The sequence below is a fragment of the Peromyscus leucopus genome, chromosome 4 (assembly GCF_004664715.2).
Source record: "Peromyscus leucopus breed LL Stock chromosome 4, UCI_PerLeu_2.1, whole genome shotgun sequence".
In the NCBI taxonomy this organism is placed as follows: domain Eukaryota; kingdom Metazoa; phylum Chordata; class Mammalia; order Rodentia; family Cricetidae; genus Peromyscus; species Peromyscus leucopus.
Window position 1 is genome coordinate 62294097 of NC_051066.1, and position 144179 is coordinate 62438275.

The window sequence follows — 144179 nt, forward strand, 5'->3', positions numbered from 1 at the left end:
CAGAAAAATGTGGGTTATAGGTAGGCTTTGAATTTGAGACATGAAATTTGAGGTGTGTTTCTATCTGTTGTGATGTCTTACTTGGTAAATAGAGTTGTTTGTTTTAAAATGTATGTTTTTGTTTGTTTTTATACCATAATGATGAAATTATCAGAATTAACTTTGGTACAATGGATGATATTTCAGAGAGTACAATAGATTTGACTCCTACACTAAGTAATCAACCAAGAGACATCTGTTCATACAACCATGTCACTGATTGGTAGAGTTGTAAAGTGGCCTGCCCAGGTTTATTAGTTAATTTCCTTTTGCTGTGATAAAACAGCATGATCAGAAGAGTCTTCAAGCAGGAACAAGTTACTTGGCCTTATGGCTCCAGAGGGGTTAGACTCCATCTTGGCAGGAATGTATGGCAGCAAAATGGCTACAGAATAGAAGCTGAGAGCTGATACTTCAAAGACAAACACAAAACAGAGAGAGCACACTAGAAGCAGCCCAAGGCTTTTAAAATCAAAGGCCTGTTTGACCATCCCATTCTCTTATGTTCTCATACCCCATCTCCCACCCTCTATTACCCTCTCACCCCTAGTTTACTCATGGAGATCCCAACTATTTCCCCTTCCCAAGGCGATTCATGCATCCCTCTACATAGCCAGACAGTCTAGCATGATCTGCTTAAGAGACCCCCCAGGCAGTAGGATCAGGATCCATCCCAGGTATATGAGCTGGCTTTTTGGAGCCCATTACCTGTGCTGGAACACCTTGCACAGCCTTGATGCAGGGGGAGGGGCTTGAACCAGCTTCAACTGAATGTACCAGGCTATGCTGACTCCCCATGAGAGGCCTTGCCTTGGAGGAGGTGGGAATGGGGCTTGGGTTGTGAGGGAAGGCTAGGTAGGGACAGCAGGAGGGAAGAGAGGGGGATCTGTGATTGGTATGTAAAATGAATAAAAAAATTCTTAATAAAAAAAATCAAAGGCATGACCCAGTAACTTACTTCCTCCAAACAGCCCCAAAAGCATCACTAACTGGGGACCAGTGTTCAAATGCCCAAGATTAGGGAGACATTCTGATTCAAACCACTCTGTCAGGGTATTGAGTCTATTGAATCCAGCATCCTGTATAAGCACAGAGAAGTTATTCTTTGTATTTTCCAGTGAACTCCAGTGCTGATTCAGATTAAGGGAGAATCTGTACTTACTCTAAAGTGTTTTTTTTTATATATTCTTATTTGAATGATTTAAGTTTGTAAAGTTTCCTTATCTGAATTCTAATTATCAGGCTCTTGAAACAAAAATGTATGTCTTCTCCCACAGGATGTGCTAAATTACAATGAGACATTGTTATTAATCTGTTATTCCCTTCTGAGTTATTATGTGTGAAAACTTCATGATAGGCAAATTAAATAAAGTTAATTATATTAAGTAATTTAGAGAGTTTATAACTTCAGAAAATTATAATGCCACTAATTAAATATATATTTGTTACAATTTCAAATCTGTTTATCTTGATAAAAGTAAACATCAGGTAAATCACTGAAAAATAAATAAAAATGCAAAATGATGTCCTGAAATAAAAATACATACCAACATAGCTAAGATGTTTGAACTCTGTGATTTTTCTTTTTTTGTCATTAAGAAATTTTCCATACCAACCATAAATCCCCCTCTCCTCCCTCTTCTCTCCCCCCAGCTTTCCCCCAAACCCACTCCCATGCCTACCTCCTCCAATGCAAGGCCTCCCTTGGGGAGTGAGAAGAGCCTGGTACATTCAGTTGAGACAGGTCCAAGCCCCTCCTGCTGCACCAAGGTTGTGTAAGGTGTCCCACCATAGGTACTGGCTCCAAAAAGCTTGCTCATACTCCAGGGGTAGATCCTGATCCCACTACCTGGGGGCCCTTTAAGCAGGTCAAGCTATACAACTCTCTTGCCTATGTGGAGGGCTAGTCCAGTCCCATAGATGCTCCACAGCTATTGGTCCACAGTTCATGAGTTCCCACTAGTTTGGTTTGGTTGTCTCTGTACATTTCCCCATCATAATCTTGATGCCTCTTGCTCATAGAATTCCTATTCTCTCTCTTCAACTGGACTCCTGGAGCTCAACCTGGTGCTTGGCTATGGATCTCTGCATCTGTTGCCATCAGTTACTGGATGAAGGCTCTATGATGACATTTAGGGTATTCACCAATCTCATTACTGGAGTAGGCCACTTCAGGCATCTTCTCCACTATTGCTAGTAGTTTAATCTGGGGTCATCCTTGTGGATTCCTGGGATTGTCCCTAGCACCCTGTTTCTCCCTATCTCCATGATGTCTCCCTCTATCATAGTATCTCTTTCCTTGGTCTCCCACTCCATTTCTGTTTCAGCTTGACCATCTTGTTCACTTATGGTCTCATCTCTTATCTCTTACCCTCCATTGCCCCCGCCCCCTCAAAGAAGAATCTCAAATGGCCAGAAGATATTTAAGGAATTGCTTAACATCCTTAGTCATCAGGGAAATGTAAATCAAAATGACTCTGAGATACCATCTTACACCTGTCAGAATGGTTGTGATCAAAAACAATGATAACAGCTTATGTTGAAGAGGATGTGGAGCAAGGTGAACACTCCTCTACTGTTGATTGGACTGCAAACTTGTAGAGCCATTTTGGAGATCAGTATGGTGGTTTCTCAGAAAATTGGGAATCAATCTACCTCAAGACCCAGCTATACTATTCTTGGGCATATACCCAAAGAATGCTCAGTCATACGACAAGGACACATCCTCAGCTATGTTCATATCAACATTATTCATAATAGCAAGAACCTGGAAACAAAGTAGATGCCCCTCAACTGAAGAACGGATAAAGAAAAATGTGGCACATATACAAAATGGAGTACTACTCAGCAGTAAAAGAACAATGACATCATGAAATTTGCAGGCAAATGGATGGAACTAGAAAATAGCATCCTGAGTGAGGTAACCTAGACTCAGAAGGACAAACATGGTATGTAGTCACTCATAAGTGGATACTAGATATAAAATAAATGATAACCAGACTACAACCCACAGCTCCAGAGAAGCTAGCTAACAAGGAGAACCCTAAGAGGAATGTATAGATTGCCCAGGGAAGAGGTTATAGATAAGATCTCCTACATAAGATCATTTTGTGTGGGTGTGTATGTATATGAGAGAGGGATGTTTGTACACATGTGTGCAGTGATATGTGAATGATGACTTTACATCTTGTTTTATTTTATTTTCTTTGTTGTTTTAATGTGGTGTTCTTTTGTCACCAGCCTCATCTGAAAAAAAACAACAACAACAACAAAAAAAAAAACACATTCTGTGTTCAAGTCTTATTTAATGAATTGTGTTTCCTATCCAAAGCAGTGCTGGGATCAAACCTAGGGCTTTCATGCATACTAAATAAGCACTTCACAAACTCAGGGACATCCCCAAACCCCAGATTTTATTTTAAAATAAAAGTCCATATGATGACAGGAGAAAAGAGGGGATGCTATGGTTTGTCTCAACAGTATGTTCGATGAATATCATATATTTAATTACCATTCATAAATTACATCTTTTACTCAGAATTTAGTTTTATATCCATTAGGTTCAGACATACCATCCAAAATAGGCATGTACTTAGTTTATTTTCTTTTCTTAATGTCCTCTGTGCTGTAACAGCCTCTCTGGATGTTATGGCTTCTTGGGGAATATACTATTTTCTGCAATGCTACTCTGTTGGGTTTCTTTTCAGTATTTCTTATACTTGGATTAAAGTTCTAGGATTAGCAAGGACTGAGGAATCTGGATGCAGAGATCCACGGCTAGGCCCTGGGTGGAACTCCAGGAGACCAATTAGCGAGAAAGAGAAGGGTTTATATGAGCTAGAATTGTTGAAACCAAGGTTGGATAAAGCACAGGGACAAATAGTCAAATGAATGGAAACACATGAACTATGAACCAAAGGCTGAGGGGCCCCCAACTGGATTAGGCCCTCTGAATAGATCTCTGAAGTATTCGAAGGCCACCTGGCCAAGCATCCTAATTGTCGTGCTAGAAACCCCATCCAGTGACTGAGGGAACCGGATGCAGAGATCCAAGGTCAGGCCCCAGGTGGAGCTCCAGGAGTCCAATTGGTGAGAAAGAGGAGGGTTTGTATGAGTGAGAATTGTTGAGACCAAGGTTGGAAAAAGCACAGGGATAAATTTACAAACGAAAGGAAACACATGAACTATGAACCAATAGCTGAGGAGCCCCCAACTGGATCAGGCCCTCTGGATAAATAAGACAGTTGATTAGCTGATATGCTTAGGAGGCATCCAGACAGTGGAACCGGGTCCTGTCTTCAGTGCATGAATGCAGTTTGACCTGGGTTTATATTTTAAATGAGTTCTAGGATTGGTAGATATAAGCAGTGGTTGCTTTTGTTACATTGATGTATTGTATTTATACTGTAGTGTTAATCTACTTCCTAGCCGAGTTAGTGTTTGTCATTTTTCTCCACTGTCATGTCGCACTTTCACATATTACACTATTTGAAGAAACTGGATAAGTCACATAAAATGAGTTATCAGTTCAATCCCCAAGGACAGAGTATAAACACAATCAATAGGAATTCTCCTGTATGGAGCAATTGTCTGTTTCTCATTACCTATAAAGTACGTAAACATTTATTTAACATAACATGGAATCTTATCATCTAGATAAGAAAATATTTTAATTAAAATCTACGTGTTTCCATTTTTAACTAAATTGTTTTGGCTTTGTCTTGGAAAACCCTGTGAGTGGCCCCTGTACTATTTCGATCTTAGTCATATTTTCTGTCATTCTCTCTTTCTGTCTCTCCTTGCTCCTCCCTTCCCTCTTTGCTCTCCTTATTCCCTATTGTCTTTCTTTTTCCCTTCTTTCTTATTTCGTTCATTACTACACTCCCTTCTCTCTTTCTCCTTCCTTTTCCCCTTTCTCTCTAATATTCAAGTTTACTTAACATTAAATACAAAATATTCAGTAGGTCATAAATAATAATTAATTGAAAGGCGAAAAGGAGAGTAAAATTGAGTGAGTGTGGGAGATGGTCCAATAGGAGTTCTTAGGAAGTATAAGAGTAAATAGACTCTATATCAATGAGTTAAAAAAAAAAAAACCGATATCTGTGTGTTCTTGCAAACATTTCTTCCAAATTAGTTAACAGATTGCTAATGGGTAGTTATTCACATGTATGTGTGTAGTTTACTGTTATAACCAGAAGAGTTTCTGTTTATTTCGTGTCTCAGTTCTGCTTCAGTCCTTGATCCTTTTGTTGCCCAGGACTGACTTTAAACCTGTATGTCAGCCACCTGACTTTTTATCAAACAATGTTGAGTGATCATAATCTTGTCTTTATTAACAAAGGTGTATAAAAGTTACATTGATTAGCCGGGTGGTGGTGTCGCATGCCTTAATCCCCACCCTCCCCCACCCCCCCCCAGGGCAGAGGCAGGCAGATTTCTGCGAGTTGCAGGCCAGCCTGGGCTACAGAGTGAGTTCCAGCAAAGGCGCAAAGCTACACAGAGAAACCCTGTCTTGAAAAACCAAAAACAAACAAATAAAAAAAAAGTTACATTGATTTGAAAGAATTACATGGATTTGTCACGAATCTCTTTAAAGCATCCTTCACGTCCTTGTTCCTCAGGCTATAGATCATGGGGTTCAGCATTGGTATCACCAATGTATAAAATACAGAGGCCATCTTATCAGTATCTAGTGAGTGGTTAGTTTGAGGCTGCAAATACATAAATAACAGTGTCCCATAGAAAACTGTGACAGCCATCATATGTGAAGCACAGGTGGAAAAGGCTTTTTTCCTTCCTTCTGAAGAACGAATCCTTAAGATAGACAACACAATGTTGAAATAAGACACTAGCACTATACTCATGGAAAAAAACAAGTTTGTAGCTGCAGATACAAAGACTACAGTTTCTGGAAGGTGGGTGTCAGAACAGGACAGTGCTAAGAGAGGGACATTATCACAGTAAAAGTGGTTGATTTTATTGGAGGAGCAATAAGACACAGAGAACACACAAGATGAAACAACAATGGCCGTGCAAAAGCCATATAAGTATGTGAGGGACACCAGCAGAAGGCAGACCCGCCGAGACACCACCACCATGTAGAGCAGGGGGTTGCAGATGGCCACATAGTGGTCATAGGCCATCACAGCCAGCATGAAGATCTCTGCTACAATGAAAATCAGGAATCCTCCCAGCTGGGTGGCACATTCATAGTATAAGGTGGTTTTCTTACTGACTAAGAAGTTGACCAGCATTTTAGGTGCAATGACAGTGGAGTTTCCAAAGTTGATGACAGCCAGGTGTCTCAGGAAAAAGTACATGGGAGTTTGAAGTCGTGAGTCCACCGTGGTGAGGGTGATGATGCCCAGGTTTCCTGCTGCTGTCAGCATGTAGATGACCAGGAAGACAAAGAAAAGTGGTACCTGCAGTTCTGGATGATCAGAAACACCAACAAGAATGAACTCAGTGACATGAGATAAATTTCTAGGAGCCATGTAAAAGTTGTGAATTCATCTGTTTGGAGAAGGAAAGAATTATATACAAAGTTAAGGAAGTATTTTCTACAATTGCCCTTAGATAGGAGGGTCCTGGGTTGAGAATTTTCTTGAATTATGAGTGAGTTGCAATTCACTTACAAAAGTCAAGTTTTGCTGCTTGAACCTGTGCTGCAGAGGGTAATCAAGGATAATGAATTAAATAAACAATACTGCATCAGGTAAGGTTTGTAATCTTCTTTACGTTCATATGGAAGTACAGACATGCTCTTAGGCTGCAGTATTTGAAGCTACGATTCATATCTTATCTCTTATTGAGTAAGAGAAGGGCATGGGGATTTGTATGATATTCAATAATCCAAACTATCATTATACTGATACTTGTTTTATTTGAAGCACACATGTTTATAGATGGTGTCCTTTACATTTTCTAGAGACTGTCATAAAAAGTTTCTAGGTGCAAATTTTACTTACAGATTTTGCCACTGCATCTGTTAGCATTTCTTTTATTTCCTGCCTTATTAACTAATACAAAAACCACATGAAGATATGTCCTTAGGCACTTAGGAATATTATTCAAAGTGTTGAATCTCTACTTTCAAAGGGTTGTCAAGATGTTAGCATTTTATAACATCTTAACATTATTCATAGGAAATACTACCCTTGACTACACTTTCCATTTTTTGTTCTATAAGCTTCATATTCTTTTTATTGTGTTTTAATCAATAATAATCTTATTACATTTTGACTATTTTATAATGTATGAAATTTGTCTTCTAATTTAATCATGTATATGAATATTTCAATATTTTATTATAATAATACTGGCCATCTTCATATAATTCCTAAGATAATAATATGCATATTGTCATAGACTTTCACATCACTTTCATATGTTCAGAATGTTGCTAAAGTTGTTTACAGGATGACCATTTATCCTAACTAGATAGCTGGGGTCCCTTCAGCATTCACAACTGATGGTGCTTGTCTGTTACACAGTCATCCTCCATCTACAAATTTGCACTTAATGTTTGGAGAGTCATGTCATAATTATGTTTCTACAAATGTCTGGTAAAATCCAAGAGATGTTGACATGTTCTCTCTTTCTAAAATGGACAGGAAAAAACATGGACACTTAAGCTGCAATTAGAAAAGAAAATTTAAAAAAATGATACTGTGAAAAATCAAATTAAATCAGATAAATAAACCCAACTGAAACATAGTATTGTAGGGCAGCTGATACTTTGTCTCTGACAACAAGCACTACTCTGTCCCCTTGGTTTCTTTGTGACATTTTTGTCATTTATTTGTTAACCACACATCTCCTGAGTTTCTGCTTTGGGACAAAAAACATGTTGAAGTTTTATATAAATCATTTGTCTTTCCTCATGCATCTAATGTTCCATGTACAAACCCAGGAAACCAAATTTGTAAATAAACCTGTAAACAAGATCACTGCAGTAGCTACCAGGTATGATCACTAAACTACAGGTAGGGTTTCACTGAGGCAACCAGGGAGAGTAATTTGACGTGGAATAATGGGGAGCTTGTTTTTGCAAAAATAATGTTTGAATTTAACCCTAAATAAACATATGAAAACAATTATGTAAAGAATCAGAGAGAGAAAAAATTCCAGGATTTTGGGCCATAAGAAACATGGGAGAAATGCCATTCTCTGTGATAGGAAATGTCTTACCAAGCACAAGCTTTCTGTGTGTGGGAAGAGAGAGCTTAAGAGGAGAGAATGTGACTAGGTTTTTATGAGGAAGTGGGGAATTAGTAGTCTCTCGTGTGATATTACATTGGACGTTACATTACTATAGGGATTTTGCACTTCTTTCCTTGTTTATGAATCCTAGAGAAATTTTAAGGGAGACAAGTATTTGATTTCGATATTTGAACCACAGTATTTTTTGCTGTTGTGATGATTATGAACTGTAGGGTTTGGGAAAAGGCTAGAGGTTGGACCAAAAAGAAAATTTAAAACATAGAAAAACCACTTAGTTATTTTTATGGGCTTTTTTGGAGTGAGATATTACTGGGTAGGCCGATGTGGAGAAGATGGAGTTTGAAAGACAAATTTGACGGCTATAAGAAGAATAAGATGGTATCTTCTATATAATCTTTCAATTGAATCACCTGGAGTGGGGAATGACAGCTTATGCATATAATAGTGATTTTTTTGGGGGGGGGATACTTAAGAATAAGGTCAATGTCCATGTAATTGTTTGATTTTTCATAGGAAATTATTTAAAATGTAGTAATACAAGTTCTGTTTTCAGTATACTGTGCTTTTCAAGCTTGTGAAATATTTACTAGGCATTTAGGGAATCAAGTATTAGTAGTTCCTTTGTTACAGGTACTTGAGAGACTATAAAATATGTAGAGGGATAGTATTAGGCCATGTATCACAAGACATTTCTGTCTTTAATTTAAAACAAAGTTTGATATGCTGTCCAGCAAATCTCTATCTCTGATCACTGATAACCAATGCTTTGAGTTTAGAAAACCTGGCTTAATATTAAAAGAAAATGTTAAGTTTGGTGGTTGGTACTAGTAATCACAGTGCTCATGAAGCTGAGGCAAGGGGATGATGAATTACATGTCAGTTTCCAGCCTAGTTTCAGTCAGATAGCAAGCAACTACCTCAAAAAGAAAGAAGAAAAGCAGGGAGGGGAATGCTTTAGAAAAAATAGCTCTCTATGTACACCTGAAATATTCATAGCACATAAATTAGGGACACTCCAACCCCTGCCTGTGGAGCCCAAGTACTGAGAGGTGGATCTATTATTCTAGGGCTCCTATAACTGGACCAGCGAGAAGTGGGGTGATGCCAGACCCCTTAAGATGGGGTTCCTGGATCCCTTTTCCTGTGGATGGAGGCTTAGGCCTCCAATAAAGTGCATTCTAGGCTTTTTCTAACAAAAAAAAAAAAAGAAAGAAGAAAAGCAGATCTGGTGGTGTAAGGCTCTACTCGCTGGACTCAAGATGTGGAGGCAGGATGATTGGCTGTCTAAGAGCATGCAGAGCTTTGCTCTCAAATGTGCTTGAGGGGGGCAGAGGTGAAGTTTATTCTGAACTTTTTAACTCGTAAATGAACTAAGTGAAAATTTCAGAAAGCATGTTTGCTTCCTGGGAATGTTACCCATGACTATGAAACAGGCTTCATTGTAATAAACTAGGGTTCTGGGATTCCATAGTTAAAGTCCAGTCTTTTAGAAGATGTCCCTTTCCAATGTGACCCAGTATTCTGACACCTCATCAAAGTGTTTCCTTTCGAACAGACTCTTATCTGAAATGTAGGCAGCTCCATCTACTGTCTGATAGATGACTTTTGTAAATGTGTTTCACTTCTTAGTTGATTGCATATTTTAAAACACTATATGAATTTGCATATGTGGCATCAAATATTTTCAATGTCTTTATGAAGCAGTCTCACTCTCTAGTGCTGACTCACCTGTAACTGACTAGCATGTTTCCCATGTTCTATTTGCTTCAACCTCCTATTAACTTAGATTATGTCATGTACCACTGTGCAGGAATATCATTCCCTTTAACTTACATTTTTTCAAAGAAATTTACATCCTCAAGGAAGAATGCAATTTGTTTGTACTACTGTGTATTTACTTTCTTAAAAAAAAATGTAGTGATGAAAACATAGAATTTCCTATTTAGATAATATAACAACAATAAAATAACAAAAATTATTCACCAAGAAAAGTGCATTGTTTAAGGAATATGATTTACTTAATACATGAGACAGTTGAAAATTCAATTTAAAAACATGGATGGCTGATCATTACTGCACCCTGTACTAATAAATACAGTTAGAATCTTCTGAATAAATGCTGTTTAAAATATTTTACTACCTGATTATCAGCTGTTCATACTTCTAAAATTAAAGGGGGTGGTTTGCTTTAAGACATTATGTGGATTTTTAAAGTCCTTATAGAAAAATATAGAATATTTTTAACCAACCTGAAATGAACATTGGACTTCATGTTCTTGGTCAAAATCTCTACATGGCTGCATCCATGAGTTGACTCAGTGCTATAAACCTTTGAGATTCAAAATGTGAAGCACAGTGATGCCAAGATCCATAAATAGTCTGTTGCATCCCTGGGGAAGATGCTACAAGGACTGGTTGTTAAAAAGACTCCCCTGTAGGAATTAATCAAGTCATAAACAGATACTTTCTCTCTTCTTTAAGACAAGGTTTGACAGTGTATCCCCATGATGAATGGGAACTCCCTATCCTCCCACCTTTTGGGCACACACTTAGTTTCCTTTGCTGTAGTCTGAGCCTGTATTACTGAATTAAATTAAATTCAAATAAATGGTATCTAAGGGGAACAGAGATTAAATTGCATCTGTTGAAGGACCTCCCTTCTTTGCTAGGATTCCTTATTGCAAACATGGATTATTTTAAAACCTAAGAACTAGTGGTCTAGCAATAAAGTGAGAACAAGTTGTATCTCCAAAGGATGTGCCAATCATTCTACCATCTGTCTTCATGCTTTATTCCCCTTTAATTCAAAAATAGAATTGATATAGTCATTACCTCCCAGAATGGTATGAAGTGGATTTTAAAATACAACATCCATGGCCTAAGTAGATGATGGAGTATGTAACAGTGTTTGCAGCACCCACAGCTCCAGTGAGGCTAGCTAACAGGGAAAGACCCTAGAAGAGACACATTGATGACCCAGCGAAGGAGAAATGAATGAGATCTACATGAGTGGACTGGGTGAGTGGGGGGTGGCAGAGAGTGAGGAGTGGGGATGAGAACATAGGGAAATGGGAAGGTCAAGCTGGAACAGGGACAGAGTGTGAGGGCAGGGAGGGAGATACCATAATAGATGAGGACTTCATGGGAAAAGGAAGAGGCAGGGTGATGGGGAGGCTCTCAAGAATCCACAAGGATGACCCCACCTTGGACTGCTGGCAGCCGTCTAAAGGGTGCCTGGACTGGTCTACTCTGGTGACCAGTCTAGCAAATAACCTAGCTGTCATCATAGAGCCTTTGTTCAGTGACTGATGGAGGCAGATGCAGAGATCCATGGCTCAGGCACCAGGCTGAGCTCCAGGAATCCAATTGATGAGAGAGAGGAGGGATTCTACAGGCTGGGGCCATTGAGATCATGACGGGAAGATGGGCAGAAATGACTGGCCACACACACATATGGAAGCCCATGAACTGTAGACTAGTGGCTGTGGAGACCCCATGGGACTGGACTAGGTCCTCTGCATAAGGAAGATGGTTGTTTGACTTGAACTGTTTGGGAGGCACCCAGGCAGGGGGATTGGGATCTGTCCCTGGTGCATGGGCAGGCTTCTGGAATCCGGTGCCTGTGGTGTGACAACTTGCATAGCCTTAGTGCAGTGGGAAGGGGCTTGGACGTGCCTAGGCTCAGTGTGCTGTGGTCTGCTGACTCCCCATGGGAGACCATGATTTGGGAGATGTGGGATTGTGGGGTGGCTTGGGAGAGAGGGCTGGAGGTGGGAGGAGGGAGGAGGTTGGATCTGTATGTGGTATGTAGAGTGAGTAGAAAATTTCTTAATAAAGAAAAATGAAAAAAAAAAACAAAACAAAAACAGTGTTTGCAGTGCAAGTATGAAGACTCCAATACCTACATAAAAACTCGGAGAGTAATGGCTTCATTTGACTAGCAATCAGCATTGGGGGGTGAATACAGGAGATCCCAGGTGCTTACTGGCTAGTTAGCCTACTCAAATGCAAATTCACAATTCAGGGAAATCCTGAATCAAGACAATAGTGGGAAAGCTATAGAGAAGGACACTAGATACATTGTTATGGCCTCAGTATGTATGTGCGTGGGTACATACCTGCACACCCCCTTGCATGCACCAACCACCTGTACCCACCCATTCCCACTTACAACTACAGACAATATAGCAAACACATACAAACTTCCTACACATGTGTTTCATGTACAAAAGCATTCTTTTATTATTTATTTAAACTTCTATTTCAGTAGAGGTTAAACTAGACAGCTATTAAAAAAGAATCAAACAGTATTGCAAAGTGAAGTCTTGCCTTTTGAATATGACTATATCACTTTTTATTAAAAGTTCATTTTGTAACCATGGAGCATTTAGATTTGTGTGCTTTTCACATTTAATGTCTAATACAAATCTTATAAAACTTTATCCAATGAAGGCATTCTTTTCTGTGTAGATTGTCTTTTGTGTCTGTAAAAGAAAGCATCCATACATGAATATGTAATGTTTTGATGTACTGAATTATGGACACTTTGAAATTATTAACACTCTATGTATTTAAATTCTAATTCCTAGTGTCTACGAAGAGAAATGTATTTATAAATTGGAGTCTAAAAGTTAGGCGATTGGTAAAAATGGGCATATGTCTGTTTGCATATTTATTATAAACACTTGCATATTACGTGATAATATATGCTTTTTAAGATTGTGAGAAGCCAAGAAGTTAGAAATTTTGGTATGGTTACCTGCTGCTAGTGATGTTTAGATAAAGAAATAAGTACAAGACCAGATGTGGTAGCATAGGCCTTTAATCTCTTCACTCAGAAGGCAGAGGTAGGCAAATCTCTGTGAATTTAAGGCCACCCTGGTCCATGTAGGGAATCTAGGAAAGGCATAGCTACATAGATAGACACTATCTAAAAACAAAACAAACAAACAAACAAAAAGAACAATAACCAGAAAAGAAAGAAAGGAAGGAAGGAAAGAGGGAAGGAAGAAAGGAAGAAAGAAAAGAAAAAGAGAAAGAAGAAGGGAGAAAGAGAGGGAGAGAGAGAGAAAAAAGAAAGACAGACAGAGAAAGAAAGAAAGGAAGGAAGAAAGAAAGAAAGAAAGAAAGAAAAGAAAGAAAGAAAGAAAGAAAGAAAGAAAGAAAAAGAAAGAAAGAAAGAAAAAGAAAGAGAAGCACAAATGGTATATTAATTATAGTGGGTGTACACAAATAATTAGCACAGACAAGGATGCTTGTGGGATGAAAATTATGTATTTTTTCATGTTGTACAAGTTCAAAGACCTAGGTGCCCGCACGTAGGGCCTCTCAGGTTTGCTTTATTTTCAGTCTTGCATACAGCTGCCTTCTCACAATCCTCACATCCTCTTACTTGGACTGATTATGTGTTGAGTATATCTCTTGCCTGGGTTCTAACTTCTTTTTATTTTTGTAGTGTAATAATATTTTAATTAAAATAAAAACAGAGAAACTGATCAGCTGGAACTAAAGTGACCGCTGTCAAGATGGCAGAAACTCCTAAGTGCAAGTCCAGGCCCTCAGAAGGAGCCGGCAGCGGGAATCAACACTCCGGGCTCACCAGTGAGTCTTGTGGAGCGCTGAAAAGACACTTCAAGGTGGAGACACCTTTCAAGGAGGAGCCAGAACAAAGCATGGAGCTTTGCCGGGCCCTGGCTGTCAAACTCAATCTAGAAGGAGACATTAAGAGAGAACCCATGGTGAAGGACCCCAAGAGAGGAAAGAATAAGATGAAGCTCAAGCAGTTGTCAAAGAAACACAGAGAGCAGCTGAGGCACAGTGTGTGCAAGTTACATGACAGTGCGCTAGCACCAGGGAGCCTTGGGTGTAAGTGGAGCCTTTATTCCAAGTGGTGCCTTTTTTCCAAGGGGGGAGTTGCGCACAGATTGAAAATGGGGGGCTCACTATTCGCTGGGTCTCTCATCAGCCTTGAGTTCTACCAGTACAAAAATTTGAACGAGGGCCACCATAGGGAGAACCCCAAGGAGTCCTCTCAAAAAGCCATCCCCAGGCTCCCTGAAACTTTGAAAGCTTTGGAGAAGCTCAAACTCTCTTCTGGGTATCTCTGAGACTGTGTAATGGTCTGGCTGGGGATGACAACCTCATTAATTCATCTACCTCTACCACAGCCATTTTGGGGGGTTCTTACTATATATTGTGGATGTTTTGTCTCTGGCCTGGGACTTGTAGCTTTTATCTCCCAGTTGCTGGGCTTTGAAGTGTTGTGATTTGGTGGGTTTTTTCCCCCTCATGCGATTTTTTTTTCATTTAACATTCATTTTTTCTTCCTTCTTTTTTTTATTATTAAGAAATTTTCTATTCACGTTTATCTCCTTTTGTTTTTGCCCCTTTAAAATAGTTTCACACATCACCTTTTCCTACCAGTGGCTCTTTTTGTTAAATGTTATTCAGCTTGCTTGTTGGGGGAGGGGTGTTGGGCTTTGTCTCTGTATGGTAGATTGATAATAAAGCTTTATAGAAATTAAAATAAATAAATAAAAATAAAAACAAATGAAATGGAGTTGGACTTTTACTGAGTAAAGTAATACTCTAACAATTTTCTTTTTAATTCACATTTAAATTGCATTCCCTAATAAAAATAGATGCGAATATTTTCACTGTTGTTGCTGCTGTTGTTTCTAAGTGAAAAGATCTAGACTTGTGTGGGAACAGATTTATGGAAAGCACAATGCACATTTTGTCAAACAATTGCCTTTGAAGCACTAACATTGCCATTCTTTGTGAACACCTAGCTATAGGTGATTTTTCTCAACAGAAGTATATTGAAGCTGAATAAATAGGAGGCATTTGCATCTAGAGTAAAAGCGTAAAAATCCAAAGCAAAGACAGCAAGATTATTAAATGTCTGAAAGGCATCTCTTTTTCAAATTAATTTTTTTAGTTATTTCCCCCACTTTTATTAAAGCTATATTCTTTCCTTATACAATATGTCCTTATTACAGTTTTCTGTCCCTTGTTCTCCCCATCCCAGTTTCCTGCCCCCTCCCCTCCCATCCATATCTATTCCTTTTCTGTCTCTCATAAAAGAACAGGCTTCTAAGAGATAACAACTAAATATAACAAAATAAAATATATAATAAGAAAAAACAAAAACCATCACATGGAAGTTGGACAAGGCAAACCGCAGAAGGAAAAGAGCCCCAAGAGTATCACAAAAATCAGAGATGCACTCATTCACGTATGCAGGAGCTCCAAGAAAATACTATGCTGCAAGGTATAATATATAACACAAAGGATCTGGTGCAGCTCTTCCTCAGCCCTGCTGTTGCTGCTTCAGTCTCTCTGAGTTCATAATAGCTTTGCTCAGTTGATTCAGAAGGCCTTATTCTGCTGGTGTTCTCCATCCCTTCTGGCTCTTACACTTTCTCTGTTCTTTCTTCTGCTTGGGTCCCTGAATTGTGAGAGTTGTTGCTTCTTATTTTAAGAACACATAGCATAACACAATGAACCCATTTTAATTTAATTGTTTTTCAAAAGTTCAATTACCATATGCATTTACATTCTGATATATTAAGGATTAAGATATAAATATGTAAATTTGGAAAATTTAAGATAAAACACAAATTCATGCATCAAAAAGTATCAAAAATAAATACAAAGGAGGGCATTAATGAACCAATTATGATAGCAAAATGAAAAAAAACCATGCTAATTATTCTGAATCTCACACTTTAAGCCCAATTTAAAAAAATTGGTGGCATCTTTAGGTAGAAACTTGATTCTGGAAAAGCTATTATAGAAAAGCAATACAGGTGTTAAAATGTATAAATAAAAATTATAGTAAGAACATTATTTAGAAAAATGAAATACTGGAAGATAAAATAATGCTGAAATTTTACTGAATAAACTATACTCATGCATCTTATCATTTTTTTTTTTTACTTTTTCTTTAGTTTTGAAATTGTAATGCAATTACATATTTTTCCCTTTCCCTTTCTACTGTCCTAGCTCTCCCATATAATCCTCCTTCTCTTTCAAATTCAGGTTTGCTTTTTCCCTTAGTTATTATTGAAAGTATATATGTATATATGTATATTGCTAAATATAACCTGCTCAGTCTGTATAATTTTATTTGTATGTATGTTTTCAGGGCTAACCATTTGCTATTGGATAACCAATTATGGTGCTCTTCCCTGGAGAAGAATGTTTCTCCAACTCTCAGCATTCCTTAGTTGCCTGTAGTTCTTTGTGTAGGATTGAGGCCTCTTGGGCTTTCCCTCTTCCATTTGGCATGTCTTTTGTTGTTTTCCTTATTAATATTAGATAGTCATGTTCATGAGACTTTATAGGCACACTGTGGGACATTACTAGGAGACACAATCTCATACCAAACTTCTTGATCCTCTGGCTTTTACAATTTCCTCACCCTTCTTCCAAAACATTTTCTGAATCTTAGGTGCAGGAGTGTAGATATATTCACTGAGTGGTAACTACAACATTGTTTTGTAATTGTTTGTGGTTTTCTCTAAAAATATTACTCTGTTGCAAAGAGTGGTTTCCTTGAAGATGGATGGGGATTGTACTTATCTGCGTGTATAAGGAAAAATACTTAGATTGTTGTTAGAGATTATGCAGGTTTAGTAAAGTGGTACTTTTCCAATATCCACAACTTTACTATCCCTGAGTAGCTAGCTTGGTTTCCAGTACCAGGCATAGTTTCCCTACAGCTGAATAGATGAGTCAATTAGAGAGTTGTTTGTTTTCACCAATGTATGCTTACCACTACTCTGGTAGGGCTATCATGCCATGCTAGTTGCTGTTGTGGTTCATACTCATCATGGTTACATGGAACTGTTTCTTGCTTCTCTCCTTTGGAAGCTTGTCTGGCTGGTGCCTTCTAGTACCCTGAAAGCTAATCCTTAGTGAGGACTCACTCAGGTTAATTCAAGCTAAGGAACTTCTGGGCCTTATTTCTGTAGTGCATGATGTCTTCAGCAATAGGGACACACCTTCCTGCTCTCAGGAGCATCCAAGAACAATATCAATATGGAAAGTCCTACCAACAACTCAAAAGAGGGCTTCTTGTGTCTCATAATGGTGTTTTTGTTACATGATCTTTGTCTCTTTGAGGGAACATTGTCAGTTCATATGAAAAACTTTTATTTAATCTACACCTGCATATTTATATATGTAATTACTTGTATTATAGTTATTTTAGACAGTCAATAATGTTATTCCTTATAATCTTTTTAGACTTCCTCTCTCCTTTAATTTTTTTTGGAGTAAGTTATAAACATATACCTTTTTTTAACTTTTGCTATAGAAAACATGTATCATATATTACAAGGGCCTACAAATCAACACAAATCAATGTCAGACACTTCTTGAATACTCATAGCCATTATCACAGCTTGGATAAGACTTGTGCAGGCCCAAAACAAACCAATCCTAGCACGAAAAAGGGAGTTGGGCACCAAGTTCCACCTCTAACAGAGGAGCTATTGGAAATCATCAGCTTTAGGTAGAGGAAGGGTCAATTTTCTCAAAAAGTGGAGCCTCTAATAAGTCAACAATAATCCAGTGGGAAGCCACATATCTAGGAATATTTAGACAGCACAAACCAGCCTTGAAGTGAGAACAAAAAAGATAAAAAGTTTGTTGGAAAAGGAAGGTGGGTAGATATGGGAAGAATTAAGGGGAGAGGATATGTACAAAATTATCAAAGAACTAATGGAAATATTTATAAAATTAGAAAACATATATAAATGGACTAGTGTGCATGGATGACATTTGAAAAACATTTCACAAGAAACGGAATATTGCATCACCCTAAAATGACGCCCTGTATTTCTTCATAATAAAATCTGTCATGCCATAATCCAGGTAATAACAGATTAATTTAATCGTTTTACAGATTAATCTAAATATAGCACGGTGCTTATATAATGATATTTGTGTTCATCTATGTGGTTGAATGTGGAGATCATTCATTTTGTGTTATTTCTGAGTAGTAATTCATTTTATGAATATATTTTATTTTATATTTTAAATACTATTTTGAGTATACCTATTTGTTTTATTCTGGACCTAGTGAAACAGATGCATATAAATACAAAGATATGGGCATATTAGGCATTATTTAGTTGTTCAAATTTCTTAGGTAATACATAGATCCCCTATATATACATGCATTTTGGAATATCTATGTTTTGCCATTCTTGTGTCTGATTTAAAATGTCAGCTCTTGTGTATTGAAGTTTTAGCATATTTATGAGTCCTTCCATTTTACTCTTAGTTAAGACTGTTTTAAATAGTGTGAATCTTTTATGCCTGGGTTCTGATCCTGAGACAGGAAAGGGACTCCAGTGTGAAGAAATGAACTGTCTGACCACCAGATGAGTTTCACACAAGTGGCTGGCCCGGAATAGCTCCAGCCATCTTTATTTATACATTAAAAACAAACATGCTTTTCCATACTAACAAACAAATTTTTCCTATCCTCCAACATTAACCTCTGGCAAAAACAAGTATGTCAAATATAATTTTTCCCAACTTTTATAAATCAAAACAACTTTAAATAAAAAGTAACACATCATTTTGCTGTCTTGGCCAAATATGGAGCCAGGTACAGCCTGTCTTTACAAAACTAAAAGGTAATTGATATAGGCACACATTTTCAAGAACAACAGTCTCTTTCAAATCATATTTACCGAAATATGGGTTATTTGCCTCTGATCCTGTCAGCGCCGAATCAGAACAACTCTTGGAGTATGAAGTGGCAACTGGCATCCTCAGGCAAGAAACCTGAGAAGCAGCAGATCCCAAAGAATTTTAGGGGAAGATACTTGAGGGAAAAAGGGGGTTTGCAAGAATGGTCACATCTGTCCAATGCATGATAAACAAAGTGACACTAAAACCACTGAGAGAATCATCAATATTATGAGAGAGAAGTGAGCTTTCAGGCTGTATGGTCACAGCAGGATTCTCTGTTGTCTCAAAGTCCACTGGTCCTTGAAGAATGAAACTGTCCCTCATCTGGAAATCCATTGGACAAACACTCATATACTGATTGGAGGCCAACATTTTAATCTAGAGGAGCATCATAAACCACACATGAAACATTTTGATTTTATTCCTTGTGGACACTTGTGGTAGTAGATTTTTTTAAATTATTAAAACAGATTTATATAGGAAAACAGACCTTTGAAACTGCACTTTGATTTCAAACATGTTTTATTGAATTCAGGGATGAATCAGGTCTATACTTAGGATAGTCTTAATAGAATTTTCTTTGCCTAACTGTCATTAGCAGCTTAATCACTAGATGCCTCCCCATTCCCTGCAGAAAATTGGATATCTTTGAGAAAAATGCATCAAGGAAGAGAATGTATTAGTATATGATTAAAGAAACTGTGAGATAAGAGCTGAGGCTATCCTAATTGTTTGGAAACATGAAAGAATCAGTGTTTCAGAGTCTATGCCATTTTATATAATCTTTCCAATGGGACCAAGACACTTAGGGTGGTTACACAATTACTTCTGAAGTAACAGTTATCTTCCCTAAATAATCACTATTATATATTTTTAAAGCATGTTCATAATGTAGTAGTTCATGGCCAGATGACCATAATTCATTTTCAGTCTTAAATCATTGCATCATGAAACTATAAACCCAAACTTACATAATGAGAACTCTCCATGGTGTCTAATAAAAAAAAATCTTTCTGTATGTACAATTCATCCTTAATATATAAAATATTATAAGTTGAATGAAACTTCATTATGATTTCTATTCCTTTGTTTGACCCTTAGCTTAGATTTTTTATTTCGTGTTATAATTTATGAATTTAAAAATATATACAATATAAGATTACCTATATCACATTATGGATATCATGATAAACAAAAATTAACACTTTTTGAAAACATCTTATTAGCTAATTCTCAGCACTAATTTGTGAGATATAAGAGCAAAGAGAGCAGATTCTCCAGTGAAATAATAGAAATAGAGCCAACAGCATGGCTCCATTCGGAAAATTCATCATGTAATATAATATGGATTAAAAATGATTTTTAGTTTTAATATCATTTTTTCTTATTTACTGTTTAGCTGGCATCTTCTTTGTGGCATAATCTTATTTAACTTTAATATTCAATGACTACTGTAAAACATATATTACTAAGTCTATACTTTGCATTGATTAATTTCAATTAGGAATTATTTTTACTTTTTCAAGACCAAGCTGAAACAACAAAAACTTAATTTTTCCATATTTATAAACTATAATTTCCAATGTGATCTTTGAATAGCATTTGAAGATGTTTTTAGTACTATGTGCTTTATTCTTTTGAGTTGCAAAAGAAACAGGAGTTTGTGTAGAGGGAATTGGTTATGAAGAGACTTAAGCTTACTGTTTATTTCTATTATTTGATGATCTCTTGTGTCTTGTGGTCTGACAAAATATGAAATCTATGTGACTGAATTTTAAGGTATTAAGTGGGGATTCTGAATCCATGAGTAAAAGTTCTCTTAAGGGCCTCTTTTACTTCTTTGTTTCTGAGACTATAGATCAATGGATTGAGCATAGGAATGACTAGCGTGTAAAACACAGAGGCCATTTTATCAACATCAAAAGTATGGCTGGATTTGGGTTGCAGGTAAATAAACAGCAGGGTTCCATAGAATACAACTACTACTGTCAGATGAGAGCTGCATGTGGAGAAGGCTTTGGACCTCCCCTCCTTGGAGTTCATCCTGAGAATTGCCACAAAAATGAACACGTAAGATATGAGAACAATCAAGAGGGAGGAGAGTAAATTACAGCCTGAGAAAATTAAGATGATCAGTTCTAATTCATGTGTGTCAGAACAGAGCAGAGATATCAGAGGGACACAGTCACAGTAAAAATAACTGATGACGTTAGAGCCACAGAAGGACAGTGTAAATAACTTAATTGTGAGAAGTAGTGACACAAAGATGCTGTAGAGATAGGGTACCAGTACCAGCGCCCAGCGCACTTTCCCTGCCATGATGATCACGTAGAGAAGAGGTTTGCAGATGGCTACATAGCGATCATAGGCCATGGCTGAGAGGATAAATAGTTCAGTGATGATGAAAATCTCAAAGAATGTCAGCTGAACAGCACACCCCATGTAAGAAATAGTATTTTGCTGCATAACAAAGTTTACCATCATTTTTGGACCAATAACTGTGGAGTAACCAAGATCAGTGATTGATAAATGTCTCAGGAAAAAGTACATAGGGGTATGTAGTTTAGAGTCCAAGTGAGTCAGAATAACCATGCCCAGATTGCCCATCAGTGTGACCAAGTATATGATTAAAAATATTCCAAAGAGTGGTGCTTTGAGGCCGGGACTGGTAGTGAGTCCCAAGAGAATAAACTCAGTAACCTGGATCTTTGCAGTGTGGTTGAGTTTCTCCATTGGGCTTAATAGCGGCAACCTGTGTAGGAAGCAAGTTTAATGTAAGTTATTTTTGCAATGATGTATGTCAGAGAAATTATAGCATGGCATATAAGATATGGTTTCTTCACTTGAAGTCTCTGCTTCATCTCTGAAGTATAGAAGACAACAAGTATATTCCCCACAACTATGATACAGTGAGCTTTAAAAAGGCAGAATATGAGAAGTATTAGAATGGTCTTGATTTTGTTTCCTTGTTTTGGTGTCTGTTCTGAGACTGGGTCTTGCTATGCAGCCCAGGGCGACCTGAAGTTTGGTTTCATACTGTCTCTGCATTAATGGAGTCTTCTGCAGCTCTGTCTGGCTTCAAATTCATAGCATAGCTGAAGATGGCCTAGAGCTTCTGATCCTGCTGCTTCTACCCTCTGAGAGCTTGGATTACAGGTCTGTGCCATCACACCCAGCAATAAAGTAGTCATTTTGATAAAAGAATTAATTGCTACTTCATTTGTTGCCAAGTTTTTTTGAATTATGCAAAGACTTTTCTTATTTTATTTCTTCATTTAAAATTTTCAAGTTTTAAAGCACATACAGGCACTCACACATAAGAACACACATATGTGTGTTGTTGTTGTTGTTGTTGTGTGTGTGTGTGTGTGTGTGTTAGAGAGAGAGAGAGAGAGAGAGAGAGAGAGAGAGAGAGAGAGAGAGAGAGAGAGAGAGAGAGAGAGAGAGAGAGAGACTTGGAAATTTTCCTTTGTTTCTTATCAAGTAAAGCAGATGCTTAAAGAAGTAATAAGAACTACTTACACACTACATTTTACACACATTTACATACATCTTTGACTAAGGATGAATGTTTCAGTACATCTCAGCTTGTTTACTAATGTTCAAAACATAATTCTAGAGACTCTTCAGAATCTAACACCTCAGTCTGATTTCCTGCCACTCGTTTGTTCTTTGTGATGAATCACTATTTCTAATGATCTCAGAACCGTACATCTCTCTTTTGTGAAAACAAGGTCCTGATTGAATATCCTGAATGCTGTTAAATTGTGACAAATTGTGGAAAGAGGTCCAGTGGAAAGAATATTGATGCCAAGAGAAAGAGGGAAAATGCTGTGTGCTGAATATACTTCTAAGCTCTTTACCAACCTGAACTCATGTGATATTCACAGTACACTAGGAAGTATCATGTCTTCTCTACTGCTATAGGATGCAAATAAACTGAGGCTCAGAGGGCTGTAATACTTAATAAAAGTCCACTCAAATATAAGTGGTAAAATCAAGATTCAAATACTTCATCTAATATATGAATATAGTCTCATAAACACTACATTCTGCCTCTCCTGGAAAGGCTTCCCAAGTAAACATGAGATATACAGAGATGATACCAGATGGGTAATAATAGAAAAAAGATTCTGGTTAAAACAGATGACTGAGTAGCAAGACAGTAGGTTTTAAGTGAGCATTGTGAATAATGAACACAGACTACTAGTGACTGCAGAAAAGGTCTGTCCTAGTTATTAATACTATTAATATTTATGTTTTGGGTAGTAGTTGAGTTTAAGTATGTTTCTTAAAAACTATCAAAGCCTACTGTTCCTTCTTACCTGTGTGGAGACCCTGCTTAGGAATCCAACTGCTTTGATCTTAGTTTGTAACTGAATGGATTTAATGTATTTTCCTTTATATAACCTTTCATTGCTAGTCTCAGGAGACTCACTGTACTGAAGTTCAAATGCAAATGGGTAAATAAATTGTACATGATTTCCTGGGGGATTTAGAGTGTCTTGTACATCTATTAATTGTTCTTTGAATATATTATTAGGAAAAGTAAAATACTTCATGCCTTAGTTTAATAGAATATATAAACTATGCAATATCATTAAACATTAAAAAATCACAAATAGAATTTTATCAGCATCTTAGACACCTAGCATGATAGAATTAGCACTACCCTTTCACAATCTACAAATAAAAGGTACAATACATTCATATATTATAGATACATAAATATGACAAGATATGGAAACATATCTTTGGAAACATATCTTGTGAGATATATTGTTTCTAATAAGTAACCTATAGTGAATAATAGTGAATCATAACATAGGTTTATAAAATATTTAATATGTGATTACCAGAAAAACTGGCTTGGATGGACCTCCATGTATTTTCACACATATGCCTTTTATTGAATTTATTTTAGCTTTGTTGGTCCATTGAATTATATTTCTTTTAAAAAATACATTGGAAAAAAGAAAACTCTAGCCAACATTTCTTTTCACATTTTCCTATCTGATATGATATCTTCTTTTCACTAGGATGGATCTATAAATTAAGCCCGTGTTAGGGAGATTGCTTTGTTCTTCAGATTACTAAGAATATTTCCATGGTTTTAACTACTGAATTTCACCAAATTTTTAATGAAGAAGTCACATTAATTTTCATCTATTTTTCAAAATGGAAATGGAGGACATTCTTTCAGCATTAGCATAACTGTCAACGTTACTTTTATAATGCAATCAGTCAGGGATATAACAATGATAACACATCTATAGACTAATATCCCTTTAACACAGATATAAAACTTGACAACAAAATTCTAATAAGGCCTGGGAAACAGCTCAGTGGGTGAAAGTGATTGCTGTGCAAGTGCAGCAACCTGAATTTAATGTCAAGAAACCATGTTAAAATAAGCACTGCTCTGAATTAAATTTCCAGAACCCACACAAAGTCAGAGGCTGAGATTCTGTAATGTCTATGCTGCTTCTGAAATGCAGAGAAAAACACCCAGACATTCCCAGGCTAGCTAACTTGGCATATGCAGCAGCAACCATCAAAGAGACCCTTTCTCAAATAAAATGGAAGGCAAGGAGAGACACAGAGGTTGTCTTGTGAATTCCCATATACTTTGTGATAATCACATGCATACTATATTTTATTTATGCCTGCATTTATGCAGACTCTCTCTCTCTCTCTCTCTCTCTCTCTCTCTCTCTCTCTCTCTCTCTCTCTCTCTCTCTCTCACTCTCACACACACACACACACACATACAATGCTAACAAATAAATCCAAAATGTTATCCATTACTTGAAAATTTTTTATTAATATATACCAAGTATGTAGTGTGACATTTCAATTAATGGTCATCAAATCCACAGACTTTTTATTCAAAAAAATGTTAAATTTAATATTATACATAGTGTAGAATCATGGGAAGTAATTTGTAATTTGGAAAGTCATTGTTTGGCATTTTATTTTTTTTGTTTCATTTTACTGATGAAAAAGAAACTTTTGTATTGGGCTTAATTCACTTTGAATTGCAATAATAAATTACGTTGCAAACATTACTGATTAGTTTCTCAGTGTCTGCTATTGAAGATAAGAACAACTCACTTGATTTTTAACAGTACATATCATACATATAGTCATAACAGATTCTGTTATATTTCATTTTGTATTAGTCAACAATTTCAAAACTTAATAATCTTTTGTTATAAATGCAATTTTGCAGTTAAGGCTAATTAGACAGTGATTTTGATCAAGCATGGAATATTCTCATGATCTGATAATCCAGTCCTCAAGAAGTGAAAGAATGTTTTATAGCAAATAGACACCAGAATTGTGACAGTATTGGCCAATAGGTAGGGTGTTTTTATTTTCTTATATTTGAAGAGAGATGTCTATCACATTTCACATTTATATTAGTTGATCTTTTTTTGTTCCAGCAAATAATTTTAATGAATAGAACGTAAGAAAAGATTAAGTGACTCAAGTGGAGTCAATCAACTGAAAACACAACAGTTTAAATTGAAATTCAGTATGTATGTGGCAATTCTGAATTTGATTTCTGTTCTTAAGGCAGTTGATTCATGAAGAAAATGACTGTTTTTGCTTTATAAGGTTTGGAAGAAATGGGTATATTGGATAATGTTGGACACTGGTTTATATTTGGTATTCCCAGATGACTGGCAAAGCAGCTATATTTTCCAGTATTACATTATTAAGCACTTTGATATTACATATAAAATATACTTTCAAGGAATTGACAGGTTGAAAAGAAGGCAGATCAGCCAAAGATCCTAAGACTCAAAAAAAAAGTCAATGATTCTCTTTTATTGTGTATATTTCCTGTTTCTTGAAGTGAAATAAGCCAGAAAACTGATGACTACTGTAACAGAATAAAACAGTGAAAATGAGTCTATGCAAAACCAGATCTCAACATACAGAAAAGAGCTGCTTAGCAGTGATGGAAAGCAGTTCTTCCATAACAAAGACCATAGAAAAAACTTTGGATCATTCCTAACCACAAGGACCACAGAGAACAGGTAAGTCCATGAGCTTGAATTTTGTGTTGTAAGATATCAAAACCAACCTAAGTTGGAATGGTAACTACTCACTAAGTACTGAGTCATCGACCATGTACACATTTCATGTATTATAGCATGTGCCATTTGGTGTTTTAGAGAATAATATGCAAAGTGTTTTATTCCTTATTAACAAGGTCTTTGGAGACACCAGGCTGATTATGAGGTAAATAGTTTTCTAAGATAATATGGTACAGAGGTGGGTTCAACATCTCTGTAAGTACTCGACTTTTGTTTTCTCTATGTGTGCCACTTGCAGATCCCCAAAATTAAACTTCAGGTAGTTCTTTTTCCTAACTGCTACCATCTTTCTACATCAGCACCCTGGATCACTTCCCTTGTGCTTTACTAAATTGACATCACCCCCATTCCTTACTTCCCAAGTGGCTCCTTTCTTCAATTAAGAAAATATGTGCAGTTGGAATTTGGCCACTGGGAATATTAAAATTATGAATAATACAATGTTTTAAATCACAAAATATATCTTATTGTGACATGCAAACATTGTGTATGTTTCATGGAAGTGCTTTTTCTCATCTTATTCTGCTTATTCTAGAATAGCAGCATGATGCTAATCAGTCTTAATTTGCCTGTCACACCAATTGGAAATGTTTTTATTATGTATGGACTTCCTTGTACAACACATGGGGGTTCAATAAAGAAATATTAATTTAAAAAAAGTCTAAATATGGAAACAGATGACTGTCCATTCTTTCAGCTCCATAGTTTTACAATATCAGGAACCATTATGCTTTCATTTTGCTGTGATTATTTTGTTCTTGAATTTATTTTAAAATCATAAAATGAACTTGTTCTTTGACAATTTCATACATTTATAAAATCTACGATCCCTGGCCCTCTTTAATCTCCCTCCCACTCCTATTACCATCTCTTTCTACAAGTCCCTTTCATATATCCATTTGTATTTTCTTATTTATTAAATACTTTTTTAAAAAAAAAAGAGGTTTTAAATTAAGAATTTTTAAGATTGTAATTGCATCACTTACCTCTTTCTTTGCTTACTCAAAGTCTTTGATTGCTGTCTTTCAATTTCATTGTGTCTTATTCCCTTAATTGTTACATTCATACATGTGTGTGTGCTTGTGTGTGTACTCCGAAATACATAAATAGAAACTTCTCAGTCTGTATGATATTCCATGTACGTATTAAAACATTATCTACATCCTTTCAAGGCTGACCATATCAAAAGCTACACCCAAACATCTTACCAACATGGCTGCCTAAACATTTCCTGAGCAAGAATGACAATAATAGATAACTAACATGGAAGAGGGAAGCTCACAAGGCCTAAACTCCACACAAATGCTGGAAACAAGAGAAATGATCTTTTCTAGAGAAAAGGACACTATTTTTTAAAATCAAGGTCTGCTGAGTTTTAATCAGGGTCATGGATGTGATCATGGGTTTAAAAGCATTGATTGACAGCTAGTAGATTATTCAAAGGGTACACAAATGAAGAGAGGATGTAAGAGCCAGAAGAAAAGAAAAAGGGCTGTGAAATTCAGTCTTAAGGGCCAATAAAGTTGTGACATTACAGCAACTGTGACTACTTGCAAGGGGCCTACACAGAACTGGGCCTGACAACAGTAGATCATTAGTTTGGGAGCTCATGAGTTCCTAAACCTCTCTACAGAACTATTGGAAACAGATGATTTTTTAAAGGCAGTGCTCCCTATGTAGATCAGGCTTACTAAGAATTCATATGTCACCCACATTGGTCTTTAGAATGTGGCAACTATACCCTGCAGAATCTGGTGAATGCTGTGAATGCTGTGACACTAGGTATGAGCTAGCTTTCCCAGAAAAGTGTCATTGTGAATCTCACTGTTAATTTTCTGGGTGGCTTAAATTCATATAAAACTACTCAAGTCCAAGCCTTAAAATTTTATGAAGAAAGCTTACTCTCTTATTGAGCTTTTTCTGTGTGCAGGAAATTTATCTCTTATTTTCTTCTTGTGAATTATGTATTCAACTAAATCATTAGCCACAGCTTTTATAAAAAAATCTTTTCATTCTTCCTTTGTACAAAGTGGCTAATCCTGAAAATACAGAAATCAGAAATCAAAAAATTCTACCGTTTTTCTTCTCTTTTCTTCTTCTTCTGTTTCTTCTTCTTCTTCTTCTTCTTCTTCTGTTTCTTCTTCTTCTTCTTCTTCTTCTTCTTCTTCTTCTTCTTCTTCTTCTTCTTCTTCTTCTTCTTCTTCTTCTTCTTCTTCTTCTTCTTCTTCTTCTTCTTCTTCTTCTTCTCTTCCTCCTCCTCTTCCTTTACCTCCTCCTCCTCTTCTTCCTCTTCTCTTCCTCCTTCTTCTTTCTTCTTCTTTTTCCCCTCCTCCTCCTCGGTACATTTTAAACTACTTAATACTAATTTCTGCTAACATTTTTCTAGGTTCATCTGCTATATGCTACTCAATAATGTTACCTGGAAGTCCTAGGTAGTTTGACTACCTTAAAGACAATATTTAATTGCACCAATTCAACTGTATGGTGTGATGCACTTTGAGTATTTTTCATTTTTTGCAATAAAATGACTCTCAAATATTTTGCATGTTTTCAGTGCAATGACTCTTTAAACTTTCATTGAATGTATATAGAATTTTAAAATAATTATTTTTATGTGTATGTGTGTGTGATTACATGAGTTTCTGTGCACTAGATGTATTCAGCTTCTCATAGTGGACAGAAGCCCTGGAATTGCAGTTACAGACAGCCATGATTCTTCAGTGTAAGTGCTGGAAACTGAACTCAGGTCCTATGCACAAGCAGTAAGTGCTCTTAGCTGCCGTGCTGTGTTTTCAGATCCTAAAATTATTTCTAATGAAGGCAAATGAAGAAACAATGCTCAGACGGTTTTAAAAGAAATCATACCTGGTGTGAGAGCTAAGGTATTTAATCAGAGTACTTGAAAGGTGAAAGTAGGAAAAGTGCTACCCATCTATACCAATTTGCATTACATATTGAGTTTTATGCTTATCTGAGTTATAGCATGGAGTATTGCCTCAGAAATAGTTTTTAAGGTCACTGAAATGATGAATTATCAAATTTTCCAGGCCCTATATTACCCCTTTTATTATTTCTGCTATCGCTGTTGTTCTTAAGTCATTACACAGTTTTGAATTAATTTATTGGGTCACTTCTTCTGAGCTTGAAGAACTAACATAACTTGATATTTCTAAAAAAAAACTTGGTAGCAAGTTCTCAAAAATAACACAATTTTTTATGCAAAAAAGTAGCCATACTTCCACTGGATAATGTGGAGAATGGCACTGAACATGGATGGGTAAAACACAAGCAAATCCTTATATACCAGACTCACTGTAACTTTGATGGTCTAATACCATTGAAGAGTACTTGTATAGACTAAAGGAAAAATAAACAAAATATATACTATCATTTGACTTGCTTCTCATGAAATGAACAATACATTGATATGATCAACCAATGAGAATTGATGAAAATGTATTTCCATATTGGCTAATAATGAGGCAATACCATACTGAAAAGATACAAAAATACTTCAATGCAGTATTCATACAGAAATATATAAATATGTATTCTTTGCCTAGGGGTTATCATATCTCTGTAGATAATTTTAAAAATCTGTAATACTGGGCAGACAGTTAATAAGCAAGGACAGCAACAGGAATACAAGTATACCCCTCAGCACATTCATGAAGGGCTTAAGAGTACTAATCATAAATGACAGGTCAATGACTGTCAAGAAAATTGATTAAGTAAGACAAGATCATGGTACAGTAGGGATATTTACATTACTGAGTTATAGGTAGCAGAATTATATGTTTAAATGAAAGTATTGACAAAGAATGAATGTAATAACAGTGTTTGGGATAGTCATTTTTTGGCAAAGTAATGAGAATTCTATTTCATGTAAACAATATGTGGTATAAATGAATAACACTATATTGAAAAATAAAGGTTAACTCTGAGAGAAAGCAATTACTAGACAAAATGAACATGCCAGGGACAGATACTTTGGGCTCTCTCCCGGGAAGTGATAAACATACAAGAAACTTAGCCATTTTCTTTTTGAAATTCTCATTATTTCTGATGTTGCCTCTTCATGTCACTCTCCTTATTGCTCGTGTGTGTGTGTGTGTGTGTGTGTGTGTGTGTGTGTGTGTGTGTGTGTGTGTGGTTAGGTGAGTGGTGTCTAGAGTGTATTCTCTCTATTTTTGTATAAAATAAACTTATTGCCAAAAAGATTTATTTACTTTTTTCAAATTTTGTTTTTATTATTAATCTATTCATTGTAACACTAATTCTGAAAGGTCTTTTAATTAAAAAAAAATCCTGATGCCAGATATTGGGGAAAATGCTGAAAGATCATAGAGACAAAGGAACAAGTCACACATAGCCACCATCCCTTACCTCATCAACTCCTCAGCCTGAAAAAGCCTCAGCTGAGAGGTCTCTAGTTGAAAGGGACACTTCTGCTGAAAAGTCTTTAGTTCCTGTCTCCTCCCACCTTACATATCTTTCTCTGCCCAGTTATCACTTCCTGGGATTAAAGGCTTGTGTACTTCTCAGTACTGGAATTAAAGGTGTGTGCCACCACTGCCTGGCTCTGTTTTCTCTCCTAGACTAAGTCAATCTCATGTAGTTCAGGGTGGTTTTGAACTCACAGAGATCCAGATGGATCTCTGCCTCCAAGTGCTAGGATTAAAGGAGTGTGCCACAACTGTCTGGCCTCTATGTTTAATCTAGTGGCTTGTTCTGTTCTCTGATGTTCAGGCAAAGTTTATTAAGGCATACAAATATATCACTACAATTCATAATAGTTAAAGTAATATAAAAATAATGCATTGTACAAATTCATATTGAAACAATTATGTTTTTAATGTTTTCTGAATATATTTAATTGGGAAGATTTATATTTTAGGAAAACCTAAAGAAAATAATTTGCACAAATTACTCAACGTTCTTTGCAGGGCATATTTTACATCTTTGTTCCTCAAGCTATAGATCAAAGGATTCAACATAGGGATAACCAGGGTATAGAATATGGATGCCACCTTATCAGTGTCAAAGGAGTGGCTGGAATTGGGCTGCACATACATGAATATCAAAGTCCCATAGAAGACAATGACCACTGTCAGGTGGGACCCACAGGTGGAGAAGGCCTTCCGCCTGCCCTCAGCAGAGTTCATCCTCAGAATAGCTATGAGGATGAGCAGGTAAGAAACAAGGACAATCACAAGAGAGGAAATCAAATCAAAGGCTGCTAAAATTAGAATTATCAGTTCAACTTCATGTGTATCTGAGCACAGCAGAGATAACAAGGGAAGACTGTCACAATAGAAATGTCTGATGACATTGTAAACAGAACGACAAAGTGAAAATCTTAATTGTGACCAGAAGAGAAACAAATGTGCAATAGAGATAAGGAATCGCCACTAGTACCCAACATACCCTTTGTGACATGATGACAGTATAAAGCAGAGGCTTACAGATGGCCACATAGCGGTCATAGGACATTGCAGACAGAATAAAAAGCTCATTAACAATGAACACAAGAAAGAAAGCAAGCTGTGTAGCACAAAGGTTAAATGATATTGTATTTTTGTCCACAACAAAATTCACTAACATTTTGGGTCCCACAGATGTAGAATAACCAAGATCTGTGATAGCCAGATGTTTGAGAAAGAAGTACATGGGTGTTTGCAGCCTGGCGTCCACTGTGGTGAGGATGATCATGCCCAAGTTGCCCATCAGTGAGATCAGATAGATAATGAGGAAGAGTCCAAACAATGGGGCCTGAAGCTCAGTGTGGTCTGTGACGCCCATCAGAATGAACTCTGTCACCACTGTAAGGTTGTCTTTCCCCATCCTGGCTTATCAGAAAACCTGTTCAAAGTAGAGACACCAGCATCAACAATAGCTATCCTGTACTATCAACTGGCAGATACTTAGTATACAACATCAGTATAATTAGCATATATTCACATTTTAAAAATTTGTGACATGTGAGTATAAACTCACTGTTCTTAAATGACAATAAGTGTCATAGAGTTAGACATGCAAAAATTGACTGCTTTATTTGAGTTTGATTTCATTCACCAAATGTTTTTTACATTGCATATACATTTCTTATTTGTAATTTGAAGATAAGCTTCTTTTGCTACTATCGAATTGAGGACAATTAAGTTTAAATACATCTCATATATCAAATATCCTTTTCTCAATAATAGCACATAAGAATATTTCCTTGATGCTATGAAACATGATAAATTCTATATAAATATAGAGATAAATCGCAGATAGTAGAAGATTTAGATAGATAGAGTATATAGATAGATTTATGATAGCTGTGTGGCAGATATGACAGCTATTGAAATATAAGGCAAATATTTATAAAAGTCATAATAACACTCAACATTCAGCTGGAGAGGACACACACTCCTGTAACTTCAGGGCATGAAAAGGTGACTAAAAGTGATTGTTTATTTAAAATCAGCTGCATTGCTGTGGAATATCTTTCTGTATATTGTGAATATGTGTTGCTACCATTGTCTAATAAATAGTGCTATTTTGGCCTATGACAAGGCAGCTTAGAGGCATGTGGGAAATCCAAGCAGAGATACCGAGAGAAGAAAGGAGAGGTAATTTTCCTATGCTAAATTAAAACTTTCCCTTTTGATTAGATAGAAAAGGAGAAGTGTTGTGGGATGTCTTTCTGTATGCTGTGAATATGTGTTGCTCACATTGGCTAATAAATAAAGCTGTTTTGGCCTATGGTAAGGCAGCTTAAAGGCAGTCAGGAAATCCAAGCAGAGATACTGAGAGAAGAAAGAAGAAGAGGGAAAGATGCCTGGCTGCCAACCAAGGAGCAGCAAGATGCCAGAAGCACCACTTGGCAAAACAGATTAATAGAAATGGGTTAATTTAAGATGAAAAAGCTAGCTGGTAAACTGCTTGCCATAGGCCATACAGTTTATAAAGAATATTAAGCCTCTGAGTGATTATTTTATAAGCAGCTACATGACTGTGGGGCCAGGCAGGACCAGAGAAGCTTACCATTACACCACATAATGTGATCTTGTCTAAGAAACTCAGAAATAAAGCAAAAGAAAATGAAACAAAAAATATTCATTTTCAGTATTTAAAGAATGATGATCCTCCTTTAATATTTGATGAGTAATTGTAGTCACATAGACAATCTAATTTGGATAGAGATAACATTTAATAATAAAGATTGTATTCACTGAAAAACATTACTATTTCAGTCATGCAAAAATGTATAGCTGTGTATTTTAGAAATGACTAAAACCATCTATTTCAGTATAATCAATTAAAAATTTTATACCTCAGCCGGACGGTGGTGGCACACGCCTTTAATCCCAGCACTCGGGAGGCAGAGCCAGGCGGATCTCTGTGAGTTCAAGGCCAGCCTGGGCTACCAAGTGAGTGTCAGGAAAAGGAGCAAAGCTACATAGAGAAACCCTGTCTCAAAAAACCAAAAAAAAAAAAAAAAAAAAAAAGAAAATTATACCTCTTGTTCGTACATGTCACCCTGCTAATCATTTATATGTAGTGAAGAAAATATCAGAGGATTTTTATGGAGATACCCTCTATATTATTCTCTCCCCTCTTTTATGAGACAGGATCTCATTATATACCCCAGTTACTCTCAGACTTTTAATACCTCTTACCTCAACCTCCTGAGTGCTTTGTTTACAGACGTGTTGTCAACACCTGACCTTATGCTGTACTTAGTGTAATGGTATATTCAAATACTATTTTTGGAAAATTCCACAATGACTAAATAGAATATACTATAGAAGAGACACACAAAATTCCTGAAAATGATTGAAATCCTTTCGTTACTATAGGATAGGCAATAAGAATTTCTTCACATTAAGATATAGTGAGTGATAAGACAGAAAAGCCTATAACTAATCAAATGGAACTTAGCTGAATGCCATAAAGATAAAAAGTTGGAGTTTGAAGTAGAATGCATGTTGATGGATAAGAATTACTATCAAATTAGTAAAATGATGAGATCTGGTGCTTTAAAAGGAGAAATAAAAATGATGTCTATTATGAAAATTATAGTAAAAGTCATGTCTAAATGAGACATGAGCAAAAATTAAAATGAATAAATGAACATAAAATATTAATGTGATTTGCACTTAAATTTTTAAAAATATTCCTTCTCAGTTTATACTGCTTCCCATTTTCTTACCATGCCTCTAGTATGGCCCATTTATTGTGTAGACATATGCCAGGAAGCAGTATGAAATAAATATGCTCAAGGATTGCAATAAGAGCAATATGAAACTTTATTATGTTAACTTATATATTTGTAGTTATTTGTGACAAATATAAAACAAAATCACCTTTTGTAAGTCCCTGATTATTTGCAAATTTATCTTCACTAAGATTTTTAAGTTAGTACATAAATTAATGTGTTTCATTAGGGAATACTTGTGCGTGTAAGTAATTATTCTTTGTTCCCATTTGTCATCCTTTCTAGTTATCCTTTCTTCATCTCCATTCTTCATCTACAACTCTGGAGGATCTCATTTTTTTCTTCAACTTGTTCTCCCTCATGATCTGAGAGTAGAGAAGGGTAATGGTTTTCCTGGGAAGTGTGAAAACAGCCTTGACCTCCCTTTCACCAGCTTTGGAGTTCTATTTGAAGAACCAGATTGCTTTTTCAGCTTTCACTATCAGTTGGGTCACTGTCATGTTTTAGTTCTGTACCAATGCTTTATCCTGTAAGAAAACTGTATCTAAGTTTGTCAGACCTCATCGAAAATCAAATGAATTTTGGATATTCTATTTTACCATGAGACTACCTTCTTAACTATCTACTACAAATTTAAATAATGAATGAGAATTATATGATCCTTGCTTTCTAATTAAAAACCCACATTTTTAGTGTCACCAGAGCCTAGACACTAAGTAGCTATTTGTAGGGAAATTAACACAAGTTATCATTGCTGCCAAAAACTTCATCATGCCATTTTAAGATCCATATCATTAAGCTTATCTATTATTTACTCTCAATTTGTATTTCAGTTTCAGATAAACATACAAATTCTCATATATTTATATAAGCAACAGAATGATATTTTAAGAATGTATTTTATTCCATAAAAGTATATAAAATATAAGGAAATGTTCATACAAATTCAGGAAAATCATATAGTATCTCAGTTACATTTGATGGCAGGAAGCACTGAACACTGAATAATAAATGGTGACAATTTTCTTTGTCTTCACTATTTAAGTGGAACTGTACATATGTCAACAAAACATTGTGGATATCTGTGACACATAATACTACATGACAGTATTGATTTTCTTTTTCTTTTCTTTTCATTTCTTTCTTTTTTTTTTACCTGTGATGAAGCTTCCATGTTCCCTTTCGTGTGCTTCTCACATGGAAAAAAATGAGCATAGCTTATATGTTTTCTCACCTTTTGAGGATGTCTCTTGAGAGATGCCAATCAATACTTTGAATACTCCCAGAGCATTTTAGGGTAAAACTAAATGTCTAGAGGATGCTCATTAACAATGTGAATTTATGTACACTAGTTGTAACGATTCATTATGATATATATACTTATATAATATATGTAATATATTTATATATAACATATAACTATATATGTATATATATAAACAATTAAGTACTTTGAAACTTCATCTCTAGATAATTATAGAGAATATAGCCCAGTAATCATTCTAATACTTTGGGTAAGTAAAACTGCAAATATAGAGCACTTCCATACTAGAAGCATGAGGATATCTGTGAATTCATCTTCCTATAAAATAAACAGAAAATTATGTTAAACACTTTACTATTTATTTTAATAAAACTTACGAGGAGCCCCCAACTGGATCAGGCCCTCTGGATAAGTGAGACAGTTGATTAGCTTGAACTGTTTGGGAGGCCCCCAGGCAGTGGGACTAGGACCTGTCCTTAGTGCATGAGCTGGCTGTTTGGAACCTGGGGCCTATGCAGGGATACTTGGCTAGCCTGGGAGGAGGGGACTGGAACTACCTGGACTGAATCTAGGAGGCTGAACTGAATCCCCGGGGGAGTCCTTGCCCTGAAAGAGATGAGAATGGGGGGTGGGCTGGGGGGGGGGGGGGGGTGCCTGGGGTGGGAGGAAGGAGGACAGGGGAATCTGTGACTGATATGTAAAATTAAATCAAATTATAAAGTAAAAAAAAAAAAAAAAAACCCTTATGAAATTACCACAGTTTAGCAACCATCTGGAGTGCTTGTTAAAAAAAACCTGCCAAATCTTGTAAGAATAATAAAATTTGTAGTAATGTTTATTTAAATTAGTCATATTTAATGACAAGATACAATGGATTAAAAACAGATACTAGGCAGTAGCAGTGACAAAGTAGTGAACTTACAGTAGCTGTCTGAGATAGAAGATCAACTATTATCAGTTTGAAGAAGTCATTTTTATGGTTCTTATCCTCATCTTACTTGACTAATTCAATGAAATAGTCTTATACCTGAAATAAAGGAAAAGAACACTATGCAAATCTTGTTTAGGTTGTATATACACACATACACACATGTGTATAGCAATAACAATTAAAGAAGAAGTCATGAATTTGAAAGGATGTCAGAGTGGCAGCAGGGAATGCAGGAGAGGGGGAGGGGTGTGAGAATAATATAATGGCAGTGCATTCATGTGAAATTCTCAAAATATAAAAGAAAATATCATTGACAATGCTGTTAATCATAAACATTATTTAGGACAAAAGTCTGGGTCAATGACTAAAGATGAATCTTATGAAATTATTCAAAAGGGGCTTTAAGAAGAATTTTCTCATATTGAGGAAGCATAGTAGGCACACTTACCTTTAGGTATTAGGTGAAGATTCAGAATGTAGTGAGAGGGTATGCTGCTGTAGGAAAGCAGCATAGAAGGTTGCTTTCGAAGATTCATGACATCACTAGACCTGAGAAGCTATGTTTCCAGTACCAAGACTAGTTTAATTCCTGCTGAATGTGCCTTAAATCCAATTAGACAGCTATTGGTTGCCACCAACATGTGGGTGGCATCAATGTTAAATTTTAAAACTCAGCACATGATTTTTCTGAGATAGAGTGTTGAATCCATTCTCTTAGTGAGGCTGGCTAGAATAGCCAGAAAACTAGAAAGTGGAGGCTTAAACAGAAATGTCAGCCTCTAAGCATTTGTCTATGTTTCTCAGCTATAAAGAAATAACTGCCACAGGACCACTTATAAGGAACAGAAATGAAGTTCCTTATATTTGAGAGGTTTTAAACTCATGATCAAGATGTCTACACGTATGATGTCTATCCTAAGTCTACCTCTCATAGACAACTGGCTAGTTGTTTTCATATTGCCTAATGTTCCCTCATGTACAATGTTATTGATGCTACTTTCACTTATATTGTGTAAATGCTCTTCCTACAGGACTTAATTAGGTCATTAAGGACCAATCTCGATGTCACCACTTTGTCTATTATCTTAGTCACTTTTATACTGCTGTAAAAAGTACCACAACAAAGACCACTTATACAAAAAAAGAGTTTATTGGGGGTTACAGTTCATGACCATGATTGTAGGGAGGATGACAGCAGGCAGGCAGGAATGGTGCTAGAGCAGTAGCAGAGAGCTTACATTTTGATCCACAAGAGGCAAGGAAAGCTAACTGTGAATCACATGAGGTTTTGCAACCTCCAAGCTGACTCCTAGTCACACACCTCCTTCAATAAGGTCACACCTGCTTATTCTTCCCAAGTAGTTCTACCAACTGGGGACCAAGAATTTATATATATTAGCCTATAAGAACCATTCTTATTAAAACCACTACAGTTATTAATTTGAAACACATAAATTTGGGAGACACATCAGACCACAACAGTGTTGATTGTGTGACCTATGAACAGATACCAACATAGGACAGAATACTGAATTCATGGATGGAGGAACTTAGAAAATCTTCTGACTAATTACTAGCTTATGTCCAAACCAAATGCACAAATATTCCTATCAAGCACATACAAGACAAAATGTAGACTTTGTGTCATAAAATTCACTAAGCAAACGAAAAAATAACAATAGAAATAATACTAAAAGCACCAACTCTAGTGGTGGTGTTGGTGGGGATTCAACAGTGCGTGTGTGAGTATTATTTCTGTAAATTGTTAAAGCTATAATCTCCTGGTAATTCTCCTAAAGATCTTAAGAATATTCAATATACACAAAAGTCAGAATATAGCTACAGACTTCTGGAGATCTTTTCAAGAAGAAAATAGGACCAGAAATTGATGAAAATGCATGACATTCAGAAAATAAAGGACAATATATAATAAATGTCATCCATCATCTAGAATTACTTTAAAAATAAATAAATAATATTGAAATTAAATATAAAAGTTCTGTAGGATAGAAAATAAGAAAAATTAAAATTATACAATGTTCAAAGACACGATCTCTACATGGCATTGACTTTGTTTGCAGTAATTTTAGGTTTAAAACATAAAATGAAAACAAGATTTAGCAGACAAATGTCCAAACACATAAAATAAAAGAAGAAAACAAAACTCCCTGCAAATCTAACAACCAAACACATGTTACAGAAATATAATTAACCATGTGTCACCATTTGTATAAGATGAGAGCAGTAGAAATGCTAAAGACATATTGAATCAAAACCTATAAATGTTGGGAGGAAAGTGACATCTAATGGAGTTCTGTAACTACTTAAGAACTATTTTTTTGACTACAAGTGATACATTACAATGTTCTATATATTATCATGTGTTTTTCATTTTTGTGAATCAAGAAATATACTGCTATAAATACTAGTATTGACTTATGCTTCTTTTACCACATTTTATTAAAACACTCCATGTTATATATTAAGTACAAAGTTTACTTAGGTCCTTAAAGACTCTTAGAAAGGCATTTTTCACTTCTTTGTTTCTAAAGCTGTAGATCAAGGGATTAAGCATGGGAATCACTAAAGTATAAAACACAGATGCTATTTTATCAGTTTCAAATGAGTGAGTGGATTTGGGCTGTAAGTACATGAAGAGTAGAGTCCCGTAAAATACTACCACCACTGTCAGATGAGAACCACAAGTTGAGAAGGCCTTTTTCCTACCCTCTGCAGAATGCATTCCATATATGGCTAGTAGAATCAGAAAGTAAGATACTAAGACTACAGAGAGAGAGGAGATCAAATTAAGTGCTGAAAATAATATGATCAACAATTCTATATCCCGTGGATTTGAACACAGTAAAAGTAACATGGGGACGTTGTCACAGTAGAAGTGGCTGATGACATTTGAGCCACAGAAAGTCAGTGTAAAAATCTTACTAGTTATCAGCACAGCCTGGAAGATACTGTAGAGGTATGGAATGCCCACCAGCACATGACAACGTCTCTGAGACATGATCACACTGTAGAGCAAAGGGTTGCAGATGGCCACATAGCGATCATAGGCCATGGCAGACAAGATGAAAAGTTCACTGATAATGAAAGTGATGTAGAATGACATCTGTATGGCACAAGCATAGTAAGAAATGATATTTTGATCCACCACAAAATTCACCATCATCTTTGGGTAAATTACAGTACAATTGCCGAGATCAATGAAAGCCAGATGTCTGATAAAATAATACATAGGTGTGTGAAGGCGAGAATCCATCTCTGTCAAAATGATCATGCTCAGGTTGCCTATGACGGCGATTCCGTAGGTGACTAGGAAGATCCCCAAAAGAGGAAGCTGCAGCTCAGGCCTGTGTGTGATTTGTGTCAGAATGAATTCATCTGGCACTGTTGAGTTCCTGTGGCTCATTTCAATCTTCTGAAAAGATACACAGGTGCCATTAACTTTTGCATAGAATTATTCAAGCAAATTCAAAGACAAGACAAAAAGCTGCAGTTAATGGCTCATAGAAAAATGATTTTAGTATCTGATTCTAAATGTTAAATAAAGTTTGGAAGACCTACTTCCTAAAAGGGGAAGTCCTTGTGAGATACACTCAGAGTTATTATTTATATTCTTACTAGAGTCAGTAAAATAAAATATTCATTCTAATGGCTGTGAGAAAAAATGATTTTATTATTTGCTCAGATACTGGCAATGCAATCATTAGATACTTGTGTAGAAATATTGAATATATTTTATTCATCTAGAAGACTACAATTTTTCTAAATAAACTTTCTCTTATGTATGATAATTCTCATGGATTTTAGATAAGCTAAAATATAATGGTGGATACAACATGAAACTAATGACATTTCGATTTAGTTTTGTGTTTGGACATTTAAGGTCCTATGTAGGGCTTGTAATAATTGGCATAAAAAAGGTATCACTATGTCAAACTTGTAAAGCAAACTATGTTTTTCTAATATCAAATCGTTAGTTCTGAAAACGTACATGAAAGTTATATGGAACAAACAGGATATATTTAAGAATACATATACACATATATTATTGTCATAGACATAGTTATTGCATATATATACATCATATACATATATGTATATGCATATATACATTTAATAAATATTACTGAAAAGGAAACCATGAATTTGAAGGAGAATGGGGATATTTATATGGGAGGGTTTGAAGGGAGGAAAGGAAAAGAATAAATGTAATTATATTATAGTTTAAAAAATAAGAGTCAATTAAAATCACTTCCTCTTTCCATTCTGAATTTTGTCCATTGTATTTTTGCTGAAATCATGAACCTTGTCTCCAAACATTTGTGGGGTCAAATTAAATGGTCAATAGTTGATGAGGCTGTTTTGTGATAATTACTGGGAACATTTAAAAGCTTGAAAATTACTAGATATAACATGAAACAAAGTCATATTCCAATAGAGAACTGATGTTAAAAATATTTGTTTTTTAGTATGTGAATGTGAATCTGAAATTTCATTAATAAAATTATTATAATATAGTGTGTTGTTTGTACTAGTCACTTACTACAACTGAATTACAAATTTTCTACTCTGAATAAATATTCACCTTTATTTCTTCAGTGGTATGTATAACTTCTGTGTTTATTTCCTTCATGTAATATATGTATATATATATCTATATCAACAACAAAATTTTAAAAAAGGAAAAACAAGAAACAAAAACACAATAAGACAAAAAATATTAATTTAAAAATAAAATAGTAGAGGATTTAAGACACAAAAGGGGAATGTTTTCTTTATAGTATATGTGGTTTATGTTGTTATATATGGATCATTAATATTTAATTATATATACTTTATGAACACATAACACTACTAAGACAGACATTATAATGAACCACTTTAACACAGTTTTAAGCATTCATTAAGCTTCATATTAATAATTAATTATTTATAGAATTTTACAATAGAGTATTTAGAATATATGATTCCTAATATTTCCATATCAAGTACCATTAACATGGAAAACCAGTTTAAAAAAATCAAATCTGTTCTAATTAGTGACAGGAAAACTAATTCAGTCTAATGTTTTGAATGTACCTTCTGTCAAACTCGGAGTTGCCACCAGGAGATATAGACACAGGCAGCTGCAATTTTCAAAGAAAGAGGAAACGGGGTATTAAAAGTCTCATATAAAATACACAATAAAGTTGTAGAAATATATTGCCTAGGTATCGGGTAGAAACTTTAGGAAATCTACATTAAGACCTCAAATTACAATTTGGAACAGAAGCAATGTAGTGTAATCTATGGTGGTTAGGAAAATCACAGAAATCAACTTCATTGGTGTTGGGTTTGGCTTTCTGACAAAAAGGTCTGGGGAAGAGTGTGACTATCTATTGCTGGGATACCTCTGTGCCATCTTACTAGATGAAGTTGTCTGCTGCTTCACCATTGACTGCTACTCTTAAAGATCCTTCTTTGCTCATAAATAACAACAAAAAAACCCTACTTCTAATTGAAAATTTTGATTTTAATTATCAGGACACAGAGACTGCTATATTATTGTGGTATGAGATGTGTTGGACTGAGTAAAATAATTCAGAACTGGAAAAGCAGTTTTCTTTCTCTTTGATGTGTCTAACTTGTTCCAACAATTCCTCAAGCTCATTCCTTAAGAGTGCTTTCAGTTTCAGTTTCAGCTATTATATCCTGAAGATGTCTAGATTTCATTACCGTTCTAGTCTTTCTCCTTGACAAAGAGAATCCCTGGTTTCCTTTGAGTATCTTAAGATACACAAGCAAAATAGCCTCACACAGGATTAACCTTAAGGCTCATAGAACACGAAAGCTATAAAGTGGAGGCACTGAGTTTTCAACCGTATGTGTGCTGATAACAATTAGGAATTAATTAGTGCTCACAGTTTTCTCAGTAGCTTCACAACTATTAAAATCACTTCATTTGCTCAATGTTTACAATGTCTGATACTAGAAAAATATCAGACGTTAAGCAGTTTTGTGGAACATTAAAACAAATGATAAAAGCCTGTGAATGTTTGTGCAGGTGATATCCAAAATTAAAATGATTTTCACTTTATGAAATTGCATGAAATACCTTAAATACTTCATTTTAAAGTGGTGGTTTATATAGTAACCCTGAAATTACATGTTATTTATAAAAATCGGGTAAAATATACTAATTATCACTTTTCATTTATTTGAAAATCAAATGAAACCAGACATCTTATTTTTTACTTGGAAACATGTTATTAATGATTTTAACTGGTGAGATCAATGATATTCTTATTTTTAATTTTGTTTTTCACTTACAATATCTAAATCTCATATTCACCTCTCAAAGAGCATGCAGCAACTGTTCAATTCATAGGATTTCATATATTTTCCAAAGAAATACTGATGCAGGTGATAACAACTATCAAAGCAGATATTTACCTTCTGAGAGGTACAGCTCTTGCAGACAGTGAAAGAATCAGTAGGCTCTAAGAGTCAATGAAAACTGTGAGGCTCCAGTTGCCCTAAGACCTGCGACACTTCCTACTCACAAAGATCCTGATTTCCTTTTCCAAAATTATTCTTCCTTTTGCTCCAGTGAAGGAAATTTAATGTTCTCATTATTTGTGATGTTCCCAGAGGTGATAGCATATAATTTGTTCAGTTTATTATGCTTAAATTATCTGAGAGATTTTTAAACAAAATTGCATTGATGTCATTCAAGCTTTTCCCTAGTGAAAAAACATAGTCAGCTCATAAAAAGAATCAAAGCAACAAACTGATCTGAAGATTTCCAGGGAGACCCAAAAGATTTATGGGCCCTGACTGACTAGGTTACAAAGTCAAATATTGAGGCCTTAATGGAAAACACTGTAGCACCAGTTTATTTGCATTAAATGGAGAAGTATCATGCTGGTCATGGCTTTTTAAGTGAGGTTGTTATCACACAAAAGATTTTGAATGCGTTTTTCTTTTTTTTTTCTTTTTAAATTTTTTTATTTTATAATTTAATTTAATTTTACATATCAGCCACGGATTCCCCTGTCCTCCTTCCTTCCACCCTCCCTGCCCCTGCCCTACCCCCAGCCCACCCCCATTCCCATCTTCTCCAGGGCAAGGACTCTCCTGGGGATTCAGCTCAGCCTGGTAGATTCAGTCCAGGTAGGTCCAGTCTCCTCCTCCCTTCACCCAGGCTGAGCAAAGTATCCCTGCATAGGCCCCAGGTTCCAAACAGTCACCTCATGCACTAAGGACAGGTCCTGGTCCCACTGCCTGGGGGCCTCCCAAACAGTTCAAGCTAATCAACTGTCTCACTTATCCAGAGGGCCTGATCCAGTTGGGGGCTCCTCAGCTATTGGTTCATAGTTCATGTGTTTCCACTAGTTTGGCATTTGTCCCTGTGCTTTTTCTAATCATGGACTCAACAATTCTCGCTCATACAATCCCTCCTCTTTCTCGACGATTGGACTCCCGGAGCTCCACCTGGGGCCTGGTCGTGGGTCTCTGCATCCTCTTCCATCAGTCATTGGATGAGAGTTCTAGCACGACAGGGTGTTTGGCCATCCAATCACCAGAGTAGGTCATGCATAGTAAGTTGTCACTGGTTTTGGAAGGAGACAAGAGAAAGGATGCTCTCACAGCAGAGTTAAAATGCATTATGTGCATATGATTCATCCTCAGCTTCTTTTTACTTATAGACATTTTCTTCTCATGAGTAACTAAACCAAAATTGATAACTGTCAGCATGGCATAGCTTTTTGTTTCCAGGTGCTCACTGACACAGAAGGATTATTGCTGTTAGTGATAGCCAGTGTTGCTCACTGTTAACTCTAATTTCATAATATGGTCATGAGAAAATATGAAGTTCTGATCATTGTGTTGTGTGTAGGGAAATGACCATCTCACTGAAACACACTATTGTATATTCAGCATATTTAAGAAGAGTTGCTCACAATGTTGGAGATAGATCTACATGAACATATTCATAACTGATTGCTTCACATCACCAAAGTACTTCACAAGCAGGAAGCACAAAGTATGACTGTGAAATATATCAGCCTAATGTGTAAAAGCTGACATAGCCACAAATGTGCTCAGATGCAAGACAGTCTCAATTGCTGCAAATTTAATTCAGTCTTTGATCCCTTCATGAGATCCCTTAACTCATCCCTTTGTGACTTGTACTGTCCCTTACTCTCACTCAGCATATTCATTTTCCATATTCATCGTTTATTCATCAATACAAATAAAACACATTCCACAAAACTGAATCATGTCAATTTTGCAAGTAAAATATTGATTTCTCTGAAGGAAGGCTGGTGTTAACTCATTCATTCATTGAGGTGTTTAATCTCAAGGAGAAAATGGCATGTTTAAGACTAAATGTAAATATATGTAGAACTCCTTCATGGCTACTACTTATCCAAGAGACATTCAGAATATGGTTTATGCTGCCAATCACATTAAATATAACTTTACCAAATTATACTTTATCATAATATTTAACACCTTAGAAACATGTCAAATCATTTTCTGAAGTTGTAGATAAAAAATGACAATATAAATAAAATAAGGATATAAAACACAGAAGCCAGTTTTTCAGTGTCAAAAGAATTACTGGACATGGCATGCAAAACCTCAATACCAAGAAATTTGGCAGTGTAATGTAGGAGTAGAGTTTATTTTGATAAGCACCCACAATTATTGACATTTTGAATCACCGAGTTAGGTCATAAATTGAATCAGTGAGTGATATTTGTCTGCAAAAAATGATAAATGGGTGTTTACCCTGGAGAAGATGAGAAATCATATTCATGCTGATCAGAATTGCAACTACAAAAATGGTGAGACAAAAGACAACAAAGCCAGCAAATGTGATTGATGTAAATGCTCAATAGAATAAGGTTGTTCACCGCAAGCACATTGTTTTATTAAATACTGGCTTAGAAAAACTCCGTGACTAAAAATTCTGGTTTGCTGAAACCAAACTCACAGAGATCAGCCTGCCTCTGCCTCCCGAGTGCCGGGATTAAAGGCGCGCCACCACTGCGGGCTGTACAGTTGCTTTTAGGGTCTTCTCTGCCAGTAGAGCCAGTAGGTTAGAGCTCTCAGTGTAACTGTCGCTGCAGAGTTGTGCAGGACTGAGAAACAGAGTGCATTGTTTATTTTGGAATTGTTGCTGCTAAATAACTACTCTCTGTTTATTTAACACAGCAGTTGAATGCCTGAAGAAGTTTCAGTGGCTTTATTATATGTGAACGCATCTGTTTCTCCTCACAAATTGTTTTACTGCTGCATTTTTTTGTTCGTTTTTTCCTTTTTTATATTAAACTGCAGTGTTTCCTGGAATGTATATTTAGCTTTGCTTAGCAGTAGAAACTTGAGCCATCTTGAACACTCTAAGTTCGTGCTACATATAATTTCATAGGAACATTGGCCAATATAGTAGCTGAGAGATTGGCAGCACAGTGTGTCTAAAAAGCATGCAATGTGAGAGTTGATTCAAACAAGTGAATATCAGACATTTTTGGATTCTTACATTAGACACCAAGAAATTAAAAACCAAGTTATTTATTTTTACCTTTTCCTCATTTTAGAAATGTCTACTGCATATTCGTATGCTACTTCCCTTGGTTAACTCTTTTACACTGTGCTTTTAGTTAAATTTTAACCATAGAAGTCATTCAAACAGGAAATGCCTTGCTGCTGTTTGTTTTAAGCACATTTCTTTTATTAGATGATAATTAATTTTGAGGGAGAGTTTCCTTCATTTGGAGGCTGTGTGTGTTTCAATAACATTCACTTGGAATCAGCTGAAAGGTATACTATGTCTTTAAAATATGCCATGATAAATTAGAAATGAGAAATAAGAATCCAGAGGACTGCTCTGAAGCATTGTGGGTATTATCTGCTCATCAGACACTAACTAGTGTAAATTTAATTATGCATCTCCTTGAACATCACAGACACTTTGGAGTTGGTAACAGTTTTTTTAGGCATTTGTGTTCATTTTTATTGACTGTTGGTTAGTGCATCCTATAACTATAAATCTTAATTGAGATATTTTGAAATGGTCATGTGCATTTTTGCCTTATATCATGAAAATAGTTAAAACTTGATTTTTGTCCTGCCATTCACTGTAAACTTTCAGGGTCCTTTCATTTCTGTTCAGGAAATCCTGTCATTTATTGTTGTTGTTTAACAGTATTAAGTGAGTTTTTGTATATTTCATTGTAACTTTATTTGTGAATAATGATTGTGGCATGTTTGGGAATGTCATTTTAATATTTCACAATTCTGAAATTTTAATTAAAAAAAAGTCCTGGAAGAAACAGATTCATGTATAATGGTGAATATCAGACCACTACTGTTTTTCACATTTGTCAACTGGTTTTATGTTAAACTTATGTAGCCTAACTGCTGTTACTTATAACTGACAGACATATGTATTAATATTGTAATTTGAAGGTTATAAATATTATGTGAAAATTCCTTCATTCTGTTTTGAAATTTATAATAACTAAATCTCTATGTTATATGAAATGTGGAAAAAAACCCTCTGTGAATCGAAATATCACTGGGTGAAATGGATTTCATGTGCTATAATCTGGGGAATATTAAATAAAGAAAAATAAGATGGATTAACTTTTCTGACATTTGATTTTTGAGAATACCACCATGATTTACAAAATATATTAAATACTGTCAAAGATAGAGATAAAAATTAAACAGAGGTTACAAAGAAGATTGACTTTATTAGTACTTAAGGGGTTACTAAAAAAGAAAAATGAGAAGGATTTGAAATTCGGAGGGCATGTTAGGGGAAAGTTGGTGGAAATGGGGTGGACCATTTGATCACATTTCATTGTATACATGAATAACAATTTCAAAGAATAATCTAAACATCAATAAATAAGTTATTAAGCTAAGAAAGCAAAATTTTCAAATATTTTAAGAAGCTAAATTTCTCGTATGTAACTGGGAAGACCACCTGTAAAATCACATGTCCTGCTACTTTCAACATTCAGAGGAAGATATCTATCTAAAAAAAACCAATAACCCTAAAATTAGGTAACCTTGAAGAAGTCAGTGATAGACAGATGAGTACTTTTAAATATATAAAGCAAAATAAGAAAATCCTTATAACAATATTGGATTTACAGTTAAAACAGAAAAAAATAAGTATAAAACCTTAACATTTGCTATTTTTCATATATAAAATAAACTATACACTGACACTTCAATATCAGCTGTTTTCTTTTTTGTTTGTTTTTGTAATAGCCTTGAGAAATATTATGTTGATGCAATACCAATTCAGCATCAAAAAGGTGTTGTATTTATGTGAAAGAGGAAGAGGCAAATGTGCTGTCACATACAAAAAAGAGTGAGCAAGACCTCAGAGACAGCTCAGCAGGAAGAGGCTCGCTCCTTTAATATCTCTATTGATTAGTTCAAAATTTGCCATAACTCCAACAACTGTAGGATCCAACATGTCTTACCTTTATGAGGGGATCTACACTTATGTACACACATACAAACACACACAATTGATCACATACACAAAATTAACATGTTATAAAAACATCTTTGAAAAAGTAACAGTAGTATATAAAATTAATGGATATTTATATTAAAATAACCAGAAAAACACTTTTACTAAAAGTGAATGTTTTTAGAATGAGTCTTTAACATTTATTAGTTTATATCTGTGTGGCAAACAGGTTCTCTGAAAGTGTCAAAGACACCATTTTTATCATATTGTTTTATTTATTAATACTTCTAAAAAAAAAACACTGGCAAAAGAAAATATAAGATGTTGATATAGAGTTTACCATTTATCACATTTGGTAACATATAAGCTTATCTCACTAAATGAAATATTTATTCTGAAGCAAAAATTAATAGTAAGGATTCAATATTAAATTGTGATTTAAAGTATTACGGGGAGCTTGAGTACATATAAGTTAAGCAATATCTGTCAACATGAACTATAAGACATTTTACATGGGGTTAAATTATGCAACTATTTTAGAAATATTATCACAGGACAGTCACAGTTATCAAAGATTACTATAGGATTCTTTAATACTGGACAATACCAAGTCTTTATAGAGTCTTAAAGACTCTATGAAAAGCATTTTTTACCTCTTTGTTCCTTAAACTGTAAATCAAGGGGTTAAGCATGGGGATCACTAGAGTATAGAACACAGAAGCCATTTTGTCAGTTTCAAATGAGTGAGTTGATTTAGGCTGCACGTACATGAAGATTAGAGACCCATAGAACACCACCACCACTGTCAGATGGGAACCACACGTGGAGAAAGCCTTTTTTCTACCTTCTGCGGAACGCATTCGAAATATTGTTAACAAAATCAGCATGTAGGACAAAAGAACGACAAAAAGAGAAGAGATTAAATTAAAGGCTGAAAACAATATAGTCAACAATTCTGTCTCTTGGACTTGTGAACAGATCAAAGGTAGCAAGGGGACAACATCACAATAGAAATGGCTGATGACATTAGTGCCACAGAAAGTCAAAGTGAAATACTTAATAGGGAACAGCAGAGCCTGGAAGGTGCTGTAGAGGTATGGAATGGCAACAAGTGCATGGCAGCGTCTCTGAGACATGATTGCACTGTAGAGCAAAGGGTTGCAGATGGCCACATAGCGGTCATAGGCCATGGAAGACAAGATTGAAAGTTCGCTGACAATGAACATAATGAAGCATGCCATCTGTGTGGCACAAGCATAATAGGTGATGGTATTTTGATCAACAACAAAATTCACCAGCATCTTGGGGCAGATGGCAGTGGAATTTCCAAGATCAATAAAAGCCAGGTGTCTGATAAAAAAGTACATAGGGGTGTGTAGGTGAGAGTCCACCTTGGTCAAAATGATCATGCCCAGGTTTCCCACCACGGTGATTGCATAGATGGTGAGGAAGACTGCAAGCAGAGGGAGTTTCAACTCAGCACTCTGTGTGACTCCCATTAAGATGAACTCAGTTGGCATTGTTGCATTTTGTTGGCCCATTTTGTTGATCCAGAATTAACTCTTCTTGAAGAAACTATGTAAAGATTTATTAGATCTTTTTCATTGCCATATAAACACTGTAGTAGTTACAATTAGAACATAATTTACTCACAAAATAAAAAACACATGTAATTTATACATATTTTTGAATAAAATAAAATTTTGCTTTCCTGAAATAGAGAAAATGTATGAAGTACATAAAGGAATAGGAATGATTAAACTCAAGACTCAGCAAGCGTTGATATAAATACATAGAAAATAAATGCCATGTAAGTAATAAAAATCCATTGTCGTAAGAGGCACACAGTTTGTCATAGCAGATTTCCATTCATTCCAAAAATTCATATACAATCTATATTTTCTCTAGGCTATGGAACTGTCCAATGCAATCACACAATCATGTAATCAATTAACTACTGTATAATAAGGATTTAGCAGTTTGTCTTTTGACTATAACTGTCATATGGAAGCATTAGCCCATCCCACTGAAGTCCAAATGATTATTGTGTATTTGGTATTTAGTGAGTAAATTAGGGTGGTCTGAGTCAATGACTTGTACTAATTAACAAAAATGGCTTCAAAGAACATTCCTACTACCAGTGTCTGAAATGTGTCTGCTATTTTGTTAATAAAATAATCATATTTATATATTGGGTTATATTTTGGTATTAGTGTTTTTATAATAGGACACATATGTTCTATAATCTAGACAGTCACATTTATGTCTTAACTTACTCATCCATTTCATTTTTAACAAAGAAAACCTCAAAATTAGCATAAGAGTCACATGATTAGACTCTAGTCCTGAAAATATGTATGATTTAAGACAACATCCATAGAGGTCAAATGCTTAATTCAATATTCTTTATTTCCTTCCTCACTGTTGAAATAAATTCTATAAAGTAGTTAATCAATTATTTGAAATTTTATTTAGTTAATAATTTCTATTAAATTCTGAAATTTTATATCACATTTATGATGTTTAATGTTATTATTTTAAAAGGTTTCAATGATAATAACTTCATTTGTATAATAAATTTAAATAATTAGAAAAGATGTCATGAATAGTATAGTTGATTTACCCTAATACATTTGGTAATGATACATTACCATTATATTCTGTTTGATCTCAACAGAAACCAGTGACTTTGTAAGCACGATTTTAATAAGAGTAATAACTATCAAAATATTCTATGATGAATGGTGACATAATGTAAAGCCAGTTGTAACTGGAAAATCTAGGGTTTCACTACAAGATGAAAGCCTTCAGTTTGAAGCAGGAATAGACTGCAACTACCTTCTTGAAGTTGGAATCAATCTAAAAATCTGTAATTGGTATTTATTTTACCTTTCTAATTCTTGAGATAGGATCTGAGGAAAGGTGGTACATAAAACTGCTGGCTATTTCTCTACACTCTTCTGAGATTTAAAGTTATACTTAATTTGTTTATTTGTGTGTGGAGGTCATGTAAATATCATGGATGGAGTCAGTGTGTAGGGCAGAGACAATTTGCAGGATTCTGATCTATCTTTCCACCATATGTATTTAGGGAGTAAACTTGGGTTGTCCCCATGGATATCTAGTTTCATTACTTTGAAACATCTTGCCAGCACTATTTCCACTTCTGAACTGAGATTTTCTGCTGTTTATTCTCTGATTTTAAATATTGTTTCAGATCCCTCTTTCCCACAAATAAAAATCATAGTCTGTCATCTTTTGAAAATGATCTTGTGAAGTGTTGTTATCATAGTGTTTTATGATGGAAAGATGAGAAGTACCAGGTGAAGAAAGGGACTTAGAATTTTCAATTTTTTAATGGTTTCTCCCACAGATTCTCTAGTTTGTTGACTGTCTCTCTTGTATCCATCTTAGTAGTTAACTTTCTTGAATATAAGTGAATTTTCTAACTCTCACCGTTCTTCTTGTGTGGAAAGTAATTGATGTTTCAATTTTTTTAAATTGACCTAATAGGTATTCTAAGAGGTAAATGTAGAAGTGCATTTATATTACACAACTCTTAACATTTTTCTATACTTGTCATTATTTACTGACTATTCATTATAAATTATCCCATTAGTGAGCAACCTGCTCAGAAAATTAACTAGGCAAGAAAATATTCTACAAATGCATGTAATGTCATTATATAAAAACACTGAACTTTTAAAATATTTCATGAGAAAAACCCCAAATATTTAATCTTCAAACACTGCACAGCAAGCATTTATTCTAAAACAATATATTAGATTGCATAGGATATATGCTACATTTTACTGATGTTTATCTGAGAATCTAGTATGATTGAGCATCCCATATATTATCTGGAAATCTAATTAATGATAAAAAATTTTAAAAGTAAGATTGATTTTGTTAAAAACATTCAGCTATTCCTAACTTCAGCTTCACTGAAAAATTTTAACGATCGCCATCATTTCTCACAAATAAAAGTGAAGTAGCACATCTGTCTATTTTATTACTCTGAACCTTAAAATACCATACTGCTCCAGGGAACCTCAGTTAACAATGGAGAAGCTGTGTGGCCCATTTGAGGAGTTCATTTCTTACTTGTTTGTGTAATGTTTATGGTCAGACATAATAGTAAGTTCCCCACACCTAGTAATCAAATCTGAAATAGTACATAGCTACTTACCTTTAATAAACCATCAGATTTTCCTTTCTAACACTATACATATTATCTTTGAGGAAGGAGATTTTATAGCTTTCTTCTCTCTTGGTAAATCTCCCTAAGGAAATTTCATCTAATTCACTTACCTCATTGTAACTAAATCATTTGAGCAACTTAAAAACAATGCTTGATATTTGGTGCTAATTACCTAGGATATCCTACATGTTCCCCTGTGAGAAAATGTAAGGAACAATTCAAAGAGAGAAACAAAATATTGTAAATGATTGGTGCAGTCCCAAAGAGATCTAGAATGAAAAGGCACTCTCACATTCACTTCTATGGAAATTATGATTAAAGTACAATTGTCTAGCAAGGAGACTATTACAACTGGAGAGAAATTTTAATGTACTAAAAGTAGACTCACTATTAGGTATATGGAATATAATTCTTACACTGTTAGGTACTATTCACTCTGACTTATCAGAAACAAAATCTACTGTAGGGTGTAATAGCTCAAGTCCCATAACATTGCATATATTTTCTCTTTGTGACTTCAAAGTAGAGAAAATTGAGAAAGAAACTGGAGTGTAACATAAATATACCCTTAAAATAAGTATTTAATTTTGATCTATTTACCAATCTTTAAAATAAGACAAAGGACATGTTAACAAAAAAAAAATCTGCAACCATGCTTTAAATTGTCCTACCAAACATCCAAGAGAATTGGGAATTTTTGCTTGTGGAGCTAGTCATAGGACTATGTGGCTATAGTGCCAACAGTGAGGACACAGGCAGGGGATCATGAGTTGAAAGACATTCTAATCTATACAGTGAGTTCCCAGTCATCCTGAGATGTACAAGATTGTCTAAGAAAAAGAGACGACAGAAGTAGAAATACACAAGGAAATTATTTTCTGCTTTTACCCCTGAAAAATAGTTTCCCAGTGTAAGAAAAGAGATAATAGAAGTAGAAATACACAAAGAAATTATTTCCTGCTTTTATCCCTGAACAACAGTTTCCCAATGCCAAGCAACTGAATGTCATTCATAGATTTTTTTTTCTGTTACTGAGTTTCACATTAATGGAAACACCAAATACATACTCCTTATTTTCTTTTATCAATATTCAGATTACTAGTGAAAATCACCCAGGCCTTGATTGTTTTGTTGTATCAAGCTCTGTGGTATAAAGTCTCCTACTGATGGAGATTGTAGTACTAGATTCTTTTGGAAACCTGATACAAATGTTCCTGTATATTTGTTAATGTCTGATTCAAACTTTCCAACAAAGTCTTAGCTATAATACTTAGAGCAGAATCCTGGATAATGGGATCTTCAATGGAAATTTTTTAAGACTTGTATTACTTTCTATTACTGAGTCAATGTATAGCGGTCTCATTTCCTTATTATTGATACTAAATGTGCATTTGATTTAATTTATTATTTTAACACAGAAATTAGAAGCATAAAATATTTTCTTACTTTTTAAATGTTCACTTACATATAATGGTAAAAGCTTTTTAATGTAGAGCTATTCATTTTCATAATGTGTCTAAAATTTTGCCAATTTTTGGTGAAAATTTATTTCCATTTTTTTTCCATCCAGACCCACCAGTTTTCTGTCTCTCATCAGAAAAGAACTGGCTCCTAAGGAAATAATAATAAAATATAGCAAAATAAAATAGAATGTAAAACACAACATCACATCAGCATTGGACAAAGCAAACAAAAAGAAGAAAAAGAGCCCCCCAAAAGGGATAAGAATCAGAGACCCAATCATTTGTATGTTCAGGAATCCCATAAAACAAAAATTAACTGTGTTGTGGAGATCCTGTAGCTTTGAGTCTGTGGATCAGGTCCCTTCACATGTTCCAGCAGATCATAGATGAGGTGATTGTTGGGGTGAGCCAAGTCATAACCTGGGATCTGGGCCTGGGCATCTGAAGGGTTGGTCTGCCAGACAGTCCGCCCCTGGGGTTGAGCTCTCTAGCATTGCCCTAGCTAATTTCCCTCTTTACAGCAGTGAGCAAGGGTTGGTGACAGTTCATAGGGCCACAACAGGATATCCAGGAAGAGTCTTAGTGAGGACCAGCATCAATAGTGTGGTAGAAAACAGAGGCATCCAACCAGATCAATGATCCTTTGCAATGAACACTTATGCAGACAACCCAGAGGGAGACCACCACTGCTGGAGAACCAGGGAGAAGCCGAGAGAAGTCAGGAATCGCGAGGAAATGAAGACAGAACACAATGATTTGTGCTGCTGCAGATTTACTTCTGCAAATCAGTGCTTATATTCTTTACAATCAAGGAATTGGCAGGGATTACATCAGACTGTTAACTTTACAATTACACAGAATAGCAAAAAACAATAGCAAAATATCAGTATCTATTCTGTGTATCACTTCCAGCTTGATTCATTGCGTTGTTGCTTAAGGATGATCTCAGAATTTTGTGAAATCTGTCTCGCGCCAAGACCACATTGTGAGAACAGACTTTTACAGCAAGTTTAACTCCCTCTATATTTTTTGTATTTTCATTTATTTCTTCTCACTATTATACTCATCTATCTTTCTATTGTATATACTTCTATAATACTTAGGCTGCTTCATATTTTCTATGATCTGCTGATTTCTTCCTTACTATAAAGCACAAGGCTTTCTAGTTCTGCTAGCTTTCCATAAAAGCAAATCACTCAAGTTGTTTCTTTCCTTCATGATTCACTCCCGACACAGAAAAGACATACAGAGAAAAAGATGATTAGTGCAAACAAGGACTGTGCCCTGAGATCCTCAGCTGCATGACGACCGTTGATTGTGGGGAACTGTATCAGGAATTCACTCAGCCTTCAGTGCGGATCAGCAAGTGAATTTTCTCACAGTGCTACATTCACAGCTTTAGCACACTTAAAATAAAGATACATGGACAAAGTATTTACTATGTGATTCACTGTGTCACACTGCAGCTTCCATGATGAGATTTAAAATTTTTCCCCTTTTAAATTTTTCCTTTTTTACCTTAAATTTTGTTTTATTGGGGGTGGGGATGCAGGGGCAGAGGGCAGATGTGAAGGGACAGGGAAATAAATGGGACCAAGATACATGATGCAAAAGACACACAGAATAAATAAAAAGAAAAAAATCAAAACCCCTCACTAAACTAAAAGCCATTATATATATGCAGAGGACCTGTTGTAGACCTATACAGGCCATGTGCTTGCTCTCTCAGTCTCTGTGAGTTCATGTGAGTTTTGCTCATGTTGATTCATAGGACTTTGTTTTCTTGGTGTATTTCATCCCCCCCCTGGGTCTTACACTCTTTCTGCCTCTGCTTCAACAAACTTGCCTGAGCCCTGAGGCTGGGGATTTGATGGAGACATTCTGTTTAGTGATGAATGTTCCAAGGATTCTAACACTTGGCATAATGTCTGGTTGTGAGTCTCTGCATTTTGTTTTAATCTACTATAGGGGAATGTGCCTTTGATGATGGTTGAGCAAGGCAAAGATCAATGAATACTAGTAGAATATTGTGAGGGGTCATTTTATTGGTAAGTTAGTTCAACAGAACAATGGTATTTTGGGTTTCCCCAAGGTCACTGAGCGATCTAGTCTCAGGTTCTTGGTCACCCAAGCATTGTCCAGTATGGGTTCCATCTTGGAACCCTTGCCTTAAGTCAAATAAGATACTGGTTGCTTTGTGCCACCATTTTACTAGCGTATCTTACAGGCAGAAAACCAAAGCTGAAGAAAAAATGGAAATGAAAAATTTAGAAACTCAACCAGGAATCTCAGAGGTATGCCTCACCAACAAGAGATGGAAGAGAAAATCTCAGACATTGAAGATATGATAGAAGAAATGTATACCTTGGTAAAAAAAAAAAAGTTAAATCTAAAATGAAAAGGAATCCAGGCACAAAACATCCAGAAAACCTGGGACACTGAAAGAACCTAAGCTAAAAATAATAGGAATGCTGGTAGGAGAAGAATCACAAGTTAATGACTCAGAAAATGTTTGCAAGAAAATCTTAGAAGAAACAAGATACACACAGACACCAAATAGACTGGACTAGAAAAGAAATTCACCTTGGCACATAATAATCAAAACACTAAACATACAGAACAAAAATTATTAAAAGTTGAAAGGGGAAAAAGACTGAGTAACATAAAGCCAGACCTATTAGAATTAGTCCCTCTGCATAGGCAAGTTGTTCAGCTTTACTTGTTTAAGGGGCCCCTTAAACAGTGGGATCAGGATCTGACCCTGGTGCATGAGTGGGCTTTTTGAAGTGGGACACCTTACACTCTCAAATATTATTAAAGGACCAGCCTTAATAATATTCTTCCCAGGGGCCCAGAAGAGAAGCTACAAATGGGAAGAATTATTTTCAGGTAAAGAATCTAAGAACACTGAGCTCTTTTGTCCATCTACTTTACCCTCTGGGCTAAAATTCTGTCTACATAGATTCAGTAGTGTTCTCATGACTAACTCCTTTCTTGCCTGATTTCTCTATGCATTTATCTTCTGTCCTTTCCATGTTCCATCTTAATTCTCTCATCTCAGTTCTGCCCATCTTGGTCTTTCTCATCTTGTTCTTTCCCATCTGGCTCTTCCTTGTCTTCCATCTCATTCTTCTAGTTTCCCAATGAAAATCCTCTCCCAGTCTTTGATGTTTACAGTTCTATACCCATGCAATAGCAGTGCTCTAGTCAAAGCAAGGTCACCAGGCTTGAATTCTTACAGGGTCATAAAGGCAGATAAGAGTTTTCCTCAGGCGGTGACTGTCAGACTTTCTTCTATAATCCAAAAAGGGAGAAGTAAAGGAGGAGGTCAACTCAGAGCTAAAATCGGTTAATATATCAGAAAGAGGGAATTTGTATGCGCAAACTACATTCCCAGGGGTGGTTAGATAAATGATAGGAGTCTATAATGTTAGTATAAAAACACCACTAAGGCTGTATAAGAAAGTAGGGTCTCAACTTAAATTGCACAAGAAATAATGCTATCTGCCTGACTTAGGATACAGGTATTGTTTCCATAAGGCTGTTATGTAGTACAGGAGATTGTTTGGCCTTGGGTGTTTAATAGGTATTTTACATAAACACATTGCTAGGAGTACTTGGAAGCATACATAGCATATAAGGAAATCATTACAGGAATAGACTAATATATATATAAAAGCTAAAATATCACCAAGGCTTCTTAAGTCATGGCTTGACCTTCAGAAAAGTCCTTGACTTTTCCAAGTAGTAGCTGTTGTGACAGTAGCTGAATTCCATTACATTTTCCTTGCTGCTTGCAGCATTCCACAACCTTGGTTCAAGGGATTGGACCTGCCTCAGTTGAATGTACCAGGCTCTGCTGACTCCTCACGGGAGTCCTTGCCTTGGAGGAGGTTGGATTGGGGGTTGTTTGGGGGGAAGGCTGGGAAGAGGAGGAGGAGGGAAGAAAGGGGCAACTGTGGTTGGTATGTGAAATGAACAGAAAAATTCTTAATAATAAAAAAAACAAAAAAAAGAAAAATAATTTAAAAAAAGAATTACACCTGACTTCTCCATAGAGAGTCTTGAATCCAGAAGGGCCTGGACAGATGTGCTGCAGATGCTAAGAGACTATAGAAGCCAGCCCAGAGTACTATACCCAACAAAAGTTTCAATCACCATAGATGGAAAGATGAGCCATTCCATGATAAAACCGAATTTAGCAATGTCTATCTACAAATCTAGCCCCACATAATGTGTTTGTAGGTAAACCCCAAGCTAAAGTGGTTAAATACACACAAGAAAACACAGAATAAATAATTCCATGCCAGCAAAATCAAGAGAGAGACAGAGACAGAGAAACACAGAGAGAGACAGAAACAGAGAACAACAATGACAACAAAAACAAAATAACATTAAACAGCAATGATTGGTCATTGATTTATCTCAATATCAATGATCTCAATTCCCTGACAAAAGCTACAGACTAACAGAATGGATTAAAAAACAGGATCCATCCTTCTGTTGCATCCAAGGAACACACCTTGATATCAAGGATAGAGATCACCTCAAGGTAAAAGGATGGAAAAGACATTCCAAGGAAATAAACCTAAGGAGCAGGCAGGTGTAGTCATTTTAAATATCTGAAAAAATAGACTTCTAACCAAAGCTAATTAAAAGAGATAGGGAAAGGAAAGGGCACTACATACTTATTAAAGAAAGGGAAAAATCCACCAAGAGAACATTGCAATTCTTACCTTTGGCCAAATTTTAATTGCAATTTTTTTTTTAATTTTAGGGGTGTTCTAAATTAAACTTACTTCTCAGATTTTAATATAGAATGTATTATGATATTTTTATTTCTATAGGCCAATATTCTTTAGTAGTATAAAACCAACTTGTTTACTCATTTGAGGGGACAAAAATCTTCCTTCATTCTAGATTTACTCATATAGAAAATTAATTGTAATTCAAGGAATAAATTAAACACCACAAGCAAGTTTTAGTGAAATTTTAATTCAACATTCATATAGTTGGGACCCTCTTAAAGGTAACTAGAAGGAAAGAAGAGAGCTTGACTCAGTATCTACAATAATTTAAAGTTTTTCTGCACATTTTGGCATTGAGAAATGTGGGAAAAATATAGGATATAGCTATGATAAGATAAAAGGGTGAATTGTTGATCCCCCCATTAAAGAGCAATTTGTTTAAAATATTTTACATTGTTATAGATTTTAGTTTATTGATACAAATTTATAGTTAATTTTTCTGTACTGTATGTATATTTCTATTCTTTTTTAAGGTATTATGTTTGTATAGCTCATTTAAATTATAATGGATAAATAAAAAATACAAATTAATAATTAGTCTTCTATGATAGTCAAACTTATAGTCATGTTAAGCTTTCTAGGTATATATAGATATAATTCAATTAGGTAGTAAATCTTCAAATGCTTGAAAGACCTACAAAATATGGCATTTAAAATGTTTTAAAGACTTAGATTTCTCGACAGTGATACACATCTGCTCCTGGCAGCACTGATTTACTTCAAAGAGAAAGATGGGCATCGAAGACACTCCATGTGGAATTTATCTTCTTCTGGTCAAAAATAGCCATTTGGGCAAGAAACTGTTGCCTGGACTGCTTAACAAAATGTATCGATTAAACTTTTATGGCCCATAGAAAGGTAACCACTAAACTTTGCAAGACAACAATGTCCTTTTGGTTCCTGCTTCATGGAAGAAACTGCAATCCACAGGACACAGAGAGAAGTGACTGAGAGACTCTAGGCCTGTGGGCTAAAAATAGATGTCCCAATGTTGCAAAAGAACTTTGGGTAACTGTCCAGGTAGCCAGCTGTCTCTATCATTCTAGATTTTTGGAAGTTGCTTACAATGCTCTTCCTGTTTACTTAGGTAATATTATATCCTTCTGAGGTCTTTGACATAGTTAAAGACTAGATATTTATAGTTGTAATTTTCCTTGGTTATAATAAAAGATAAATATAAAACCTTGAACTTACAAATATAAGATAAATAAAATATTTTCTTTAAATTTGTGAATATAAATAGACTAGATATTGTAACTATAATTCTTGCTTGAAAACTGTTTTGTTATATATAATTTTACTATGTTAAAGTTAAAACTTTCCTTTTTATTTAAACAGAAAAGGGGAAATGCTGTGGGATAATGCTTTTGTACACTGGTTTAATAAAATGCTAGTTGGCCAGTAGCCAGGCAGGAAGTGTAGGCAGGATAAACAGCCAAGGAAAATTCTGGGAAGAGGAAGGCTGAGTCATATGATGCCAACCTGCCATCAGGGAGCAGCACGTAATGGCACACAGGTAAAGCCACAGAACATGTGGCAACATATAGAATAACAGAAATGAGCTGAGTTTAAGTGTAAGAGCTAGTCAGTAGTTAACCTGAGCTAATGGCCAAACAGTTTTAATTAATATAAGCTTCTGTGTGTTTTCTTGGGTCTGAGTGGCTGCAGACTGGGTGGGACACACACACACAAAAGCATAGAAACTTTAGATTTAAAGCATTTCCAAATGTTTTTTCTGAATTCTGTTTTATCTCTCCAATATCCTTCTTTTCGTCATTGCTGTCATTAACGTGGACTCTCTTGTTTGGTTAGTTTGCCTAAGGGTTTGTTGATCTGTTTTACTTTTCAAACAACCAACTTCATGCTTAATTGATTCTTTTTTAATTTTTATTTTTGAGATATAATACAACTACATCATCTCTCCCTTTCTTCTCCTCCCTCTAAACCCTCTCATATACCTTTCCTTTCTTTTTTCTTTAATCATATATATATATATATAAAAAAAATATATATATATATCATGCTCAATGTGTATAATATTACTTGTATACATGTTTTAAAGGCTGATAATTAAAATATCATAATATTTATTTTTTTCTTTTTAGAATTTTTAAATTTTTCTTCTAAAGATTTAAAAAAAAATTCCATCTATTTATTTAGGGATTGGATTCTTTTTGCTTTTGTAGGACCTTAATGTGTACCATGAATTTATTTTATTGAGATTTCTCTTCACTAATTTCTACATTAATTCTTTGAGGATTTGTTTGGACCAAATTTGCTCCTGTCCGCAACTCCATCCAGATACATTGCACCTTTCCCACTGACCAAATTTGTGTCTTCTTTAAAAAAAAAAAATAAAACACTAAGTCCAGTATGTGCTGGCCAAATACACACACACACACACACACACACACACACACACACACACACAATTTGCATGTGTGGCCTTCCATACAGCATGGCCAGCCTAGCCTACCAAGGGCTACTGGCTATCACTCTCATAGCAGTTATTAGTTGATAATACATCCTTAGCTGTAGGTGGGACTTCACATCCAAATCACTTCTGTTTGCTAAGATTTGCTTTGGTTTGAGGTTGCAATGTGCTTATGCGTAATATTACAGTTCTCTTGGTTTCATATATTCAACTTCCCCATTGGGTTCATGTAGATGTAACCAACCGTCTTATTAAATAAGAAACACAGAACCAATGTAAAAGAGAAAGCCAAGAGGTCAGAGCTCAGAGCTAAAACCTTACCCTTCCTGCGGTGCTCCTAGCTCTCAGAAAGAGACCTACTTCCTGTGTGTATATCTTTAAATATTCTTTCTGTTCTGCCTTCTCATTGGTTGTAAACCCAAACACATGACTGCCTTGTCACTGCCTGTAATACAGCCCTCCAGGTCTTAAAGGCATATGTCTCCAATGCTGGTTGTATCCCTGAACACACAGAGATCTCTGGGATTAAAGGCATGTGCCACCACTGCCATGCTCTTTTTATGGCTCTAATAGCTCTGACCCCCAGGCAACTTTATTTATTAGCATACAATCAAAATCACATTTCAGTACAAATAGAATACCACACCACAGGTTCAGAAAACACTTTTTTTTTGTGGTCATCTAAAACTTTTAGATTTATAAATATTTTACCACCTTCAGTCACTGGAAAATTTATGCATATTTCTGTGGGGTGTGTGTATCTGTGTGTGTGTGTGTGTGTGTGTGTGTGTGTGTGTGAGAGAGAGAGAGAGAGAGAGAGAGAGAGAGAGAGAGAGAGAGAGAGAGAGAGAGAGAGAGAGAGAGGAAGACAGACAGAGAGGCAGACAGAGACACAGAGAGGAAAGACAGAGACAGAAACAGATACAGAGACAGAAAAAATTGGCTGTTTCTTCCAAAGAAAGTTTAAGGTAAGAACATTTGTCATGTGACTCGCCTTGTACATATGTGTAGAAACACCAGTGGTGTTTATTTTAGTAACAACTCACTTTGTGTCACTGAGGTGACACTTCTTCATTACTCAGTTGTTTTCAATTACTGTTTCTGTAACATTTTTAAAATTAATTAATTCATTTTACATTCTAACCTCAGTTTACCTTCCCTCCTCTCATCGCAGTCCCTCCCCCCACCTTCTTTCTGCTCTGGGCCCCTATCCACTCCTCCTTCTTTTCTATTCAGAAAAGGAAAGGCCTCCCATGGATATCAACAAAACACGGCATATCAAGTTGCAGTGAGTCTAAGCACCTCCCCATGTATTAAGGCTGAGCAAGGTGACCCAGTAGGAGGAATATGGTCCCAAAAGTCAGTCAAAGAGTCAAAGACAGCTTCTGTTCCCACTGTTAGGAGTCCCACAGAGGACCAAGCTACACAACTGTCAGATATATTCAGATTGCCTAGGTCAGTCCCATGAAGGCTTGCTGGTTGTAAATTTAGTCTCTGTGAGCTCCTATAAGGCCAAGTTAGTTGATTGTGTGGGTTTTCTTGTGATGTCCTTGACCCCTCTGGCTTCTACAATCTTTTCTCCCTCTCTTCAGCAGGATTCCCCGAGCTCAGCCTAATGTTTTGCTGTGGGTCTCTGCATGTGTTTCTAATAGTTTCGAGATGAAGCCTCTCTGATGACAATTGGGCTAGGCAACAATCTATAACAAAATATCGTTTGGCATCATTATATTGATATCTTTTATTTTCTCTTCTTGCGTTTGGTTCTATCTTAGTTTTCTGGGACATCCAGCCTCTGGGTTCTTATGCTTTAGACAGTTTGTTTTTTGTAACATTTTACTGAATTCAAAATGTTATATGTTTTGTTCTTTACTTGTAGTTAATTATACACATTGGGGAATATTTGAATCATCAGAAATCATGAAGTCCCTTGAGGATACTGTTTCTTAAGGTTTCATCTGCAGCTCCACATGCTGAATAAGCTGCAAGGTCTCACAAGACATTGATATATATATATTCCTGATTCTTTTACCTAATTTGCTCTCTTAGAGGAATATGTTAAATTTTATTCATTTGTTTTTTTTGTGATTATGTATCAACTGTTACATTTTCCTTTAAATATTTTACTGTAGACCCCCTTCAGTTACATACTCTGATATATTTAATAATTTAAATGTCATATATTAACTAAAATTCATTTTTAGTAAGGTGAAGAAACCATGGAAAAAGGTCCAGTGTCTTTAAAGTTGAACCTATAAATTAATTTTTTGGTAAGTTACATTTGTATTAGAAAACTTTATCTCTATTTACTTGGATTATTCACATTAAACATAGTATAGAAGTCTATTTGTGTTACCCAATACTACTATATGTTAATTAAAATATTAGAAGTCATTAACTCAATGTTTAAATGCTTTCTTTTTTTACATTTTATAAGCTACCTGATACTCAGTAATAAACTACACGATTAAATTTCCATATAATATTTGGAACTCAATTTATTCAAATGTGCCTGTGAATTATAACTATTTTGAAATAATTTCTTTGAGAAAATATCCTTTCTTTCATTACTGCTCTAAATGATGGATCAGAGAGTTAGAAGAGAACTCTACCTATACAACTTCCTGAAGTTTTTGAAAAACGATTACTGCCTATGCTGGTAGAGCCTGTTCATAATCACATTGGCCTTTCCATCACTTTGTCAGGAACTAGTTCAAAACCCAGAAATTTAACTTTAGTTAAAATTGTAACTTATTTCATTCCATTTAATCATATGCTTGCAGTTATTGAGTGTTGTTTTAGAATTTTTAAATATGATAATCTGTTAAGTTCAATTTTTAGTATTATAATGATATCTTGGTGATTCTTTTAATTTTGTTACCATTATGTAGCAAGTTCAAGGGAGAACATTTAAAAAATTCAATAAAGTGTGCAGCTTAGTAATTTATCAAAGGAACATATAAATTGATGATTTTCACTTCTTTAGTTTTCATCTCAAAGAAGTTTCAGGTTGAATATTAAGTTAATGTAATTGATTAAATTAATACATTTTACATTATTTATAGTTATGTGACCTCTATCTTTCCTTCAAAAACACAAAAGAAGGTAAATAAATAGATACTCAGGTTTTGTCTAGGTATATATTGTTGACTTATTATTGATACACATTTGACATTTAATATACACCTGCTGCAGGCAGTATATCCTTGTTCCTTTTATAAAATCTTTTAATGTGAATTTAATTTTATCAAAGCTGAGAGAACATAAACTAATCCATCAAAGAAATACAGTAAGTAATGGCAACATATTGAAATCCCAGGGTGGGATAATATCAAGCCATTCTCTGTTTCTTACAGTTGAAATATTTTAAGCAAATTAAATTATTATTTTTTTTGTTTGTTTTTTTCGAGACAGGGTTTCACTGTGTAGCTTTGCGCTTTCTGAGCTCACTTGGTAGCCCAGACTGGCCTCAAACTCACAGAGATCCGCCTGGCTCTGCCTACTGAGTGCTGGGATTAAAGGCGTGCGCCACCATGCCCGGCGCAAATTAAATTATTAAAACTGATATAGATACCACACACTTCATCATTTATTTTCTTCTTCATTCTGAGAAACATACCTTCTTTCAGCTGCAAATATAGTATGGATGATTGAGACAAATGTAGATAGATAAAAGATATTTCTATGTTAATATAGGGACAAAAACTCATAAAAATAAATTTAATCAAGTACTGAATAATTGAACTTGATTATTTGTGGTGGAGACTTAATTACACAAAAAATATTGCAAGTCAATTGCTAATTACAATTATATACACTTAAAATGATAACTTTCCTGTTTGTATGTAAAAATAATATGCATAATTAGAATTATGTACATGAAAACATTATTTATGTAAATATTTATAAATCAAGAGTAATCACAAATATAAATGTAAATTATGTTTACTCTACATATCATATCTATGAAGTCTGAAGCTTTTGCTTTGAAACAAGACAAGATGAGACATTTGTCCTTATAGTTGGTTGATCCACTTCTCTCTTCATTATGAGAAATACTTAACAATATGTAAGAAATTTGTACTTTTGAACATTTTCATGTCACTATCTCTGTCAGCCAGTCCCCTTGACTCATAATCTTTGCTGATTTTGTGGTTGTATTCATTTTCAGCTTAATTCTGTTATCAGTACAGCTAACTTTAGATTTTTGCCAATAGCTCATTCTATATTCAAACTGAAGACTCAAATAAACTTTGGACTTAAACCTGTGACTTCCTTTCAATCACATTCAGATTGGGCATATCATCTTCCTATAAAGACTGCCATGTCTGAGTTACACAGAAATTTTTGACAGAGAAAACTATTTCTATGTATTTTCTTACAAAACCAAATCATACCTATATTACTGAAAAAAAGATGGTCAAAATATTAAACTTCCTGATATTTCTTTTTTATTTAACATAAGATTTTTATTTATGAGAATTAAATAGTCCTTATTATCCATAATATTACAAATATGAAATGGCAAAATTATCAAACAAAGTTTAGTTGGAGCCTAAATATGTTAAACCTTCTCATTATAGATGGTTTATAGCTAGAGCAACTACCTACTACAAAACCTTTTTGTTATTTATTTTTAATTGATATAATTAATCATTACTGACCTTCTATTTCCTTATTCTAAGACTTTCCATGTTCCTCCTCACTCTCAAATTGATACCCTCATTTTTATTGTTACATTCTGTGTGTGTGTGTGTGTGTGTGTGTGTGAGAGAGAGAGAGAGAGAGAGAGAGAGAGAGAGAGAGAGAGAGAGAGAGAGAGAGAAAACAAATGTAGGAATACAATTTGCTGTGTCTATTTTTGTGCATATGGTTTCAGGGTTAGCCATTTTGTATTGGAAAACAATCAGGAGGTCCTCTCCCTGGAGAGAGGGTAATTAATTCTCCTTTCATCTGTCATTACTTGCCTGTGATCCTTTGGCTGAATTTGACCTTTCAGAATTTCCCCTTTCCATGTCAACATGCCCACTGATGTTGCCATTGTTCCTTGTCTTGTTTATATACCATAGTAGACTTTCTGGTATTCTGGCTCCTATTATCTTTCCATGCCTTCTTATGTGATGTTCTCTGAACCGCAGATGTGGGAACTTTGATGTAGAGTATTCAGTAGGTTTGGATTTTTCACAGTCTGTTGGTCTCCACTTGCTGTATAGAGAGGCTTTTTTTTTGATGAGCTATACTTATCTGTGGTTATACAATTAAGATTTAGAATGTATTAAGGGATTATTCTGGTTTAGCAAAGTGGCAGTAGTATAGTATTTTATAAAATTCATGATTTCATAAGCCCAGTGAAGCTGGCTCGGTTTCTGGTATTAAGCATGATTTCCCTCTTGTTGACTTGGTCTTAAGTCTGCTTAGACTTCTGATGGTTACTGCCAACACGACACGTGTGTGCCACTATTGCACATTTATGACTGTCTTTGCCAGGATGGTTATTGCTTTGTATCATAGTTGAAATAACTACGTAAGACTATTGGTTGCTTCCCTTCCCTGTCAGCTTGCATAGAACACTCTGCTGCTATATAAACTAGACCAGAGGAAGGAAGCTTTCAGAATAGATGCAGCTAGTCCTGTGTCCCAAGTATGTGGTGTCTTCATCAATAGTGGTTTACCTCGAATCTCTTAGAGGCAGTAAAGGGCAAAAACAAATGGCCTTTATAGTTTTGAGAATTTTTTTGGAACACCAGAAACAAAAGGATTTTCCTCATGCCTAGAACTAGTATATGGTCTTTGTGGGGCCAATTGTTAGTCCAAGTGGCAGTATTATATGTATTTTTTTATAATTTTAGGTAAATATAAAGTAATATGATTTCTTAAGGCTTTATCAGAAAACCCAGGTGACATTCTTTGACCCTCATCCCTCCTTCTCATCTCCCTTTTCCTCTCAACCATATCCACGTAACTATTTTTCCAGTTTCCTCTTCACATCACCTCCATTCTGATATTTTCAAATAGAGAAATGTTGGTCAACCAAATCCTCATTTATTTACTATTACATAGTATATGGATGTCTCTGGTTGAATTTAATAAACACCATGTTCCTCTGTAGACACACTAAACCCTTGTCTTTTCCTTCTCAGGTTTGAAGGAAGGGAATGGCTTCTGAGAACTGTACAATTGTTACTGAGTTCATTCTTTTGGGACTGACTGATCGTGCTGAACTGAAGATGGTGCTCTTTGCCTTATTCCTGGTGATTTATGCTGTTACTTTGGTAGGGAATCTGGGCATGATTATCTTAATCCGAATCACTCCCAAGCTCCACACACCTATGTACTTCTTCCTCAGTTGTCTTTCATTTGTAGATGCCTGTTATTCATCAGTCATTGCGCCAAAAATGTTGATTAGTTTCTTGGTGGTGACGGAAACCATCTCCTTCTCTGGTTGCATTGTACAACATTTGTTTTTTGGAGTGCTTGTTACCACAGAAGGCTTCCTGCTGTCAGTGATGGCTTTTGACCGTTATGTGGCCATTGTTAACCCCTTGCTATATACTGTGGCCATGTCTAAGGGTAAGTGTACCATGCTGGTCATTGGGTCTGTCATAGGCGGAACTATCAACTCTTTGACACATACCATAAGTTTGGGTAGGTTGTCTTTCTGTGGGCCTAATGTAGTGGGTCACTTCTTCTGTGATATCCCATCACTGCTGATACTCTCATGTTCTGATACCTCCATGAATGAATTTTTGCTCTTGATCTTCTCTGGAGTTATTGCCATTGGCACTCTCTTGATTGTGGTCATATCCTACTTATTCATTGCTGTGGCCATTTTGAGAATCCGTTCAGCTTCTGGACGCAAGAAAGCCTTCTCTACCTGTGCCTCTCACCTGACTGCTGTGACTATATTTTATGGCACCTTAAGCTTTAATTACATTCAACCAAGTTCCCAGTATTCAGTAGAACAAGAGAAGGTGGTGTCTGTGTTCTATACACTGGTGATTCCCATGCTAAACCCAATGATTTACAGTCTCAGGAACAAAGAAGTGAAAGAAGCTGCAAGAAGAGCCATAGAAATGAAATTCTCCTCATGCTAATTACACAGTAGCAACATTTCTGTCACATTTATCACCAGTCTTCACTCAGTAACATTTACATTAACTCAGTAAATTCTAGATTTTGTGTTTAATAATTTATATTCTCAATGCTTATTTTTGACATGAAGAAATAAGTTTGAAAGTCAAATAATCCAGTGTGTAATTTCATTTAAAAAGTAATTTAAATGTATTTTGTTTAAAATATCATTATTATTTGAATTAATTAGTAAATATAATTTTAAAATGTTTTGAAACTTGAAAATCAAATAAATACAAGAGTGCTTGATGTCTTTTGGCAATAAATAACAACTTTTCTAAAGAATGAGAAGTTCTAAATTTATTATATAGATTATTATATAGATTTTGTGTTTAAAATGTACATTAATTCTTAAATACTGGTGAAATTTCTATCTAATAAGGTAATTTAAATGATGGTATTATATTACTTGATATATTTTACCTTGTATTTATTAATCTATTCTCCTTTCTCTTTAGACATGAAAGAATTAGTAAGTAAATATAATAGCATAGAAATAAACAGCATGCATTATTTCTAACATCCTAATAAGAGATTTATATGTGGGATGACAACACTCTATAGCAGGTACAATTAGGCACCTTTTTTAAAAAAATAAAATTTGTTTATTCTATGTGTTCTTTGCATCATGTATCTTGATCCCATTCATTCCCCATCCCTTTGAATCTGCCCTCCACCCCTGAACATTCCCCTGAATAAAACAAAATTCAAGAGAAAAAAATGAAGAAAATAAAATGAGAAAAATAAAAAAGGAAAGGAATTAAAAATCTTATGGAAGGCACATTGTGACCCAACCAGTCATACCATGTATCCCTTTGTCCATACATCTCTACTTGGAAGTGTTTGTTGCAAAGATTCACTGATCTGATCCCTGGTCTCCACTACAGTTCTATTCTGGGCACACACTAAGACTCTTTCTGGATATCCCACTGGCACCCTGTGTTGTGGAGATCTTGCATCTTTGGGTTTGTGGGTCAGGTCCCTTCACCTACTCTAGCAGATCATAGATGGGGTGGATATTGGGGCAGGCCAAGTCATAACCCTGGGTCTGGGCCTGGGCAGCTATAGGGTTGGTTTGTAATATGGGAAGTTGGGACAGCTCTCCCATGGTCACAATTTTGGCGCTGGCTCACTTACACCTCCACTAACAAGGTTGACTCTATTGTGCTGCCCTGGGTGGGGTGCAAGGCCTGCTCTCCTAAGTGTTCTAGCTGGCAGGGATCAGGATAGTTCTCCCATTCCTACAGGGCCAGGTCTCCCACTTGTCTCTGGCATTGATGGAGAGGGCACTTCTCCCTTGCTCATGTCACCACAAGACAGATGGGTAATGGGAACAGCTTTCTCATGGTCACAGTTTCGGAGCTGTGTTGGCTCACTTGTGCTGCCCTGACAAGGTGCAGGGAATTAGATACCTATTTAACCCCTGTTTCTCTTTAGGAATTTCTTTCACAATCTGAATATATACATACATTCAGAAGTCTTCAAATAATTTGATAATTATAGTATGTACATGCCAATCTGGTATGAATTGTTTATGTAGCTACATAACATCTACTTATGTAAGAGCACACATCATACTAAAAATGTTATGAATAATATCACAGTAGATTCTGTATATTAAAATACATTATATTATCTACTACATTCTGCCTTTTATACCACTCATATATTTAAATGCTGATGTTTAATTAAACAAATGTTTCACAGTGATAAAGCCAGTTTTCATTCCTGCCCCCCTACCCTGCAGTATTTTAGACACTCCATATGCCAGAAGTCAATTTCAAAGTTGAAAGCACAACATAATATTTCTTTTCCTTAGCTGCATCAACATATATTTATAAAAAGTAGGCCCATTTATTTTCTTAAATGAGAAAGAAAGGTTGTGGAGTTCAGTGGGTAGAGAGGAAGGAAGGATTTGGGAAGAGTTAGGTGAAGGAAAAGAATGATTGGAATATATGGCATAAATTTTTTTAAATAAGAGAGTTTAAAGGTAGGTAATTTTGCATATAGAGTTTTTAGAATCACTCAGTGATAGATAGTAGGAGGTTTAAAGTAACGGTGTTGTTCACTAACGTATAATAGAAGTCATGTTCTACATATAATTCCTAATAAAACAGCCATCTTTATCATGTATTGCAAACAGTACATTGCAGCAATGAAATGATCAATATCAGTTAAATATTTGGGATTTCTTATTATTGTGTGTCTTTGTGAGTTGTGTGCATAGGTATGGTCACTTATGTGTGAGGGTGCATATGCAAGTATGTGTAAGAGCTTGTCCAGAAATGAAATTATAGCATAAATCTTCCTCAATAATCCTTCCACTTTAGTTTCTGAGGTGGCATTTCTCAATCACATTGGCAGTTTCTTCATACCAATAATTGTACCAGGCAGAGATTCCTAATCCTTCCCCATTTTCCTGGGCTGGCATTACAGGTTGGTGTCTATACTTACTTGAGACTAAAGTGAATTATGGAGATCAGAGTGTGGTGGTATTGTGTTCCCCAAAATATCATGCACCCTAATAAACTTATCTGGGGTCAGAGAACAGAAAATCCATTAGATATAGAGGCTAGAAAATGATGGCACTCACGCCTTTAATCCTAGCATTCCAGAGGCAGAAATCAATCTGGATCTTTGTGAGTTCAAGGTCACATTGGAAACAGCCCGGCATGGGGACTCACGCCTTTAATCCCAGGAAGTGAGGGCAGAAAGCAGAAAGGCATATAAGGCCTGAAAACCAGAAACGAGGCTGGTTAAGCTTTTAGGCTTTTGAGCAACAGTTCAGCTGAGATTCATTCTGGATGAGGACTCAGAGGCTTCCAGTCTGAGGAAACAGGATCAGCTGAGGAACTGGCGAGGTGAGGTGGCTGTGGCTTCTTCTGCTTCTCTGATCTTCCATCATTCACCCCAGTACCTGGCTCTAGGTTTGATTTTATTAAAAAGACCATTTAAGATCCCTGCTGCATCAGTGTGCCAGTCTTCTGGCTTACCCAGGCAGCACTATTCTCCCAGCCTCAATATTTAAATTTGTGACAATAAGTTTTATTGATATGCATACATTACTATATACTGAAGATTAAATGATAATTTAAACATATAGTTATTTACCAGGGAAACAAACTTGCTGATATTTTTGCTTTTGCCATGGACTACCTTCGATTTTTCCCAACTATACTTTGATAATGTAGTTGATAGCCAGAAGCTGCCCCAGGCACTTAAATGTATGATAGCAAATCATCTTTATGATTGGAAATAACTATTTTAACTTTTCAACAGACATGATGATTTATTGAGAAATCTCTCATAAACTTGGCCATGGGTAAATATCGCTAATCATAGCATGATGGTGCATTTTCTATAAATACATACACAAGCAAATAATGAGCAGATGATTATCTTTAGGACACTATCTTAAAACTAGTAAATGAAGATATCATTTTAAAAACAGAACTCACAGCCACACAAATACATATTTGAGCAAGAATTCTATATTAAGTAAAATTTGTCTTAAGAGAATTAATAATCATTAGATGAGTCATAAAGTTACCCAAAATAAGAAGAAAATGTTTTCCACATTGAAAGTCATAGGTAAGTTCAGAAACCTGTTTTTAGGAAAATGTTATAACTGAGTTTGTTCACAGATTTTAATAAAATATTTCTAACTTAAGTTCCTGTTGATTATAAAGGCTGGGAATTTAGAATTTGGCCCTTTGTTAGTTGCAAATACTGAGATTATATTCTATATTATAATGTGCATTTTACTATTTCTTTGTTTGATAAGATTTCTTTTTTTTATTCTTCTCTCATAAATTACATCTCAACTAAAATTTCCACTCCCTCCATTACTCCCAGTCCCTCCTCTGACCTCCCTTCTGCTCCAGATTCACACCTGCCTTGTTTCCCTTCAAAAAAAGAAAAGAAAGAAAGAAAAAAAGGAAAGAAAGGAAAGGAAAGAAGAAAAGAGAAGGCCTCCCAGGGGTATCCACCAAACATGACCTAACGAGTTACAATAAGACTAGGTACAAACCCTCATTATCAAGGTTGGATGGGGGAACTCAGTAGGAGGAAAAGGGTCCAAAACAAAGGCAAAAGAGTCAGAGGCCAGCCCCCTCCTTTTCCACTGTTAAGGGTCCCACAAGAGCACCAAGCTACACAACCATAAGATCCATGCAGAGGCCTAGCTCAGATCCCATACTGATCTATGAGGCCTGTTTAGTTGATTTTGCAGGCCATGTTCTCTCCCTCTGTGGGGGTTCCCTGGCTCTGCCTAGTATTTGGCTGTGGGTCTCTGCATCTGTTTCTATAAGTTGCTGGATGACACCCCTCTGATGGTTGGTAGGCTAGTCATCAATCTATGAGTATAGCAGAATATTGTTAGGAATTATTTTATGACTTTTTTCCCAGTTGTGTTTTGTTTTATCCTGGATCTCTCAGCTAGTCTGTCTCTGGTTGAACTGTTAGGCATGGGCTCCCTCTAGTGGCATGGGTTTCAAGTTGGACCAGTCATTGGTCGGTCACTCCCACAAGTTCTGAGCCTTTTCACATCCTGCAGGCAGGACAGATTGTAGGTTGAAGGTTTTGTGGCTGAATTAATGCCCCAGTCCCATTGCTAGGAGCCTTGTCTGGTTATAGAAGAAAGCCAGCTTGGGCTCTGTATCCCCGACTACTAGGAGACTTTGCTAGGGACTGTCCACTGCACTAGGTTTCTACTTTGACTCACCCCCTGAAAAATCCCCAATTCTAATTGTCTCTCCCAATACTCTTCTCTCTCTCTCTGTCCCTTCCACTCACTGCCTGATCTCTCCTATTCCCATTCCTGCCTGCCCCAAGTCCACCCAAAACCTATTCTATTTCCCCTTCCTGTGGAAATTCATGTGTCCTCCATTGATCCTTCCTTGTTATTTAGCTTCTCTGGGTCTGTGGATTATAGCATGATTATCCTTTACTGAACAGCTAATATACACTTATAAGTGAGTACATACCATGTTTGTCTTTCTGGGTCTGGGTTACCACACTCAAGATGACCTTTTCTAGTTCCATCTATTTGCCTACAAATTTCACGATGTCATCATTTTTAATAGCTGAGTAATAATCCGTTGTGTAAATGTACCACATTTTCTTTATCCATTCTGTAGTTAACTTCCTAGGGTTGGAGTTTTCCTTATGCCTAGTGCCTTATGTCATGCTGGATTTGTGGATAGATACTCTCTGAATTTGATATTGTCATGAAATATCTTGTTTATTCATCTACAATGATTGAATATTTTGATTGAATATATTAATCTGGGCTGGTATCTGTGGTCTGCTAGAGTCTGCAGAACATCTGTCAGGGTTTTTCTGGCTTTTAGAGTCTTCATTGAGAAGTCAGGTGTAATTCTTATAGGTCTGCATTTTAATGTTACTTGACCTTTTTCTCTTGCAGTTTTTAATATTCTTTCTTTGTCCTGTATGTTTAGTGTTTTGATTATTATGTGGCTAGATTTATTTTTTCTGGTCCAGTCTATTTGGTTTACTGTATCATTCTTGTACCTTTATAGGCATGTCCTTCTTTAGGTTAGGAAAATTTTCTTCTATTACATTGTTATATATATTTTCTTGGTTTTTGAGCTTGGAATCTTTACCTTCCTCTATTCCTATTATTCTTAGGTTTGATATTTACACTGTGTACCAGATTTCCTGAATGTTTTATGTTAGGATATTTTTTAGCTCTAACATTTTCTTTGGTTGATGAATTTATTTCTTCTTTCATATCTTCAATGCCTTATTTCCCTTCCATCTCTTGAATTCTGTTGGTAATGCTTGCATTTATAGTTTCTGTTCACTTACCGAGATTTTCTCCATTTTCTGAATTCCCTCAGTTTGTGTCTTCTTTATTGTTTCTATTTTGATTTTCATGTCTTGAATATTTTCCTCCACCTGTTTTTTTTTTTTTTTTCTTGGCTTTATGTCACTCTTTAGGGGATTTGTTGATTTCCTCCAGTTTTTTTCTCTTTATTGATTTCATTAAGGGAATTTTTTATCTGCTCTTTAAGAACCTTTATCACCCTCATAAAATTGGTTTTAAGATTTTTTTCTTGTGCTTCTGCTGTGTTGGAATATTCTTGGCCCTCCATAGAGCTATGGCTGGGCTCTGGTAGTAACATAAAGTGCTGATTGTTGTTATTTGTATTTTTACACTTAAGTTTAGGTATCTGGATTTGCAGTGATTATAGCTCTGGATGCCAGTTTCTAGATTTGGCTTTTTTAAATGCCTGTTTTCTTTTTTTAGTTTCTGTTTTCTCTCTGATCTTCTCGATCCCATGGCATATGGTTGAGTAGAGTGTCTCTGCCTGCATTGGAGGCTGTACTTCTGATAGCCTGGATCACCTCTGGTGCAGCAAGTGGTGGCTGCTCAAGTTTGGAGCTGAAGTTCTGGCTATGCATGCTTGTGGCTTCTGAACTGGCTGGAGGTCCTTTGGGTTTCAGGATGTGGGCCTGGCCTCTGGGTAGTAGAAGGTTTCATCCAAAGGTATGGCAATTTTATTGATTTTATAAAGTTTATAAATTTTTTAAAAACACAAAACTTGTTTTCTTTTAATTATTTATTTAATTAATTAATTAATTAAGATAATTAGTTGTAGTTTATGTGCATTAGTATCTGACTTTGTGTTTTAATGTGCATCATGTGAATATGTATGCTTGTGAAGACCAGGAGATGGGATTCCACTAAACTTGGATTTACAAATGGTTGTGAGCCACCATTAAGATGTTTTGAACCAAATCTGGATCTTAAGCAACAACAACAAATACTCTTAATAGCCAAACTAACTCTCCTGCCTCAAGAGATATTTTTAAAATGATAAATCAAACATTTTAACTCATGTTTGACTTTTAAAATAAGAAGGAATATTTAAACAAGAAATAAAAATTGAGACATTGTAAAGGTTATTCCAGGTGAAAGGATTATGGTGAATTAAACTGACAAAATTCAGTCAATGTTGCATAAATAAGAAGCTATAAACAATGTCATAGGAATATGTTACCTCTAAGGATTATATAAAGTGTAGCTATAATAATAGGATATATCCATAATCATTGAGAGAATAGCATTGAAACAAGTAAAATAAAATACAAAGTCAAGATATGGTACAAAAATCAGTAAAAAACACCCCAACAGAGAAAAGGTCAACGACCAATTGTTATATACTTGAATGCTACCAAAATTTCCAAGAGTGAAACAATGCAATCTTTAAAAAATTCCTTCATGACTTTACAGCCTGCCATAGAGATACTTTCACATGCATGAAACATGCCATCACTATTAACAATAGTTAGAAATAGCTCCAGGAGTCCAGTTGGCAAGAGAGAGGAGGGATTATATGAGCAAGAGATATTGAGATCATGACTGAAAAAAGCACAGGGACAAATAGCCAAACTAGAAGAAACACATGAACTGTGAAACAATAGCTGAGGAGCCCCCATGGAACTGGGCCAGGTCCTCTGGATAAGTGAGACAGTTGATTAGCTTGAACTGTTTAGGAGGCTCCCAGGCAGTGGAACCAAGACCTGTCCTTGGTTCATGAGCTGGCTTTTTGGAACCTAGGGCCTATGCTGAGACAATTTGCTCAGCCTTGGTGTATGGAGGATAGGAATGGACCTGCCTCAATTGGATGTACCAGGCTGAACTGACTCCCCAGGGGAAGACCTTGCCTTGGAGGAGGTGGGAATGGGGGGGGATTGGGGGCAGAAAGCTGGGGTTGGGAGGAGGGAGGACAGGGGAATCTGTGGCTGATATGTAAAATTAAATTAATTATAAAATAAAAATATCTAAAAAAGAAATAGAACCAGCCTAGAAGCTAAATAGGATGAATGAATAAGGACAAATATACATAATTAAATTTTATTATCCAAAAAGGAAAATGAAATTATTAAAGTTTGAGGGAAATTAACAGACTAGTTATTATTATATTATTGAAGTGTCTCTCTGACTTAGTAAGAAAAACATTGCATTTTCTATCTTATGTAAAATTGTGGTTATTCATGCTTATATTTATGTATTTATATAAATGTGAGTAGGCCTAGAAACTAGAAAGTAGATCCCGAGATGGGAACAGAGTGATTTATGGAAAAGAGGTAAGGAGAATAATAGCATCTCCAAGACATTAACAAAGAAATTACACGACTAGAGATGAAGGGGATCACACTGGAGAGAGGTAGGGATACAGAGGAGAGTAACTAGGGAAGAAGATAAATCCAAACAAATTGTATATAAGCATGCCACAGTGAAACCTGTTATCTGTGTGCTAATTAAGATATACTTAAAACAATAACACTAATTTATTTCAAGAAACACAAACAAGAGAATACTTGCATCATGTTTTATGAGAACAGAATCACCCTAACACCAACAAATTTTCTGCAAGAAAATATAGATGCCAGCCAATATTTTTGATGATTATTAAAAGTTGATGATCCTACACACATGCATATACTAGCAGCACTCAGTGGATTCATTGGGTTTGGAAAAACATGTGTGAGTTTCTAAAAGAAAAGGGGCAAATAAGAAAGGAGTTGGAAGGTAGTGAGTGGCGGTGCATTTGATCTTAAAATAATATATGCATATATTAAGATAAACATACAGGTAGCATTATACATATTGGATACTTTATATTTAGGGATATATGTGTATATATATTTACATATATCCTTGTGATAACAATCAATGAAGAAAAGAGGAAATGAATTTTAAGGAGAGTATAAAGAGTTATGGGAGGATGTAGAGGGAAGAAAGAGAAGAGAGAAATGTTGTAATTAAATTATAAGCTCCAAAATAAAGAAAAGAAATTCTCAAACAATAAATGTTTTAAAAGAAGATATCAATAAAATGTTAACACAAAAGTTTTAAGAACATTTTAAAGAAGATCACAAGGCATAATAAACATAGGGGGTATTCTGTTAGTGGAATATAAAGATATTCCCATTGAAATGAAAAGAAGTATCACCAAATATATAATAAAAAGAAACTCTTTTAGACTCATACAAGATGTGCAGATTGCTGCAACCACTGTGGACATACAAAACAGAGAATATTAAATATTTTATTTGAAAATCATAACATAATCTTGCATTCCTCTGAGTACACAGCTATGAAGTCACTGTCTCATAAACCATAACCTGATAAAAATAACTCACTCCATATTAATTTCAGCAATGGACATCTATGCACATGCATAATGATTATTATTCAACTTTAACAAAGAAAGTAGAAACTTCAGTTTGTGATAACAAAGGTTAGCCTATAGGAGATCTTGCTAATGAAGATAAGACTCTGAACAAAACGTACTACATGATCCACATGTGCATGTGGAAATTCAAATAATAAACAAATTACTAAAATATGGGAGCAGACAGTAAAAAATATACATGGCAGAGTACAGAGTGTCAGGTACAATGGATATTCTAGAGAGCTAAGATATAGCTTGAGTATTGTAGACAACAGAATACTAAATTTCACAAAAAGAATTCATGCACAATTATACAATTAACAATGTATGGAATGAATGAGCTAAATTTATGAATATATGTGTATATACATACACATATAAATATATGCATGCAATAACAATTAAAAATAGACAATGAATTTGAAGGATAGTGGAGACGGGTAAATGAGAGGGTTTAGAGGAAGGAATGGGAAATCTCACAAAAAATTAAAAATCTTCTAAAAAATGGATAGAATAAGAAATAAATGAAAAAACTATGCTGATAAGAAAGATAAAGAATGTGATAAAAATCCAAGTTGTCTTAATGATAAGCAAAAACAAAAGAATATTGCAAAACAGAATTTGCCTTTTTATAATTTATTGTAATGACATATAATACTGGATATTAAGTGTTAATTTTAAATTGATTCTTTAATACCCTGTAGAGGGCATTTTTTACCTCCTTGTTCCTTAAACTGTATATCAAGGGGTTAAGCATGGGGATTACTAAGGTATAAAATACAGAGGCTAGTTTATCATTCTCTAAGGAGTGAGTGGATTTAGGCTGCAAGTACATAAAGAGTAGAGTTCCATAGAACACCACAACCACTGTCAGATGAGACCCACAGGTAGAAAAAGCTTTTTTCCTGCCTTCTGCAGAATGCATTCGACATATGGCTAGCAGAATCAGAATGTAAGATCCAAGGACTACCAGAAGAGAGGAGATCAAATTCAATGCTGAAAATAATATGATCAACAATTGTATTTCTTGAGCATTTGAGCACAGCATAGGTAACAAGAAAACATCATCACAGTAGAAATGGCTGATGATGTTAGAGCCACAGAAAGTTAGTGTGAAAATCTTACTGGTGAACAGCAGAGCCTGGAAGGTGCTGTAGAGGTATGGAATGCCCACAAGCACATGGCAAAGTCTCTGAGACATGATGACATTGTAGAGCAAAGGGTTGCAGATGGCTACATAGCGGTCATAGGCCATTGCGGACAAGATAAAGAGTTCACTGATAATGAACATGAGGAAGAATGACAACTGTATGGCACATGCATAGAATGAAATGGTTTTTTGATCCTCAAGAAAACCCGCCAGCATTTTGGGACAGATTACAGTGGAATTCCCAAGATCAATGAAAGCCAAGTGTCTGATGAAGAAGTACATGGGTGTGCATAGCTGAGAGTCCAGCTTGGTCAAAATGATCATGCCCAGGTTGCTCACCACGGTGACAGCATAGATGATGAAGAAGACTCCGAACAAAGGGAGTTGAAGTTCAGTGCTCTGTGTGATTCCCATCAAGATGAACTCAGGCAGTGAGGTTGTATTCTTTTGCCCCATTTTATCCAATTATGTCCTCTAGAAAAAGCAAACATAGTTTTCAATTTTTATTAAGTTGTATTTCTAGGACGAACAGCTGCTTTGTAAATAACAGGTCACAAACAAAATTTGTACGTGATCTTTTAAATGAACGTATACACTATTCTACTTTGCAAGTGAAGTTTTCCAGAAGACATATACTGATGTACAATAAATTTACATATCATTATTTTTAATCACACATACTTGTCAAACATGGATATTAATATTCAAATGTTACTTTATACAAAGAGCTTGGTTTGTTAGAATGAATCTTCATTTTGTCTGAATTTTGTATGGAATTCTGTGTTCTTGAAGAGTAAGACTATGATAAAATGAAACAATCTTCTTGACATAGTTTCTTAAATATTTCTAAGTTTTGGGAGACATTGAAATAGAAATACATAATTGGATATTTTTATAAATATTCCCAAAATAAATGTATTTTGCCCAGAGTCAAGTGTGCTCATTTTAATATTCTATGACAATTTCCCCCTATTTTGCTCATGCTATTACGGGTGCATTGATGAGTTGGACTGCACTATTATCTGGAATTTCATAATGATGAATTGAAATTAATTCATCATAATTTCATCATAATGATGAAAAGAAATTATTATTGAATGCAATTATCATTCAATAATAATTTCTAGTCTGTTAGAGAAAAGTCATCTGAAAACAGCACAATATATGGAATTGTGCTTGATATTGTATGAATAAAATATCTTGCTAATAGATATTGTGTGTGTGCTCCAATGAGATTTAGGTATTGGTTGCTTGTATCTCAACTTGCACTTATAATTTATTTTTGTTCTTCTCAATAGATTATTCATTTATTTTAAGCTTCCAGATACAATGTTTGGATACATTCCTGCTAAAATATTAGTATTCAAATATTTTCTTTGTATATTTTTGCACAATTATTTTATAGCACAATATAGAAGTGGCAGGGACTTAGGAAATATTTACTTAGCTTTTTTTTACAATATGTACTACTTTTTACTTACTAATACAACTGAATGAGGGAATATTTATAAAGTTAGCCATCGTGATTGAATATATTTCAGTGGTATTTCCTCTTCATTTAATAAATTTGCACAATAAGCTGAGAAGCATATTATTTCTTTGAGAGAAGATAGTGAAAGTACATTAGCCCATTTCACCCCATTACTTCCCTGTATTGGTTCAGTCCTGGTCACTGAGAACCTTCACCATTGTCAGCATGGTTTCCCACTGTAGAAGTAATCAAGAGTTTCATGCTCAGTCAAGTAAAATGAGAGTAGGCTTGTCAACATGGGCAGCACTAGTGTTAACCTACTAGCTGCTATCCAAGCATCATTGCTAAATAAAAAATGTTTAGTACATAAAATATTTTATGGAAATGTTCATATTAAAAAATTCTTTTACACATGCATCCTTTTCAGTAGGAAATTTTATCAAGTATAGATTTCTTGTTTGTATTATTTGTGTTGTGAATTTATATCTACTCTTAAGCAAAGTCAGTTTATTTTAAATGTAAAAATAGCATTTTGTTGTTTATCATTATATAGGATTCACACCAGAACTTAATTTTTCTTTATATCTAAACCAAATATAATGTGCCATTCTATTTTGCTTCTAAAAATAATTATTTTACTATTTTTAATGTGTGAGGTGATTGATGAATTGTTGATGTATCTCTCACTACTCCTCATAAATATAGTGGATCTGGGAGATCTGTTCAAATGACAAAATTTAATGTCCTACATCTGCAATGCAACTCCATAGGAAACACAAGTGAATGCACTGTTTGCCATGTGTTTCAAGGGATCAAATAGTGCCAATAGCAAGAGGCCAGAAATGTTATGAACACATTTGCATGCTGGAGTCTATACTAAATACAATAAATCACTTACCTTCCACAAAAGGATCAAATTCTCATATTCTAAATCACCTGTATTTTCTCTTTCAGTAGCAAGAATTTATGGTTTTTGTTGCTCTTTCTCATGTTCCCTGGGGAAATATCATGAATTTATTCAGATGATCACATCTGGATCATCTTAGACACTTAATATTTTGTTGTGTCTTTCTAATTGTCTGAGACACCCTGTGTGCTCTCCAAGGGGAATATAGAGATAACTGTGGAGAAGCAGACAGACAATATAAATAACCTGTGAATCCCACAGAGACCTGAATAACTTAAATAATTTATTCATTTATTTAAAGGGCATCAATTATTAATGTCATCATGGGAAATAATTTGAAATGTGCTTTAACCCTTTAAAAGTGGAACACTTTCAAAATCATGATATAATTATGCATGCATTATTGCTGTCACATAAGAAGTCTTCCTTTTAGACTATTACTTTGGGAAACATTTGAGAGACATTAGACTTATTGTTCAACCTACATTTATGAGTTAGATGTTACAATTCCTAAAGACACCCAGCTGTGTCCTTCTGAAAGCCATATTATAACAGCTAAAATATTTGATGTGAGGTTTTCCTTGTGAGATTGAGACAAATATGTCTGTCCTTTGTAGCCTATTGCAATGCAACATGCTATTGCAATGAGGACCCAATTGTTGTACACCCTGAGTAAAGGCATGGGTCCCTTGGGATAATAGACATTGCCATGATACCAATATTAATTGCTGAGGTGACTTCAATATGCATAAGAATTAAGGTGCATTTACATGTAATGAAATATAAATCATATAAATTGATGTTTTAAAAGCTATATGCTCTTTGAACTTACTGTGCAAAACCTAAATCAATACACAGAATATTTTCAACACCAAAAAATTTCCTCCATGTCCTAGATTATATCCATGTTTTGCAAATTTGTTTCATCTTTAAATTTCCAAATCTTTTCTCAGATTCAAGTACTGATCAACTTTTTATATATAGATATTACATGCCATATAAGTAGAGAAAATAAAAGGTCTAGTCTTTCAATAATGTGTTTCCTTCTTAAGTTAATCCTTTTAAAGTTTTGCTATATTACATTATTGCATAAATTTACTGCATCTTTACTTTTTGTCTTTGATAAGATCCTTTACCTATACAATATATACTTATTGCAGTTTCTCCTTTCTTATCCTAGTTCCTCATCCTAGTTCCTCCTGCCACTCCTGTTATCCAGATCCACTCCCTTTCTTTTTTATGTAAAACTGTATTTGACCAAAATGTAGAAAAAGTAGTATTATCACATATGATACAATTGCAAGAATCTTAAACAGAGTAGGTTTTATTCAATTGCACAGTTTGCTAAAAGTTCATCTCCCTGGTAGTATGATGCTTAATAAATAGGAGTGTGGGGCAGGGGTTCAGATAAGCTAGAAGCAGGGCGATTTTCAGTCAGAACTGTAAAATGGAGTTGTCTCCACACTGTTAGGGAATGTGGAATGTTTTAGTCTGATATGTTAACTGAGAAAGCAAAACTACAACAGAGCCCAAAAAAAATGTGCACCCTACAGAATACTCCACATTCAGTTCAATCATGAGTATCTTGGTCTTTTATTAGTGTCACTTCTGAAGGAATTCAAGTCTTGGTAAAGTCAGGCTTCCATTTGTTGTTCCCTGAGCAATGGAGATGAAGTTAAACCACTTCCTTTTTCTATCCATTTGCTGCTGGAGGAACCTTTTGTGGCCTAACATTTGTTATTAGAACAGCCTCCTCAATGTATTGATGGCTAGCAGTCTTTTTGTTTATTATCTGAGACAGGATCTCACTATGTAGCCCTGAATGGCTTGTAACTTACTCTGTAGATCAGGTCAGCTTTAAACTCACAAGAGATCCACCTGCCTCTGTCTACTGAGCACTGGTAATAAAACTGTGCACCACGGTGCCTGACTTTGCTAGCAGTCTTTGACATGACTGATCTGAAAAAGATTGGACTCTGCTATATTCCTTGCTGAGCATGTAATTAGACCACAGCAGATAAGTCCTTGGATAAGACACTTGCTCCTCAGAGAACAATTTTGGAGTGAAAGGAAAACACACATGGAACAGAATCAAGGATCTATCAGAAGACATGTGGGCAATCACCCTAGCATCCTCACTTGGAATGCTTAAAATTTGTTCTGCACAGTGGGATGTGGAGACAACTCAGCATGATCAGGACAGTCTAGCTATGACTTGACTTCCCATATTAGCCTCTTCTTAATTTTTCCTCTATGTGGAAAATTCTTACACTTTTTCTTGTGACAACTCCCAGCCTCCCATAACTTCCCCAACAGCGATCAGATACTATCAGATACTTGAGCCTGTGTTTGAAAGTGTAGGGCTGACTAATTCCCAGGAACCAAAGGCCCTCAGCTTTAAGCAACTGCACTAAGTGAGAAATTCCCCACATATTTTAGGAATAAATGCAATTTAAGAACAAGACTAGCTGAAGGAGCCTCTGACATTTAAAAGAAAAAGGAAAGACACTTAATTGGTGCTCAAAGCTTGTCTGATACGAAATATTTGGTCATGAATTCATTGTCTGTTAAGCATTTCCAGCAAGGTGGAAACACAGTAACATGAGGAACTTCTTACAAGACAGGATGACACGGCACACTCTCTGGAGTCCTGTTGGTGTTGGAACAGGACTCTTCTGGTTTGGGTTATATACAGTTAAGTTTGTTTAATGTGTGATCCAGAGTCTGATGTAAGCCCACATTCTCTTCTTTGGCCTGGACAAGCTTTTCTTCCAGGTCATCTATTGTCTTCTCCAGTTTGGAACCTGTCCTCTGCAAACTCAGCTCGGGTCTCAGTCTCCTTCAGTTTGTCAGACAGAAGTTTAATTTCTTCTTCATAGTTATCCTCCTTTTCAGAATACTTTTCAGAAATAGCCTCTAGTGACTTGAGGTTGTTAGTGACATTCTTGAGTTCCCTCTTCCAGGTGCACACTTTAGTTTGGACACCTCTGCACACTCCTCTGCTCTCCTCAGCTTGCCCTCCAGGCGCTACCTCTTAGGACTTGAGGTCAACCTCCTTGGCTATGTGCTTGGCCTCTTATAGCTGCGTCTCCTGGATCTCCACCTTCTCATCTTTCATGGCTCGGTTCTCTATCACCTTCATCTCTCTCTCTCTCTCTCTCTCTCTCTCTCTCTCTCTCTCTCTCTCTCTCTCTCTCTCTCTCTCTCTCTCTCTCTCTCATCTGCAGCCTTCTCTGCCTCCTCTAGCTTCTGCAGGGCTGTGGCCAGCAGTCACTCCTCAGCGTGGTCCAGCTCCTCCTCCAACAGCTGGATGCGGCAGTTGAGCAGCCACAACTCCTTCAGCTTTCTAGTGCTGCTCGCTTTTGGCTTCCAGTTGGTGCTGCATGCCCTGCACGTGGTCCTCTGCGTTGTACCTCTGCTGCTGCTGTAGGGCCTGGATTTTTAGCTTCACTGCCTCCAGTGAGTTGAGGCCCACCATGATGTGCTCCGCTGGGCTCCCGCGACACTGGGCGGCTACGCCTAGGCCAGCGAGCCATGGCCACCCTGGGGGATCCACTCCTTTTTTGTCTTTCATAAAAATAATAGGCTTCTAAGAGATAACAACAAAATATAACAATATAAAATATAGAAATAAAAAAAACATCGCAACGATATTGGACAAGGCAAACCAGCAGAAGAAAAAGAACCCAAGAGAACACACAGGGATCAGGGACCCATTTCTTCACACACTTAAGAGTCTCATTAAAAACACTAAACTCAAAGCCATAACATATACATAGAAGACCTGGTGAAGACCTCTGCATGCATGGTGCTTACAGCTTTAGTCTCTGTGAGTTCTTGAGCTTTGCTCAGTTGATTTAGAGGGCCATGTTCTCCTGTTGTCCTCTATTTTCTCTGGCTCTTACATTCTGCTTTCTCTTCTGCAGGGTTCTCTGAGCTCTGGGGGAGGGATTTTATAAAGACATCCCATTTAGAATTGAGAATTCTAAGCTCTCTCTCTCTCTCTCTCTCTCTCTCTCTCTCTCTCTCTCTCTCTCTCTCTCTCTCTCTCTCTCCTGTCTGGATGTGGATCTCTGTATTTGTCCTATCTGCTGCAGGAGGAAGCTTGTCTGATGATGGCTGAAAAAAGGCATTGATATATGAGTACAGAAGAACATCATTAGGAGTAATTTTTATCACTACTTTTCTTTTTAATAACAGTAGTATTTGGTCTATAGCCATGAATCTGGATGCCCTCTCCTATCACAGAGGGCAGGAGAGTGTTAGCTCAAGTCTTGGGACAGGGAGACACCTGGAATGTCACAGATACTTTAGTTCAGGCTCAGGTCCCATATCTTTAGCATCAGCTCAAGTCTGCACTTCCAAGATACTGTGGCACTTTAAATCTCAAAATGTACTTCCTGCCCTGTGTGTGACTCCTGACTGTCAAATCTGTAGCCTTATTTTTCGGGCTACAGAGTCAAATTATTTTCTGTAATCCTAACTAGTCAGAAATTATTTTCTCAAATTGAGATCAGGAATGGGTGCAAAGAATTAATCATTAATCAATAATTGCCAGCTAGCAATGATTGAGCTATTTTGTATTTAGGACCTAGCCAGACAGTTCAGTGTGTCCTTGTGAACTAAAGATTGATTTTTCTGAGAATGTTTATCTTAAAGATCATTAACAAGGCATCTGGTCTAATCTAAAACTATTTTGAAGCTTAGTACTAATTAATGGCACATAAGAAACCTGTGGCTGTGTTTCTTAGCATTAAGATCAAAGAATTTAAACGAGCCTGGCTCTTGGACTCAAATATTTTCCTAAATCATAAATCTGAGCTGTGATCTGAAGCAGCTCCTAAGTGGGACTCATAAGCCCTGACTATGTAGCATTTCCTTGTATTCATTTTTATTCATCAAAATTTTCATTACCAACTTAGACAGTACAGTTTAAGGAGGAGTCATCTTCCTGAAAATCCACAGATATAAATGCCCAGTAGATTGGGATGTTTTTATGATATAAACATACTACAATATAGGCAGTGGGAGACACTCCATAGTAACACACTTCATAACAGATGCCAGAGAAAGATTGTAGCAGCAAATATGTAGAAGGACAACAGAATCAAAAAAACATTCTGGAGTCTGTAGATTCATGGCCTTGCTTAATGAGTTTTATATCCATCAGAGAGTTTTTCTTCTGGTGGGCTGACACCCTGAACCCCAATTTCCACCTTTGTTCCTCTGATATGGCAGAGAACCAATGATCCTTTGGATAGTAATGGGAGCCAGGCATGGTGGTGTACATTTTTAATTTTAGCATTGATGAGAGAGAGGCACATGGACCTCAATGAGTTCAAGACCAGAGTGGTTTATGTAAAGAATTATAGGCCAGTGAGGGCCATATTAGTAATAACATAAAATACAAAAGTAAAAATGGGATATGCACAGGCTGTATCTCATTTTCATTTTAGTTCTTATTTATCTGGTAACTAATGAAAATTAAATTATTCCTTATACTAGATCATTCCTTTATTAAACTTATGAAGTTTCTTAGAAAATTTAACAAATTTCAATTAAAAGTATATTTTCTATGTTTAATTTATTTATTTAGAACAACCAAAATGGGTGAAAAATTTTAAGACACTAGATGAGTACATGTTGGATGATTTCTCTTTGCTTCCTATTAAGCTATATACACACATAGAAATGAAAATGCCTATATTAAAATTTATAGGATTCATTTTATGTAAAACATTAAGAAAAAACATTACATAATATTTTCCACAACCTTTGTAGGGCACATTTTACATCTTTGTTCCTTAGACTATAGATCAAGGGATTCAACATGGGGATAACCAGGGTATAAAAGATGGATGCCACCTTATCAGTGTCAAAGGAGTGACTTGACTTAGGCTGCACATACATAAATATCAACGTCCCATAGAAGACGATGACCACTGTCAAGTGGGACCCACAGGTAGACAAAGCTTTCTGCCTTCCTTCAGCTGAATTCATCCTAAAAATGGCTATAAGAATGAGTAGGTAAGAAAATAGGAGGACCACAAGAGAGGAAACCAAATTAAACCCTGCTGAAATCAAAATTATAATTTCAATTTCATGTGTATTTGAGCAGAGCAATGATATTAAAGGGAGACTATCACAGAAGTGACTAATGATCTTGTAGCCACAAAAGGGTAGAGCAAAAATTTTTATAGTGATTAGAAGAGAAATAATTACACTATAGAAATAAGGAACTGCCACTAGCATCCAACATACCCTCTGTGACATGATGACAGTGTAGAGCAGAGGCTTACAGATGGCCACGTAGCGATCATAGGACATTGCAGACAGAATAAAAAGTTCACAAATGATGAACACAAGGAAGAAAGTTAGCTGTGTTGCACAAAGATGATTAGTGATTGTATTTTGATCCACAACAAAATTTACCAGCATTTTGGGTCCAACAGCTGTAGAATAACCAAGATCAGTGATAGCCAGGTGTCTGAGAAAGAAGTACATTGGTGTTTGCAGCCGGGGATCCATTATGGTGAGAATGATCATGCCCATGTTGCCAACCAATGAGATCAGATAGATGATGAGGAACAATCCGAACAATGGGGCCTGTAGCTCAGGACGGTCATTGATGCCCAGCAGGATGAATTCAGCCACCACTGTGAGGTTGGGTGTCTCCATCTGGCCTTATAGCTAACTGATGTTCTGGATTGATACATCAGTCCATCCAATAACTTTTCTGCATTATCTTCTGGGAAAATCTGTAACAAATGTTAATTAGACACCTCTGAAATTTCCAGTTATGTTATTTGAAAATGACAATATTTTTACTAATAAAAATTTTAACTAGAATTTAAGAGAGACAGAGATAGATTAGGGGTTTTAAGTTAAGTTTTATTTAAATAATGCAGTACTAACTCAGGGCATAATTGCATTGTCTTTGTCAGAAGTGAGACAAGATATAAATAGAAAATGACATTTAAAAGTAGAATCAATGTTATGAATTTTGTAGTTTCATATATAATTATTATTGTACTATTTTAAAGTTTTCAGCTAGTTGTTTTTATAAAGTCAATGTTATAGTGGGTCTTATAAATTGCTTTTAGTAATATGATTAAATAATTATTTTGATGTTATAAAAATAGCAAACCTCAAATTTATAAAGCATGTAGGAACTATTATGTAAAGAAAAGTACCATGAAGCCTTTATTCCAGAATATGTTATAACCCGGATACACTGGATAAATGTTGGACAGTGTCTGAATGAGGAAACAGAGCAGTGACTGCAGTGATAGCTCAGCAATCAGGAGCAACCGCTGACCCTGCAGAGGATCCAGGTCTCACTCACAGCACCCATGTGGCAGCTTACTTAACTCCTATTGCCAGGTTTCTTATGCTCTCTTTTTGCCTCTGAAGGCACCAGGCATGCACATGGTGCACATCCATCAATGCAGCCAATTATTTAGCTATAATAAATAAATAAATAAATAAATAAATAAATAGTAAATAAATAAAATTTAAAATAAGAAAACAGATCATAGGGTCAGAGTAAACATCAGAGTGGATATTAAGTGTCTTTGTGTGAAAATAAAAGTCTGTTATATTTTGATTTTTAATAATTGTGTCTTGACTAGAAAAGTTTAGAAAATGTGTATAAGACACACATATATAATGTGTATAATGTTTATACATTAGTATTTTCAGTGCTATATCTTGTTACAATCCTAACAAAGGGTTATTTTGGCAAAAATGCTGGTTTCTAAAGCTCATTACACTTATGGATATATAAACAGCATGTCCTTGAAAGTCTTCTGAGAGGAGGAAGGCATATATCTACAAACTTGTCTCCCATTTTAAAGCTTTTGTGAGTACCAACACTGCCTTAAGAGACAAATGAGTCCTACACAGATATGATAACTGTTAATAAAAATGGTAGAGAAAAGTCTCTAAATTAACTGTGAGGAATATAAAATCATATACTTTGTTACATTAAACATACAACTCATTAATTATGACTTGCAAGTACATTAATTGAAATATTGCTTATGATGTTGAGACCTCATTATGTCTTACCAGCTTGCCAGAATATGTCTTCCTCACATGAGAAGTACAGAAATTTAAATCAGATGAAATTATCAGATAGCTATAGTAAATATTAAAAACCATAAATTTATTCTTATTTTTCTTCATCTTTTTTCTACAATCATCAAATGCTATAAAGTATAATGTGTGTTGTCAATAAAACTTTTCTATATATCAGATAATGAAAAGACATTCTTTTAGAGTTCTATAAAAGGAACATAATTTTCTTATAATGTTGTCTATTGTTTTTAGATTTTTTTTCCTGGAGCCTGTCACATTCCACTAGAATGGAAGAACATTCTTGACACTGCATCATGGACATACGTCTGAGTACTTCAATACATTCATTTTCATAATCATGTTCTTTATGGGAAAACATGAGCATTCCCATTTTACTTTTTTTTTTTTTTTTTTTTTTTTTTTTTTTTTTCGAGAAGTTTCTCTGTGTAGCTTTGCTTTCTGAACTCACTTGTAGCCAGGTGCTCGAACTCACGGAGATCCGCCTGGCTCTGCCTCCCGAGTGCTGGGATTAAAGGCGTGCGCCACGACCGCCCGGCCATTTTACTTTTAAATGTCGTGGAAGAATTGGATTTGTACATATACTTAAATAATATTTGAAGCCTAGATTGTTTTTCAAAAGATCAAAAAGAAAATCTAAGGAAATCCAATGTCTAAATATTTGGACTTTCAAAAGAAAGCTTGTACCTCTGCAGCTGTGTGATTCTGCCGTTAAAAATACTAATGACATATCTTTTCAGCAGCGCTTCATTGGGTCTGTTTCTTTTCTGTTAGAGATAAAGTTAGTTATATAAAACTTAATCATTGAAAGCAATACCATGATTTTTAAAAGACTCTTATGGGCATATAGCTTGTTCACCCACACTATAATATTAAATTATAAATGTAACCAAAAAAATGTGGGAAGCTATTTATATGCAAGCATTGAAGAGTGATAGGAATCTTTGAAAGAATCATGAATGTATCTAGCATAAGTCCTCATAGAAACATTCTGCTTATTACCTACAACGACATCTATGAAGTTTCTGTCTGGCTCTGGCATGTCATCCTTACACTACTAAGAGCCATTTATGAATTTATGTATTTTAATCTTTGGAGAATTGATGCTTACTAAAGAAATGCCATGCAATTAGTTGCATGTCCCTAAAGTATTTGAGTTTGAAAATACTTAGGTTTTGCTCACGGGTTGTTAGTCAGGAACATTAATTGCAGGTGATTCATTTAAGGATCTTCAGCAAACAGGATTCAAACTGACTCTCTCCCTATGTGTCTCTCTATCCCTCTGAGTCTCTGTCTCTACGTGCATTTCTCTATGTGTATGTGTATGTCATATGGAGACTAAGAAATTCCCCAGAATGACTATGAAATACAAGTGGGTCTAATCTTAGACTAAAGCTTAAAAACCTTAATGGCCACAGTTTGATGGCAGGCCAAGAGGTTCCACTGTAATTGTGTGTGTGTGTGTGTGTGTGTGTGTGTGTGTGTGTGTGTGTGTGTGTATGGAAGACATATACATCATTTTATTATAAATATAGTTACATTTGTTTCCCTCTTTCTCTTTCCTCCCCCTAGTTTTCCTATGAACACATCCCTTGTTCCTGTTCAAATTCATAGACTTTATTTTTAATTGTTTTTTAAAATTTTACACGCAGACACACACACACATTCCTAAGTATGTAAACATATATATATATATATATATATATATATATATATATATATTTCCATATGTGTATCTGTCTGTTTGTCTCTGTCTCTGTCTCTGTCTCTCTCTGTCTCTCTGTGTGTGTGTGTGTGTGTGTGTGTGTGTGTGTGTGTGTAAATACAACTTGCTCAGCCCAAATAATGTTACTTGTATGCATGCGTTTTAAAGGCTGGCCACTTGTTTTTGGGTAACCAGTTTGGGAGGTCTATCGTGTGAAGACTGCATCTCCTACTCTTAGAATTCCTCAGTTGCCTGTAGCTCCATGTCCATAGTTGAGGCCATAATAGATTTCTCTATGCCTATTTATTTTTTACATGGACTCATCAATCGATCTTTTTAAGCACTAGTATAAATAACAGTCATTGACTATTGGGACATTCTTTAGGTCTGTCAAATTCATACATAAAATTAGACATTACAATCAAACAATTAATAACTGGAAATTATATCCACCTCCTTAAATCATATTTTCATTATAAATGAAGGCATTATAAGGTCATAATTCTGGCTCGTGTAATTCAGCCATCCCATGAATGAATGGAAACACACTGATGCCTTTTACAGTTGAAAAGGAAGGCATTAAGTGATGTGTCCTACACAGATATTCAATACACAAAACTAACTAATAAACTAAACTTCATACTGGGACATTTCATTTTATTTCTTCTCATTTGATCTTTGAAATTTTATAGGGGCAAAGAGAGTGCCTTATAAAAAAATCCACATATTTAGATCTTACTTATTTCTCTATTTAACTACACTATACCATTTAACAGGAAAATCAATAAATTTACATTTAAGGAATCTCTTAATAGGTGATGTCTAACTAAATAAATATTGTCATATTTTCTAATTTTATTATTATTATTTTATTATATATTTTTTTTCTTTTTGGGCTACTATCTTTGGATTTGTTGGTTGTCTAGAATGTAGTTATGGATTCTGCAGGTTTATTAATGTGGCAGTTTTAAGCTCTCTTTCAAGATCCATAGCTTCACCTGCACTGGATAGCTGGTCAAGTCTCAATACCAGGCATGATTTTCCTCTTGTTCAGTGGATTTTAAGTCCAATTAGAGAGCTGTTGGTTACTGTCAAAGTGTGCAAACTAATATTGCACTCTTGGGGTATCGTTTCATTCTCTTCGTTGTTGTGCCTTATAAGCATCATAGCTGGGTATGAGTTTTGGTTGACTTCCCACTTTGAAAGCTTGCATGGTGTCTCCTGGGGAAAGCTAGTCATCAGATAGGAAGCATTCAGGTCATTTCCAGCACAGGCCCTCTGGATCTGAGTCCATATTATCTTTAGAAATATGAAATTGCCTTTATTAAGTTTAGGTATGTTCCCTGTATTCCTGATCACTCCAAGACCTTTATCATGAAGGGGTGTTGGATTTTGTCAAATGCCCTTTTCTGCATCTACTGAGATGATCATGTGGTTTTTTTTCTTTGAGTTTGTTTATATGTTGTATTACATTGACGGACTTTCGTATGTTTTACTACCCTTGCATCCCTGTGATGAAGCCTATTTGATCATGGTGGATAATTGTTTTGATGTGTTCTTGGAGTCTGTTTGCCAGTATTTTATTGAGTATTTTTGCATCAATGTTCATGAGGGAGATCGGTCTGTAGTTCTCTTTCTTTGTTGTATCATTGTTTGGTTTAGGAATCAGGGTAACATCAAGCCAACGGCCAACATCAAATTAATTGGAGAGAAACTCAAAGTGATTCCACTAAAATCAGGAACGAGGCAAGGCTGTCCACTCTCCCCATACTTATTCAATATAGTACTTGAAGATCTAGACAGAGCAATAAGACAACATAAGGAGATTAAGGGGATACAAATTGGAAAGGAAGAAGTCAAGCTTTCCCTATTTGCAGATGACATGGTAGTATACTTGAGTGACCCCAAAGATTCGACCAAGGAACTGATACAGCTTATAAACACCTTCAGCAACATAGCAGGGTACAAGATCAACTCAAAAAAATCAGTAGCCCTCCTATATACAATGGACAAAGAAGCTGAAAAGGAAATCAGAGATACATCACCCTTTATAATAGCCACAAATGACATAAAATACCTTGGGGTAACACTAACCAAGCAAGTGAAGGACCTATATAACAAGAACTTTAAATCCCTGAAAAAAGAAATTGAAGAAGATATCAGAAAATGAAAAGATCACCCATGCTCATGGATAGGCAGGATTAACATAGTAAAAATGGCAATTTTACCAAAAGCAATCTATAGATTCAATGCAATCCCCATCAAAGTACCAACACAATTCTTCACAGACCTGGAAACAATAATACTCAACTTCATAAACAAAAAACAAAAAACCCAGGATAGCCAAAAGAATCCTGTACAATAAAACAACCTCTGGAGGCATCATGATCCTGACCTCAAGCTCTACTATAGAGCTACAGTAATAAAAGCAGCATGGTACTGGCATAAAAACCAACATGCGGACCAATGGAATTAAATTGAAAAACCTAACATTAATCCGCACATCTATGAACATATAATTTTTGACAAAGAAGCCAAAACTGTACAATGGAAAAAAGAAAGCATCTTCAACAAATAGTGCTGGCATAACTGGATATCAACGTGTAGAAGGCTGCAAAGAGATCCATATCTGTCACCGTGCAAAAAACTTAAGTCCAAGTGGATCAAAGACCTCAACATAAATCCATACTCTGAACCTGATAGAAGAGAAAGTAGGAAGTAGTCTTGAAAGCATTGGCATAGGAGATCACTTCCTAAATATAACACCAGTAGCACAGACACTGAGAGAAATAATCAATCAATGGGACCTCTTGAAACTGAGAAGCTTTTGTAGAGCAAAGGATACAGTCAACAAGGCAAAGTGACAGGCTACAGAATGGGAAAAGGTCTTCACCAACCCCACATCTGACAGAAACAAGAACTTACCTTCCACCACTAGGGAGCAGTGAAGTGCAATATGAATATGCTACCTGTTTTGGGAGTCTGTAGACATCTCTAATCAACAACTAAAAAGAGGTCTATTCAAGTCTGCTATTGGATTTTTGTTATTGGTATTTGGCTCTTGTGGGGAATACCATCAGTCCAGATGGGGAATTTTCATTTAAACTAATTTCATTTAAACATACAGTACAATTATATATATATATATATATATATATATATATATAATATATATATAATATATATATATATAATAGGTTTTAAGACAAATAGTCATATGATTCCTTATGACGTTTATTAAGACAACGTTCTGTTATTTTACCGTCTCTCATTCCTCTTTAGTTATCTCTTTCTTCCCTCTATAATTAGAGCCCCTCTCCCCTTTCTTGATTTCCCTATCAGATCATGAGTACTATTCTATTGTTATCTTTAGTCTTTGCCTATCCTAACACTGAAATGGTCCCTTTTCAGTTTCTGGTGAGTGAATTTGTATCACATCTGAATACTTGGAGCTAGTAACCACAGATGAGAGAGAACATGCAACACTTGTCTTTCTGGGTCTAGGTTACTTCACTAAGTAAGATCTTGTCTTGTTTGGCTTGGTCATTTCTGTTTTCTATCCATTTACCTGTAATGTTCATGATTTCATTTTTCTTTACACTTGAATAATATTCTGTAGAATATTTATACCACATCTTCATTGTCTATTCATCTGTTGAAAAACATTTGGGTTGTTTCCATTTCCTAGCTTTTGTGAACAGAGCAGCATGAACCTAGCTAAGCAAGTTTCTCTGGAGTAGGCTGTTGAATCCTTTGTGCATATGTCAAAGGGTGGCTGGGCTGGGATATATAGCTTTATGTTATCTTTCATAACTATAGTAATTAAAAGACATAGTACTGGCATAAAAATGGACATGTAAATATTGGAAGAAAATTGGAGGGCCAAACCTGAGTACAAGTCACTTCAGCCATTTAATATTTGACAAAGATGACAACAACAAAAATAATAAAAACTAGAAAAAAGAAAGTGTCTTCAACATAACAGTGCTGGGGGACATGGACATCCACAGAAAAAGAATGACATTATACTCATATCTATCTCCTTCCACAAAGACTAACTCCAAATGGATCAAAGACCTAAATGTGAAATCCTGACACTGAAACTTTAAGAGGAAACTCAGGGAGTACCATAGAGTATATAGGTATTGGAAAGGAATTCCAGAATGGGACTTCATTTGCTCAAAATGAAAGCCAACAATTGACAAGTGGGAAATCATAAAACTAAGAAGCTTCTGTAGTGTCATAGGTGAAGAGGAAGCCCATAGAATAAGCAAAAATCTTTATCAGCTATACATCATTGTACATGAGGTTAATATTCAGATCATAGGAAGAACTAAAACAAGCAAACTAATAGCCAAAAATCCAAATGTCTCATTCAGAATTGCACCCATGGTCTCAACAAAAAGTACTAAAAAGGAGAAAAAGATGACTGAAAAATATTTTTAAAAAGTGTTCATCATCCCTACCAATTAGAGAAATTTAAATCAAAACAGCTTTGAGATTAATAGGTCAAGCAATGACACATGTTGGAAAACATGTTGGGAAAAGGGAATCCTCCTTCACTTTTGGTACAATTGCAAATTCTTCTAACCACTCTGTAAATCAGTGTGGGGAATTTAAAAAAAGCCAAAAATAATTCTCATACTATGAAATATAGACATGTTATATTTGACAAAATCAAATGCTACACTGACTGAGTCATTGTAAACATGCTGCTGTATTAAAGATTAATAACTTGGTAAGGCAGTCAGTAAAGGTGAAAACACAGACAACAGAACATGAAGATCTTAGTTTTCCTGTGTGGAATGTGGCTATTTGAGAACAGTCAGATGTCTACATTCCCTGTTCTACTAATAAGAGTGATTATAAATAACATCATAGACAGCTATTAAAGTTAAAAGAGGATAAATGTGAAAAATAGTTAGATAGACACAAGGACATTGGTTATTTTATTAGAATAATTTAAAAAATACAGGATCATGTCCTCACATGTCACACAGTACAATGATTCTATTTATCTGCAGTTTTGGCCAATTGCACACACAAAAATACTGCATCAGTAATTGTATTTATAACTCATCTCTTTCTTAAGGAAGTATTTTGCTCTTCTGTTCCTGATTATAATGATTTGATTGTGACAATACATGGCAAGGAAATTGTAAGCATATGTGGAGGCCTCATGGGCTTGCTCTTCTTTATAAGTCTTATAAATGAAAGGGTGACATCCATATGATGACTGGCTAGAATCACATTGTTCTTTAATTTTAAGAAAAAAGTATTGGGCAATGTTTCCATGTCCTTTGTAGGGAATATTGTACATCTTAGTTTCTCACACAACAGATCAAGGCATTCAACATGGGGATGCCAGGGTATAAAACAAAGAAGTTACTTTGTCATTGCATAGGAACGATGAGACTGTGGCTGCAGACACATAAATACAAAACTTCCATAGGAGACATTCAGGACTGTGAAAAGGGACCCACTTGTTGAGAGTTTTTTAGATACCACATGTAAAAATGTCAGAGATTATTCTTTGTCTCCTTCTTTTTCTTTTCTTAAGTTTCAAGGATAGAAATAGTTATAATTGTTCCTCTTGTCTTTCATCATCTAAGATTTCTAGCAGAACATTATATGATCTCATGTGATTGTGTATATAGACATGCTTTATGTTTTACAATATTAGGAATTACAGCACTAGATATGAAATGCACATTAAGGAATCATGCTTTTAGTTTAAATGAGTTTATTTGAAGGGAACAAGAAGCACGATATATGACATGATTTGTGGAAATGAAATCCAAGTACAACTTTACATTATAAAACCTACAAATATTCAAGTCACACAAAAGTGATCAATATGAATTAATCAATAATTAGTTTTTCTGTATATCTGTACTCATCACTTAGAATCTTGGCCATTTGAAAAGACAGTATTACCCAGCTAAAGGAATATTAGGTATGCTACATATAAACTAACACATATTTTCTTTTTATTATATCCTATCCTTTTACAATTTAAGTAGAATATTCACACACATTTTACATTTTCTATGAATGGCCTGCTTCACCTCTTTGTTCCTCAAACTGTAGATCATGGGATTCAGCATGGGTATAACCAGTGTATAGAACACAGAGGCCATTTGACCAGTTTCAAATGAGTGATTGGACTTTGGCTGTGCATACATAAAAAATAGAGTCCCATAGAATATAACTATCACTGTCAGATGGGAGCCACAGGTAGAAAAGGCCTTGTGCCTGCCCTCTGAAGAGTTCATCCTAAGAATTGCTACAAGGATCAGGATGTAGGATATGGAGATCACCAGAAGAGAAGAAACCAAATTAAAAGTTGCAAAGATTAAAATTATCAGCTTAATTTCATGTGTGTCTGAGCACAGCAATGATATCAGTGGCAGACTGTCACAGTAGAAATGTCTGATGATATTATGGCCACAAAATGATGAAATGAAAATCTTGATAATTGTCAATAAAGATATAAAAATACTATAGAGGTAAGGTATTGCCACCAGCACATGGCACAATCTTTGTGACATGATAATTGTGTACAGTAGTGGATGGCAGATGGCTACATAGCGGTCATAAGCCATGGCTGACAGAACAAAAACTTCAGTAGTGATAAACACACTGAAGAAGGTCAGCTGGATTGAGCACCAATGATAGGAAATTGTAGGTTGATCAACAATGAAGTTTATTAACATTTTGGGCCCTACAGCAGTTGAATAGCCAAGGTCAGTGAAAGACAGCTGTCTAAGGAAGAAGTACATAGGTGTCTGAAGCCTGGAGTCTATTTTGGTGAGGATGATCAAGCCCAAATTACCCACCACAGAGATCATGTATACAATGAGGAAAAGTCCAAATAAGGGGGCCTCCAACTCAGGGAGACCTGTGATTCCAGTTAGAATGAAGTACTTGAGCACTGTAAGATTGTATGTATCCATATAGACTACTCAGGAAACCTATGCTGGTAAGAAATATAAAGATAATGATTAGATTATAAATTAGACCCCAACAGTAACAACTTAATATTTTGTGTTTATATTCAATATATGTTATACTATATACCATGAATATACATTTTATAATATGTTTATATATTAATACATACACATAAGATTACAAAATAAAGTATGAGTTAACTGTTACTATCTGAAATATTGTTAGTGAAGCACTGGATCTTAAATATAATTAGTATTTTAATTGTTATTTCCAGTATGGATGGCATAAGTGAAAGAGAAGCATGAGCAATGCCACTCAATTAAATTCTGCTAAGCATCTAACAAACAAAACACTCTTACTCATGATGTTCCTAAATGAATAAAAAGTATCAAACACCCTTGCTATTCATGGAGCCTAAATTACCTTACCTTGTTATCAAACTTCCAGAGTTAAATCTACTGTAAGATGAGAAAACTAAATGCATCCCTTATGAATATGAGTAAAACTTATGAGTAAATTATAAAACACAGAAGTAACTATGAAAGATAAAACTTTAAAACCACCTGTGCAGGTTATAGCTAGGAATATTTGTTTATATACATAAATGCATTCATCATCAATTGAAAGAAATGGAGGCCATGACTTAAAAAAAGCAAAGAGTGGCATAAGGGAAGCTTTGGAAAGGGAGCGGGATGGAGGGAGGTTGCACAATACTTTAAAATGATTACCAGATCATTATAAGATAAACTATTGGAAAATTATAAATTAGAAAGAAAGGCATAAAATAGCTGTATTCACAGATAACATGATTTTTTTGTTGTTCTTTAGAAAATTTTAAGCAATCCATGTTAGTCATTTTTCTTGTTTCTGTGTTCAAAGATTTGACAAGAAACTTAATGTTGGCAGGATTTATTATCACTAACCAGTTGGTTGAGGGGATACAGTGTACCATATTAGGGTAGGGATGTTAGCCAGATTGAATTGTGGCAAGAGGACCTTGAGACTTCTTGCTCATATGACAGTCAGTAAGGTAACAGTGCGCACACTCCAGAGGCATACCTGGGTTGTAACCCTGAACTTACATCACTGAATGTGTCTGTCAGCTATGGACATTGTCTTAAGGTTTTACACTCTAGCAAAACAGTGCCTTTACCTGGTGACAAAATGTCCAAACATATGCTTCTGTGGGGAACATCTTATACTTAAGCATTAGCAGAACCTAATCAAACGCTGGAAAAAAAAAACCTTACTAAACTAATTCAGCAAATTTTCAGGGCACTAGATCATTGTTTGGATATCAGTTGCATATATATAATTAACATATATGTATATATCTAATACTAATTCAAAGAAGAAAATAGGAAAGAATAAAAAATAAATTAAAATATTAATCTAAGGAATAAAGTAATAAATATAATTAAGAAAAAAGATTTCTATCCTGAGAAACACAAAATTTTGATGAAATAAAGAAAATTATTAAATGAGTAACAGTCTTATTCATTTATTGGAAAACAGTTTCACTGCTGTTAATATGAAATTTGTCTAGAATTCTAACCAGCTTTTCAATTCTCTATGCCAGTTATAAAAGGGAGCAAAAGAGTCAATAATAAGATTTACATGGAATACAAAGAGTCTCCAAGGTAGTCAAAATAAGCAAACAGGAAAAATAAAGAAGTTTGAAGACTCACATATTATGAATTCAGCACTTCATTTAAAACACATTAATAAAACAAACATAGTGTTTCCCAATGAATAGACAAATCACGGACTACAGTAAGTACATGGGCTAAGTCTATGCGTGAATGTCCAAATTATGTCAAAGCCATCCAGTAGAGAAAGACTAGTCCTTTCAACAAATGGTTCTGTGAACTAATTATAAAATATGAATAAAGATGGGACAATCTCTCCCTGTACCATATACAGAATTTAACCAAAATTGTTTTCTGCTTTACTTTTCAAGGCAGATTTTTGAAGCACCATAAACTCCAGATTTCAGCAACCTATAACAAGTTGTCAGGAGTACTCTGTGGAGGATTTTCAGAAACAAATACAGGCGACTCACCTCTAAATGAGGAATCTTTCTTGCATTTTTCCTGTGTGTTCTCAACTCCATTAGACTGATTTATGAGTTTTCATCACCTCTTGGGACTCTTCCTTAGGCAAAGGAAAGCGATTTGCTAATTCTGCTTGGGCATTAGAAAGCTTCAAACAGAGCCCATGAGACATTTGATAATTATATGATAGATACTTATATTCTCATGTGAAGAGAGTTATGGTAGACATCTTTTCACCTTTATTAACTCTATTTCAGATACTAAGAACCAAATTATTGTACCTGAAAGACATGTTGATGGTGTTCTAATGAAGTTGTATTTTATAGGTTTATACCTACACTAACAATAGCAGAAACTTAATACAGGTTACTTTTATAGAGGTTATTTTAAATAATGTTTATATTTTTCTGTATTTTGTGATACTTTAATGCCTGAAATAAAAGACAGGCATACAATCCACACATCATAAATTACATTTTTACAAACTTAATATTTCTGTATAACAAGAACCAATATTATATAGAAACAAGTAACAGAAAATATTTTCAGAAAACTCGTTTATTATATTTTCTACCATGAATTGCCCATATCTCGTACAAATAGAAGTACAAACATTATTGTTATTCCCAACATCTTTATTTGTTAAATTCATTTTTAAAAATATATTTTACAGAATGATAATTTGATATACGAACAGAATGAGTAATTGTAGCTGAGGTTTTCTCTGGTCCTGCCCAGCCCCACAGACCCTTCAGCTGCTTATAAAATAATCACTCAGAAGCTTATATTAGTTAAAACTGCTCAGCCATTAACTTGGGCCTACCACTGACTAGTTCTTACATTTAAACTCATCCCATTTCTGTTAATTTATATGACGCCACATGTTCCGTGGTTTTACCTATATGCTATTACGTGCTGCTTCCTAGATGGTGGACTGGTGTCTGCTGACTCAGCCTTCCTCTTCCCAGAATTCTTGTCTGCTTATCCCACCTTTACTTCCTGCCTGGCTACTGGCCAATCAGCTTTTTATTTATCAACCAATCAGTGCAACACATTCACAGCATACAGAACATCCCACAGCACCTCCCCTTTGCTGTCTAATCAAAAAGGAAGGGTTTAACTTTAACATAGTAAAATTATACATAACAAAACAGTTATCAAGCAAGAATTATAGTTACAATAATCAGTCCATTTATATTTGGCAAATTTAAAGAAAATATCCTATCTATCCTATATTTGTGAGTCTAAGGTTTCATAACTATCTTACTTCATATCATAACCAAGGAAAATTACATCTAGTCTTCAACTATATCAAAGACCCCAGAAGGACATAATATTACCTAAGTAAACAGGAAGAGCATTGTAAGCTTGTCCCACCTGGCTACTGGCCAATCAGCATTTTATTTCTCAACCAAATCAGAGCAACACATTCACAGCATACAGAATGATATCCACAGCATTTTGTCAAGCAGTCCAGGCAAGAACAGTTTCTTGCCCAAATGGCGGTTTTTGCCAAGAAGAAGTAAACTCCATATGGAGTGTCTTTGATGCCCATCTTTCTCTCTGAAGTAAATTGATGCTGCCAGGAGCAGATGTGTCTCATTTTCCAGGAAGTCTAAGCTTTTAAAACATTTTAAATGCCATATTCTGTAGGTCTTTGAAGTGTTTAAAGATTATCTACCTAACTAAATTATATCTATGCATACCTAGAAAACTTAACATGACTATAAGTTTGACTATCATAGAAACTAATTATTAATCTGTATTTCTTAATTATCCATTATGATTTAAATGAGTTACATAAACATAATACCTTAAATGAGAATATATATATGTATATATATATATATAAAATCAACTCTAAATTCGTATCAATAAACTAAAATCCATAGCAATGTAAAACATTTTTAAACAAGTTGTTGCTCTTTAAAAGTAGGTTCATTAATCTAACCTTTCATCCTATCATATCTATATTCTACATTTCTCTATCATATCTTCCTTTCTTCTTTTAGGAAGAGATTGACTATGACCAATAACAATTTGTAACCAACTACCTAAACAAAAACAAACATTCTATTTTTTGGGAATATGGACATGGTTTTCTAGGCTACTTCCTGCTGATAAGGGGCGCTGTATTCTTATGGAGATCCTGAGAAAATGAATAAATATGGTCAAAGACTGGAATAGTCTTTGAGGCTGCCTTGTCTGAGCCAGTTGCCTTGAAGCTGATTGTGGATGTTAGATCATCTGGAGACCTCTCAGGGCTTCCTTGATCAAACCATATGAGCCTGGAAGCAATCCACAGGTTCCCATCTTCTGTGGAAACAAAAGCAGAAACTCTTTTCCAAAGCAACATATCCTTAGACACTAATTTTGAAATTAAAATACCTTTAAAATATACATATTGATTTAACTCAGAAGGTTTTACAGTAAAATGCCTCTCTGCAGTTAAAAATCCCAAAGACAACACAATCCAGATTCTCTGTGTAATATCCATTTTTATGTGGCTTATTTTTATATTACTTTTACTGTCTCTTTAAAGGCTTTCTTTTTTTATAACATTTTATATAACTGTCTATATTCATTTTCTTCTCTCTTCTAAGCCTCCATAAATTTTTATACAACATTGCAAACCATTTAAAGTCTTACTGTATCTTAATCTGTCTTATTGTGAATCTATTGCTTAAAACTGCAGTATTACTAGGACTGAAACAGCAACTTTGGCTGCTGTCTCTGTCAGCCTTATCTTTCCAACATCGTGGAACTACTTTTACTGCCAGCTCTGGGAACCAGGCTGTCTGCTGACTCTGGCTTGAGAGAGACAGCTAGGAAGCTGCTCTCGGCTCCAATTTAGAACCCTTTTTTAAAAATCTTTCTCAGGTTTTAGGTGGAAACTCTCACCAGATGTCTTAGCGCCATTTGTAGCTGAATTTTCCTCTGGTCCTGCCCGGCCTCACAGACCACACATAATTGAGTTTTTTTTTTTTTTGTCTGAATCTGTCAAATGTTGATGGAATAGACATTATTAATATAATTCTTGACTGTATATATTGTATATACTTACTGTATATAGTATTTCCTTATATTAGTTATTAGCTTTTTTATTTTAGACAAAAAAGGGGAAATGTGGTGATACTATGTCCCCCCAATATATTGTACACCCTAATAAACTTATCTGGAGTCAGAAAACAGAACAGCTAATAAACAGACATAGAGACCAAAAAATGATGTCACATACACCTTTAATCCTAGCATTCTGGAAGCAGAGATCCATCTGGATTTCTGTGAGTTCAAAGCCACACTGGAAATAGCCAGACATGGTGACATACGCCTTTAATCCCAGTAAGTGCTGGCAGGAAGCAGAAAGTTATATAAGGCATGAGGACCAGGAGCTAGAGCCTTGTTAAGCTTTTAGGCTTGTAGCAGCAGTTCAGCTGAGATCCATTAGGATGAAGACACAGAGGCTTCCAGTTTGAGGAAACAAGATCAGCTGAGAAGTTGAAGAGGTGAGGTTGGCTACAGCCTGTTCTGTTTCTCTGAGCTTTCACCCAATATCTGGCTCCCAGGTTTTTTTTTATTAATAAGACCTCTTAAGATTCATGCTACAAATAATGATCAAATAAAGAAGCTATCTCTATCTCTGTAAATATTAATTTAAATAAAAACAACATATTCTAGTTACATGCATTTTCCAATAAATATGAGACATCATGCTCTTTGCCTGAGTATCATTCTCATTCTCTGTCTCTCCATCTGAGTGCTTCAAAGTCTCTCATTCATGAAACATTTTCTATTTTCTCTGTGTCAATTACCATCTGCTTAAAGAAGGAACTTCCTTGATAAGGGCTGAGTGATACTCTGCTCTACAAGTCTGAACTCTCAATTTCTCTCCTCTAGTTATTCACAAAGCACGGTCAGTGGGTTAAATGGTAATACCATCTAACAGTTGGTTCCTAGTCAGTGGCCCTGTTTCAGGATGTCTAAGAGATACAGACTTGCTGAAAGAAGTACAACCCTGGGGTGGACTTTGAAGTTTCAAAATCTTTGCTCAGTTCCCAGTTTGCTCTCTCGCTGCTTCATGTTTGCTGTTTAATATATGAGACCTCAGCTTCTGCTCTAACCACCTTACCTCCTGCTTCCACACCATGATGGACTCTTATACCTTTGGTTGTGGAATTTTATCATAGCAGTAAAAACGTGATTAATAGAGGTTTTAGTAGGTTATTGAGCCCTATAGCTATGTAGTCCAGAGATACAGAATTTGAACTCATTTACATAATTGTGATGGCACAATTCATGAACTTCCTCTCTCTCCCAATGTCCATCCTTCACAGAATCTAGTAATTTACATCAATTTACATTTTCAAGTTTCCATATTTGAGAAAGGGCTTTTTATATTTGATTGAAATAATGGGGCTATATGATACATAACTTATTCCTCCGGTTTTCTTTTGGTGATAAGGACCTCTAAACTGTCCTCCATGATGATTGTATTACCAGTTGTCTGAGGTGTTTCCTTTTTTTTTGTTTATTTCAGAATGAAATTGAAAAATGTAATTTTTGATGGTAAATAGCTCTGAGCTTATGGTATTAGCCCTTTGTGCTGTGGAATAATCCTTTTGTCCACTCTGAAGATTTGTCACTATGATTGGTTTAATAAAGAAGTTGACTGGCCTATAGCCAGGAAAGTGAGCCAAACTGAGAATGATAGAAAGAAAAGTGGTGGAGTCAAAGGAGTTGCCAGGACATGGATAGGTTGCAAGATATGCTGAAAGACAGGTAAAGCCATGATCCATATGGCAATACATAGCTTGATAGGAATTGATGAATTTAAGCTGTAAGAATTAGTTAGTAATAAACCTGAGCTATCAACCCAGCATTTATAATTAATATTAAGACTCCATGTTGGTTGCTTGGGAATTAGTCAGAGGGAAAGAAAAGTCTGACCAAAAATGGTGCCCAATGTGGGGCTGGAATTTCCACATAAGACCAGACAAAGCTTAAAAAAAAGATTCTAAACACACAAAACAGAGTCTATTTTGGCTTCTTTGTAACTGCCTTTTCTTAGATAGGCTCTCTTTGCTAGACACAAGCAGTTGTGGCTCCTTTACGAGAGAGCCTCCTGGCTCAGTGCTAGCAGCAAACCACAAACAAGGCTCTTTTAATAGACCCTGCCATGGAACACTCAAGTGGGGTTTATGAGCAGAGGGTGGTGCACTACTCAGTGGGAATATGGACCCCAAAATTCCCCAGAGCTGGATTGGTAAACATGTTTCTCGCCAGCCAGTACCTCTGCCATGAAGCTAGGCTCTCAGGGAACCAAGCATGGTAGAGTCAGTTGCCAAAACAGAGGTGGAGGTCCTGCTCAAGCCACTTAGCAGTTTAAAAGCTCATACAGTCAAAAAAAGATTACATATACACAATAAAGACAGATTCAAATGGAAAAATAACTCTCAATGGGTTAAGGTGTGTTTAAAAATATACATAGGCTTGGGAGAGAAAAAAGAAGATATGTACAGTCATAAAAATATATAGTTTTAAAATAATAAAATAAAATCCTTAAAAAGGAAATAAAGTAATATAAAAAGAAGCCATATAAAGGTGGAAAATACGCAGAGAGTCTGGATCCTGTATGCTATTGTGCTGTCTTTAGAGTTTCTGATTACTAATGAAGGAATAGCAGGTGCTAAAACATATTGAATTAAAGAAAGTGCTGAATTAAACCAAACCATTTTAATAAAAAAAAAACTATCAATCTCAAAATATTTTACATTGATATGGATTTTGGTTTATTGATACAAATTTAAAATTAATTTTGTTATGCTGTATGTATGTTTCTACTATTGCTTGGTGTATTGTGTTTATGCAACTCATTTAGAAATGCATTGTATAATTAAGAAATACACATTAATAGTCATCTATAATAGTCAAACTTATAGTCTTGTTAGGTATGTTTTCAAAGACATACACAGGTACATTTAGATAGACAAATAGATGGGCATCAAACACTTTAAAGATCTACACAATATGACATTTTATATGTTTAATAAACTAAGACTTTTCATGAGAGTGAGGCATGTCTGCTTCTGACAATACCAATTTACTTTAAAAGAAAATGATGGGATCAAAGAACCTTCATATGGAGTTGGATTTATTTATGGCAAAACTAGCCATTTGGGCAAAGAAACTGCCCTTGCCTGAATTGCTGACATTATATTGTCCAAACTGGACCAGCAGGATACAATAGAAAGTGATTGCCAAACTTTGACAAGACAAGGTAGGATAGTTGTTCAAAATTCCCTGCTTCTCAGAAATGTCTGTCAGATATTCCAGGCCTGTAGGACAAAGTTAGATGCCCCACCATTACAAAATAACTTTGGATGACTGTTCAAGCAGCCAGATATCCCTGTCATTAGGTAACATTTCACCGTTTGGGGGTTTAACAGAGTTGAAGACTAAATTGTTATAGTTAAAGTTTTCCTTACTTATGAGAAAAAGCAATTAAGTATCAAACTTTAGATTCACCAAGATAAGATAGAAAAAATTCTCTAATTTTGTCAAAATGGACTAGATATAGTAGCTATAATTCTTAATAACTGTTTTTATTATATGTAATCTTACTATATTAAAGTTAAAACCTTCCTTTTTAATTAGACAAAAGGAGGGGGGGAAATCCTATGGAATAATAATTTTGTACACTGTGAAGACTTGTCACTGTGATAGTTTTAGTAAAGAAGCTTGACTGGGCTATAGCCAGGTAGCATAAGGTTAGGGGAAGAGTCAAAGTGAGAATGATGGGAAGAAGATTGGTGGAGTCAGAGGAGTCACCAGAAGAGGCAGAGAGAACAAGACTTGCTGGAGGACAGGTAACATAGATTAATGGAAATGGGTTAATTTAAGTTCTAAGAGCAAGTTAATAATAAGCCTGAGCTATCGGCCAGGTTTTATAATTAATGTTAAGACTCTGTGTCAGTTATTTGGGAATTGATGCACAGGAAAGAAAAGCCCAACTACACTCTGGTATTGTCAATATTATGAGTGTAGGTCTTATGTGCCAGAAGAGTTCACAGTTCTAAACTTAGGGTGTAGCATCTTCAGTATTCAGTCCTCATCTACAAAGTCTCATATGAATTCTGTGATAATTCTTGTGGGACATGGCACTTTTCTCACTTCTTAGACTTACCTTTCTTCAGCACTAAGGCCATATCTTTCACCTTCATGTCATGTTTATTGTTATTTGTATTTTCAGCTCTCCACACTTCTCTGAAGTCCTCAAACTTTGGCCCAGGGATCTTTCTGATTAAAAGAATTTTTAGTTCTTTGAGATTTTAATATAATTCATTTTGATTAAATTTGTTTTGTCCTTCTCAAATCTTCTCCAATTACGTACACTTTTTTGAATTCATCATCTACCAACCATATATTTCCAACTGTGTCTGGGCTACCAGGCATGAATGATCACCTGAACCAATTCAGTCCACTTTACTTGTCATTAAGAAAAAAATCACAAGTAATAAAGAATATAACTTCACTGATTGGCCTTATTGAGGTATACCTTACATTTTAAGGGCTATGTAGCAAGAATTGGCTCCTAGAATTAATCAGAGAGTAGAAAAAGCTTTGCTTATATATAAAAAATTGCTTATGAATGCTAGCTCTCATGGATGTTGGAGATACATGGAGTGCCAGTATGTTAGGGTCATATGGCAGCTATCTGAAGCTTGCTTGGCTTCAGCACATGTGGTGGTATTGTGTTCCTCAATATATTGTGCACCATAATAAACTTATCTGGGATCAGAGAACAGAACAGTAACTAGATACAGAGGCCAGAAAATGGTGGCATACATGCCTTTAATCCTAGCATTTCAGAGGCAGAGATCCATCTGGATCTCTGCGAGTTCAAAGCCACACTGCAAACAGCCAGGCATGGTGACACATGCCTTTAATACCAGGAAGTGATGGCAGGAAGCAGAAAGTTATATAATGCATGAGGACCAGGAACTAGAGCCCTTTTAAACCTTTAGCTTTTAGCAGCAGTTCAGCTGAGATCCATTCAGATGAGGACTCAAGAGGGTTCCAGTTTGAGGAAACAAAATCGGCTGAGAAGTTGGCGAGGTGAGGTTAGCCATGGCCAGTTCTATTTCTCTGATCTTTCACTGTTCAACCCACTATCTGACCACAGTGTTTTTTTATTTAATAAGACCTTTTAAGATTTGTGTTTCATCTGGCACCCAACTTGTCAATATGAATTCTCAAAACAGCTACTTGCCTGTGGCCTTGCAGGCCCCAGCTCAGACCAGATCTACACATTGCTGGTTGTGGTGGCAAACACTGGTAGGATTTGCTGAAGGAAGCAGAGGCAGGAAGATCCTGAGTTTGATGCCAGGCTAGGAGGCTTGCTGAGGAGAAGCTGGGACTGGGGCTGAACTACAAACAGTTATGGCAGGACCATGGAGTTGGTGGCTGCTGCTCCAAGTTGCCAGCTGCTTCTCATCATGTTGATGGCAGCATTGATGCTTTTACCAGGGGTGAAAGGTTTATTGCTGTTTGTTCAGACAACAATTGCCAAAACCATTGTGTTACAAGAAAGCATTGGCAAAGCTCAGGTTGGAGAAGTTTAGCTAGGCAATGGTGGGGAGAAGTTGCTATGAAGATATTCTCTTCTAGGGAAGTCCATTCATGGTTCTGAGAGGAAGACCTTTATCAGACTGTGACTGCTCCAAACCATGGAGGAAGGAAAAAAATGTCTGCAGAGAACCATGACCACACCTAACAGTGACTTTGAAATCTTCAGAAAGATGACAGGATCCCACAAAGATGATTCCACATGGACTATGGTAAAGCCATTAAGCTGATTAACACCACAGAAATATTGACTTTGGACTACAAACTACTCAGGACAATTTCGAGATGTCTATCTGAGATGAACCAAATTCACAGACTACCTGACTAAAGACTTGACACAAGCCCTGCACTTTCTCATTATGCAGATACTTGGCAAATGATACAACTAACTCTCTCAGGACTTGACAATTAACCCCAAAATTTTCTTTTCAGGATCCTCTAAAGATGTCTTTGCCCCCAGAAAGCAGGAAATACTTTTAAGAAAATGATGCCCTCATTCCCAAGAGGTGGGATGAGTGGTTTTTGGTCGTTCAATGGCTTATGGATGATTACTACTGTTTACAGTGGTTTGTTACGAGATGCTAATTATTAATGGTCAAAAAAAAAAAAGCTAAACAAAGGAGATTAGATACAGGGTTTTTGTTTAAAAAAAAGAAAAAAAGAGGATATTGAAAGGGTAGATCATTGAATCTACTCCAAAAAAAGGGGAAGATACAGAAATGATAAGATAAAAGGTAGATTTTTGGATCTACTCAGAAAAAAAAGAGAATATGGGTATGATAAGATAAAAAGGAGATTACTGAATCTACTTTTAAAATGGAACTACTTATTTTAAATAGGATAGGTAATGAAAATTTTTATCTGAATTTGTCAAATAATAATCGACTGGACATTGTTAATGTATATAATATTTTTTGTCTGAATCTGTCAAATATTAATGGACTAGACATTGATAATTTAATTCTTGACTGTATATATTATATATACTTATTATATAGTTTTTATTGTATTAGTTATAAACTTCTTTTTATGTTAGACAAAAAAGAGAAATGTGGTGATGTTGTGTTCCCCAATATATTGTGCACCATAATAAACTTATCTGGGGTCAGAGAACAGAACAGTCATAGAAAGACATAGAGGCCAGAAAATGGTGGTACTCACCTTTAATCCTAGCATTTCAGAGGCAGAGATCCATCTGGATCTCTGTGAGTTCAAAGCTACACTGGAAACAGCCAGGCATGCTGACACATGCCTTTAATCCCAGGAAGTGATGGCAGGAAGCAGAAAGGAATATAAAGCATGAGGAGCAGGAACTAGACCTTTTTAAGCTTTTAGTTTTTAGCAGCCATTCAGTTGAGATCCATTCGGATGAGGACTCAGAGGTTTACAGTTTGAGGAAACAAGATCAGCTAAGAAGTTACCAAGGTGAGTTTAGAGTTTAGCTGTGGTCTGTTCTTTTTCTCTGATCTTTAAGATTTCACCCAAATATCTGACTCCAGTGTTTTTTTTTTTTTTTTTTTTATTTAATAAGACCTTTAAGATTTGTGTTACAAGCAAACATTGAGAAACAAAGCTGTGGTTGAGGTTACTGCCATAGCAGATATATTGGTTTTCAGAACAAGAATGGAGTCTATCTGGGAGATGTGTGGATAATTTATCTTTAGTATTATGAATATATTATTTGTGTGCAGTAAATTTTACTTAAATTTAGAGGTTAGCTCATAATACCTTTGACAGTTTGTGAACAATATTACTTTTTACATCTTTCATTTTCTTTTTCTTTTCTTTTTGAAATTAAAAGTACATCATTTCTTGTTTCCCTTCCTCACCCTGAAACTTCTCATATATTCCTCCTCACTCTATTTCAAGTTCATTACATCTTTTTTCTTAATTGTTGTTTCATGCATATGTGTATATAAATACACAATTTTTAAAAATAACCTTCTCAGTCTTTGTAATATTATTTATATGTATGTTTTCAGGGCTGACCAATAAGTGTTAGATAACCAATTGGTTGGCTCTTACCTGGGAACTTTTCTTTGCTTGTTCGTGAGACCTTGTGATTTTCCCCTCTTCTCTCAGTTTATCTATTGTTGGCTTTGTTCAATTCATTTAAGCAGTATCTGTACTTAAATTTTTGCTTCCTGAATCAAATCATGTATTTTTTTTAAATTGTAAATACCATACTTAACAGAACTCTGAGGGGACAATTATCATAAGAGACATAATATGCCATCAAGTCCACTAATTATTATGACATTTATTATTGATTAATACATATTAATTTTTACAACACAATATTTTTCATTATACTTTTTCTTTTTTATTATTAAGAAAATTTTCTATTCATTTTACATACCAATCACAGATCCCCCTCTCCTCCCTCTTCTCACCCCACAGCCTGTTCACCACCAACCCACACCCCCATTCCCATTTCCTCCAAGGCAAGACCTCCCATAGGGAGTTAGCAAGCCTGGTACACTTAGTTGAAGCAGGTCCAAGCACCCACACACACACAACAAGGCTGTGCAAGTTGTCCCACCTTAGACAATGGGGTCCAAAAAGACCTCTCATGCTCCAGGGATAGATCCTGATCCCACTTCCAGGTAGCCCCTTAAGCAGGTCAAACTATACAACTGTCTCACATATGCAGAGGGCCTAGTCCAGTCCCATGTAAGCTTCACAGCTGTTGCTCCACTGTTCATGAGTTCCCACTAGTATGGTTTGGTTGTCTCTGTCAGTTTCACCATTACGATCTTGATGCCCCTTGCTCATAGAATCCCTCCTCTCTCTCTACAACTGGAATTCTGAAGCTTGGCCTGGTATTTGGCTGTGGATCTCTGCATCTGCTTCCATCAGTAACTGGATGAAGGCTCTATGAGGACAGTTAGGGTATTCACCAATTTGATTACCAGGGTAGGCAAGTTCAGGCACCCTCTCTATTTCTGTTAGTCTAAGCTGGGGTCACCTTTTGGATTCCTGGGAACTTCCCTTACACCTAGATTTTCCCTATCTCCATGGTGTCTCTCTCTATTGTGGTATCTCTTTCTTTGCTCTCCACTCTGTCCCTGTTCTAGCTGGATCATCCCATTCCCTTATGTTCTCATCCCCCATCCACTATTGTAGATGTAACCAACTGTCTTATTAAATAAGAAACACAGAACCAATGTAAAAGAGAAAGCCGAGAGGTCAGAGCTTAGAGCTAAAATCTTACCCTTCCTCCTGCATGCTCCTAGCTTCATGAAAGAGACCTATTTTCTGTGTGTAAGTCTTTTCATAGTCTTTTGTTCTGCCTTCTCATTGGTTGCAAACCCAAACACATGACTGCCTTGTCACTCTCTGTATGTACAGCCCCCCAGGTCTTAAAGGCATATGTCTCCAATGCTGGCTGTATCCCTGAACACACAGAGATCTACCTAGCTCTTCTACCAAGTGCTGGGATTAAAGGCATGTGCCACCACTGCCACACTCTTGCTATGGCTCTAATAGCTCTGTCACCTGGGCAACTTTATTTATTAACATACAATCAAAATCACATTTCAGTACAATTAGAATACCACCACACTCTATTCTCTATTGCTCCCCTCACACTGAGTTTATTCAAGAGATCTCATCTATTTCCCCATCCCAGGGCAACCCATGCATCCCTCTTAGGATTCTCCTTGTTAGCTATCCTCTCAGAAGCTGTGCATTGTAGTCTGATGATTCTTTGCTTTACATCTAGTGCCCACTTATGAGTGAGTACATACCATGTTTGTCATTCTGAGTCTGTGTTACCTCACTCGGAATGATATTTTCTAGTTCCATTCATTTGCCTGCAAATTTCATGATGCCATTGTTTTTCACTGCTGAGTAGAACTCCAGTTTGTACATCTGCCACATTTTCTATATCCGTTCTTTGGTTGAGAGGCATCTAGGTTGTTTCCAGGTCTGGATATGATGAGTAATGCTGATATGAACAGAGTTGAGTATGTGTAATAGTGGTATGATTGAGCATTCCTTGGTTATATGCCCAAGAGTGGTATCATTGGGTCTTGAGGAAGATTGATGCCCAATTTTCTGATAAACCACCATACTGATTTCCAAAGTGTCTGTACAAGTTTGCACTTCCACCAACAGTGGAGGACTGTTCCCCTTGATTCATATTCTCTCCAACATAAGCTGTCTTCAGTGTGTTGATCATAGCCATTCTGACAGGTGTAAGGTGGTATGTCCGAGTCATTTTGATCTGCATTTACCTGATGACTAAGGATGCTGAGCAATTCCTTAAATGTCAGGCATTTGAGAGAGATGGTACTGTTGAGAATTCTCTGTTCAGCTCATTAGCCCATTTTTCATTAGATTGTTTGGTATTTTGATGTCTAGTTTCCTGAATTCTTTATATATTTTGAAGATCAGCTCTCTGTTGGATGTGGGGTTGGTGAAGGTCTTTTTCCATTCTGTAGGCTATCATTTTGTCTTATTAACAATGTCCTTTGCCTTACAAAAGCTTCTCTGTTTCAGGAGGTCCCATTTATTAACTGATGCTCTCAGGGTCTGTGCTACTGTTGTTATATTTAGGAAGTATTCTTCGGTGTCAATAAGTTCAAGACTACTTCCTATTTTCTCTACTAACAAGGTCAGTGTAACTGGATTTATTTTGAGGTCTTTGATCCACTTGGACTTATGTTTTGTACATGGCAATAAATATGGATCAATTTGCAATCTTCTACATGTTGATCTCCACTTACACCCACACCATTTGTTGAAGATACTTTCTTTTTTTCCATTGTACAATCAGGTATTCATATGTGTTCTGATTAAAGTCAGGGTCTTAAATTCAATTCCATTAGTCCACATGTCGGTTTTTATGCCAATACCAAGCAGATTTTTTTTATTACTATAGCTCTATATAGAGCTTGAAGTCAGGGATGATGATGCCTCCAGAGGTTGCTTCATTGTACAGGATTCTTTTAGCTATCCTGGGTTTTTTTTCCATAAGAAGTTGAGTAGTATTCTTTCCAAGTCTTTGAAGTATTGTGTTGGGATTCTGATGGGGATTGCATTGAGTCTGTAGATTGTTTTAAAAAAGATTAGCATTTTTACTATGTTAATCCTACCTATCTATGAGGATAGGAGATCTTTCCATTTCCTGGTATCTTCTTCAATTTCTTTCTTCAGAGACTTAAAGTTCTTGTCATACAGGTTCTTCACTTGCTTAGTTAGTGTTATCCCAAGGTATTTTATATTATTTGTGGCTATTGTAAAGGATGATGTTTCTCTGATCTCTTTCTCAGCCCATTTATCATTTGTCTATAGGAGGTCTTCTGATTTCTTTTCTTTCTTTCTTTTTTTTTTTTTTAGTTAATCTTGCATCTCGCCACATTACTGAAGAAGTTTATCAGCTGTAGGAGTTCCCTAGTAGAATTTTTTGGGTCACTTATATATATACTATCATGTTGTCTGCAAATAGTGAAAGTTTGGCTTATTCCTTTCCAATTTGTATCCCCTTGATCTCCTTTTGTTGTCTTATTTCTCTAGCTAGAATTTCAAGTAGTATATTGAGTAAATATGGGGAGAGGGGGCAACCTTGTCTTGTTCCTGATTTTAGTGAAATCACTTTGAGTTTCTCTCCATTTAATTTGATGTTGGCTGTCATCTTGCTGTAAATTGTCTTTATTATGTTTAGGTATGTTCCTTGTATTCCTGATCTCTCCAAGACCTTTATCATGAAGGGGTGCTGGGTTTTGTCAAAGGCTTCTTCAGTATCTCATGAGATGATCATGTGATTTTTTTCTTTCAGTTTGTTTTTATGGTGTATTACATTGACAGATTTTCATATGTTGAACCATTTTTGCATCTCTGAGATGAAGTCTACTTGATCATGGTGGATAATTTTTTGATGTGTTCTTGAATTCAGTTTGCAAATATTTTATTGAGTATTTTTGCATCAATGTTCATGAGGGAGATTGGTCTTAAATTCTCTTTCTTTGTTTCATCTTTGTGTGGTTTGGGTATCAGGCTAACTGTAGCCTCATAAAAAGAGTTTGATAATGTTCTCTCTGCTTCTATTGTGTGCAACAGTCTGAGGAGTATTGGTATTAGGTCTTCTTAGAAATTCTGGTAGAATTCTACCCTGAAATCATCTTGTCCTGGGCTTTTTTTAGTAGGGAGACTTTTAATGACTGTTTTTATTTCTTTAGGGGGTTATTGGTCTATTTAAATTTTTTTTTTTTTTGGTTTTTCGAGACGGTCTATTTAAATTGTTTATCTGGTTTTGATTTAACTTTAGTATGTGGTTCCTATCCAGAAAATCATCCATTTCTTTTAGATTTTCTAATTTTGTGGAGTACACAATTTTGAAGTATGATCTGATGACTCTCTGGATTTCCTCATCTGTTTTTATGTCTCCTTTTTCATTTTTGATTTTGTAAATTTGGATGTTCTCTCTCTGCCTTTGGTTAGTTTGGATAAGGGCTTGTCTATCTTGTTGATTTTCTGAGAACCAACTCTTTTTTTCATTGATTCTTTGTATTGTTCTCCTTGTTTCTATTTTATTGATTTCAGCCCTGAATTTGATTATTTCCTGACATCTATTCCTCCTTTTTGAGTTTGCTTCCTTTTGTTCTAGAGCTTTCAGGTGTGCTGTTAAGTCACTAGTGTGGGATTTCTCCAACTTCTTTATGTGGGCATTTAGTGCTGTGAATTTTCCTCTTAGCACTGCTTTCGAAGTGTCCCATAAGTTTAAGTATGTAGTACATTCGTTTTCAATGAATTCTAGGAAATCTTTAATTTTTTTCTTTATTTCCTTCTTGATCCACTGGTGATTAAGTTAAGCATTATTCTGTTTCCATGAGACTGTAGAATTTCTGTAATATTTGTTGTCATTGAAATCTAATTTCAAGACATGGCAGTCCAATAAAATACAGGAGGTTAAACCAATTTTTTTTGCTTTGTGACTGAGTATGTCAGTGATTTTAGAGAAGGTTCCATGGGGTGCTGAGAAGCAGATATATTCTTTTGTGTTAGGGTGGAATGTTCTGTAGATATCCATTTAATCCATTTGAGTCATAACATCTGTTAGTTCCCTTATTTTTCTGTTAAGTTTCTGTCTGGCAGAACTGTCCATTGGTAAGAGTGGGGTACTGATGTCTCCCACTACTAGTGTGTGTGCTTTGATGTACAGTTTAAGCTTCTGTAATGTTCCTTTTGTAAATGTGGGTGCCCTTGTATTTGGGGCATAAATGTTCAGAACTGAGATTTCATCTTGGTGGATTTTTCCTGTGTTGAATATGTAATGTCCTTCCCAATCTCTTTTAATTGATTTTAGTTTGAAGTCTATTTTGTTAGATATTAGGATAGCTTCACCAACTTGCTTCTTGAGTTCTTTTGCTTGTTAAGTCTTTTCCCAGCCTTATACTCTGAGGTAGGATCTGTCTTTGAAGTTGAGGTATGTCTCTTTTATGGAGCAGAAAGAGGAATCCTGTTTTCGTATTCATTCTGTTAGACTGTGTCTTTTTATTGGTGAATTGAGTCCATTAATATTAAGGGATATTAATAACTAGTGATTGTTAATTCCTGGTATTTTTTGGTAGTAGTGTTGTGTTGATATTTTTGATATTTGTTGGTGTAGGATTATCTGTTGCCTGTGTTTTCATGGATGCATCTTTCTTAGATAGGACTTTTTTTCCTTCTAGTGCTTTTTGGAGGATTTGTGAATAGGTATTGTTTAAATCTTGTTTTTTTTTTTAATTTTTTTTTTTTATTTTACAACACCATTCAGTTCCACATAATAGCCACAGATTTCCCTGTTCTCCCTCTCTCGCCCCCTCCCCTCCCCCCAGCCCACCCCCATTCCCACCTCCTCCAGATCAAGGTCTCCCCGAGGACCGGGATCGACCTGATAGACTCAGTCCAGGCAGGTCCAGTCCCCCCTCCCAGACCGAGCCAAGCGTCCCTGCATAAGTCCCAGGATTCAAATAGCCAATTCATGCAATGAGCCCAGGACCCTGCACCACCGCACAGCTGCCTCCCAAACAGATCAAGCCAAATGACTGTCTCACCCATTCAGAGGGCCTGATCCAGTTGGGGGCCTTCAGCCTTTGGTTCATAGTTCATGTGCTTCCATTCATTTGGTTATTTGTCCCTGTGCTTTATCCAACCTTGGCTTCAACAATTCTCGCTCATATAGACCCTCCTCTTTCTCACTAATTAGACTCCCAGTGCTCCACCAGGGGCCCAGCCATGGATGTCTGCATCCAGATTCCTCAGTCCTTGGATGGGGTTTATGGCACAACTATCAGGGTGTTTGGCCATCCCATCACCAGAGTAGGTCAGTTCCTGCCGTCTCTCGACCATTGCCAGCAGTCTTTTGTGGGGGTATCTTTGTGGATCTCCGTGGGCCTCCCTAGCTCTCTTCTTCCTCCCCTTCTCATGTGGTCTTCATTTACCATGGTCTCCTATTCCTTGTTCTCCCTCTCTTTTCTTGATCCAGCTAGGATCTCCCACTCTCTTCCCCTCGACCGTCACCCTTCATTGCTCCCACTCATGACCAGGCTGCTCATGTAGATCTACATACTTGGCCACAAAGCAAATCTCAACAGATACAAAACAGTTAGAATAACCTCCTGTGTTCTATCATACCACCATGGTTTAAAGTTAGATTTCAACAACAACAAAAACTACAGAAAACCTACAATCTCATGGAAACTGAATAATGCTCAACTGAATCACCAATGGGTTAAGGAAGAAATAAAGAAAGAAATTAAAGACTTCCTAGACATCAATGAAAATGAAGACACCACATACCCAAACTTATGGGACACTATGAAAGCAGTGTTAAGAGGGAAATTCATAGCACTAAATGCCCACATAAAGAAGTTGGAGAAATCCCACACTAGTGACTTACCAGCACACCTGAAAGCTCTAGAACAAGAAGAAGCAAAGTCTCCCAGGAAGAATAGACGCCAGGAAATTATCAAAGTGAGAGGTGAAATTAATAAATTAGAAACTAAGAGAATAATACAAAAAATTAATGAAACAAAGAGTTGGTTCTTTGAGAAAATCAACAAGATAGACAAGCCCTTATCCAAACTAACCAAAAGACAGAGAGAGAGAATCCAAATTAACAAAATCAGAAATGTAAAGGGGGACATAACAACAGACATTGAGGAAATCCAGAGAATTATCAGGTCATATTTCAAAAAACTCTACTCCACAAAACTGGAAAACCTAAAAGAAATGGACATTTTTCTGGATAGGTACCACATACCTAAGTTAAATCAAGACCAGATAAACTATTTAAATAGTCCAATAACCCCTAAGGAAATAGAAACAGTCATTAAAAGTCTCCCAACCAAAAAAAGCCCAGGACCAGATGGTTTCAGCGCAGAATTCTACCAGATCTTCAAAGAAGAGTTAATACCAATACTCTCTAAATCTTGTTTTATCATAGAATATTTTGTTTACTCTGTATATGATGATTGAGAGTTTTACTGGGTATAATAGTCTGGGTTGGTATCCATAGGCTCTTAGTGTCTGCATAACATCTGTCCAAGACTGTTGACTCTAATGTTTTCTTTGACTGATGAATCTATTTCCTCTATAGTATCTTCAATGCCAGATATTCTCTCTTCTATCTCTTGCATTCTATTTGTTATGCTTGCATCTGTAGTTCCTGTTTGGTTACTCAGATTTTCCATTTCCAGCATTGCCTCAGTTTGTGTCTTCTTTATTGCTGCGATTTCAGTTTTCAAGACTTGAACTGTTTAATTCACCTATTTGATTACCTTTTTTTGCCTTTCTTTAAGGGATTTATTGATTTCTTCCAATTTTTTGTTTGTATTTTCTTTGATTTTTTAAGGGAATTTTTCATTTACTCTTTAAAGTCTTCTATTGTCCTCTTAAAGTCATTTTTTAAGGTCGATTTCTTGTGCTTCTTCTGTGTTGGAATATTCAGGTCCTACTGAGCCACTATGTTCTGGTGGTGCCATATTGCTCTTTATTTTGTTGAATGTATTCTTGCACTGGCATCGACCCATCTCTTCCTGCAATTGGTGCAAGCCATGTCCTTTTCTGAGGAAGCCTCTTTTTTTGTTTGTTTTTTGTTTTTTGAGACTGGGTTTCTCCATGTAGTTTTGGTGCTGTCCTGGATCTCGCTCTGTACACCAGGCTGGCTTCGAACTCACAGAGATCTGCCTGGCTCTGCTTCCCAAGTGCTTGGATTAAAGGTTTGTACCACAGACACCTAGCCTGAGGAAGCCTCTTTTGGTCCAATTGGCACTCTTGGTCCAAACAGAACTGATGGAGTCTCTGTCTCAGGGAGCAGCTCTTGGCCCAATTGGAGCTCTTGGTCCTGTCAGAGCTGGTGGAGTCTCTGTCTCAGTAAGCAGCTGTGGTCATGGAGGATGGGTAGGTTTGAGAGGTGTTGTGGGCCTTGTAGGCTACAGGGTCTGCTGTGGGGGGTAGTCAGTCCTGCCTGAAGGAATCCTTCCTGTTGGTGTGCAACTGGGACTGAAATGGGTGGGGATATCGAGATGCAGGTTGTGCCACTGGGCCTAAAGCCTAGAGACTAGGGTGCTGGACTAGGAGAACATAGAGTAACCTCTTGGTTCAATGGGAACTGGCAGATTCTGTGTCTTAGGGAGCAGCTGCAGTCTTGGAGGATGGGTGTTTTCATTATATTTTCTCCCACACATACTCAGGTTACTTTGATGTTATTAACTTACTACCCTATATGACCCACCCTCACCCACCTTACCTTCCCACTATTCACTTTGCGATTATCTAATGACCTAAGTTCTACTTTTATAGCTTTTAAAAAAATTCCACATGAGAGTAATTATCTAATACTCATCTTTATGAATTTGACTTATTCACTTATTAACACTATGGTCTCCAGTTCTATTAATTTTTCTTCCTAACATAATTTCCTTCTTCTTAATGCTCAAGATAATTGTGTATATAAACCACACATCTTTATCCATCCAACTGCTGTTAGGAGTTACACTGATATCTTGTCCTGGCTGTTGTAAAAATTTGAGAATGAACATTGATATTCAGATACCTCTGTTTTATACTGCATTTGATGACTCTGTGCAGATATTCAAGAATGATATAAATAGATCAGATCTCATTTATACTTTTGACTATTTAGTAAATATTATACAATACCCTTTGCAGAGCATATATGTACAACATAGTATAAGAGATATTCTTTTTATAGATTAGCATACCAGTATGATATGCGCATCTATATGGATTTTATATATGAAAGAAAGTAATACACATTTAAATACATGAGATGTCTTTAGTCAAAGAAAGTCTAAAATGAGGTACATATGTGAATATATCTTTTCTATTTCTCCAGAGGCAGCTGTCAATGAAAGAACCAGTGGTAGACTTCATGCACTAGAATGGAACTTATGAAAACAAGAATAATACCAAAGTGAGAGCCATTTCTAATAAGCTGCACATTGAAAACAAGAAAAAAACATTTTAAATTCACTATGCCTTTTCAGTCTAGTGCATTTAAAAGTCTAGTACATACTATATGTACTTGTATATAGTCAAATTCATTAAATACACATTTTGTGTTGAATTTTGTATGACTTGAGGTTGTAACTATAGATGTGCACATGTTAGCCAAGCTTCATGCTTCTAAGCTATCTCTTCTTTCTATTGCAGTTTAAGTACAACTTTTATACACATTTTTCCACAGCTTTTGTAGGGCACCTTTTACCTCTTTGTTTCTCAAGCTGTAGATAATGGGATTCAACATGGGAATTACCAAGGTGTAGAATACAGATGCCATTTTATCAGTCTCAAAAGAGTGACTAGATTTGGGCTGTACATACATAAAAAACAGAGTCCCGTATAATACAACTACCACCGTCAGGTGAGACCCACAGGTAGAGAAGGCCTTGTGTCTGCCCTCGGCAGAGTTCATCCTGATGATGGCCACAAGGATCAGTATGTAGGACACAAGTACTACAGAAAGGGATGAAACCAAATTAAATGCTGAGAAGATCAATATTATAAGTTCAATGTCATGTGTTCCTGAGCAAATCAAAGTCAACAAAGGAAGGCTGTCACAGTAAAAGTGACTAATGACTTTATGACCACAGAAGGAGGAAATGAAAATTTTAATGGTGGTGATCAGAGAGAGGAAGGCACTGAAGAGATAGGGAATGATCACCAGTACCCAGCACACTTTCTGAGACATGATGACTGTATAGAGCAGAGGGCTGCAGATGGCCACATAGCGGTCATAGGCCATTGCTGCCAGAACAAATAGCTCACTAATGATGAAGAAGATGAACAAAGCTAGCTGAAGGGCACACCAGTTATAGGGGATGGTATTCTCATTTGTTACAAAGTTTACCAACAGTTTGGGTCCCACAGCTGTTGAATAACCAAAATCAATGAAAGCCAGATGTCTGAGAAAAAAGTACATAGGTGTTTATAGCCTCTCATCCAACGTTGTGAGGATGATCATACCCAAATTTCCCACCACTGAGGCAACATAGATGAGAAAGAACATTATGAAAAAAGGAGCCTGTAGTTCAGGGCGGTCTGTGATACCCATGAGAATGAATTCATTCAGCACAGAGAGGTTCTGCTTCTCCATCTAGACTGTTAAGGAAATGTTTATTGGAGGTATCTTCACAGCCCACTGGGATTCAGGAAGTTATCTGTTAAAATTTCAGAGTTTAGGTCACATAGTATACTAGAGTTCTATGTTTTTATGTTCTTCCTTTGTTTTTGACAGGAAGTAATTTTATATGAATCATGTGCGTTGCTGAACACAAATACAAGATTCAAAATTACTGTACCCTGCATGTTATAAACAGTTTTTCTTTCTGCAATATATTGACTGTATCTGTAAAGTATTACACTGTCCTTGTGATTTTGTTTGTAAATATGTCATTTAAAAGAGGCTTGACCTAGATTAAGATTACGGATCTTTTAAAGTATTTCTCATTACAATATGTGTGTGTGTGTGTGTGTGTGTGTGTGTGTGTGTGTGTTTGTGTTTGTGTTTGTGTGTGTGTGTGTGCGTGATTTGTGAAACATTATTTTAGAAAGCAGTAAACTGAAACAAATCATTTACATATGTCTCTGCTTTATATCTTTACAACTCATCCATGAACATCACTAACTCACTCTACAGGGGTTGCTTTATATTTCCTAATTGTATCATCTTATACACCAAATAGCACCCTGGCCCTTCATCTATTTAATGTTATAAAATTGTATCTTTACTCTCTTATGGTTTGCATATATCTTGAGATTATAATGGGAAATTAGTTTCAGTCTTGCATTTGTTCTGAGGTTAGTAATAGTGTCAGTGAAATGATGTATCTGATTATGCCGTTATTTATTCCAGCATATTTTAAGTAAACTTCTATGCTCCTAATAATTAAACTATTGAGTATTTTGCCTAAGCAAGCTACTAAAAATCTACTTACTTCAAAATTGAAAATATAAGACTAAAGGAGCAGATGATATCTTCAACATGAGGGAATAGTGTCTACCCTGATACAGAAGCAACACCAAATGATGTATCATGTGGAACAAAGAAAGGTCTACAGTTACTAGGAATAACTAGGTACTACCAAATGAATATTAGCTGCCTAAGATGTCATAGCATCCACAGGAATTTACTATGCTCATATTTTAATTTTGTCTCCTTTTAAACCATTATTACATCTTCCATCAGCTAAATATTTATGGATCTGAATCAATATCTGCAGTTCTTTAAAATTACATTTTGTCGATTCCTTTCTGATATCTTTTTTCTGTTCGTTTAGAAAAAAATGCCTCCACATACACAATTGTATATAAACTTTCCTAGAATATAAAAAATGAGAAGCATTGTACTCTTCCATCCAGTATGGCTGGAATACACACACACACACACACACACACACACACACACACACACACTTGCACACATATAAACATATACTCACATATACACGCACACCTACATAGACACATACAAACATGCACACACACATATACTGGCACACACATACACTCACACAAACACACACACACACATAATTTGTTATATATATATATATATATATATATATATATATATATATATATATGATATATCTTCTGGACATGACATGGCCATCACATTCATGAGCTCACAGCACCTATTGTTTTCTGCACAGCAAAACTTGCACTGAATCAAATAATCAGAAATCTTGGCACAACCAGGGGAGGCCCTCTCCTTCAGGCCCTTCCATTTACTGAAGAACTACTAGAAGTTGATATTTTCTGGGGGAGGGAAAATCATTCTTTATTGAAGATGTGGTCCCTGGTAGGTTTTCCACACTCCAGTGGATGGCCCCACAGCCGTTCATACTTGAGTGGCAGTAAGGGGATTTAGGAGATTATAAAAAATTAAATGATTCCTAATGATATTCTGTTATACTCATGGATTAGTGCCTAGCCCAATTGTCATCAGAAAGGCTTTATTCCAGAAGCTGATGGAAACAGATGCAGAGACCCACAGCCATACATTAAGCAGAGCTCAGGGAATCCTGCAGGAGAAGGGGAGAAAGGATGATAGGAACCAGAGGAGTCAAGCACACCACAAGAAAATTCACAGAATTATCTAACCTGGCTCATAGGGGTTCACAGAGACTGAACTGAAAAACAGGGAACCTGCGTGGGGCTGACTTTGGCCCTCTTTATATATGTTACAACTGTGTAACTTGGTCTTCTTGTGAGATTGCTAGCAGTGAGAGCAGGGGTTATCTCTGACATTTTTTGGCTGCTTTTGGGACCCCTTTCCTCATGCTGTGTTGCTTAGGCCAGCCTTAAAACAAGGAGCGGTGCCTAGCCTTACTGAAATGTGATATACCATGTTTGGTTCACAGTCATAGTAGGCTTGCACTTTTCTTAGGAAAAGTGGAGAAGTGGATGTGGAGTGCAGAGGGGAGGTGGGGGGAAGGACTAGGAAGATAGGAAGAATGGGAAACTGTGGAAAGGGTGTAACATAAAGAAGAAAAATAACAGACATGAATTTTGTACAGCTGTGTATTGGAAGACATATGGGAGGATGAATGGGGAATATTGAGAGTATATTTTGTCATATTTATTTTTATACATGTATGAAATTCTCAAAAATAAAGAAAAAATTAAAAAATATATAGTAACAATTTTTAAAAAATCATTATTACAATTTAATTATGAATAACATTAATATATCATTGACAGCAGTTTAAAATAAATTCTATGTTTTATGATTAAAAAGTAAAAGAAGAATAATTTTCTATTATATTGCATTGGAAATAACATTATCCTGGGTTAATAAATTTAAGATTGGAAAATTTGTGAATACAATTCATCAAGCTATGAAATTGAATAGAATATAAAGGATATTAGAGTATGTGAGTGAATAATGCAGTTATAAAGTCTTACAAGATCATGATTGATAAAATATATTGTAAAATGAGAATGTTGGACTTCAGTACTTCCTAAAAGGGGAAAGCTAAAATTATGTTTAAAAAAAGGTCATAGAATTCCTAAATAATTGGCAAAGGAACTATGTTCCTGGCTGCTGTGGGATATCTTTCTGTATGCTGTGAATATGCATTGCTCTGATTGTTCGATAAATAAAGCTGTATTGGCCTATGGTAAGGAACTTTAGAGTCAGGCAGGTAATACAAGCAGATAAATAGGAAGAAGAAAGGCAGAAGGGAAGAGATACCAGCCTGCTGGTCAAGGAACAACATGCCAGCGTACCAGTAAAGCCATGGAACATGTGGCAAAATATAGATTAATAGAAATGAGTTAATTTAAGATATAAGAGCTAGATAGCAAGAAGCTTGAACCATAGGCCATCCAGCTTGTAATTGATATAAACTTCTGTGGGTTTATTTGGGTCTGAGTGACTGCAGGACATGCAGGAAACAGGAAAACTTCTGACTACACCTGGCTCTAACATATCAAGGTTACAAAACTGTCTATTTTTTTTTTTTAAATTGGGAAATATTTGTGAAGCTTTAGGATGTACATTTAAAATTTGGCATATGTGTGATTTGTGATGGTAAAAATCGAGTTACTTTCTTATCCTTAGGTACTAATTATTTTAATGTTACCAATTCCATGCTAATCTAATAATCTCAAATATAGGATAGATCATTTAATTTTCCCCCCTTATTTGAGATGATAATTTGATTACATTTCTCCCTTCCATTTCCTACCTTCAGACCCTGACATGTAACCATCACACTTGGTTTCAAACTCAAGGTCTCATTTTCATGAATTATTGTTGCATGCATACATTTGAGGGATCCTTTTAACCAATAGTTACCCAACTGTGGCATTTAAAATCATAGCTAGTTTCTCCACTCTGCTTTGGAGGCCATCTCCATTTTCCCCACCACTCATCCTTCTTACCCTACTAAATCCTTAATTAACATTCCTCTCTTTGTTCTGTGACATCAGTTCTTTTAGTCTTCACCAATCTGAAAATGCAAAATTTATTTTTTCTGTTTCCTCTATGTCACTCAACATATTGACCTCCCGTTTCCTCCATGTTGCTGCAATCAGTTTGCAATTGCAAAATCAATACAAAAAAAAACTATATTCCCTTTCTAACAAGATCTTAATATGCTTATATAGTAGAATTTGCTAATGAATGTGACCTTTATGAAGAAAATGTAGCTATAATCTCAGACTTTTGCTCATTTACTATTTTCAGAGTTTCACTTAGTTGTGCAGGCTGTGCTGAAAATGATGATGCCATTGTCTCAGCTTCCCATGTAGCTAGAATATGGACTAGACCAGGGTCTTAGATGACACGCCTATGTTACTTTCTCTCTCTTTTATCCTTCAGATCTGACTGGAATAAAAATGAGGATCCTTAACAAGTCTCACTCTTACCTGACAAGCACACCTTCCCAGGAGACACTAAGGGTTCAGTAAAGGATCTGAAGCACATGGGTTCCCTGTTATGTAGGGGTAGCAACCAAATCCCACTAAATTAGAATATGAAATTTAGCAAGTAGAGTAACTAAGGTGAACAAGTGAGAAAAACCAAGAACATTTTTCTCAAAGAAATAAAAGAAAGAGGCAAAAGAAGAAAGAACTTTCAGTTGCTCAAAAACTGTTTCAGGCCCAGGTGCCTAGGTGAGTAAACAGTGTTAGAAAAAGTAAGACAACATTCTCTTTTTAATTTTCAAAAGTAAAAACACCCCTACTTCTAACATACATTTCATGGAATGTATCTGAAAATCTCAGAGAGATAACTCCTCACCCAGTGTATACAATAAAAACAAAATCCACTACTTTATCTCAATAGATAAATACCAATTGCAGTATACACTTGTGAATTACATGGAATCAGTAAAACTTGTCTCAACTTTCAAATTTAGAAAATGTGATAATGTGCAAATTCTATTTCTCTTGACTTAATTTGAAGTGTGAAGTGGGTATCTATAAGTCTTATATTTTAATGTCAACTCACAAATCAGTATTATATGCCTTCTGATGATTCTTTTAGGTATTTACTCTAGTACTGAGTACTGAGTCCAGATGATAGGCTCACTCTCTACCAATAAGCTAGATTTCTTAAGTTTATTGCCCTCTTAAGATCTTTCTTAACATTCCTTAACAGAAAAGGAAGAGGAGAAGTAGATTATGGGAGGGCAGAGGGGAGGAAGAGGATGGATTGGGAGGAAAAGTGGGAGGGGAAATCTCTGGGTGGGATGCAAAATTAATTAATTAATTAATTAATTAATTTAAAAGTTCTATTATATCTGTGCTACTGTTATTCAATAATTTTAGGATAAAACCATGTAACATAAATTTTACCAAATACCACTTTGAATGTACAGTTAATGCTATTAAGTATATTCCTATTGGAAAGAAAATGACTTAAATTTTCAAAATTATTCATAATTTCTTCTTAAATATTTTATGTTATTCTCAACATTAGTTATTTTAAGGTTGCATTTATTGATTATACCTCATTATTTAAGATTCTCAAATGCTTGGTCAGACTTCTGCGTATTCAGATGTCTGACCTTTTGGTAACCCTGCTATATAACTAGTGTCTGTCAAGGATGTGAGTAGGTATTCCACCTCAACCTTGAAAAATATTTCTCCATCTTCATTTGTGATGTGTGAAAATTGTAACAGCTATAATATACTGGGATGACAACATCTCTTAAATTTGATATAAATAGCAGAGGGAAAAGAGTGTCCTAGCATGGACTGAGAATATGTTTCAGAACTGTATTCCATCATTTTAAATATTTGATCTCAGCTACTGGTTTTGCAACAGAAAACTCAGAATCTCTGATCTCCTGCCTTGTAGTGGCTGCCATGGCATATGTTTTAAAAATTACTAGATTTTTGACACAATACTGACATGGCACTCTTAAATCTCTTAGTGAAAACCAAATCAGGATGAAAATTCTTAATTCAGTTGTATAGTTCATATGAGAAAAGGTAATACCAAATCTATAATATTTTAGAGCTTACAGCAGCTGACTGAATGAAATGGAAAACATATATACATTTTATCTGTAATTCTTTGACATGTGGCCATCATTGATGTGAGCAAAGCAAATTTAATATAAAGTTAACAGAGGAGAAGATGCCCTATTATGATGATCTGTGTTAGCCTAAATACACGCTTATTCTTAACACTTGAGATTTACTGTCTCTTCCTACTGTAGGTATGAATGTACCCCCTGCACCTACTATGTTGAGCCACTTTGCACTTGTCCTGCAGAAATGTTGGTATAAATGAGAATTTTGTTTCTCCTTATACTGCCAAAAGTGGAAACAATAGCTGAGAAGAGGATGGAATTTAAGGTGTTAAAGAATAATGTGTGAGCAATAAAAGACAGGAATGAATGTATCAGACTCAAGGTTCCCTGTCCTCTGTAATAACTCCTTAGAAGTGTCTTTAAGGCTGTCTTGATAAGTTTTGAGCCTGCATCCCACTTGTTAAAAGCAGCAATCTTTTTTTGGTTCACTCATTATTGGATTTCTCTCTCTCCCCACTCCTTCTTTTCATTAAGTTGTGTGCTTTCTGCAACTACTATCAAAAACCTAGTTTATTTGTTTCAGTGCCAGCTCTTGGGGAGAGTCACAGTGAGACAAATCTTCTTTTGTATAATACTAGTAAAGCAGACAGTTAGAGAAAAACAACAATATGACTGCATAAAAACTAGGGAAAGTGACATGACTTTACTGAACAACTGGAAACTGCTTTTAAAGGTTCTTTTTATTGGAAATATTTAGACTCATTTCACATTATCCTTCTGCTCAAAACACACACCTAGATAACAACATATTTGCTGCAATAATGTTCTACTTGACAAATTTAAAAAATGCTCATTTTTTTTCTCAGACTTCTCATTAGTATGGAAATAACAAATAGACATAAAGCTAACTAGGAAACATGAAATTACATATATTGGTTTAAATATGATGATGATAATTGTGTCTATATTTGAAACTGAAGATGTCAGGAATGATCAGTAGAACTAATTTGATACCATGAAGATTGGTTCAAACCACTCACCTAGAATGCGAAAAGGGTTCTTGTTCTTCTGTTAAGAACCAGACTGCAATCAATGCCCTTCCAAGTGTCTCTTCCTTTTGAAGTATACATATGAGAGCTTGCATGCAACTTCTTATTCCCAAAACATCTTAGAACTGACAAAAATATCACTGGGTATTTGTTAATTATCCAGAGACCAGTTGATTTCCCTACTGAGAAATTATCTTATACAGCATTCAATTTATTTCATCTGTTATTAAATTTAACTTGAAATATTTAAATAGCTGTAAGCATTATATATTTTGATATTATTATTCTTTCACTTCTAAGTGTAACCACCAAACATTTAGCAATTTGCACCATGTGTTAAAGCAAGCTTTACGCTCAGGGTTAAAGAACAGTTTAAACATGCCTAATGGTGACTTTAAAAGATTAACAAGTTGACTATTGCAAACTTCTTATAAAATGACAGTAAATGATAAGTTAATGGTAAATCTATAATTACCAGGAATTCATTAACCTTCATGACTCACCTCTTCCTTATAGACTATTCATTTCCTTATAGATACTTCTACTGTAAAATTAACAGAAGTACTTAAAATAAAAGTATCCTTATAAAGTAGATACAGTACATATTTTAATGTACAAATTCATTTGATGTCTGTTTTATAGATAAAGATTTTGCTTAAGTATAATTTATGAATTATGTATTTTCACTATATTGTTTATTTCATTGAATAAAATTATGATAATCTCTGTCAGCAACCATACATTCATTTCATGGTAATGGACACTCAGTTAGTTATTCATTCCTGATTTCTCCTTCTGAGACTTTATTTAAAATTCTTAGTTCTTTCTATTACAATATTAAATATTCTTGGAATTTGCAGGCATAAGACAGAATTGAGATCTGGAGAGTTGATTCTCTATTGATTGCTGACACCCCTCCTCTTGAATCAGGGAGTCAGATTCATCAATTACCTTTCCTATTGTCTTCCTTTTTTCTGGGGTATGACTCACCACATTTACATTAGGATGTAGTAAAAATGAAACCCAACCCTGCTGTTCTCAAAGCTTCCTTTGGTGACAAAAGAAAGCCAGGAGGTGGTTCCATCTCCCTCATTATTTGGAGACTTCATTGAGATTGCCTTCATATCATGTAAGAAGTTTCTACTGTACTAGGTTTCTATAGTTGAGTTCTTGGCCAAAGGGTCTCCTCATAGAAGTCCCTAAACAACCTATGCTGTTAGAAGGACAATAGGTTTGTCTCCACAAACAGATAGCAAGGTCCCATTGATGAAGACAATACCCACACAACTAATTGAAGATGGAGATCAAGCTGGTGCCTACAAAGAATCTTCATCCCCATTTTCTAGTGTCTATGACATAGAAAGGTACTCTGCAGGCTACCAAAAAAAAAAAAAAAAAAAAAAAAAAAAAAGGAGAGTAACACCAACCCAACCTCATAACATTTTCTTCACAATCTGTCATGCCTACAAACTATGCTAGGGCAATGGTGGTAACAAACCTTGTGGGAGATACCAACCAATGTCTGATTTGACTTAAGGCCTATTCCATGAAATGGAAGCCATACCTGACACTGCTTGGGTGAACAAAAACCAAAAACTCCAGTCTATATAGCACAGAGACCTAGGGGAAAACCAAATACTACTGGTCAAAAAAAAAGTAACAATAAAGTGACTCCTAATGATTATTCACTATAGTCATAGATTTTTGTCATATTAAACCATCATCAAAGAGGCTTCCTCCTGCAGTAGTTGGGAATAACTAGAGAGACCCAAAACTAGACATCTCTCTCTCTCTCTCTCTCTCTCTCTCTCTCTCTCTCTCTTCACACACACACACACACACACACACACACACAAACACACACACTGATAGAGAGAGTCTTAGAAACACACAGCTCTAAATGAGACCTAACCATTGAATTCCTTCCCTCAGGAAACACTGAAGAGACAGAAGGAGTTGGAGAGAGGGAGCAGATGAAAGACACCAGGAGAAGAAGGCCTTTTAAAACAATTGGGCAGATTTCATATGAACTCACAGAGACTGAAGTAAAATGTACAGGGCCTACATGGGTCTGCATCAGGTCCTCTGTGTGTGTATATATATATATATTTACTGTAACTTAACATTTAGAACTTTTAGAGGATTCTTGAATTTCTAAAAAAATAATTATTTGATTCTTTTGTTGTCTTTTAGGGATTTTTTTTTAATTTTTCTGTTGGCTTGTCTTTGTCTAATTTGAGACCATAGTTTCTGATTAATCTACTTATTAAGAAATTATTTTATTCATTTTACATGACAATCAAATATCCCTCTGTTCCCTCCTCCCCACCACCCACCCCACACAATCCACCACAAATTACCTCCTACAAGAAGGAAAGGCTTCCCATGGGGAGGTATATTATATGGTTCTAAAATAACAAAAGAAGGTCACAAGCAATTAAAAAAAAACATTGATTGTGAAAATATACTATATACATATATATGTACAGTCAAGCATTACATTAAATTCATGCGCAAACTGGGAGAAGTAGGGCCCAGCCTATTGTGATAGTCCCCCCAAAACCCGTCGGGGTTCTCCTGTTTCCCCAGGTGATTTTGGCATAGATGTAGTGACTTGAACAAGAGTCCAAGAGGCTGGCTTCAGTCACAGGTCTCAGGGTCAGCCATGTAGGCATCCAATTCAGCATCCAGGCTCGCTTTCGTTTCCGACATGTATGCGTCCAGTTCGGCGTCCAGCTGCTCCTTGGTCAGTTGGGGGCGAGTGAGGGCACCTCTCTCTCGCCCATGGCCGCGTCCACGGCCACGCCCCCCTGGCCCTGGGCCTCCAAAAGCCCCTCTTCCAGGACCTAAAACAGCCCAACCTGGGGGTGCCATCCCGCACTCTGGGCAGGGTTCTGGCCTCAGGTCCCAAACGTACTCCTCCTCCTTGGGGCAAGTGTCTCTGGATGATGGCTGTGCCTCTTCCTCCATTCGCTCCCCTGGCAAGGGTAACCATGGGGCTTCCTAAACGGACTTGGATGCTCCTCTCACCCAGGGGCCCCTCTAAGCTCTGCCTAGGATTTATCGCTGCGTGGACAGAGGGTCTCTTCTCCATCTGTTGGGCCATTCTTCTGTTTCTGGTAGTGGCGAGGTGCCTCTGCCACCTCATGGAGGCCCGGACATTCCCTGGCATCGGCTGTGGCTGTTTGTTCTTCTGCAGTTGAGCAAAATGCTCATTTAGAGACATTTTGGTGGTGCGTCTGAGCACAACTCTGGGCAATGGCTGTGCGGGCCTCTTCAAATCCTGAGAATCCAGGGAGGTTAGCTGGTCAGCGGGTATGATGTGAAGCTCTCTCATCGTGGGTTGGATATCTAGAGGGCCAATGCTCCCGCTCGTCAGGACTGCCCTGCCCTGCCTTTCCTCTGGGCCACCACAGCTGGCACCGCCAACTCCTGCCTGGTGTCCAAAGCAAAGTCGCAAGAGCTGGGGTGGAGCCTGCGGCCTCCTGCAGCTACATCGCAGGCAAGCAAGGGGCTTTTGAGGCTCTTTCGGGAACTGGTGCCCCAACAGTTTGATCAAAGAAGGCGCTCCAGTCCTAACTGGTCTTAATCACAACCCAGAGCCAGATATCTAGAGTGAATACCGAAGGGCTAGAGAGACAGAGGAACAAGCCCCAGCCACTTCTCACCTTCCCTACTCCACCAGTCCTCCCACTGAATGGCTGGGAGTCCTCAGTTCAAAAGTCCTGGAGTTCTTGTCTCTTTCCGTCTTATATACCCTTCTCTGCCTTGGCCACATCACTTCCCCCTTAGTGCTGGGAGTGGTGATCACGTGACGCCCAAGGACTTGGATTAAGGGCTTTGTGTCTGTCCTAGACTGAGTCCATCCCCTGTGGTCCAGGGTGGCTTTGAACCCTCTCTCGAGCGCTAGGGTAAAAGGTGTGTGCCATACCTCCTGGCCCCTATGTTTAATCTAGTGGCTGGCTGTGTCCTCTGATCCTCGGGCAAGTTTTTATTGATACACAGTATATCACCACATTTCTGCCCCACCCACCCCCAATGCTACCCCCACCCACCCCCACCCCACACCCACCCATGCCCTTTTTTTTTGTCTCTTTTGGAGGAAAATAACAAAAGCAGTCCACATCCCAAGTGCAAGAAAAACTATTGTGAGCATTTAAAAATGTACTGTCAAGTACTTCATCAAACAAGCATGCCAAATGGTGGTGGTTAGGTCCCCAGCCTATTGTGACAGTTCCTCCCAGCATCTGTGAAGTTTTTCCTCCTGTGGTGGCACAGACGAAAGGCAGGACGTGCAAGCCGGAAGAGCAGGAGGATCTAAATACCCAAACCACGATGAGAGAGCTTTACATCGTACCTCCTGGGCACCTAACCTCTTTGGATTCTCCGATTTTGAAGATGCCTGCCCAGCAGAGTTGTGCTAAGACACACTACCAAGATGTCTCTAAATGAGCGTTTTGCTCAACTGCGCAAGAACAAACAGCCACAGCAGACACCAATCAATGTCTCGGCCTCGAGGAGGTGTCAGCAGCAGTTCGCCTGTGCCAGAAACAGAAGACTGGCCATGCAGATGGAGAAGAGACCCTCTGTCCATGCAGGGTTTAATCCTAGGCAGAGCTTAGAGGGGATCCTGGGTGAGAGTTGCATGCAGGTCTGTTTAGGAAGTCCCATGGGTGCCCTTGCCAGGGGGAGCGAATGGAGGAAGAGGCACAGCCATCATCCAGAGACACTTGCCCCAAGGAGGAGGAGTACTGCAGCCAGAACCCTGCCTCAGGGCAGGATGTCACCCCCAGGTTGGGCTGTGTTAACTTGTGGAAGAGGGGCTTTTGGAAGCTGAGGCCCAGGGCATGGCCGTGGACCTGGCTGTTGCTGAGGGAGTGGTGCCCTCACTCGCTCTGAACTGACCAAGGAGCAGCTGGACGCCTAACTAGATACATGTTGAAAAGGAAAGCGAGCCTGAATGCTGAGTTGGATGCCTATATGGCAGAGACAGCTCCTGAGACCTGTGACTGAAGCCCGCCTCTTGGACTCTTGTTCAAGTCACCACATCTGTGCCAAAAATCACCCGGAGAAAACAGGAGAAGAAACCCGATGGTTCTGGGAGGAGCTATTACAATAGGCTGCGACCTATCTGCCACCATTTGGCGTGTTTATTTGATGTAATGCTTGACTACATTTTTATATTCTCATGATAAAGAGTTTTTTCTTGCATTTTTGTTGTGGACTACTTTTGTTATTTTCGACCAATACTATGTACCTCCCCATGGGAGGCCTTTCCTTCCTGTAAGAGGTAATGGTTGGCGGGTTTGGAGGGGAAGACTGGAGGGGAGGGACATAAGAACAGGGGCATATTTTATTGGTATGTAAAATAAATAAAACAGTTTCTTAATAAATAGATAACTCAGAAAGTATTGTCTCAAATTAGATAAGCCAAGCCAACAGAATAATATAAATTCCTAAAAGAAGGCAAAAGAATGAGCGAGTCACGTTGTCTAGTGGAAGTCATGCTTTACTGTATATATTGTATATGCTCACAATAAATAGATTTTCTTGCATTTTGTTGTTGCCTGCCTTTGATATTTTCGATCAAAAAAAAAATGGAAGGGGGCGCAGTTGGTGGTGGGGTTAGAAATGTGGTGATATACTTTGTATCAGAAATGCTTGCCTGAGGGTCAGAAGACACAGCCAGCCACTAGATTAAATGTAGGGGCCAGGTGTTATGGCACTCACCTTTCATCCTAGCACTGGAGAGTTCAAAACCACCCTGGACCTCTCAGGATCCCATCATTCTAGGAGAGAAAGGGAGCCTCAGGTCTGTGGCACACCCTTAATCCTAGCACTTGGATGTCATGTGATCATCACTTCCAGTACTAGGAAGGTAGTGACGTAGCCAGGCAGAGAAGGGTATATAACTCAGGAAGAGACATGAATTCTATGTCCTTTTCAACCTGACCCATGTGTGCCCTGTCCAGGACAGAGATGAGAAGCAAAGGGCTATCTCTATTCCATAAATACTTACCCCTAGCAGGACTATTTGGGGAACCTGCCACTAGGACCCTGCCCAGGGCAAGATGTCACTCCCAGGTAGTGTTTGATAGTTCGTGGAATGGGTGTTCCGGATGTAGAGGCTATGGTTGTGCCTGAGGGAGAGGTGCCCTCACTTGCCCTGTACTGACCAAGGAGCAAGTGGATGTCCAATTGGAAGCATACATGTCAAACACAAAAGGACGTCTGGAAGCTGAGTTGGATCCCTACTGGCACTGGCAGATCCTGAGACCTGTGACTGAAGCCCGCCTCTAAGACTCTCATTAAAGTCACCATATCTATACAAAATTAACCTTGAGGAAACAGGAGAAGGAACCTCTGGGAATCTGGGAGAACTATCACAGTAGGCTGTGTACCCACTTGCCACCAGTTGGCATATTTAGTTAATGAGTCTATATATTGTATATACTTACATATTGACTCTATATACTGTATATACTTATTGTTCATATTTTTTCTTGCATTTCATTATTTTAGACAAAAAAGGAGGAATGTAGTGATAAAGTTTGTGTTAAATAAAGCTAGCCTGAGGATCAGAGGACAGAATCAGCCACTAGAGTAAATAGAGATGCCAGGCAGTGGGGGCACACACCTTTAATTCTAACACTAGAAAGCAGAGTCCTGCCAGAGTGTCTGTGATTCTAAGCCTCCCTCCATTACTTTTGATTGATTTAGTCTAGAGAGAAACAAAGCCAGCCATTGGTGGCATACACCTTTAATTCTAGATTTCTGCTGTGGATATTGCTCTGTATGCTGTGAATGCTATGCTCTGATTGGTTGATAAATAAAATGCTGGTTGGCCTGTAGCCAGGCAGGAAGTATAGGTGGGATAAACAGACAAGGAGAATTCTGGGAAGAGGAAGGCTGAGTGGCTGACTGCAGCCTTCTGCCTAGGGAGCAGCATGTAATGGCACACAGGTAAAGCCACAGAATACATGGCAACATACAGATTAACAGAAATGGGCTGAGTTTAAAATAAGAGCTAGTCAGTGGTAGGCCTGAGCTAATGGTTGAGCAGTTTTAATTAATATAAGCTTCTGAATAATTATTTTATAAGCAGGTGCGGGGGGTGGGGAGATGAGGGGGGCAGTCCCTGGGGTTGAGCAGGACCAGAGAAAACTTCAGCTACAGATTTCTGTGAGTTCAACCCCCCCACCCCCCCCCCCGCCCCCGGACTACATGACATTTATTCAGTCTAGGAGTGAAAACAGAGCAGGCAGTGGTTGAACACAACTTTAATCCTTGTGAGTCCCATGCTATTAATCCCATCACTAAGAAGGTGATATGACTGGACAGAGTAAGGTATATAATGTGCGAGGGAACAGAAACTAAGACAGTTCTGCTGAGACCCTTTTGGATGAGGATTCAGAGGCATTCAGTCTGAGGTTTCATGGTGTTGGTGAGGTAATAGGTAGTGGGTAGGGCTTGCTCTGCTTCTTTGCTCTTTTAGCTTTTATCCCAATATCTGGTATTTTTTTTTTAAGACCATCTAAGCTTATACAACCGATAATATCTTATTACATATGCTATTTTATTTCATCTTTTGGTAATACATATTATTTGTAAAACAATGTGTTTCTTTATAAATATTGTTAATATACGGAATATAAAGTACTTTGGTAGGTCTTTACCTGCATCTTTTTTTTTCTTGAAAAAAATTCACATTTATTTACTGTCAAACCATGTTAAATTTTACAATGGATATTAATGATGGGCTCATTATTAACAGGTTTACATAAAGGGCTTGAAAGAAGAGCAGAGCCTGGCTGAAACAATTTACATGTCATTAGAGCTTTACCATAAAATAAAGACTACCCTGAACGCATCTGATCTCGTCTTTTCCTGCATCTTAAAGCAACTCAGATCCCTCTTCCACTTCCACTGCTCATCTTCCTAACTCCCATAGTTCCCTTTCTTCATTCATGTGTGTTTTAAAATGCCACTTTAGAGGAAATACACAACACTTTTCTTTTGAGTTTATTTCACATAATTATCTCCAGTCTATTCATGACAACCACTGTCAGGTCAGATGAGACCCTCAGGCCCTGTGTTTGGCCTTTGCAGAGTTTGTCCTAAGGATGGCTACGAAGATCATTATACAGGACAAAGTAACACAGTATGCGATGAAAGCAAATTAAATTGAGGACATCAATATTTTAAGTTCAATGTCATGTGTGCCTGAGCAGGTCAACTTCAACAAAGAGTTTCCCAATAAAAATGACCGATGACATTATGGCCACAGAAGGATGAAATAAAAAGGTTGATGGTAGTGATCATAGAAAGGCACCGAAAAGAGAGGGGATTGTCAGCAGTGTCCACAATGCTTTCTGAGACATGATGACTGTACAAACCAGTGGTTTGTCATGGCCGTATAGCTGTCCTAGGCCATTTCTGACAGAACAACAACAACAACAACAAAACCCTCATTAATAATGAAGAAGATGAACAAAGATAGCTAGATGGCACACCAATGGCACTGTCATTTGCTTCAGATTTCCCAGCATTTCGGGTCCCACAGCAGGTGAGAAACTAAAATCAATGAAAGCCAGATGACTAAGAAAAAAAGTGAATAGGTGTTTGTAGCTAGTTGTCCAACTTGATTAGGATCATCATGATCAGGTTCTCCTCAAAGGAAATGACAAAGATGAGAAAGAACGTCACAAATAAGGTAACCTATAGTTCAGAGTGGTCAGTGACACCCATGAGACTGGAAGCATTCAAAATGGAGTGAATCCCTTTCTCCATTGAAGACCTTGAGAAAATGTCTTGTAGAAACAATCACACAAACCCACTGGATTTCAAATGCATCATTTGTTAAATTGCAATTTTCAAGTCATAAATCCAAATCACTATTAATTTATGAGATAAAGCAATTTAAAATGAGATACCTTCAATACTGAGTCTATAACTAAGTTTAGACATTGTCATGATATATACAGCATAAAATAGACTTTTTTTCTTTTTGTCATATACTGATTATAAATGAAAAACACATATCATGTGTTCAATTCATTTAAGACATCCATTAGGGGTAGATATTTAGCCTAGGGTAGTAATACTGATCTTTTAAGATGATTTTCAAGGGGCTGGAAAGATTGCTCAGTGGTTCAGAGCACTGGCTGCTCCTCTAAAGGACTTGACTTTAATTCCCAGCACCCACATGGCAGCTTACAGCTGCATGGAACCTTCACATAGACATACATGCATACATAACACCAATGTACATAAAAAATAAAAAAATTAAAAAGATGATTTTTCACTTGAAAATATTGTTTTTGAAATACACTATTTATAAAATAATATATTGTAATGAAATATATCCATTTTTTCTCAGACTTAAAGCTTTAATTCTAATTTAGAAAAAGGAACTTTACTTCAGTTAAAAGATTTTGTTTTAATTCTCTTCACTGTAGCATTATGTATCAAATAGCAATGCCATTTTTTTATTCCTTTGACTTTTTTTTTTTTTTTTTTTTGGTTTTTCAAGACGGTTTCTCTGCGTAGCTTTGCGCCTTTCCTGGAGCTCACTTGGTAGCCCAGGCTGGCCTCGAACTCACAGAGATCCGCCTGGCTCTGCCTTCCGAGTGCTGGGATTAAAGGCGTGCGCCACCATGTTTAAGAGGACTTAATGTGACAAAATTATAATTCACACATGGAATGAATTGATGTCCTTCATAACACCCCATCTAAAAATTTAGCACCGAGGGTGGTCATTCTGATTCTTTTTGCTTTGATGTTTATGAAGTATGTCATATAGAATGTACTATGAATGAAGATGAGGGGACAGTCTCACGTGTGGTTTAAGCTTAGCAATGATAGTGGTGAGATGGCTGTTTTCCAACTTAAAATGTCAAGAGTCCTATGGCATCCTTCTCACAGTATACATTTCCTCCATCAGTTGGTTTTGTGCTGAATGGCTTTGTTGGTTATTTTCAGTTTGAAAGCTCATATTTTTCAGTTGTTAAATAAATGTTGGAAAATTATCACACAGGAAGCAATCCATCAGAAAAATGATCACATATGCAGAAAAGATATCATTACAATGAAGCAAAAATATTTTTACATCATACATGAAATTTTTCAGTTTTATGACTCACAAATTGTTTCATTTACATCATATAATAAAATATGTATATGCCACTTTAATAAATTGTAATTTCATTTGTACATAAATAGCTATTACTTTATTATTTATTAATTTTATTTTATCCTTGATTACACATGCTACATGCATGGTTTAAAGTATCTTTAATCACTAAAGAAACTTATTTGACCACTATATAGTTCACTATCCCCTTTCTGATAAAATGTCAATTTTAATTGAATGAGAAAATGAAACCAGAGTATTTCCTGTTACTGAAGAATATTATTTTGCCCATTTTGTGTCGTGTCTCCTTTCTTACCACCGTGCTTATTCTTCCCAATATATACTGAAATGAATTTTTCCTATTGTTCTTAGGAATGTTAGTGTACAATATTTGTCGGTCTGCACCTCATTCCTTTTAATATTTGCAATGATCATTTGAATGGTCACAGATGATCCCATGTTTTTAGTGACTAATGATATTTAATATATAACTATGCATTCTCTATCTGTTAATCTGTTGACACTTAGGCTGTCCATATGCTAGTCACTGTGGCAAATATTTCTACATTCAAGGGGATGTAAGCTCTTTTTCACATGTGGGAATCCTCTTGTTTGCTTGAATACACGGTAGTGGGATTGTGGAGTTAGTGATGGATCTATTTATTTTATTTCTCATTCATATTTGCATCACTATGGGTTGAACTCAGATTATATTGCATGTTATACAATTTCTATACTACTAAGCTCTATTCCAAGCCTCTCTTTAAGTTTTGAGAAACCATTACATTGTTAATGCTAGCTGACATTGATGATAACAGTATTTGAGTTCTCTTTCTCTAGAGTCTCACCAGAAGATTGTCTTTTTGAAAATAGCCATTATCATTGCAATTAATGACATCTCATTATGGTTTGGATTTGCATTTCTTTAAGAATTAAGAATATTGAGAATATTTTCATATATTTATTGTCAATTTGTAAACTGACAATTTTGAGAAATGAGTAATCAGAACACTAACAAATTTGTAATTTTATTTATTTATTTTTTGGTTTTTTGAGACAGGGTTTCTCTGCGTAGCTTTGCGCCTTTCCTGGAACTAACTTGGTAACCCAGGCTGGCCTCGAACTCACACAGATCTGCCTGCCTCTGTCTCCCGAGTGCTGGGATTAAAAGATGTGCCACCACCGCCCAGCCAAATTTGTAAATTTTTTGAGCTTTTTTTTGGTATACTGAACTTAGGTTTCCTTACATAATGTCCACATTGAATCTTTGTTCCATGTAGTTTCTAAAATATTTTATGTATTCTGTTCTTTCTTTCCTATGTAATTTGTTTATATAGTCGTAATGAGATCATTAGTTTCAATATCTGTTTTATTATCTAAGTGCTTGAGTTAATTTCTGACTTCTTCATGAAATTTCTGAAGTTTTTCAGTAGTTCCTCGAATTTCCTTTTTATCTAGTAGTTCCACAATGATAAGTCTTATTATACTGGACTCAACTAGCAGAAAGGCCTTTGAATTTACATAGAGATGACATTAGTTTCTCAAATTAAACATAGTCACATATTAAAGGGCAAAAATACCCAATACAAGTCTTAGATTTTCTAATTTTTAAGTTAATTTAAATAATTATTTTGTTAGTGTGGAGGAAAATATTGAGGATCATTGATTTGAGTCAAGAAAATAAAAACAAAAATCCTTTGAAAAAACACATACATACACACACACACTAACATTTGTTGTACAAGTTTGTGTGGTTCAAAATCTAATACATATATTTACAGAAAAGAAATGGATTAGATGATATTGCCTTATATGATTGACTGTTCTATAATTAAAGAATAATATCCATGTTTGCAAGCAAAGAACCCTGTAGCTACTCTGTCCAAGGAAATGGAGTCTCCAGCAACAGTGTAGATATCAATAGTACAGTAAAGGCCTAGAAATTTTCTGAAAAGCAGCTAGTGTAACCCTATGTTGAAAGGCTAAAGAGAAATTGCAGTCCAATGTACAAATATAATGGGAACAGATTTTGGAGAATGAGCCGTGAATACAGTGGCTATTTTCCTTTTTCCCAGTTTTATTCTATGGTGGTGTTCATTAATCATGGACTGCTCACAATTAATATGAAGTTTTTTTAGCAGTTGCTATGCTACAATTCAGTCATATCATAGGCACAGATAAAAGTTTGTTTTTATTAATACCCAGGAATCTAATTCACTAAGTTAAGATTCAAGATTACATGTTAGAGTATTGCTTTGCTCAAAAAAAGGACCATTATAAATGTTACTTTACATGGGAAAAATCTACTGGTATGAGTATAAATATTTTCAGGTGAGGAGGTTCTGTACATGACTGGTTTCTTCACTAATAATCACAATGAAAAGGAATGAAAAAGTTTGGATAAGAAAAGACTTGTCAATAGAAGCAATGTTTAGAATTACAGATTTATAAACTTGAGATGAAGCAAGGTGAAAGATTATGAATGAGCTCTAGGAGTTGAGAAATTCAAGGAAGGAGATCATACTCTTGAATTTTTAGAAGTAATACAGACTGATACACCAAAGAGACAGAAATAAATAAAATAATACAAAAATATATAAATCTGTCAGACTATAACCAAAGTCTCTCTAAACCAGGAATTCCCACTGATGCATAGCCAACTTTTCTTCCACCAGTTCTTATCTAGAACCAACCAAGGCTGTGAATTGCTGATCTGAGGTCTGTGTATTCTGAATTCTTTGTAATGTTCCTGGATATGCATTTTCTTCCTAGATGCTGGCTATACTTCTCATGTCTTCTAATCTATATTTGGACCAATACATATGTACACATTTAGTGCACAACATCTATTGACTTTTATAATATTTTTGGTTTTATATAACTTTGTGAGTATGTGATAGTTTTAAATAATAAAATAAATTTTGTCATCCAGGCGGTGGTGGAGCATGCCTTTAATCCCAGCACTCGGGAGGCAGAGGCAGGTGGATCTTTGTGAATTCGGGGCTACCAAGTGAGTTCAAGGAAAGGCGCAAAGCTACACAGAGAAACCCTGTCTCGAAAAACAAAAAAAAAAAAAAAAATAAATAAATAAATAAAATAAAATAAAATAAATTTTGTCAATTAACATTTTACTCCAAATGGTACTGAAAAATTTAATTGAAGTGATATTTCATGTATTGCTATCATCACAAAAATAACCATATGTAATATTTTATTCAGATTTGCAGTTATACACTTATGTTAGATTGAACCGTTGGCATGGATTTTTCAGGAATTCTTTCAAGGCACACTTTACATCTTTGTTCCTAAAGCTGTAGATGACAGGGTTCAGCATTGGTATCACTAGGGTGTAGAACACAGAAGCCATCTTGTCAGTGTCTAAGGAGTGGTTGGTCCGTGGTTGCAGATACATGAAGAGAAGTGTACCATAGAACACAGTGACGGCCACCATGTGAGAAGCACAGGTGGAGAAGGCTTTCTTCCTTCCTTCAGATGAACGAATCCTCAAAATTGCAAGGATGATATTGAAATAGGATATAAGAACAATAGACATAGAGAAAAACAAGTTGGTTCCTGAGAAGAAAAACACTACAGTTTCTGGAAGGTAGGTGTCAGAACAGGACAGTGCTAACAGAGGGACATTATCACAGTAAAAGTGGTTGATTACATTGGAAGAGCAATAGGATACAGAGAACACACAAGGTGTCACAACAATGGCTGTGAAAAACCCAAAGAAGTATGTGAAGGAGACCAGCAGAAGGCAGACCTGCTGAGACACCACCACCATGTAGAGCAGGGGATTACAGATGGCCACATAGCGGTCATAGGCCATCACAGCCAGCATGAAGATGTCTGCAACCATGAAAACCAAGAATCCTCCAAGCTGAGTGGCACATTCAAAGTATAAGGTGGTTTTTTTACTAACTAAGAAGTTGACCAGCATTTTTGGTGCAATAACAGTAGCGTCTCCCAGGTTGATGACAGCCAGGTGTCTGAGGAAGAAGTACATGGGAGTTTGAAGTCTTGAGTCCACAGTGGTGAGGGTAATGATACCCAGGTTTCCTGCTGCTGTCAGCATGTAGATGACCAAGAAGACAAAGAAAAGTGGTACCTGCAACTCTGGACGTTGGGATAACCCCATTAGAATGAACTCAGTGACATGAGTGAGATTCCCAGAAGCCATTTATACTGCTATGTGCATCTTCTAATTGATAGAAAACAAAAATATTAAGAGATTATTGAAATTATTATCTATGTTAGGTAATATGTAATTAAATATTTCATTGAGGTCACTTTATTTAAAATAACCACAGTTAGTAACATCAAATTTTAGTTATTTCTTGCCTGATTTGTTTTAACCCGGAAATAAAACTTTGTCAGAAGTTAACAGGTGTCTAGAATAGTTTGCATTTTTTATTCACTTTATTTCTTTGCTATGATTCCAAGGATTACTTTAGTCTAAGCTACTTATGTATTAATATGTAGAAATACACACACTCACTCACTCACTCACTCACTCACTCACTCACTCACTCACTCACTCACTCACTCATTCACACACACTCCTGATTTACTCAGCAAACAGCTGAGGGATTGAGTAGATTGTAGAACTTCAGAGCATTTGTTTCTTAAGTTCCACTGTTCGGAGTATCCTTCACTGATTTCTCCTCTGGTTTTCTGCTTCAGTTGCCCTCACAGAGCTTTAGTTCTTGATTTTCCTTATGTTAGTTAGAATCATCCTAGGAGTCAGTCCTTTTTACATATTTATTTCTTTTTCCAAGTACTGTGATGCTACTGTGATTCTCATTATTCAAATTATATTATTTGCTTCTGGTATCTCTTTCTATAATTGATTTCAGCTTATTCACATTCCCTTTACATTATTTTTATTTCTCTTAACATGTTTTACATATTTTTTTCAGTACAGAATCTCACTTAACATCCTAGTCTGGCTTCTAAAATGAAATCCTCACCTTCTCCCACACAATCCTGGTCCAGATTGCAGGCATGTGCAACCGCACTTAATAATTTTACATTTATATAATATTATTATATATACTATTTTAAAATATTATCTATTATTTATATATAATTATATTTTAATTGTTTTCTGTTGGTGAAATACAGAACATAAGATATTGCTTTCATTTGTATAGCACATAATCTTTCCATGGAATTATGTCATGAAGTTTCTTGCATGTATCTTACTACTCAACAGGATCATGCTGGAATATGTTTTCACGTATTTAATATCTAATGAGACAACTGATTAAAGTTAATTGAGAATCTGGGTAAAACAGATGCTAATGGTATAGTCTTTTAAATTATGACTTTGTGGTTTTTCTTATTGTGCCTTACAAGTTTTATGGATTATTTGTTGTTTATCTACTTAATTTATATAAATTTAAAACTACATATGATATATTTAGAAATAAATGATATGATTTAAATGTATATATTTATATCCAAAATAAATCTTAGTTGTTATTACTCTTCTACACTTGAGTATTTCAAATGCTTTCTCTCTATTAATTATCAACAATCAATTGATTCTATGAAAGACCTTTGAACATGAAATATATATATGATATGATATATCATAGTTTTATATTCTAAAAAATTTAAGAAATGTAGAGCAGATTACAAAATAATATAAAAAAGATGAGTAGAGCATGTCCCAACTCAGAGTAGTAACAGATGTTTGAGTATGTGGAAATGTGATTACAATATTGTACAGTTATATTGTACATTCATTGAAATTTCCTATTGTACTCATAACTATGCACAAATATCATGTGTCAATAAACATTATATGTTTTAATGCTATGTCACATAATATCACACAACATATGTAATAATAGAAAACACAATATAAACCTGGGATGTTCATTGAATACATATGTACTTTATTCAATCCACCAATTCTACATCTGAAAGGTTGGTGTGTCTATGCTGCCCTACTTCTCCTTTATTTCTTGTGAAATATCATTTTTTTCTCCATAAATATTCTCGCTTTGTTAGGAGGCTAGTTTGTGCTTGATGTCATTGTGACTAAACTTACATTAAGGAGACTATTTCTGGTCTAGTTGTTATACATAGAAATCAAGACATTATTCACTTTGACAAAAAATGCAGAAGATATATGTATTTTTATTTTAACAATAAGAATCAAGGACACTAAGCAACAGCTGATTGTCTTTTTATAAGAATTCATGTAATTTCCTTTTGGAGTTTTACTACTTATATATGTCTAATATGCTTATTTACTACAAGTTTCTTCAAGTACTGAAGAAATTACCAAAGACATGGCTAA

The 144179-nt window shown here is 36.0% G+C and overlaps 10 protein-coding genes and 4 pseudogenes across 10 annotated transcripts; 2 read left to right on the top strand and 12 right to left on the bottom strand.

Annotated features, from left to right (window-relative positions):
• Positions 1–5588: 5588 nt before the first annotated feature.
• On the bottom strand, positions 5589–6536 carry LOC114710122 (olfactory receptor 8J3). The gene has a single exon (XM_028894205.1). It carries the CDS (start codon positions 6534–6536, stop codon positions 5589–5591), a length of 948 nt encoding a protein of 315 aa, XP_028750038.1.
• A 14221-nt stretch (positions 6537–20757) lies between these two features.
• On the bottom strand, positions 20758–21711 carry LOC114710103 (olfactory receptor 8K1). Its single transcript, XM_028894187.1, has one exon. The coding sequence runs from the start codon at positions 21706–21708 to the stop codon at positions 20758–20760; it is 951 nt and encodes a 316-aa protein (XP_028750020.1). The 5' UTR covers positions 21709–21711.
• Positions 21712–30967: 9256 nt separating this feature from the next.
• Positions 30968–31925, bottom strand: LOC114710096 (olfactory receptor 8K3-like). Its single transcript, XM_028894167.1, is given in 2 exon segments — positions 30968–31418; positions 31420–31925. Coding segments are annotated over 2 exon segments (957 nt in total).
• A 7039-nt stretch (positions 31926–38964) lies between these two features.
• Positions 38965–39921, bottom strand: LOC114710111 (olfactory receptor 8K5-like). The gene has a single exon (XM_028894194.1). It carries the CDS (start codon positions 39904–39906, stop codon positions 38965–38967), a length of 942 nt encoding a protein of 313 aa, XP_028750027.1. The 5' UTR covers positions 39907–39921.
• Positions 39922–48596: 8675 nt separating this feature from the next.
• On the bottom strand, positions 48597–49523 carry LOC114710105 (olfactory receptor 8K5-like). The gene has a single exon (XM_028894188.1). The coding sequence runs from the start codon at positions 49521–49523 to the stop codon at positions 48597–48599; it is 927 nt and encodes a 308-aa protein (XP_028750021.1).
• Positions 49524–65754: 16231 nt separating this feature from the next.
• LOC114710146 (olfactory receptor 1052) lies at positions 65755–67979 on the top strand. Its single transcript, XM_028894235.1, has 2 exons — positions 65755–65765; positions 67034–67979. The coding sequence occupies exons 1-2, from the start codon at positions 65755–65757 to the stop codon at positions 67977–67979; spliced, it is 957 nt and encodes a 318-aa protein (XP_028750068.1).
• A 9907-nt stretch (positions 67980–77886) lies between these two features.
• LOC114710107 (olfactory receptor 8K5-like) lies at positions 77887–78829 on the bottom strand. The gene has a single exon (XM_028894190.1). It carries the CDS (start codon positions 78826–78828, stop codon positions 77887–77889), a length of 942 nt encoding a protein of 313 aa, XP_028750023.1. The 5' UTR covers position 78829.
• A 4606-nt stretch (positions 78830–83435) lies between these two features.
• Positions 83436–84228, bottom strand: LOC114710091 (annotated as a pseudogene).
• Positions 84229–86489: 2261 nt separating this feature from the next.
• LOC114710112 (olfactory receptor 8K3-like) lies at positions 86490–87428 on the bottom strand. The gene has a single exon (XM_028894195.1). The coding sequence runs from the start codon at positions 87426–87428 to the stop codon at positions 86490–86492; it is 939 nt and encodes a 312-aa protein (XP_028750028.1).
• Positions 87429–96560: 9132 nt separating this feature from the next.
• LOC114710116 (olfactory receptor 8K3-like) lies at positions 96561–97508 on the bottom strand. Its single transcript, XM_028894199.1, has one exon. It carries the CDS (start codon positions 97506–97508, stop codon positions 96561–96563), a length of 948 nt encoding a protein of 315 aa, XP_028750032.1.
• Positions 97509–119850: 22342 nt separating this feature from the next.
• Positions 119851–120792, bottom strand: LOC114710115 (annotated as a pseudogene).
• Positions 120793–130518: 9726 nt separating this feature from the next.
• On the top strand, positions 130519–132747 carry LOC114710142 (annotated as a pseudogene).
• A 3052-nt stretch (positions 132748–135799) lies between these two features.
• On the bottom strand, positions 135800–136524 carry LOC114710072 (annotated as a pseudogene).
• A 4577-nt stretch (positions 136525–141101) lies between these two features.
• LOC114710071 (olfactory receptor 8J3-like) lies at positions 141102–142049 on the bottom strand. The gene has a single exon (XM_028894143.1). It carries the CDS (start codon positions 142047–142049, stop codon positions 141102–141104), a length of 948 nt encoding a protein of 315 aa, XP_028749976.1.
• Positions 142050–144179: the final 2130 nt, after the last annotated feature.

Coding starts and splice junctions, on each gene's coding strand:
- LOC114710122 (XM_028894205.1), bottom strand. CDS start 6,536: ATGGCTCCTAGAAATTTATCTCATGTCACTGAGTTCATTCTTGTTGGT.
- LOC114710103 (XM_028894187.1), bottom strand. CDS start 21,708: ATGGAGAAACTCAACCACACTGCAAAGATCCAGGTTACTGAGTTTATT.
- LOC114710111 (XM_028894194.1), bottom strand. CDS start 39,906: ATGAGCCACAGGAACTCAACAGTGCCAGATGAATTCATTCTGACACAA.
- LOC114710105 (XM_028894188.1), bottom strand. CDS start 49,523: ATGGGCCAACAAAATGCAACAATGCCAACTGAGTTCATCTTAATGGGA.
- LOC114710107 (XM_028894190.1), bottom strand. CDS start 78,828: ATGGGGCAAAAGAATACAACCTCACTGCCTGAGTTCATCTTGATGGGA.
- LOC114710112 (XM_028894195.1), bottom strand. CDS start 87,428: ATGGAGACACCCAACCTCACAGTGGTGGCTGAATTCATCCTGCTGGGC.
- LOC114710116 (XM_028894199.1), bottom strand. CDS start 97,508: ATGGATACATACAATCTTACAGTGCTCAAGTACTTCATTCTAACTGGA.
- LOC114710071 (XM_028894143.1), bottom strand. CDS start 142,049: ATGGCTTCTGGGAATCTCACTCATGTCACTGAGTTCATTCTAATGGGG.